We start from the raw sequence: 121,964 nt of genomic DNA on the forward strand, positions 1-121,964 counted from the left end.
GGATGGAAAGGAGAGCACCTGGTGGGAGCTGCAAGGTGATGAGTGAATGAGAAACCTGGGTGAGATCAAGAATCCAGCTCTGTCATTTCAGTCCCCACAAAGTATTTTCTCTCAAGCCCCACCTTCACTGTTTTTTAATTCCTCTCGTTTCCCTCTCTCCTCCTCTGCACCCTTCTCTCACTGCTTTCCTCCAGGGCCACCCAGTTCGTGGTAAAAGCCAGCAGAAACGAACTCATGCTCTGCTGGTGAAGGAGGAGCTGTGTGAGAAGTGTCAGGGCCCCAGAGATGGGCATTTTAGTCACACACAAGGCACCGATGGAAATCCTGCAAGGGACAGACAGAGCTGCGGAGCCAGGGGCAGGCACAGCCTCATCACTACTCAGCTGAGGCCAAGCATCAGCTAAACAAAGAGAAGCTGCAAATTAAAGGAAAATCTGCAAGGGCCAGGATTCATTTGATAAAATGGTCGCTGTGGAAATGGTGAAGAAACCTTATAACTTCCTGTGTCATGCCACGATTTCAGGGCTTTAGGCTCTCCCCCGTGGCCTGATCCCCTCCTCATGTTTGCCTTGTACAGACTCAGATAAACTTTAAAATGAAGGAAAACCAGCCTATTTTGCCAATTTTAAACTGCAGAAAAAATCCACTGAGGGTGTGTGTACATATGACTGATGGAAATCAAACCTCTGAAGTGCAGATTATTTTAATTATAGTCAGAAAAGCATGTAAGGTGCAAGTTTCAGTCAGATAGTTTCCATTCTGAGCTTTAATTTTGTAGTAATAAAAATACTTGAGCACCTCTGTCTAGCTGAAAGAATAACAAGTTGTCTGGCTTGTTATGTCAGCTGGGACACTAAGTAACAATATACACAAGGTGAAATTATAACATATCTGTACAAAATAAGGCATCACCAGCTCTCACCCATGCACTCTCTCCACGTGTCTTTCACTGTAAGGCAGCCACTGAAGAGAAGGTTTAGTGAACAGTGCTATTGATTGCTTTTTCCCCCACGACAGCCTGATTTTCTTTGAAAAAGAACCAAACTTCTAGAGGTTTCTATGAAGTGCTTGTGAACTTGCAAAACACACTTGACAAAAGCCTAGCAAGTGATCCTTCAAATTCCAACAGATGCAAGCAAACTACATCACAAATTAGCTTTACCCTTTCACACGTGTTATACTCGGCTATGGTGAGAGCTCAGGGTGCAATGAGCAGCTAGATCACGGACTTGTTTCCACAACACATTCATTCTATTATTGACCTAGATGAGTGAAATAATGCAAGGATTAAGGCTTTGAACATCTTCAGTGGAAAGTGCTATTTTAAAACTGGACACATTTTGGCAGTTTTAACTGCAGTCCAGATCCTCCAAATCTAACATGGTGTTTGACTCCCTCTCTTTCTACCCTGAGTGGTTTTTATACATATACCTTTAAGCTCCATATAATGCTAGTTATTTTGTACATATAAAAACTTGACATACACCAAACTCTTCATGTAGCTGTTTGCATAGCTGGTTTGTATTGCTTTCTGTTCTTCAGTCTATAGTTCAGAGAAACTGGTGTTTCATTTCACAGTTAAAAAAACTTACTTGAATTGTAGAGACATGAAAGGCAAGGGAAGGAGAGAAAACATTTCTCCCATTTTAAACTCATCTTCCACAAGCTAATTTGACAGTGTAATGTGAAAGTACAGAAATCTGAAACCTAGTTCTGAATGTCTTTTTACCTCTCTCTCAAGAGATATTACTCAGGTTTAGTGTGACATTTCAAAATGTCACCATGCCTATCTCAAAACCAGATATTTTAACACAGAATAGATACCTACCTGCTTTAATTCAGAACCCAATCTATATGTGATGATATTCTAAGAAGCTCTTCTAAGAAGTTCCTACTTATTAAGTAAATACTCATAATTCCATGACAAAGATAATTATTTAGCTGGAAATAAAGACAGACTCAATTTTTGTTTTATTTTTTAATAAAGTTTAAATAGTTAAAGTAAGAGGAAAGAGTACGTTTTAAAGCCAAGCTATTTCTTTGTTCCATGCTAGGCCTTAAAGTTGAATTTACTGGCAAATACGGGCCATAAGAAGAGCTGTATACTTAAAATGCTGGTGTAGAATATATTAAAATAGCCAGTGACTCACTCCAGATTACCTTAAAACAAAGGAAACACAATCTCTACAGTTTTTGAAATGTATTGCCTCTTATCCTGATTAATGGAAAAATTATCCCTACAAAAGATTTTTTTTTTTAATATGAAGACTCTACAAAATATTTGCTTTATCCATTGGCAGGACTTTGAAAATCTCCAAAATATTTAGATATGTGTGCCTAAGGAAGTTTATAAATGCCAATCCAACACTGTAACAAAAATTCCAAACAGAACTGGAAATTAGAATAACTTAACCAAATCATCCCACCATAAGAATATTATATTTCAATTCTGCATAAACACAGACCAGCATGGTTTGTTTTGTTTTAAAAATTCTTCATGTCCTGCAGAATACAGCATAGGTTTGTTTCATTAGTACCTTTAGCCTTCCATTTCCTTAATGCTATTTTCCTCATTAACATTTAAAACAGTATCTAATCTGTCTACAGATTTTTTCTGCCCTCAGGGCTCTTCTTAGCCTCAACACTATCCTCACCCATGGAGATCCTTCCCCTCTTGCTTCAGAAAGAGGTTTTTGTTCATTTGGCTGATTTTCATTTTCTTCTTTTTCAGATACAGGTAAGTATCCTGCCATAAAGGGAGCATGGGAACGAATGGGAACAGCACTGGGAATTACCGGGACATTTACAAGCCAAGACTGTGAGTAGGAGCTTCGACAGCCACTATTTTTGAAAGAAAAATATCATGCTTTCTTTATATTGGATAATATTTGACAGATTGGATAATATGTCTACTATAAACATAGTTTTGTGCCACAAACAGCCACAAACTGCAGACAAAGCAATAGAGCACAGAGTTTGATGAATTTGGTGCAGCAGAAAAAAAAATTGGTAGAGTTTGAGGAGCATCTGCAATGGTAACAAACATTTAGAAACCAAAATGATCCAATAACCTAAAAATACATCTGCTACACTAAGAAAAAAATCTGTGCAATGAGATTAGAAGCTTCCAAATTGTGGACTGATTGCACAGGGACCACAGATGTAAGAAAGTATTAGCTTGGAAAAGCCTCAGCTTTCCAAAATTCAAAATCATTAAAAAGCAATGTGTTCATCATTCTACGACTCAACTGTTTCCTAGTCTATGGGAATAAACAGCAGGATACAATCCTGTTTGCAACATCCATGTAGCTTTTTTTAAAAAAAAAACTTTAAAAAGTAAATTAAGAAAATATATTCTTAAAGGAAAAAAAAAACTAGACAAGCACAAAGAAATGCCATGACGAATCCTGAGACAAATTATCCTACATCGTTGCTAGTCTATGAAAACTGGTTTGAATAATAAACACACTGGAGTATTCAGTGACAGCATACAAATCAAGAGTATTTGTAATTATTAAATTGTGCATGTTTTTAACTGACAAAACATGCTCACGGGCTTACTTTAAAATCTCTCACTGCTTGTTATCAAAGTTAAAAGATCATTTGCATACCAATACACATACTGTAAACATGAACTTCTCATTAAGGAAAGATGGATTTACAGTAATTTGATCTTTTACAAAAAGCTATTGGTAACCAAATCTCTCAGTGTCTAACTTTCTAGAAAATTAAACCAATGTTTCCACCCTCAAAGCTGAAACATTACCTCTTTAGGAAACAGCCCTGTTTATTTGTTAATCAGAAATACAATCAAGTGGCATATTTCCATTTGCTCTTCGGCTGACAGTTTCAGCTTCATTATATTTTACAAGAAAACAGCAGACTTGCAGAAGTCCTGTAAATTCTTTCATATCGCAACTGATTTAATTACAGCAGTGAACAAACGCAGCAGTGATGCAAAATAAGATCAGCCCAATTGCCCTTATCTGATGATAGGATCTCTCTTCCTGTTTGGCTTACAGCAGTGAGGACTTCTTGTTTTGTTTCGGCTTTTTGTTGGTTTCTTTTTTTCTGGTCAGGCTGCCTCTGTCAAGACTGACAGAAGCAAGAAGTTGACATGCCCTTAGAATTCCAGCTTGAGAATGATCCTCATAGGAATACAGCTGAGTTTCAATCAGTAGGTCGGGGAATGATACTAATGTGGAGAAAATTATCTGGATAGCTCATATGTTCGCTTAGCCACTGAATGGGTGTTTCCAGCATTGGCTCAATTCCATGAATCATCACTTGAGTCTTCTGCTCTCCATCTAATTCAAAGAAAAAGAGAAACCACTAGTATACCATTCAAAGTTCACAGGAAGATTAAACATTTACTCATACTTAATTTACGGTAGATTTAATTGGTGTTACAGAGTTTAACATTTAACAGAACGAAAAGTAGGAAATACCAGTGTGGAGAAAGCTGAGATTTGTATCATCTAAAACAGAAACTTTGAGTTAAAATTAATTCCAAGACAAAACCAGAATTAAGTAAAACTTAATGAAAGTGCCACTTTTCTTTACTAGTTGCAAGAGGGGCTTTTTTTAATCCTACAGTGATCCCAGCTTGTTGTCAACCCAGTTAAAGCACATCCATCTCACCCAGCTGTAAGGCATATGAATTTTACACAGATCATGATTAAAATGTTGAGCTTCCTAAAACATACTGATAAGTTGTATTCTTAATACTGTGATCTCCTGAAAGAGCTGGACTATGTGTAATATAATACATGCATTATTCCTGAAGTAATCTTGTTTTGCTAAGAATAATTTGCATAAATCACTAGCAGTATTTCAGAATTACTCCGAAGGCAGAGTTGGCACCGGCTTTTTCTCACTTAGTTTCATCTCTTGGAAAAGCAAAGTTAGCAAATTATTCCCAGTATAACAAGAGTATTTTCTAAGAATATTTCAATTCTTTTTATTTATACTTGTCCCGGAGGATGCAAGTACTTTGATCCTTTGATTCAAATGATGGGAACCAGCTAAAGCAACTGACATAACAGTCATGACATGAACTAAAACAACAAAAAAATGAAAATTTATTTCAGAGACAAGGGATGAGAAGAGCATATGAAATATGCTTCAAATAATGGTTAGCAGGGGGAAAAGTAGGCAGTGACCTTTCACTCATTTTTTTCTATACTATGGCATTCTCACACGGACCTACCACAGTGAAATCCCCATTCAGTACTCAAAAGTATCACTGCATTCACTAATTGGCATTTTATGTCCCACTCCAGTGTCTTTGTAACAGAACAAACCACCATCCTGACCAAGAGCTGCATGGAAGAGAGCAGAATCTAGAAGTGTAGGTACTATTGGTTCTTGCATTCAGTGGCCTCACTTGTAGTGTAATTTCTAGTTTATAACACAGGTGAAATCACATTTGTTTGGTAGCCAAAATGATTTGACAGCTGCCTGAAGAAGTCTGTAGTATAACCAGCTATCTATGCCCGGACAGCTGGTAAAAAAGTCATCCTAAACATGTAGTAGACTTTATGCCAGAAACAATTCTTCCTGCAAGAGCAGACAGTTATGTTTGCTTAAAATAAAGCATTATACTTTCGTTACTTGTTACCTACATATGTTATATTTTGTACAAAGCCTTGATTCTCTAAATGGCATAATATACACATTATCACACTAAATTAAGCATAAACACTTGCTGGTTTCTGGTTTTATTGCAGACAACAAAGCACATTATTTAAAAACCAACTTCTGGTATTTCTAGCCAAAACACGTATTTATTGGGCTGAAACACTACCAGTCAGATTGTCAAAAGAATTAACTCCCAAAGAAAAGATCTCAGAAACCCAGTTGTGGTAGTGCATTCATTAATTTACAATACCAGTTTTCTTTCTTCTTGAAAGTTAGGGAACATCTAAATATTTTTAAGTAACCTCCAAATGTATGTATTTAACCCTTTAAAATGAAAACCTACCTATGGTATTCCTTAAGTGGGTGTGAGCTAATGACTTCTTTTAATGTTTCAAAATACTATTTAATTTCCAGAAACAACTAATTTACAAAAAACCAGATGACAGAATGCATGTGACTCTTTTTAGCCCAAACTTGCAAAATATAAGAAAAGCTTTAGAACCCCAGTATAATTTTCTTGCCGTTGGAGGGAAAGGCTTATAAATGATAAACATTTTTTTTGGCTCTTCCATTACTGTGCAACATATGTATGTGTGTGCATGTGCCTACTCTTGCTTGAAAATGAAGTGCAGGTAATCTTGATGTCTCACGTTCCTTGTTCCTTACCCAGCTTTGTCCCTTTCTCATACAAGTCTTTTATTCTGTTCCTTGGCAAACTGAGAAAGCCTCACAGGTCAATGAAGAATTTACCAGTTTAATTAAAATCTAAATCTCTGCATTAGCATTGTTTGTGCTTTAGTATTATCTCTGACAAAGCATCACTTCTCCTTAATTCCTTTTCCCCTTGAGGCTTGACTGAAGAGATCTTATCTCCCAATTCTGTATTTACTGCAGCCTTCTTTCACAAAATCCATTGTTTTTACTTCAACATTCTTCTCTCCTTTTGTTACTATGAACCACAAACTCTCACTTAAGGCACATTTACCCAAACTTTCCTCAACTTTCATGTTCTCCATCACACATCCGATTATAAATCAGAGTCTCTCTCGTATAGACTCTTCTCTACTTTTTATAGCAAAAAGTTGCCAACAGCAAATACACTAAAACAATTACTGAAAAATATTATCTTGTCAACAGCTGTCTAATTATTATCCATTTCCACTGTGATCTGAGTACTGAATGATTTGCTAGCTATCATGAAAACTTCATCCACCTGTTTTAGAGATACAATAAATTAATAGACTTGCAAACTATTTTCTTTCCATGATTTTAGATGCATCTTGACCCACCAACCGCTGTCCTCTTCTTCCCCAACCCACGTTCTATGATCACAAGAAGCCTTTTTAAACTGACAAAATGCAGCTATAAAGTGTACAAGTTGCTAAACACAACATATATTTAAATTAGTGGTATAAAATGTAAATGACCTAATTACAAAGTAATGCCTCTCTATATCATTGGATAATGCCTGTGAAAATTAGAGTAAATAACTGTTCATCTGCAGTGCACAGGGTCCAGACCTGATGATATTATTACTGTCAATACCCATTCTATAATGTTCAGTAATGTAGGGAAAAAATAAACAGGATTTCCTCAAAACCACTAATTCAAGTTTTCCAGTAACCTCCCCAGCTTTTTTTGTCCTCTTAAAATCCTATCAGAACTGAGTTACATGTTATTTATCACATGGCCTAAGATTATTTTTTTTCCTTTGCTTCAAATTACTCTTGGGAGTAAGATGAAGCAGAAACACAAGAAAAATAAAAGCTTAGCAATCTATGTTTTATAAGTTTTCATAGTGCTCCTTAAAATCAGAGTGCTTCTATTTTACTGAAGTGATGCTCAAGTAACAAACACTGTTTCAGCATTTGCAAAAAAAAAAAAACAACAAAAAAACCAAAACAAAACCGTACCAAAAAACCCTGAAAACTAATTAAGTCATCTATCAGAGTGGTAGTCCCAAGATTAAATTATTTTTTTACCACTTTCTTTGCGGGGCTGTATCAATAGAGAAGGTACTGTAGCCCCCTCAAGTTAGTAGAGGCAAGCTCTAAGCACAGATGGTAACACTTTTTGGTAAACCTGAACAATATTCCATCTCCAGAAGGCAGATAACTATGCTTACATGTTATGTACCAAGACATTTTTGAGACATTCACCTAACTTAACTTAGACCCTAACTCAAGGCTGCAACATTTAAAATGTTGACCAGACTCAGGCTAATTAATCATATCATGTAAAGTCAGAAGGGTTTTCCAGCTTTACAGAGAAAACGGAGAGAAACGAGAACCTCTGAAGTGAAGGGCTTAAGAAGAGATCTGCTTCTCTGTCACCTACAAGGTGGCTCCGTGCTCCTGATGAGGAAACCACTACAAGGAAATACTGGCAAAGGACTCTCTTTTGCAGATAGGCATCTGCTGGGAGGAAGCAAGAGAGAGTGGCCTGCTGCTTCTCAAGTGAGTCCTTGAGAGAGAGGCTCAAAGCTCTCCTCAACCTGAGGCAGCTTGAGCCCACTCTCTCTTCTTTAAGGGAATGCTCTAACTACAATATTCACTGTTGCTAATCCCCAGCTTCCTTTAAACCCCTCAATACCCAGGAATCAGCGAGACACAGCGGAAGAACTAACAAGAAAACCTGTAGCCTTCAGAGAAGATGGGAAGATGTGCCATGTCATGGTATCATAAGTAAGTTTTTCTCTTTCCTTCAGCTTTGTAAGTTGTTGCTTGCAAACTAATCTACTCAGTAATAGGAAAATCAGCTTATTCCGCATCAATTCAGATGGTTGCACATGAGCACTGATGTGTCTAAATAAATTTTTCTACCGAGTTACGTTATTATTTGAAAGAAAGAACTGAAGATGGACATAAAAGATTGGTTTAGTTTTGAGACAGATTCAAGTGCCTGAGAACAGAATAGTGAGAAGGCACTGCCTCTGTCACAGGTACTTACTTCAGCCAGTTTTTATCCAGATTAGCACCTCAATGCTCACCAGTGTGCAATGACATACTCCCTTTCACCTACACAAGACAGCTCCTCTAGCCAGACTACATCTGTGATGTACCACTTAAAATTCTTTAGTGGGATGAAATACCTCCCTTCTGATTTGTGGCCTCAAGCAATCACCTGTCAGGGCAATTTGGTAGGCTTAAATCCCTTAACAGATAGACAATACAAGATATTCAGGCTTTAGCAAAAGTGCCCCTGGAGTACTCAATTAGAATCCTCAGTATGCAAGTTCTCTGCATAGCAAGTCCTAGAAGCTGCCTGTCATCAGGGGCAGCACCGCTTATAAAATTGGCTTTACAACCCTGAAAAGGCAAATAGAACCTGGTACTTCAAACTAGGGCAAACAATGCATTTCTTGTGTGGTACAAGGCCACAGGACTATAGACAAGGACACTAAAATGTATAAGGAGTAAACACAACCAACTTTCATGCAGTAGCAGCATTTTAATAGTGCAACATAATAGTGCAACTGGATGCCAGCTTTTCCAGCTGTGAAGTGAGCCATAGACATTTGGTTGCTTATCTTCAGAATATATCATATGCTCTGAAGACGATGATACTAAAGGTATTCCTGACAATAGGCTATGCCATATTGTAGGAAAACTGATCTTGGGACAGCATTATAAGGAGCAGAATTTTCTTTTTGTGACTGTGGTGTGGCTGCTTTCCTCCCCTTTTCTTCTGCTCCTGATATTATATGGCAGGAGAACAGTGTGTGCTCAGCACCTGGTGCCACAGACATCTCTGAATCTGAAGACACACACCAACAACTTCACTGGAAAGATTTTATCTACCTCTGAAAGATCTCATAGGAAATTACTTACAGAAATATAGCTTTCGGTAATGTGTCTCGTGTGAGTAATGCAGTGTGCAACCACTAAGTTTGCTACTGAATGATATTGCTGACCCAGTTTTAAAAGCCTGAAGCCAAAGCTGGGCAAGGCCAAATCTCCAGTAAGCAAAAGTGAAAATTTCCTTCTTGGAAGCTAGGCCTCTGGTCTAGCACCAAGGATCTCACAGGCAACTGTGCATTTATTTACAAAAGATTATTCTATATTAGTAAGCAAATTCAAAGACTGTGCTCTAATTTGTAACCACATGTGGTAGGAAAGCACTGGACAGTTGGCTGAAGTTATTCTTCTCCTCTCTATGCACCTCAGGTTGGAAATTCTAGGACCTACAGAGACAAGCCAGCCCCTGCAAGCCTCATAGTCTAAAGAAATTCTCCACCAGTGACTTCAGCACTGGTAGCAGAAACGAAACACAAATATTTATGAACATACTTCTCTTTTTGCACTTTTAAATAGGTAGCATCTCTAAAACCCCTCAAACCTCAATAAAGTCAGCAATGGTTTAATTTGTTAGCCCTGAAGCTTGACAAAGAGCATCTACCTAGTTTAATAGTAACCTGTCCCAACAGTTCCAATGTCCAATAGGATACCATTTACAACAAAACAAGCTTCACAATTATTTTCATTGTATGTGCTACAAAAAAAAAACATGTGTTCATAAAATGCGAAAAAAAAAATAGGCTAGGGAGAATTTATAAACATTTTCACATCACTTCTGTAGTACTTACTATAGGCAGATACCACATATTTTTTGATTCATGGCAAAATATTTCTTTGCTCAATGAGCAACCATAGCTACAGAATGAATTAAATCCATGTATAAACTAAATATTCATGCTTTATTTTTCTCCAGTACCTTTAAAAATAGTATTAGAAACTAACACATATTATTACAGGCTTTTCCATCCATAAACTCCAATCTAACTGGAACATCTGCAACCAGTTGCTGGCATTTATGTGTAACAGTGAGCAAGGTACAGAAATAGTGCGAGGTGTTCTGATTCCACAGTGATGACAACCTCAATATAAAGAGATCCAATAGAAAAATTAATTTGTATACTGAAAAAATTGTACTTAATCAGCTGAGTGCTAACAAGAGCTCAATACCTATGTAATTTCATAGGAAGTGCATAAAAAGTCGATTTTGGTGGAATCTCATGACCAAATGATATTCTGCTCTTCAAATGAACCCAGCACAAGTACTTCAGACAGCAAATGTTCTCTTTACTAAAACCAAGTATTTCATACTTAAGAAACCATACCTTCAAGGTCTAAGTTTACTACATGTTCAAGTGCACAGGGTTTTTTTAGTTTGAATTTAGATTTTTTTAACTAGGAATAAAATCTTATGAGCTTCCAGAAGTTTCACACTAGCCTGTTTCAGCCAGCATATTCCAGGGTGTCCCTACTTTTCTGTGAATTCCATCTTGTGCAAACACAACCCTGCTTGCCACAGCAGTAGGCTCTACTCCTAGAAGTGACTCATTTTCCATAGCAATCTTAACATGCTTTTAACCTCACTTCAACCACACAAAGTACCAAAATCCTTATTTTCTTCCTCTCCCTGAAGTTGGAATGATGATTAGTTTCAGGAGACACACAGATAATACAATGGATCATGTCAGCAGATATGCTGTTCAGTATCCTCTGACCAAGAGCAAGAACACACAAAGAGTTCTGCAAAGCCAACTCTACAATAGCCTAGCCACAACAAAAGGTTCCTCTGACCTCAAAAAATTTTAGATGCTGATATGTGACATGAAAGCACAGGACTGACTTTTCCTTCCTGCCTACATATCTCACCAGCACTGGGGAAAGCCACTGAGGCTGACTTCAGGTGAAGAACTCACCCACAGAAATACAAGGTCAGTGCATTATTCAGTACAAACTTCTTTCTCAAAATGATACTGTGTCTGAAATAAGAATTGTTCCTAACACAAGACGTGGTTTGGAGAATGACAGTTCCTGGATAGACTCAAACTGCCTGACATGAATATAAATAAGCCATGACATAGATTTAGTTAACTGTCAGCAACAAGACAATATCACTCATTTTAACCATTTAGTAGTAACATGAGTTCAATTGCTCAAACTGAAGGTCATTGTTTTCCTAATTGTCTGTTTCCAGTTTGGGGTATGGTAAATAAAAGCTACAACTCTGTATTTTGTTTTAAAATCCCTTTTAAAATGAATATTATTTTTTAATACTTTACTGAACAACCTACAGATAACAGAACAAGAGTGTTCAACCTATCTTTTCTAAGTTGATTTTTTAAACTCTTCTCCAAAATAAAGAGTTAGAAACATCAGTCTCTCAATCCTGAAGTGTTTTGTCCCTCATATTGTCTCAATTTAACCCTTAGAGTGCCTTCATGTCATCTTACCAGTGCTCCTCATAAGAACTACTTGTCCAAAATGCTATGATAGAACGAGACCTGTATCAACTTCAGTGAACTCTATTCTTGCAGATACCTGACTACAAAAGCCCAGCTCCAGGCAAGATACAAATATGGACTGATATTAAATTCATATCCACTAATGTAGCTTTAATTACTGCTCTACTTCTTTACATGGCTTTGACACAGGCCAGTTGGCTGGTATCTTCGTGATCTTCTCGTGGTATAAACATCTCAACTTGAATTTAGACATCTGTGACTTAATGGAGAGGACAAAACTTTCTTTGTCACAATACTTAAATTTTTACCTTCCTTGGATTATCCCTGGCACCATCCAACCTTATCTATCCCCCAAACACAAGTGCAATATTACCATATGCAATATTACCATCATCTACATTAAATATGACTAAATACTGAGATGAAATCAAATATTTGGCATCAGTCCATTCATAATTTTCTTTTCCATGCAACCCTTGTCTCTTTTTATTTTCTGTCATCTTTTACCTCAAATCTATCCTCAGGTTAGATAGCCACATTTCTGAAACATAGCAAAAAAAACCAGATTAAAGTAATCACCACAAGTAAAAGTTTATGATGCTTTGAAGATGCAGATGAGAACTTGGCTTACACTTCTAATCTCATAGGAGCCAGGAAGCATGTAAATGAACTAAAAACCCTTTTTTCTAGTGTACTCAAAATGTTTTTAGAGAAAGTGAATTTGGCCTGAAACACCATTAAGCAGACTAAGCCTGAGCAGACTATTTTTAACAATTTCCCAAAACAGTTAACACTGACAGTAACACCATGAAAGACAAGGGAACTTTTCCTTTTGTAAAAGAGTTCATGCAACTCAATGGAAAAGCAGAGGGTGGAAATGGGTTAAGATTTACTTAACTAAACTTCGCTGTTGTTGCTTTTAAATTATTTTATTCTTGTATATTTCATAGAAGTTTTAAAAATGTGGTTCTTGGAATAAGTCCCAAACTAATTTATGAGAGAACGCTAAACTACTTTCCTTAAAAATCTGACATCTTATAGAAGACCTTACAAGGCCAAAGATGCTTCCCATCAAACATCTAGCTTCAGGCAGAATAAAAAAAAGGTAAGACTAAACTCCCAGGGAATATTCTTATAACCCTTCTTCCTTAGCATCAGTATGTTAGCCTCGTCTTTGAACTAGCAATAAACCTGTGGTAGTTTATAAAAGGCTGGGGTTAGCAAGCAGCTGAGGCTTAAAAACCAATTTTCTTCAATGCATTAAGTTTGGCCATTCACACGTGAACAAAGTGAGAAAGTTCAATGTAAATCGTGCTGCTGTTCCATGTAACAAGCAGGCACACATCACATTTCGATACATGAGGAACAGGCAGCGTGTGCATTAAAAGATAAACACTTGAATGTGTGACAAATTGAGGCCAACTTGTCCATGATATGTTTTCTATTGTTGAAGGAGAGCTAAATCACTTTTAAGAGTTGTGTACCTTTTTTGAACAGCAGGCATCTTGACTTACCAGAAGTTAACCCTTTTATGCACTATACCCTTAATTAGATTTGAGGCTGCCCTTCCCTCCAAACAGTGTAAAACTGACCTTCAGAGATCAGGGCTCTCTATACAGCTAGGGAGCTAAACATGATCAATAGGGTTCTTGGGGGGGGGGGGGGGAGGACCCAAACAAAACAAAACACACACACAAACAAACAAAAAAACCACCCCAAAAATCCCATTTGATAAAAGGTTTTGGTCTAAAGCAAATAAATTTGCTGTAAAAGACATTGTTACTAATAGTTTGTGAGAACTTTTATAATGTCATTGTTTTCAAAACACAATTATGTCAAACAATTAAATAAAAAATTCTCTATGCAATCATATTATAAATCCCCTAAGCATATGCACATTCATACACTTTTAAAGGTTTTTAATGGCATTCCTGAACTTTCAACCTCAAGTTTACTTCATTTTCAAGTTACTATAATTCACATCATGCCTGCAAATATTCTGTGATCCTAATGGCCGTCCATCTTTTACAAAGAATTTTTCAGCTAATCAAATGATGACCTATTCCTAGCAAAGCACAGAAGGATTACTGTTTCTGAAAAATCACTCTCAATACAGAAGAGACCAGCATGTTCACTTGTCTTCAAGCCATATTGCTAATTGCCAGTTTATCTGCCCAGTTTAATACACCAAATTCAACAGTGGACATTGGGACATAATCACTGGTTAAAACCATTTGGCTGAAGAGTGATAAGCGACACATACAGATTCAAGGCTTAATGGCTGTTATTTCATGTTTTGTGGCTTCCCCTACTTAACTAGAGAAAAATAAACTGGTTTTTCCTTTTAAAAAATGCTACTTCCAAGATTATTATTACGTAATTTAACAAAGTAAACAACTTCACAAGCAAACTACATGTGAAAATTGAGACGAGCTATTCAATTATATTCAAAGTATGGGCAGTTTTGTTCCGTGTCTGACAAATTCTTCAACCTCTGCTAAGCTGATCAGTAAAAACTCAGCTAATTGAATCCATTGATGTGAAAAACCACAGGCTCAAGTCTGTACTGCATACATCAGGCTGAAGGATTTCTGCTCCAGCCATGGCGGTAATAGTCAGTGGGGTCAGGTCAAAGAGGGTTAAAGTGAGTCAGGATATAGCCAAAGGAATACATCAAACACTGATTTTAAAAGGGCAATTAATCTTAGACAGAAATGCTTCCTGGGGAATGAGATCTCAATCTTAAGAGCACACTACATGATGTAGCAGTAAAAATGTACATATACAAGCTTAGAGAGCTTTCATCCTGTGATCACAAACAGAAGGGGAGTGCTGTTTATCAGAGAAATACAAACCCTTGCTAAAATACTTACATTAGCATCTTCCGGGCCCTTACTCATCGAAATATAAATTCTGTAATGAGCAGGCTGTAGAGTTTGCACCCATGAAATACCTTTTTTTAGTACATGTACTGTAGGTTCTTTTGAACAGCTAGCAGACTAAAGTATTTAGAGATCTCTACCACAATAAAATTAAAGAATCTAGCATTGAAAAATTCAGGAAAAAGTGGTGAAAGGAGTAATGGAATACCTGCAGGACTCTTTACACTTAACACCAAAAAAAATAACAACCCCTTCCCAAAACAGCTACTTGGTCAGAGTTAAAACTGGAAGAAGATTTTCATCAAAAGTTCTTTTTAGCTTTTCCATTCCAAAATATTAAGACAGTTAGCTGCAAAGCTGTTAGATTATAATAGAATCTTTATTTTTAATGAGAGTTTGACTCATAATTTAAATATTTTTAATTTAGAGTTCAGAAAGTATTTTTCTGCTTTATAGTAAAAAAATAGATCCATAAAGCTTACAACACAAACATACAGCATTTGCAAACAAAATTTGTTACATTAGTATCATTAATTAGTTAGCAAGATTACTAGGAATCACTAGCTGTGTGGACAAACACAGGTCTGAAATTAATTATCACAAATTTGCCCGCATTAGCTTGCAGCACTAAAGAGAACTGGCTTTGCAGCCATCTCTCCATCTGAGGATACTGATGCCCAACATCACAAATGTCAGGAGGGCATCTGTTTGTTCATACATGTGGCTTCTTGGCCTAAATGGCTGGTGACAGCTTGCACAAAGATACTGGACCTTGTGAAGTTTGCCAAAGTGCAGAGACCTGCTGCATTTTGCCATTGTAAATGTGGTGATGATGCCATCTGGAAAAAGGCTAAGGAGCACAAGTGCATTCAAATCATCACTGACTGTAGCACTTCCTATGCACAAGCCAAACCACTGCATAAGACTTTGGCTTCCACATAAGGAAAGGTTTTACCTCTATTTTTTAACAGATAGTCTCCAAGTGGCTACAGGTGCAAAGTAAAAAATAAAGTTATCCACTGATGTTGAAGTTACTAAAATCTCTGATTAAAATGGGGTATTCAGCCAGGGGACAACTACTGTTAGCAAGTGCTGCTGAATTCTTAAAGAAGAGAGTAGGACACAGTGGATTATTCTCCTTTAGAGTACTGATAAAACTGCTATTTTCCTCCTAATTATTTTTTGTAGGTCCTTTAGTTTTGCAGTTCTATTTTTTCCAGCCCTATAAATTTATCTCCTGGAAAAATCAGGTTATACCTAGATGCATCAAGACAAAATAGAACCAGACTGCAAAAGAGATGAAAGGAAGATGGGAATGATTTCACTCAGCCAACCCCCAAAGACACAGTACATACACCTAATTTAAAGGTATATATAAAATATATATAGGTATGTATAGATATATATATAGGTATATAAAATATATACAGATATATATAAATTATATATATATATATAATTTAAAAAATGGGCCAGAACCCACTTTTTGAACTTCAGGGCAAATGCCAGAGAACAGCTCATGCCTATTGAGCTAAATTATCTGCCCCTCTCTACTGCCTATTGAGAATAGATCCCAAACTGTTAATTCATGAACCCTGCTCAAATTTTCTGGGATAATATTAATATGCCTTGACCAAAATTATGCCCAAGAACTGCTAATAGTCATACAGAACAAACAACACATGTTCTAGCCCACTTCTGTTAACTAGTATAAATAAAAACACTGAAAGCACATAATTTAAATCTGTTTGTGGGCTGCAGTGTCCTGGTTGAGAACTTTACATTGTGGATCTTTACAGAGGGTTATTACTGTCTCCTGAAAGTTTTGGTAGACCCAAATCTCCAGTTACTCTTGAACTAATTACAGCACTAAAGGCATTGTCACATTTTCTGTGAAACTAACCATAAGAAATAGCCTGTAAATCTATGTACTTCGTGTACTTCAGCTGTTGCTGACATGCTTATTTCTGCAAGCAAGGATATATGAAAAATCAAAAGTTTGGTTTGGGTTTCTTTCTGTGAAGTTTTTGATGGCTCACTCATACTGAGTGATCTCTGTGGCCTCTGGAGTATGATAGACTGATTTAGATCATGACTCAAAAAAATCCAACTCTGCTACTGACCTCAGTGTGACCAGGTACAAGCCACATCACCCCTCTGTGCCTCTTAATTTCTCCTTCTTTTTTGTCTCTCTTCACTCATCTTTTATCTAAGTGATATATTCTGTGGGAACACACTGCAATGTGTACAGTGCATAAGGAACCTGCAGTCTCCTCCTAAAATACAAAAAATACTCATTTTAAAACTGAAAATTCAACACAACCAAAACACACTGTCAAGATGCTTTGATCCCAACAGCTCTTCTAAAACTCACATACATAGCAGATGACAAGAAATCAGGCAGGTAATTTTCCACAATCTCTTCTTAACTGCCTAGATTTCCAAATCTATATAGCACTCAGTCAGGAAATGGGTGGTAGGACACTGATGTTCCTGGGAAGAGCAGACTATTATTCTAGGATGAAAAACCTCACCTCTCTTCTGGAGAGCATTTTAGAAATGCTGGCTTGTGATTTTCAAAGCAAATAAGCTAAATTTTGAAGAAGCTCTTTTGCTCTTTGGAGGATTTTACTTTCTCCATTTCATACTACTACTGTTAATGACAGACTTAAAAAACTTGTTGTGTCTGAATAAAGTCATTGGCCTTTTGACTAATTTAAAGAGAATAGTCTGGAGTCTGATACTAATAAAACTTATTGGGTGGCCGGCAGAACAAATTTAGCTGAAGCTGAACAAATTTCCAAAGGCTTGTCCGAGAAACAGGATTATTTCCCTATTTGCTGTACCTCTTCCTACAGTCTACCATTCTGAATGTGCGTGCCTGTGTATGCCCAGAAACCACTTCTAAGTCACAAAGAAACAGCACATTACTCTTGTGATGCTAGCAAAGTTGCTGGACACAGGAGGAAAGAGTAGATTAGCACAGACTATGGCAGTTGGAAGGGACCTACAATGATCATCTCATCCGACTGCCTGAGAAATCTGGGGCTGGCCAAAAGTTAGAGCATGTTATTAAGGGCATTGTGCAAATGCTTCTTAAACACTGACAGGCTTTGAGCATCACCCAACCTCTCTAGAAAACTGTTCTGCTATTTGACTCATGGTAAAGAAATGCTTCACAAGGTCCAGACCAAACTTCCCCAGTGCAGCTTTGAGCTATTCCCACACATCCTATCACCGGATACTCGGGGAAGAACTTAGCGCCTCCCTCTCCGTTTCCCTTTCTCAGGAAGCTGCTCCTCACAGGACATGCTTCCAGCCCCATCACCAGCTTTGTTGCTCCTCTCTGGAGGCACTTGAGTACCTTAACAGCCTTACATTGTGGGACCCAGAACTGCACACAGCACTCCAGGTGAGGCTGCACCAATGCTGAATACAGTGGGATAACCACCTCTTCTTACTGACCATGTGCTGTGCTTGATGCACCCCAGGATGTAGTTGGCTGCCAGGACACACAGCTGCCTCATACTAAGACTGCCACTGGCCAGTACCCTCAGACCCTTTTCTGCAGGCCTGCTCTCCAGCCACTCCTCTCCCAGGTTATATCTGTGCTCTGCACCACTCTGTTGTAGGTGCAGAATCCTGGCATTTGGACTTACTGAATTTCATCCCATTTGCCAACAGGAAAGGAGGAAAGCACTCATAAGCTACCAGATGGATAACCCTTGTAGAGTCAATTGAGGTTGCATTAGAGAAACTCTTAAAACCAAGCTATGTTCAGTGTTTCCCAGGAAATTCTATGCAGAAAGACCACAAGCAGCCCCACATACCCACTATGTTTCCTTTTAGGAGCAAGTGAGCCAGAACATTCTGCACACAACGGAAGCCCTCTCTGATTGTGTAAAGAGTTTGTTTAAAATGAAGATGGCTAACAAGAAGCATGACTGCCACGTTATTCTCAGATTATCTGCACCTTTCCATGTGATCATGACAAATTAAATCTATATTAATTAATTGTGTAGTCATGACTGTTAATTCTAAAATCTCAAACCAACCTCTGGACTTCCACCCCTTTTTATCAAAAAGGACTACTAAAGGTATGCAACTTGAACACAGAAAAAAAAGTTTCCACTCCACCTTAAAAAGGCAACTGGGGCAGGTAGGTGTTTGTGGGTGAAAAAAAAAAAACAAAAATCACAAAGTCGGCAGTAAGATGAAAGTCAGGTGCAGAAGGATAATCCAAGCAGATGGCCTAGTTAGGAAAAGATAACAGGCACAAATAATGACTCACACCAGAAAGGAGAAGTACAGGATGACCTCCTCCAAGACAGAAAGCACCACTGAGTCACGGGCACAAGGAGGGTGGAATAGCTCAAGCAGTTGTCTGGAGGTCAGCTGTAGCCTGCAGGATGACTCCCACAGCACAGGAGACAGTGGACTAGAATTCGTATCGCTAGCGAGCTTTTAACCATCTTTTAGTACACCCACACCCTACAGGACCTCTAACCCTTCACAACCCTCTCATAGCCACGTGGGATGAAAGTGTGGCTAATAAAGTCTAAAACTGCCCAGGGCTTGTTGTATTTTTAAATTTAGGTGGCCTGGGAAAGTATTTCAACACTATACCTCCACAACACTGAAAAGCAGACCAGTCTGCAGAGAGCACATGCAATCAGACTTAGTAGTCAGAAACAGGGAGCAAAGACTTCCTCAGTTTGCTCACCACTGGAGCAGCAAGGAATGGGATAGTGCTGTGCTTCTCCAATTCCCACAGTAAGCCCCACGTCAAGCTAATTCTGACCTCAGGCAGAGCAAGCCCAGTCATATTTCATGTCTATCCAAAGACATTCACACTGCATAAATTTACCTCCTTCTGTTGCACAATTTCTCGTTTGTATCAAAATTAGGAGTCTACATGGCAAATCTAATCTAAATTCAATTTTCTGTTTAACTAATTTACTGGAAGTCAATGCTTAAAAAACTGAGAGAGAACAAAAACAATTAATATGTAGTCTCTCATACATTATACATTAAAAAAAGCTGAGCGTTAATTGAAAACAGTTGATCCCTAATTTTACAAAATCATTCAGTACAGCAAGTCTTAAGAGAAAAATCCTGAAAGTCTTTTTGATCCTTGTTTTATTTCTGAAAGAACTAATGACACTGCTTTAGAAAGAGGTCAGTTCACGCAGCTTTTCTGAATGAACAACAATGCTGTGAAAACTGGGAATGATTGATAGCCTACTGTTTGCGTCATTATGTCCAAATGTTTACCATTTGAGCCTTCAAGGAAGCATGAGACAAAAATCAAAACAAGTTTTATGAAGACTTCAACAACACTGGCAAATTAAAATTGTATCCAGAATTGTTTAGACATGATAGCAGTGCAAGAAAACTGCTTTCTTTTGCATTACACCATTTTTATCTTTGCATGATGCCCAATGTCTTAAATTTCTTGTGGGGAAGAGGAAAAGTCTTTCCCTCCCCAGAACTCTGTTTTCTATCATTTTAACCCTTTGCCTCTTCAAAGCATTCTGTTGAACTCAACACTGTTTCCTCTTGCTGCTTTGTAGTTATGTAAGATCATAGTGTTCCTCCCTTTCTCCTAATAAGATGAGTCACTATTTCTAAATGAACTGTTTACAGTATTAGGATGTTCATTTACAGGAACTTCATAAATGGGCACTAACCAAAATATTTTTTTTCCAATAGTTGTGAATTGTTCACTTTTTTTTTTCCAATTTGATAAACGCCGATATTCAGAAATGGTATTACTTCTGGAAACAAAGACCCTTTAATTTGCAACAGGAATGCTATCACCAAATACAGAAAATCATGGGGAAACACAGCGTGACTTCCTTGAAGCAACACATAGATAACAATTTTATTATCTGTCATAAACAACAGTGTTGCTGTAGGCAGGTGGTGTAATCCACCTAATCTGAGTAAAACTGAGAATTTTAGACAGTAGGGGAGAGTAGCCATGGTGTTACCTCTTTCAGGAATGGATAATTTTGTTAGTCATCAGTTTGAGAAAGAATAAGTAACATCTTCTATCTTATCAGGTGTGAGACCTTATGCCATAGTTGCAGGCAACAACATGATCTTAACATCCTCTCTTCCTTACCTGCATAGAAACTACAACAACACAGTATAAGAGACCACATCTTAGCCTGTTCCTGCATCATCCACTAAACCTTCCCACAAATAGCAATAACTCTGAAGTTATTGAAATGACTGCCTAATTTTCTGGAACTGCAGCTACTGCAGACAATTGCACTTCACCACACAAGAACTGTCCAATTAAAGAACCAACTTTTGCCTGTGCAAGTGGCATCCACAAGCATAGGAAAAAAGATCAGACGATGAGTTTACAGGCTGCGGCATGAATAATCAGAATAATCTGATCCTAACCCTGATTCTAAACACTCATGAATGGGTGTTCCATATTAAAATAAAAAAGCCATCTGTCATGAGCCTAGATTCAAAACTACATGATGTACAGTCTACGAGAAGCAAAGCTGAAGGATTTTGGACTGTTGGCTGCAAAAGATATATGTAAAATTTCAAGAGTGTAAAACAGTGTATGAGAAGGGCACCACTGGACAACTTTATCCTGACTTCCTTGAGTAACTAACCAGGACATTGGTCACCTTGGAGGACAAATGAAAAGCAAGAGAAACTGGGAAATGGAAGAATGCTGATCGAGACGCACAGCCCCTAGGTGTCCAAATATTTTAGATTTTTTTATCCAGTGACAGATATTTGCTGGTAAACTCTAGAAAATTGAAGACTAGATAACAGAACACCACAAGACAAAAAGATAGAAAGCAAAAAGAAAAAACTAACAGAGCAGAAGTGACTGTTGACTAATTACTACCCCAGAGAACTAGATCGGTTCCTGTTAGGAAATCAGCTAAGGTCTGAAACTCTGCAAAATTAGTTATATAAATTACAGTGAGCTTAGTCAAAAGAGAGTCAGCTTTAGAGGATGCAAGAACAGATACTAAAAGAGTAACAAAGGACAGCAAGAGCTATTACTGGAATAGATGATGAAGGAACATGAGCAGGAAAAATAAGAGACATTGACATGACAGAAAATAAGACAGGTCAACACAAGTTGAAAAAAGAACTGAAAAATAAGTACCCCTCTTTCTTGATGCTGCCATCAGGATCAAATATAATGAGACACTGCCCAAAAACCTAAGTGACCAGCTTGCCTCTGACTGGAGTATGAACAACTAGGGAGAAGCAAACATAAAACAAATACACACATACTCCTCCAAAAGAGGATAATCACAACTGAAAACTAAACACAATTTACTATATTCAAACAGAATATACATTTAATAGTTTAAATTTATATTTAATAGTTTATATTTATATAGTTTAATATATTCAAATAAAATTTGCCATGTTTTACTTTAAAAGACTGAAAACTGAAATGAAATTGCCCATCTTTGAGGAAGAATTTCCAAAAACTCAAGACAGTCAGGAATAGTAGTCCATGAACAGCAAGCTAAGTATACCTATATTACTACACAACTCCCAAATTTGATTTCAATTGTATGCAGTCTTTAGACAAACTGAATTAAACAATAATTATGGAAATACAGTAAATAAAAATATGCTAATACACAATATATGTCTATCCATAGTAAAATTTCAAACTGAGGTGACTTTAATTTATGAACTGCTGTGTAACTGAAAAAACAGTTCAGTAACTAAACACAAAAATATAACCTGCCTTAAAGAAAGACTACAGCAGGCTACAATACAGAAGAAGTGATAATTGCATTAGTTTGAAAATGCTGATTTTAATATTTAGTAAACATGACAAGGACTTCACTATTTCTCAAACTTTATGTCAACACAGGAAGACCAGAACAGAGAAAATAACTGAAACAAATGAAATGAATCAATGTTCAATGGAAGGTGGTGACCTGGTCTTACTGCTTCTGTTGCCACAGAACCACAACCACTGCCTATGAAGCAGCTAAATAGGAACCATGCAAAAAGAAAAAATATTCCACTAATGAGAAAACAGATGATTTAACACACTTGCTGTCAAAATACTTACTCAGACACAAAATTAGAGAAGGTTAGATTAGATCAGTTCTAACCTAGCCTTCTGGAAGAAAGTACTGCACAGTACTGCGGAGGAGTAATACAAAGTGAAAATAAGAGCATCTCCTTGAAGGTTCTCTGAACATTTCATTATTCTTAGAATTCTTAAATGTTTCCAGTACTTAAAGGGGGCCTACAAGAGAGCTGAAGAGAAAGTGATAGGAAAAAGGGAAATGGCTTTAAACTGAAAGAGTTTAAAGATTAAATTTGATATTAGGAATGAATTCCTTACTCAGCAGGTGGTGAGACAGTGGCACAGGTTGTGCAGAGAAGCTGTGGATGCCCCATCCTTGGAAGTGTTCAAAGCCAGGCTGGATGAGGCCTTGAGTAACCTGGGATAGTGGAAAGTGCCCCTGCCCATGGCAGTGCAGTTGGAAGTAGATGAGGTTTAAGATCCCTTCCAACCCAAATCATTCTATGTTTGCTACTAACAAAGACAGGCATTCTCATTGTTGCTTTAGAAAAACAGGGTATCCTTTATAGTCAAGATAATTAATGTAATTGCCAATAGTTTAAGTTTAAGCACTGACTTCTTAGTGCTTGTTCTAATTCTGCTGCTTTTCTTTACAATTTCTCACCATTACTACTAATGTCTGAAATGCCTGACACATATTTTGACAAACGAACTCCCAACTACTGTGCACACTGCTCCAACTCCACTGCAGTGACTGAGGACAAGAGAAGACAAAGCCAATGCTCCTTGCAATCTGAAGAGTTAGAGGATGGACTCTAAACAGAAGCCAATCTTTGCTTTTGGTATACCAATGCCCATAAACTCTTTTGTCAAACAGTTTTTCTCTGATCAACAGCTTAAGCAGATGAAATTATTTAGCAGAAAGGTAAATACTGTACAGAACTCATTAAGCAGAAAAAAATTACACACACATATATATATTTTTTAAAAATATGATTATTTGTATATATAAAATTGAATAAAGAACCAGTTTGAGGAGAGACAGAAAAGTATGGGTTGGGATAATAACAGTTCAAAGTTTTCATTTTTTACAGCACTTCAATGAACAATAAAAGCCTTGAATAAATAGTTTCATAAGCTAATTTAAATAAAATACAGTATTCTAAACAGTTACCCGCAGTCTATAACAGTCCAAATAATATTGACACAGCATTTTACAAAGACCATTTTCACGATCAATCTTTTAATGTCATTATTCAACCTGTTCTTTTGACAGTGTTCTCAACAGTTGGTAATCAATGCATATATTCAATCCACATATATATATATGAATACATTTTTTCATTGAAACATTTTTCTCAGCACAGTTAAAAGGAAGACTTAATTATATCCATGCTTCCTAAAGCAAAGGCATATAGACACTGTGGGTGGTTCTTGAAACCCTTCCCTCCCTCTTCTTGTGGTGGTCCCTAAGAATCTGGCAGCAGGAACAGCTCAATATACAGCTACAAATGCTGAGTCTGAAAACCAAATATTCCCTGTGTTCCCACGGCACAAAGCTCAGTTACGGATGTCACCACAGACAAGCAACCACCACAATTACCATGAAGCTTCCAGTTGAATGAAAAGTCATTGGAAAAGAGAAACCATAGAGGAAAGGGGAAAAAAAAAGTCAACAGATGGAGAAAAACAGAAAGAAAAATCTCATATTGATTGTGTTGCACTGAAGAAAAGATGCAGTTAATGCCACCAGTGAATCAATTCACTAAAGAGGGAAGTTAAATACAGCTTGGAAAATTATCTAAATGGCTTTGAAAAGAAGAGTAAAAAGATTTTAAAAACTTGCTTCTCCAGGATCTATTATACCTTTAAGCATACTTTTGATGAGATACTACTTTTATTTCCTTTGTTCAGAAAAATTAGTAAATCTAAACTTTGATAACTGAATAGTCTGAAAATCCAGACATGAAAAAGTTATTAACTATTTTCTAATAAACCTTTGATAATGTATTCTGGTTTGTTACAATATTATTTTAATGCCTCCACCAGAATAAAGTGTAGAATAAGACAAAATATACAAGTTTACAAGAAAAATATTAGAAGACACTGAGTAAGGTCCAAAGAGAACAATTTTTAATGTCTGACTACAATATATTTTTCCTTTAGAAACCATTTTAACAACTCTTTAACAAGAGTTTCCTGAATTATCATCATTTTAGAGATCACAAATTGAAGTCAAAGTGATATTATAGCCAGAAATATTAGTTTTTTGGAGGGTGGGACAAAAGAGTAGTCATGAGAGGCCTAAACTTTACTTCAGAAAGTGCCTAGGGTATGCACACTCAAAGGCCCAGAGCTCTCACTAATTTCAAGCACAAGCAAGCAAACTGTTCAGCAGAACACTCATGCTGATCACTGGATTTTTCTGATGCTCCTCTCTATATAATGTGTGGATTTTTTGAACACTCAGCTTGCCTGCGATTTCATATGAATGAATTCTCCAGGGAAAAAAGAATTAAATTCTGTTCCCAAAGGCAGTATTCAGCTGTCTAAATTATAATACTTCTTGAAGTACATTCATTCTTGATTTGACCTCCACGAATCAGGACTGTGATTTTTTACTCCACACACCTGACACTAAAACACACCCAGCCTAGGCACAAGGACAATAGTCTCACAGAAGACAGAGATGAGAGGCAGAGAGTGATTATAAGCTGAATGATAAGTATGTAAGAAAATTATGGCTGCACAGCCAGTCTGCAGCTCTGACACCTTCTAAACTTTAAATATTCAACTTCAAATGGAGACAACTGCTTCAGAAGTAAAACCTTTAGGTGAGGTATCCCAGGTTTCCAAAACATGCTTGCAATTAAACTCTCCTATACCTGTATCTCTTCTGTATTTTGAACTAATGGAACATCTGTTGACATAGGAAATTTGTTAAATTCTCAGTGATCCAGCATCAGAGAGAAAATTATTTTACTGAATGAGTTTCATGGAGACTTCAACAGCACAGATGTGCTGTGCTTCTGCAGTCTCAGGAGTTTAGTCTACTTGGTGGAAAAGGGTGATGCTCTTCCTCATTATAGCTGCTAATCTTTCTACAGACAAAGCTCAAAAATGGCACTAAACAGTCTGGTGAGTTAGTTGGTTTTTTAATAGCTCAAAGCCATATTAGAGCATGAACACTTAATATAGTGCACATTACATGTGAATAATGAATGAGTGGATTTAGTCAAGCAATAACCAAATTCGCTTATTAGCTAAATTGAATAATCAGTGAACAGAGTATGATGACCTCTAGCAGTCAAGCCTAAACCAGCACTGTCCTTCCCTGTCCATGATCCTTAGCAGTAAGAATCACTGCTGTCATGAGCATCCATCTTTTCAATTTCCTTTATGCCTGAACTTTTCTTGATCATCTCTCCGTTTTGTTTTAGTTCTGCTTCTTCCTTTTTTCCTTTGCATGTTGCCATGCGTAAATTTCTGCTTTGTATTCCTGTCTGCAGTACAGCAAACCCTGAACAGGCTTTCCTCAAGTCCTTTACCTGACAATCCCCAGCTCCACCTGACCACCTCTTCACCTGCAGCTTGTCATGCTGCCAGCACAACCTACCCTTCTTTTCAACTGCTGATTCAATTTGCTTCTCCCAATCCCTTCTCTGAATCACCTGGCCAGCAGGATATCTATTCACCATTCTTTCATAGATGCCTTGCACAAGCTCTATGCATGCTCCACAAGCAACATGCTCCTTTTTGTCCCTCATCCTTTTATCATCTCCTACTCCACTTACTCTGTCCAGGTGTTCGCATTTATTATGTCAGGTTTTGGCTTTTGCCCCAATCTCTTTCATTCTGCCACATTGTTTATAGTCACTCTCCCAATCACATTTAATGATTCCCAGATCTGTCATTTTCTTCCAAATTACTTGCTCAGTCAGACTCTCACCCCCCCCTTCACTGGCTCTGTGTATCAGTCTACCCCCACATCTCCTCAGAAGCCCACACTGTTTTCTGCATTCAGCTCAGACAGCTTCCCTAGCTCTCCAGCACACCAGAAGGGGTGAATGCCCAAAACACAAGAGGAACAACTGAACGGCACTACAACACAAAGCTGCGTTACAGGAGAAAATGTGCCGAGTTCTGGACAGCTCACAGCCATCCGAGGGACCAGATCTATTAAACTCTTAAGTTTGCAAGTTGTTCAGTAAAAATTGGGCCAAATTTAAGCAGATGTATACAGCAACAGACAAGCATATTCCAACACTCCAAAACCCACTGAATTTCACATCCCTCCTTGTGCGTGTAAGAACAGTACCTACTTTAGTTTCTCTTCTTCCAAGTTTTTTTTTGCCCAGGTTGAATAAACGTAAACTTTCTTAGCTTTTAATAAAAACGAAGCAAGCAATTAGCACAGCATATTTTCTGTTCTGCTGTCCAAGATTTGTGCTTTTGTCAACATCTGAAAAGAAGGCCTACTGATGGGAAGCATCATCACTGGTATTCAGATAGAATTGTATTACACTCACATTTTCAACAAGGGCAGTTAACAAGCACATTCACCATCTGCAGCTTTGACAAATCTACATAAAAATTGTCATCCCTTAAATCCTGGAATAACTTGTGCATAAATGCTTATGAGTTTCTTTCATTTCATTTGTGCTCAACTGCCTTTCAAGTTAAAATGCATCCATCCTTCTCAATGATTTTTTTAATTCCCTCTGTACCTTTTCACTAGGGTCTGTGTGATACTGACAGTTAAGTATTTAAAGATGGTTAAACTCGCTGGTGCTAACATTCATGAATCTATTGGTATCTCCCTTTATCTTTTGGACAGTTAGTGGAAAGCATTACTTAAAATAAAGCTCCAAAATTTAAAAGAGCTTTATGAAAAATAGACACATGATTAGCAATATTCTATATTTTTCTTACCTTCTGTTATTTTTGGAAATTGTTCTCATGTGTTAACAAGTATTAAACAAGGATAAAAAAAAAGTACTTTGATATTTCAGTGTATTTCAAAGATCCTGACACTGGGAGAAATCTGTGACAACTGTTTAATTTTGAATCAAGCAACTTCTCTGTACAATAAAATCTTGCAGAATTTTATATTGATTTCCAATTCAGTACTTTGCTGTCAAAAGATGCTGATAACTACACCAGTAAATTCTGTACCAAGATCTTCTCTAGAATATCACACATTTCTCTTAAGTTCCTCATTTACAGGTACTGGAAAGACAACAGCAAGAACAAATTAAAAACCTTTTGCATTAAGTAACTTTGATCTTAATTTGCGAGTACACAACTGTTACATTTATCCCTCCTACAACATGTAGCACAGTTCCAATACTTGTAAGCTTTGAGACTAAAATTACATCCAAAAAGCCTATTTCCTGAATAAGTGCAGATCAGCAAATGCCATTGTATGAAATAACATGCTACATTGATTGCTCATCCAATACTGATTCGTAATCATACATAAACTATTATATACTTGTAAAAATCTCTTACTGGTACATTTTAAAATATTGGACTTCAAGAACAGAAAAAAGCATTCTGAAAACATCTTCAATTTCTATCAGTTTTGGAGTTTTACGTATAAAAAGTTTTTGTAATACAAACTAAAAGGTAACTTAAAATCTGCTGACGCTTTCATAATTTTTTTTAAGTGCAGAAAATAATATGTGAATATTTTTACTATGACCATCATAACAGCAAAAGAGTACAGGAATTTCAGAATAAAATTTCTAGAGATTAATTTTTCAGAAGTGACTAAGGACTCAATCTTACCTTCTTGAAACCATGCAGGGCACAATAAAGAGCCAGGAATGAATGAAATCTGAAACTCTGGTACTGACATTTTAGTTCTCCCTCCAAAATATTCATATTAAAAAAAAAAAAACCAAAAAACACAAACCCCCCAAAAAAACCTATACCAAAAACGCCAATAAATCAACAGAAAAAGAATTATCTTATTGGACAAAAAGTTATTTCTGCAGTACCTTCAGTGGTGATAGCACTAGGACACACATCTTTTAGCAGGTCTCCCAAAGTATGCAACTGTCCTCCTGAAGCAATTGGTCGAAATAGCTTCTGTATAAAAGGTCTCTCTGTTGTTGCCTGTTTCAATAAAAAATAGCCAAACCAAACAATTAAAGGACCATGCAAATATGTAATATTAGCACTTCAGACAGGTGCACGATAGGGCAGAACTGAAGGTTGCACCAGAAGAAACATCTGGTATTTCCACATTCCCCCACCCCACACCTTGCATTTCATTCATATCATGAAATAAAGGGAAGTTTTTGTTTATTAACAATTACAAGTAAGCTGTCACTCCAGAAAAACTGTGAAGATTATTCACAGATAGTGTCATGGATACAAGAGTGTTAATTTTTTTTTTTAAAGCCCCACATCTTCTGTTATGGGACTACAACCCGCTTTAATAAAAACCATTTTAATATATCCTTAAATTAAAAAAAAAAAAACAAACCACCAAGCAGTGAGCACAAACTTAGGAGTTCAACATATCCTTATATATTTTGCCAAGCCAAAGCAATACTTTACCCTTACAGCTCAACAAGTGATTTTTTTCTTAGTAGATTTTATATCAAAAATTTCAAACTATTTCAGCTTCAAGAACCACTACCAACTTACAAAAAAAAAAGTGTTGTGTTTTGACAGACAACCTAGAATCTTCTACCTACTTAAGGAATCAGTCATATGTAAAGAACATACATGGCCCATTTCTGCTGCAGATATGAAAAGGAATCTAGAATTATTTCAACTATGCATCTTTCAGTTTAAAGCCATTCCCTTTATACTGTCATCACATGCCCATGTAAAAAGTCCCTCCTCAGCTCTCTTGTAGGCCACCTTCAGGTACTGGAGCATTCTCTTCTCCAGGCAGATCAAGCCGAACTCCTTATTCCCCACATGCATTAGCATAGTTTCCAGGACACTTTGCTCCATGATCTTTGTTGGGCACTAAAGTTAGACTGACTGGCCTGTAGTTCCCCAGGTCTTCCTTATTTTCCCTTTTTAAAAAATGGGGTTACATTTCAGTAGGAACTTCACTGGACTGCCACAACTTCTCAAATATGATGGATGGTGGCATAGCCACTTCATGTGTCATTTTCCTCAAGGTATGTGGGGTGTCTCTTTCCCAGTCCCATAGACTTGTGCACCTTCAGATTCCTTAGGTGTTCTTGGATCTGATCTTCTAGAGTGGGCAGTTCTTTATTCTTCCAGTCCTGCCTTTTCCCTTTTGGGACTTGGGTAGCCTGGCTGGAATATTTGCTGGTGAAGACTGAGGCAAAAAAGACACTGAATACCCCCCACGTTCTGGGTAAATAGGTCTCCCATTTCTTCTGGAGAGGGCTCACAATTTTTCTAGTCTTCATCCCTGACATTCCTATAGAAGCTCCTCTTGTTGCCCTTAATATCCCTGGCCAAACTGAATTCTATCAGAGCTTCAGCACTAATTTAAGAACTGTGGTTCTGTTAAGGCAGCTCTCTTCTTTGGGTACCTGTAAAAGCAGCTCCAGGGCAGCAAGGACCTGAGATCGCAAAGATGGGCAAAGTTGTTTTTCCTGGTAACCTGACATCTCCACCCAAACCCACCACCTGAGGCAGAGAAGTTAAAAATCTTATATTCAACCAACCCAAGCATTTTAATCTGCTCTAAATTGTTGCTGACAATTTTCTGCTAGCAGCTAACTCCCAAAAGCAGCTGATGCGCCCTGCATTGAGGATGAGTGGGCTCCAGCAAATGAGACTTTCATCACATATTATCCTAACTGGAGCAAGCAATAGAAGCCAATACCCTTCTCAAATTTAGTTTCCTACCTCTCAGAAGGTGTCTCCCATCCTACCATGTAATTAAAAAATAGAAACAACTCAATATCAAGAGGTATGTTATCTCCCAGTGGGGGTTTATGAGCACAAAACCAATCACTCAAACAAATTAAGACCAAGGCAACTGTCACTCACAGGCAGGCAGGGAGTCTTTGCCTAAGAGTGATACTCTAGCTCAAAGTAATTCCAGGGCAGTCCAGTGCAGAACTGCTGACACACAACTACTTGTTACTTCTTGCTAACAGTCTTCAAATGTGGAAAAATAGTCCTTTTGCCACTTTTGCTTATGAAGACAGATCAAAAGTCGTTTCCTAGCTGCTCTAGTCACGTCCCTATGTCCTCAGGGTACCAATATGGGGATATCATCAGTGCTAATGAAATCTCTGAACATTTGAAAAATGATAGGAGGCACACAGCCAGCAGGATGCATATACCTCAGACAGATCCACACTTGAAAAGGGAAGTCTGGCACATTATGCTGAACAAATATACATGCAAAACATTAAAAAAAAAAAAAAAAAAAAAAAGGGGAAAAAAACCCCAATCCCTCTAAAACGTTGTTTTAGTCAAAACAATTTTGTACCAGGTTTAGTTTTTAAAAATAATTCTATATTCACAGAAGTCCAGCCATATGCTTAACACCTGAAGTAGCAGAAGTGGAAATAAACAGAAGAAAGCAGTCAAAGTATGTTATCATCAACAGACTTTTAAGATAAGAATTTCCCAAGTGTGTACTACAGTTTGTCATTATTTCTTAATAAATTAAGAACAATTTTTTCCCTAGCTATAATAATTTAATGCCAAGAGGGAAAACCCAAAGTTGTATTTTCTCAAGTCTCCCACGTAGTTGCTGACTGCTGCAAACAATATCCTTAGCTGCTATCATGAAACATTATAGAACATGAATTCAGTTTTGCATTTTAAGTGTTAAGCAACACAGATGTGGTAAAGTAAATAAAAATCACTGGTCTTCATCAATGTTAAAATGATAAAAGTAACTGCATGTTGTTTATACAAAGACTGTGGTTCACAAATCTAATCCTACAGGCAGAGTATTACCCCAAGATGCTTATACATTTCTTCCCTCACAAGCAGCAGATGCTTTATGCATTAAAAGACTCAAAAGAGAAGTCCCATCCTACATTCCACAATATTTACAGGATAACTTTTCCAAGTGTCTTAGTCATACAGGAGCATAGTTTTAAAAAAACCTCGCCATCACCCTTTTTCATGAGTAGTAACACAAGACCGGCTTGACTACAACTTTCTGTTCCAGTCCTGCCATCCCTGCAAGTGCTGGCCAGGCTGGATGGAGCTTTGAGCAACATGGGTTAGTGCAAGATGGCCCTGCCCGTGGCAGGTGGGTCACACTCAATGACCTTTGAAAGGCCCCTTCCAACTCTATTCCAAACTATTCTATGATTCCATTTACTACAACAAGACATGAAGGAACAGCCACCATGAATAGCTGCTTATATAATGTTGTGTTTTGTAAAATATTTGCTTAATCAATCATGAGAAAATCTAATCTAACCCATAAAGCTATCACTGCATAACTGATAGTGATTTTAGATAATCGACCCCAAATCTAAAGCAAATATTCATAAATATCTATCATTTGGCCAGCTAAAATGATCATACCTTCAACAGAAATTTAGAATCTTAAAAATTATTTTATTTTACAGTGTAGCCTGCGTGTATCTGTGAGCTGTTCAAGATTCTGGATGCATCTGCAGCATACAGCAGGTGAAAGTCAATCAGTAATTGCCAACCTCTGCAGAGAAAATGCCTTCAAGTATATGAGCATATGAGGACAATCACTCAGCCTACATCTCACCACTGCAGAACAAATGAAGATTTTACTCTTTTTAAAAGAAAGTTTAAGCCCTGACAATGATAGGAGAGTGAGGGTGAAAACAAATCACACCACAGTGAGAAAGATTAAAGTTACCTATTCAGGAATACTGGCATTGAGAAGAGTTATAGGTGAGGGCAAGTTTTAAGAGGCCCTTTAAAGCAGTGCAAAGGCTCACAGGATCACAGATAATCTATACAGTCACATACTATGCTAACAAATGTAACTCTTTCTTCCCTATCATCCTGACAAAAAAAAAAAAAAAAAAGTTGTCAGCTTGCCTGGTCCTTTTCAGAATCAACACAACATCAAACACTGCATGAAATCCACAATTTAATTAGTCAGATACTTTATACAGGATGCATCTAAAAATGAAAAACATAACTCACAAACCACTGGGTTTTAATCTGGAAAAATCACAGTTACCACTATTTTCATCAAGAGGAAGGGATTTGGATTTTCTGCCTAAACACTCAGCTGCTCCTCAATATTCAAACAAATAAAAGTTACCATACGTACTGAACTCAAAGTAAAAAAAGAAATTCTTACAATCCCCACATGTGTGTAAGCTGGCAACCTAAAACAATAAAAGCTGAGACCTCCCTACATATTCCATTATATTTTCAGTAACTTGTCAAATTCATAGTCTGTGCTGCTTTGTAATGAACAGCTTTACATTAAAAAAAAGCTCTCTTAATTTCATAGAACCATTTGGTTTAAACTCACTTAAACTCAACCAAGAAGCTTTAGAAGTAACAAGAGTTTGCACAATGATGCAAGTTATTTTATATTAAAAAAAAAAGGAAAATAAAATTATGCAAATATTTGCTAAAAGGAATTTTTTCCATACATTTTAGATGTCTACTTTGTATAAATGCTTTCAACTAGAGAATCTCATGCACAATTTAAAAGAGACTAACTGAAATGCTGATGAGTTGTTGTAGTCACAGAACCATCACAACACCATGCCTGTCCAAAAACTAGATACTGCAAATTCCCATCTGAAATACTGTTCTTCCCCTGGTTTTGAAATGCTGGAATTTTGCTGGAATTTCAGAATGGATACCTTTGACTTCTTTTTGCTTAATATTAGACCAGACCCACTGAGTACTTAATTGTGGAGATGGTACAACAATGTTTCTGGGTGGAGTTGATTGGTTTTTATTGTTTTGTTTCTTTCCTTTTAGAAAAACTTTAAAAAACTTCCATCTCTTTCATAAAGATAATTTCCAGCTCAACAAGCTAAAGTATACACAAAAATGATTGTTTTATCTTTTTGAAATCTGTCATTTTTCAAACTCCATTAATATTTTTGAGCTTCTATTACAAGAGGCATAAAACATGACAATGTGATATGTCTTTATCCTGTAATCATTGCTCCTCTCCTCTCCAAATCTTCCAAGTAACAGAGGGCTTCTCCCAGAACACCCACTGCTTTATTCTATACCTTTGATAATTTTTCTATTTCACTTACTCTTTCAGATATTGGGACCGAACAACATTCAAAAAAAAGAAAAAACCCCAAAAACTATCTAGTATTTCTTTAGTCTCTGCAAAGTCCACCAAGCAGATGTTCTAGTTATGATTTTGTGTGCTTTGAATAACGCTGGCACTGCTTTTGTTAGCATTTAAAATTTTGAATTGCTTATCTGCAATATCACATCAGCGTTCAGAGAGAAAGGTACAACTCCTTATAAAGCAGAATTAGTTATTTTTTTTAAATAAAAGAAGCAAGTAAAGTTTTTATATGTCCAACACACAACTAAAACCCATAAGACAAAAAGAAGAATAGACATTCTCAACACACCTACCCAGAATTACCACAAAAACTGAGTCACTGACAGGATGTGCTGTGGGTTGCAGGACTAGCTATAAAGTCAACAAATGTGTTAAATCAAATTATCTGTTTTTCCCATACTACATTTTAAATCTCTCTAATAAATTAGACATTTTCAGTGGTTGTAAAAATTACAATATATATACCTGAGTTTAAGCTATGGAAAAAAATTAATCCTTTCATCTATTTTGGAGTTTGCATCAGAATTTCTAAGTTATATGTTGTAAAAAGGACTCTGGTTTCCTCATTGAATGGAAGGTCTTAATCATGATGGACAGGAATTTTACACTCCCTACTATTTTTAAGAGGCCTGAAACAACAATGACAAAAAAATGATTCGACTAACAGGCTACACTTCATACATTTAATTATAAGTGTAATTATTATATAATTATAAATTAACTCCAGTCACCTAAATTAGCAGTGCAGAAGTTTATCACTAGATTGAAGCTGAAGATGATTCCATGAATGCAGGCACATGTGCTTTAACACAGTCATGCTAAATGTGTACCTCTATAATGACACTTCTGTAAAACTCCTTAGATGTGGAGGTAATCATGGTATCAATCATACATGTCAAGGAATCACAACATCAAGTGAAGTGAAAATTCTGTTATTCTTGAAAGCACTCCTAACAGTATTACACAAACTGAGGAACATTTAGGTGGTGTTGAACATAAATGATCACTGGTTTAAAAGCAAGATGAATCACGTGATGTGTTTTCTTGGTGGAAGCTTTAACAGACCTTAACAATGACCCCCATAACATGTGGCAAGTATTATGTCAAGAATTGATGCAAGTAATAATGCTAAAATTATCTAGTATCTTAGCCAAAACTGTAGTCAAATTAAAGCCACAACTAGAATTATAAACACATCTGGAATAAGGTAAAAATTTTATGTAGTAGAGCTTATTACAGTTATGTCTAGACAATAATATTGAACCATTTTTGATCATGAATGGTTAAGGACAATTCTCCTAATCATTCATGGACAACAACTTGTGTCTTCCTTGATGCCTTTCATTAAACAGAGCATATTATGAAGCAACTGAAGTTCTGTTCTGAGTTTGTACACAACAATAGTTTAGCATTGTAAACCTACGAAGAAATATGGCAACTATTTCAGTTAATTCTCCTTACATTGTTGAGGGCAATTACTTGCTCATCCTTAAAAAGATTAAAGAACCATTTAAAAGATCACCCTTCTCCATATTATTTAAACTAGCAGAGAATGCTTCCTTACAGTCTTTTAGAAAAAACTTTACGTAATAGCAACAAAATGAGTAATTAGAACCATATAAAACATTGGAAAGTTAATGTCCTAGCACATGTTTTAGTTATCTGAAAAGATATGTGTAGTTAGAAAGCATCTGTTAACAAACTGATTAAAAATGTAATGGCCTGAGTGCATTGTGACACTTCAGAATTAAAGTCATTGCTTAAGTTTCTGTAACTGTTTGTGAAGATGCATCACTACACTGATTTTGCACTCAAAATACTTTCTGTTGTTCAGACAGATATTTATACACATTGATGAGATCTCCCCACCCCCAAATCTTTTCTTCTCTACACTAAACAGTCATAGCTCCCACAGCCTTTTTTCACCTCTGATGTTAGATTTACTAGTTCCTCAATCATGTCAGTGGTCCTTTATGGTATTCTCATCCAATAGCTCCATGTGTCTCTTGAACTGGAGAGTCCAAAATTAGATTTCAGGTGCCGTCTCACCAGTGTCGAGTGAACTGGAGGGATCATTTCCCTCAAGCTGCTGACAACTCTCACCCTGCAGCAGCCCAGGATATAATTTACTTTCCTTGTCATAGTTCCCACTGCTACATGGGACCTATGACAGGGAGTCATTTGTGGGTCATTTTTAACAAGAGTATGTATTGCCAAAAGTTCCAATTCCATACAAAAAGTTGCAGAAGTACCACTCAAAATGCCTAACAAGAATGGCTGAATCACATTCTGGCTGTTGCCTGGTCTTTCAAATTATCTATCGAATTTTCTTGTGCAGGGAAAATAGCACTGTATTCTCTGAACAACTGGATTTGCATTATTTTTAATGTCAGGTGAATTGGACAGATCCTAGAAGCAGAAGTCAACACTTGAGACACACAGAGCAGATAGCAGGCAACTGTCACACAGCCAAAACCAGCAGAGACTAAATACAAAAAACAGCTTCAAGAGGCAGTTTTGTTGAGCCCTGAGAAGACAAACACACCTACAGTAAAAGCATGGCCTCAAAGTAACACATTTCCTTCCCAAGAAAGAATTTGTATTTGTAACTGGTAAAATATCAAGATATCTGAAGAGTCAGGGGCAACAAATCAATAGCGCTGTTGCAGACCTAAGCCTCACTTAGAAATTGAGCAATTGAATACTGACTACCTACCAAGCAAACAACTTTAGAAATGGATTTACATCCACAAAAACAAACACTACATTGCTTGCTTAAGAGCAGTGAAAAATACAATACTTCAAAAATCTCTTTCAAGCTACTTCAAACCATTAAATCCAACAATTTGCCGTAGTTTTCTACACTAATGATTAACTAAAAGGAGCTCCTATAATCAAGGACAGCAAAATTTTAAAAAATTGTTTGTTAATTCATATTGTATTTCTAGAGTGTGGTATCATATCCCACTTCCTCATAGGTCTGTTCCATTCCACATTTACCTGAAGAGAATTTGCTTTTAGTTTTCTGGAAAATGCAAACAGAAGTCTTGGTACTTCCCAAAAAACAGAACACTTTCTATATTTTCTGATCCTCAATTCTGTGCAAAAGTTAACCTGCTTTATTCACCTATTTTATTTTTAAATAAGTAAAGGTGAAATGCTGATATTGATAAATCAAAACAGGTACTGTCCGTGGCTTTCATCTCTGCAGAGTTTTGCATCAGCATCATAGGCTAGCTAGGCTTAGTTCTATAGGCACTGCTTATGCTGCACAGCCACAGAAATAACCCTTGAAGATGACATTCCTCATTTCTCTGAAGAAAAAATAACATATCAGCTTTTTCCTTTTTTCTGAGGAAAGCAGCTCACCAACCAGATTTCCAGATTTTTTTTTTTCCTACTACATTGGAGCACAAAGGCCAGTCTCTAGGGAATACAGCTCCAGGCAAGCTTCAGGTAGGCAAAGTCCCTTTTGCCGCAATTACACAGTATATGATGAAAGTAGCAAATCAGTTTGTGTTGACTACAGCAAGTGAAATGGAAAAGTAAAGTGATCAGCTTTAATGATCAGAGGAAAGGCAGCAATACACTAAAGAACACTGCAATTAAATTATAAGATCTGTGAGTAACTGTACACAGACCCCACTGAACTGAATTAATGCTTCATTCATTGTCTTCATCACAGCCTCTCAATGTATTGATATTCTTAAGAATAAAGATTCAAGGATGAGGTAAAAAGTGCAATTTTAAAAAAACTGCATACATACGCTAACTTACCTTACAAATTTAGGATGATATATAAATCTAGAAGGTTACCACCTTAATGAAACAGTTTAGGGAGCCACAAGGATTCAAACCTCATGGTTTAAATTCAAACTTGTAGCATGAACACTTACCCAAACTTATTTACTCTCAACTCCATTATCATAAGACAATTCAAAGAAAAAACAATTGAAGAGTTTTATACAATACCAATTGGTTAAAAAGTTACTACCAATTTGCAATTGGAGGGCGCATAAGAGGTAAGATTAAGGTATTTTCAAATTGCCAATGGACTTTTTCCCCCCACACACAAAGTGTTCATTATTCCATTGTAATTCAAGATGTACTTTGATTTCATTTAGTAACTACTAGGATTCTACTGGTTTTTCATGTACTTAGATTCTTCTGGGATTTACAAGTAACTTAAGTATTGCAAGATGAAAAAAGGATTAAAAAAAATACTACCCATTTTACCCCCAATATGCAGAATCCAGTATATCCCTAATTATTTTTTAAACGAGGTATGACATAACTCAGAACTCAACAAACTGTTTCTCATACAAGCAAAACTACTTTATTCATTGTATGCAATCTACATCTACACTCAACCCAGAAGAATTACTGCAGCTCCTAGTGACAGGCCTGAACTAGCTTAAAACCATCCAGCCTGGTAACAGGTCAACCACAGCTGAGAATCAACCCGAATCGAGGTTTTATAGCTCCATCTCCTCTGCACCTCCTTCCCTGAGCACTGTGCAACTTTTACAACAGCTTTGAACTAGGCAGATTGACAGTTTTACAGACAACCTGGGCATATTTAAGGAAACTTTAGTCACGTTTTGACAACAAATAGGGTTTATCATCTCAGAATTTTTCTTTGAAACTGATTGACAGCTCCCATGCTGTACCAAGATTCCTAAAGGCACAAGGCTGAACTTGCACATGGGTTCCTGAAGTCTCTCAAGAAAGCTGCATGAGCTCTCCTTAACATAGAATACACTTTAAAAGTCATCTTTAGCAGCACTGGTTTGAACCAGCTCATTTCAGTGTGCACTGTGATGCATTAGAAAAGCTTATGCAATTACGGAACCTCTGGTGGAACTGTGGTGACAGCGACCTTCAACTCAAGGTGAGAACTAGTCAAATTGCTATTACTTAGCACAGAACAAAACATCCCAGTTCAGAAAATGAGTATTTAAGGATCACACTGCCCCTGTGCAATACTCAATAGAAGTGCTTCTTTCTCTTCCCCTCGCCTCCCCCAATCATGAGGCACAAGGAAAAATATTTACCTAACAAAGTTTTTAAACTTATTCAGAAAGCTTTGATTTTGAAGTAATTTAAAACTGGTGAAAGTGTGCTACTGTTTCTTTAGTGCTGAACCATCAGTTATTAGAATAACTCAGAGTCCATTTGTTTCTCTTCAGCACAGAAATTCAGCTGAGCCCAGCTGTTACACAAATCACCCTTTCACATGGTCTTCCTATTCACTCAAACTTCTTCCTTGTAAAAGGAAGTTTTTAAGAAACAAATTGTCTATTTTCAGCAGGTCCTTTATGAAAGCGTCATTTTCAATAAATAAGAAAAAACTAAGACATTGCACACAGGTCTGTTCAAGAGCATTCTACACTAGCCAACAAAATGCTGAAACTTGCTGTGTTGTGTTGCCCTCTTCAGGTCGACAGCATATTATCTAGTTTCTTTCCTTGACAAGGTATTGTATTGCAACTTCTTTCATAACATTTTTTAGACCTGAAGTTTCAAGTAGCAGCTAACTTCACCAGTATTCCATCAATGCTTGAAGCATTTTTGGTTTAATAGCCTATAAAAATTAACTTTACTTTTGCCCTTTATGTCTCCCTAACTTCAATATTAATCTTGAGGATTATCAAGCTATCAGGCAGCGTTTGAAAAGATGACTAAAAACCAACTTCAGTACTGATAAGAAAGTCTCATGACAAGAGGCTTAAAAAGCTGAATTGATCCAGCTTAGCAAAGAAAGCTCCTGATACCAATCCATAAGTGAATATGGGAGATCAGAAAGTCACACAACTTTAAAGTGGGGTAAGGCAAAACAAAATCTAGAAGCTGAAGTCAGAGAAATTCAGACTTAAAATGCAATGGAGACTTTTCAACAACAACAACAAAAAATTTAATAATCTACTAGCATAAAAAGGTTGATTTATTATTACTTGAAAACTCTACAGGTAGACCCAGTATCTTTCGAAATACCCTCTTTTGATCTTTCTTTTTTAATAGTTGTCACAATATGGACCAAATTGTGCTGTTGATTTGCATATTTGCAATGGGTTTTGCAATTGCTTATCTGAGCTCTGCCAATTAATGTGGAAATATGGATGAAACAGTCTTCAAATTCTTGGAAACGGCCATGCTTGAGCTTCTGATTCACTTCTTGAGACAGATATCATTAATGTTTTAAAATATTTTATTTCCCACTCCTAATTTCAGAGGACAGGTCATGGTAAACATTTATGTCAACTTAGACATCTCAATACTGCAGCTTTGAAATAAAGAGCAAAGTGTTGAATTTAACTTATATATTATTAAGTATGGAGAATTTCACTCATGTTACAAAGGAAGAGAAACATCCTCACAATTTGTGACTGTACAGCTTAATCTCAACATCTCAAGGGAGTTATGACAGGAAAACCTGTTCAAAATTAAGGCCTACTCTGTAATTATAAGCAATAAAATTATTAAGCTAATCAAAACCCTTGGAAAGTGGAAGCAAAGGAAATGCTCATTCAGTACCAAATAAAGGAAAATAGAATTGCAGATCATCCCTTCTTGGAACAGCAAACACAGAACAGCCAGCCTGCTTCAAGCAATGGAGACTCTAAAAAAAACTCAGGAGAACTTGGCATGAAGAGTTTTCATCCACTTTCCTTCCAATGCTTTTGTAATTTTAATCTCAAAAATGAAATACACTATACAGCTGTAAATCCCATACACTCAGAGGGCAGACTCCAGAGAAAAAAGCATGATGAGGTGGGTGAGCATGACACAGGAAAAGAGCAAGAAACAAAAATGGGGAATGAGTACAAATTAAGTGCACAATAGCTGAGACTCAGAATGCTCCCACAGCAGGCAGCAGCTCATCAGAGCAGTCTCTATCAGCATGTAGAGACTCCTCTCCTGTCTAATATGTCCTGTCACAGTGCCTGGAGCCAAAGACTGATGAAAACTTCCTGCCATCTATCAGCCAGTTTGTTCAACTAGACTGAACATCAGCTGGTCTTATAAACACAGGGGGAAATTCCACAAGCCAAACTAGCTCTAGTACTAGACATGAAAAGCTTGACACTTTGAATTCAAAACATACTCAAAACTCTTGAATTCAGAAATATACTCAAAACATTACTATTATTTTCTTTCTTGCCATTAAAGAACAAGGGCAAAAAGCACTCAATTCTACAGTACTATCAGATAAAAAGGCAAAAAAGCTTTTGTGCACCTGTCAGTTGAAGACAAAGCAGCTTACACCTCTGAAGAGATGAAGTGGGGAACTTCTTTTTTGACACATCAAATTAAAAATATCACAAAAATATAATACTATTTTTAAACTGTCTCTGGTAGAAAAAGTTTCCACCTATGTCAAAGGTTTATCTGGTTCAAGTTCCATATGTCACAGCTAACAGAATATGACAGACAGCTGGCAATAAAATCGCCAAGATACCTTCGCTAACTTTTAAAATTGCAAATGAGTTGATCCTTAGTGATTCTCAACCTTTTTTTACATTATCTACTGTAGATTTCAGGATTCTGGTCCAATCTTAGCTGCTGTACCTAAAAGTAGAGGTGCTGGACAAGGGTTTTTAAAATTACCTGTGGTTAGTTTAGTTCTGACTTACCCAAGTATGATGTTCATATTTTGCCATTTCTTTCTCCCACACACTCCATCAGATTTGGTCACCACACGAGGTATGATTCATATTATTCTTTAGAAATGTATTTTAGTAGACAAACTTTACAACTGAAAGAGTTTTTGAGTTTTTAAAATAATTAATTCTTCACTGAAAAAGATCTATCGAATCACTTTATTGAATGCATTTTTTCTGCAGCAACTTTGCCAATTCATATTGAATTGCAGCTAAGACTGTTTTTTCTTACTTGGTATCATAATCTAGTACAATTTTTTGAAAGAAAACAAATTCATCCACCTCCTACTGCCAAAAAGAATAAAGTTCCCTTCACAGAATTTCCTTCTAAAAATTTGGCATGGACAATACAAGGAGGAACTCTTCCCATTGAAGGCAATGCCTCATCACTTCCTGCCATCCACTTGTGTATCCTTAAGTACCTACAAGAACATTGTGTGAAGACACACAGGGAATAAATATCCACTGAAACAAACTCAGGTGAAATCAGGTGTTTATGTAAAGATATACAAGCAACCAATTAGAATGCCAAGAGGTCTCCTACTAGCGCTAATGGAAATTAAATGCATTCAGGGTAGGGGCTAAATACATCTGAAGAACACTTTAGAATCAGTTCTTTTTCCATATGCAAGTTTGTCACTAACTCCTTGTTTGGAATTAAATTATAATCTCACCCTTTCAAAGGCTTTCTGAAAATTCCTTTCAACACACAGAGCAGTAATCAGTACACACACTAACAAACCAAACAAAAAAGCTAGAGACATCTGCACCCACATTTTAAAAAAGCCTGGAAATATTTAGAAATGCTAAGAGCAGCATTACTGAAAATAATATATACCAACCTTCTCAAAGGTTGTCTCATCTTTATTTGTGTTTGGTCTTCAATTCTTAGTTAGATATTTTGGGTTTAAACTATTACAAGTAAGGGTTTCCAATTGAAAAGGTAATGGGAATCAAGATAAGTACTACTGGTTCAAGTGATAGATGTTATTGATTTAATTCTTTTTAAAAAGCTTTATTAGTTTGACATCATGTGGTATCATAGAACTCTTCCCTCATGCCCTAAAGATCTGTGACCTATTCAGAGAGCAAAACCTCTTTTTTGCAAACCCATTTATGTGATTTCTATGAAAAGACTTTTTAAAAACCTCACACCTATCAGAGAACAAGCAAATAACTTAGTCACCAACCAAATAAATGCTGTAAGTACCACTTTTCCTGACACATACTTTTTGATTCTTATACAAACCTTGCCATCTGCTGTGATCTCTGTCAAAATAACTGACTTCCGTTCTCAATCTAAGGTTTCATTATGACAGTAAATGTCTTACATCTAACATTAAAAGCTACTCCAGTCCCACTGCAAGACTGCATAGGCTTCTATGGTCATTATAGCCTGTTACAGAGTAGTATCAGAATATTCAGTACTATGAATAAAGGATTTTCTTTTCATAGCTATTGGTGCAAAACTTAAATATAAATAGATTAAAACATTCCAACAGAGCACAAGTGAGCTACATGAATTTTTGTATAAGCTTTTAACCATACGTAATTCCAAATTTCATTGTGACCTAAATGCTATAAAAACAAAGGAGATGTCCTTAGATAAGAAAAAAATGTAAAGGTTCCAAGGAATAGGTCTCCAAACGAAATGCTGAGAAAAATAAAGTGCTGGTGTATTAAAACAGGAGAAAAAACCCCACATTCAAAGCTAGTTTTGGGATGTAAGTATACAACCAGAAGACAAAAGTAAGAACTAGATGCAAGACCTATGCCATTACTTCCACCTTAAAATGCCTACAAGAAAAAAAGCCCATACATTGGTTGAGGGAAAAGCGTTGCTCCTAGAGTATTTGGCTAGAACTTTCACAGAGCATCTTGCATCTAAAGCACTCTTCATAGTTAGTAGCTATTTTAAAAAATATAACTAGGTTGTTGGACTGTTTTTTTAAAAAAGAACAGACAAATATCATCTACACCAGCTGTAGCAGATTCTCAAGTATTACACACATGCAACATAATAAATGTTAATTACCTATTAGAATAAATACAGTCTATTTTGTCTGCTAATCCATGTAACTCAAGGGTCCAGCAAAAATGAGCATGCAAAGTTTTGCTAAAATGCTAGAAAAGGAAACATAATTCTGAAAACAGATTACAATATATGGCACCTCAGTAGAAGAGTTTGATTTTATTTTATTGTCTCCTACCTGATAAATTCTAAATGGGATGTATCGAAATCCATTATCTTCTGGAGGATACTCCATGAGTTTTCGATTTATTGCCCAAAACTGCTCAAATTTATCTGTGAAGGTAAAATTAGACTTTGTCAGTATCAGTAACATTTTTTTTCGGCCTAAAGAGGTAAATGAGACACAACTGGAACATCATGCAAGCTTTTCTTACAGAAGTTTAACATGTATGAATTAGTTTTTCCCACATTTCTCTTCCCTATTTAGCCTGAAGCCAAAGGTAGGCCATCTGCATTCTCCTATGAAAACAGCAATGTGGTGATTTATTGAACTGAAAGAGAAAGCAACTTTAACTCATATCTTATCTCCCACTGTTGAGGAAATACTGGGCTATAAATTATGGATTTCATTATCTCAATTAACAGTGTCTGTTTCTCCACTCCCTGCTGTTACTGGTCCATACTGTCTCACAGTCTGCTAAAAACATCTAATTGTTCTTAGCTATAACTGAACAATGGGTGTAAAGCATAAGAAACTAAAGCAAGAGAAATACTTCTTGAGCTGTTTACATTTGGATATGTAGATCTTAAAATAATCTGCAACAATGCATGATATGATCAGAAAATATACTGCCAGATTCATGACACAACCTGAAAATAAAAGTTTATGCTTGTAACACATTTTTGTTATTATCCAAGTAAGTAGGGTAAATAGCCTGCACATCATTTCATGCTGTTCATACACTACAAGAACTGAATAGTTTATTACTTTTAAAATGTGCTAAATACAGCCTAGGTTTAAGAGTAATAGAGGCTTTTATACATGCAAATCAATTATTCAAATAAAGCAAATAACTAGCATCAGAAGTGATAGAAAGAAATACAAAGAGCTAAGATGAATAAAGCTGGTGCTAGCCTTACTGAAGAAGGCAGCTTTAAAAGGGGAAGAGCAAGGGATCAAATTCCTTACAGGTCCTAACTCTTCCAAGACACCAAATACAGAGGATGTTTGCACAGAAGGAACACAGTCTCCAGTTTTCTCTCCTTGGTACAATGTTCAGCCAAGTCTCAAGAAGCTGGGCTCTTACAGAATATACCCATTACAAAATTCAGCCCCAGTGAAACAAGGTAAAATTCAGAAATTTATTCACAGGAAAAAGGTTCTTCCTGCTTCCAAAAGTGCTGATTGCACTTAAAGCAATTGCAGAAAATGAGTTTGAGACTTGCTTCACTCCAGCATACAGCACAAATGCCTGTCAGTGCACTAAAAGGCACAGGTTAGTATATACTGCAGGGTTTATAAAACATTGCCTTTCCTGACTGAATGCAACACAAGGCAGGAATTTCCAAGAAACTGGGAACAAACTCCTGCCAGGTATGCTGTAGCAGCACTTCCTGATACTTATCTGAGAAAGTACCTCCACACCCTTGTTTCCTGATTAGCAGCAAGTGCCTCTTGACAGGCACTTACCTGAGCCACAGTCAGCACCACCAGGCAGGCACCTGCCCAGCACGAGGAGCTGCCTGGATGCAGGCTGTCAGCCCATCATTCACTGGGCTGGGAGTGACAGTGACAGCCCTGAGCAGACTGTAATCAAACAATCCCACATTTGGGAACCCCAGTCTACAGAGCCAGAGGTTTAGTCTGAAAATGTCCAACACAAAGATGACTGCCTCCTCCTCAGGAACTCTTTCAGAGGGAAGGTGAAGATTTAGCATGCTTCCTTTTTGCTTGCAGGCAGCACTCAAAATGACTTATAGCTTTCACTACAGATGTGTGAACAGGCATTCCACAGCAGGCACTGATAGATTTATACTTCAATTACCACTTCTAACTCACTTGAGAAAACTGTTATGGTGATACACAAAACAAAACAATTCAGACCTACTTAAGCTAGTGAGCTTCAGCAGACTTAAATAGGAATCTCTTATTTGGAGACATCCTACTTGAACAGAAATAAAACAAACATTAACTTGATTTACTTGTTTAATGCTCATATTACTGTAATTAGGAACGTTGGATGAACAGTTTACTGTTCTCAAAATTCACCAGAAATGAGCATCACATCTTGTGGATCAGGAGAAAAAGAAATTAGGAACAACTAAAAGACTTATGTCAGAAAATTAGGCATATTAACCCTTGTGGCATGCAAATAAAGCAAACAAGGAAGGCTCTGGATGACAAAAAGAAGTTAAACAGTAGTAATGTGCAGTTAACTCAGTTCTGTTCTTAATTCCAGCTTCCTCACCTCACACAAAACATGCCAGAAACTAGGTAATCTTATTTAAGGCAGTTAAAATAAAAAAATTATACCCCTCAGATTATTCTCTGAACACTCAGGCAGTGCTTAAAACAATCTATTGCTCAAAGTTCTAATAGTTTCTGTGGTTTCCAAATATAATATCGATAAATCTGCAACAGTTGAATTATGAACTTGTTGCATTTTGTAATCAAACATGTTCTGTCAATCCACCTGATATCCCAGGAATTTTAGCTAGAGATAATGGAGTCAGATATCTTAAGATCTCCACTGAGTACAGCACTGTCTGAAGATCTCTAAACAAATTCCTCCTCACAAGCTTATATTGCTGTCCTTCAAACATCTTTCCAGGGATACAGTATTTTTGCCACACGAAACAGAGTTGGGTGTAAGAAAACTAAGACAAATTTTTAAAGCACAGAGAAGAAAAAAAAAGTTATCCAGTTGGCGTATTGATATATATGACCTGGCAAGAGCCTTTATTAGCAGAGCATTGGCTGAGTGCCAGAATCCGAAAGCTCCAGAAGCACGACATCCAAAAGTGACTGCTTTTCACTGAATCCTTAAAACTAAAAGCTTAAATAAACAAACAAAACCAGTGAAGAATATCCACCCCAATCTCCTTAAAAACCTAAGTGAAAGGATTCTTCCTTCTCCCATTTTTATGTATCAGTACCCCCTATTTTTGCAAAGTCTCAAGGAAGCTATTAGTGCTACACTGAGCTGGAAGAGCTAATTAGTTTATTGGCTAGACAGGACAAAGAAAGAAGGTACTGGCCGGAAATTTAACAATCAAAACAAAACTGAGTTTTCATCAAGCCAGTAAACATGGAAGAGTTCTCTACCTATCAGCAAAAGCACTTTACACACTTGTCTCCCTCCCTCATAAAAAGCTTATGCAGTCTGCATGACATCTAAACCACCATAACAGTCAAATCTGATTCCTTTTGTTTTTCACAGCTTGCTTGAAGTGTTAGAGAGTTTCTGTATTAGCAAAAAAAGTACTTGCAAAAGGCAGATGTCCCTATCTGAATAACAATATTTAAAGTAATGACAATAAGATTTGAATACAAGTGAGATTAGTGACAGTACAAAAGTTTGATATGACTCCACTAATCATAATTCTTAAACAAGAGATGATGATTCTACATAAATTTGCATGAAATGAAATATAAAAGCTTCTCTACGGATTTTATATCAAAGATCAAAAAGTTAATGACCAAATAATTGAGAAATGTATCAGCCAGGTTGCTAATATTTATAACTATTTATTGCTTAGAAATGCAGTCACTGAATGCCCAAAAGACAGATATCAGCCTTCAGTACTACAGAGATGCACAGAATCTATGAGTTGGCAAAACTACAAAGAATTAATGTCACCCATGACAATAATCTCAGAACACAAATTCATTAAGCAATAAAGCAAACTCAAACATAAATCTACAAATACAGTATGCCACATTATGCATGTAGGGTTCAGAAACCGATCAGTAAAATTATTCATGTCTTTAAAGTACCCATTAAAACTGCTGAAAAAATTACTGACACAGGGAAACACTGGGAATTGTTGCTTCCTCCATTAAGCCAGACTGGAGACCTGTGGAAACCCAGGGCACCGGGTCTGCTCTGGGGTGCCCTGACCCCCAGGAGGGCACTGACTTTGACCCTCATTCATGGAGAAAGTTTCCTAGACTTAAAGATAAACTAGAATCCACAAAAGTGTGAAATAGATTATAGAGAGTAGTGTAGGTGTATCACTTGATGAGAAATTTCGGTTTTGGGATTTTTAGTATGTTGTGGATGGAAGCAAGATGGAGGGCACAGGATGTAGTCCTGGGTTTCTTCTTCCTGCTTCTTCTTCCTTCTTCTTCATGGGTTTGGGTGGCATTTTACAATTGGGCAGAAAAGTCCGCACTGCGGGCGCTTTGGGATCAGTCATTGGGTTAAAAGGGAAAATAATCTAGGTGTCAGCTCTTAATTGGACAGTTTAGTCTTAAAAGACCTTGTAGCAAGAGATTGTTGGCCATTTTGTGCTTTGCTAATGAAAAGCTGCCGAACTCACAGTGATGAGACTGTTTTACTGATAAGAAATAATAAACACCTGAGTCCGAACATGAACTTCTGTCTCAAGTGCCTTCAATCCAGATGCAGAGAAACCGATAGATATCCTTTAGCAGTTGTTGAAATTAATCCAAATTTATACCTTGTTATGTAAAAGTTCTTGGTAATGCCATCATACTTTGTTGTTAATAGAGAGCAATGGCTGAACCTCGTACTGTTGAGCAGCGTTAACTAAGGATTAGTCCCAGCTAAGGGCTAAAAGGCTGGGCTCTCTTTTGCCCCTGAGTCTCTCAGCCTGAAATGGTCCTCAGGCAACCAGAAAAATTAGTTTCACTCATACTAGCCTCTTACAGTCATTTTCTGAAACTCAAGTGCTGTCACGCTTCAAACAACTTGAAATTTCACGTGGATCTTACGTTAGACATGTCCCCTTCACCCACATGAGGCTACAACAGGATGGATCACTGAGAGGGTAAAGGGCACTGCTCAAGTGCTCGCCATCAACACGTGCATTTCACTACAGCATAGCTTTAAATCTGCACACACAAACAATCTGGGCAATTACCACAGAATGGAAAAATACACCTACAAATACCTTGCAATGAAAAGCCCTGGTAAAAGCATACAGACAGTTAAAATTAAGTTCCCACTGCAGCGTAGTAGGCAAAAGAACTAAAAAACTCCACCCTAATCTTTAACCTTATCAACAACAAAAATACCATAATAGTAAGGAACTATTTTGTTTCTGAAATTGATAGCGATGCAACTATCAGAGACTATCAGATTCTAGAACTGGACATATTTCAAGAAGGCTGTTGAGAGGGCTTAGAAAACAGAACTAATACAAAAATGAGCTGAAAGACTTGAAATTCAGAAAGGAACTACTAATTCATGGCTCTTGTATTTCAGCATCTTTTTAGAAACTCAAAGTGAACAAACTGGTGTAGCCCTCGGGGCAGCACATATGCACAATTTTGTCTGGACTATTTGTAGTTTCTTCTTAGAGACATTTATTGGAATAAATGGTAATTGAAATTAAATCGTATCTGTAGCTCTATGTAAGCAATACCAACTCGCAGCCTGCATGCAACTATGTTCAATACTAAAGTTTAAAAAACACAAAACTTGTCCATAGTCAGTGGTTCACCACTGTCTAACATGCATATGAACCATGGAATACTTGGGGAGAGCACTAAGAGACTACAGACTGATGTACAAGAATGACAGAAATACTTTAGTTCAGAAGTGCCTTTGGAGGTCAAGCTTTGGAATAACAGCTCCTCACCCTGTCCCAAAAGAGCTGCCTACACAAAAAATGAGTTTGCTCAAGACCTTGCCCAGTGAAGTTTGACAGTCCCTGTGGGTTTCCACTCAACCACTTTCACTCCCCAGCACACCCCACCCTCCCTTCCCCATGTACCATCAGACTTCCTGCTGCTGTAACTAGTAACTGTTTCTTGTTTGGTAATTGCCCAACTCTACTGACAGTGGAGACAAGAGTGAGAGAAGTCTGACTCCATCTGCTCTAGGGGCCTTCCTTTCAGGTACAGCTGGTATTAAATCTACCTTCAGCTTCTTCCTCATCTTCAGGCTAAACAAAGCAGTTGCTCCACTCTATAATACAGCATATGCTCCAGCCCCTAAGAATTTTACCAGCACTCTGCTGGATTTTGGCAACACCACACAACTGGCTTTCAAATCAGTTTCTTGTTCACCATTACCCACTTCCAGAAAGCTGCTTCCCAGTCAGCTCTTAGACTACTGTGGGCTTTTTCCAGTCTCTTGTGTGTCAGCTCCAGGAGGCTCCAGCCCATCATGACCCCTCTGAACAGCAGATCTGCCTTCCAACCCATCAACTTTTCCCTTCACTCACAGACAAGCTCACTGTCACATATATATAATCAAACTAGGGTAGGGTACAGAGAGTTGCAGCTGAAAGTCGAGCATACGAAGTGTATTCCTTTAGTGTTAAAGCAAGCATATTTTCTACTGACTCATGTTTTAACAAGCATTGCTTTTAACTGCTGTAGCCAAAAAGAAGTCTTCTCAAAATTTAGTATAAATACTACTTCCACATTGTTCCCAGGAAGACTAAGACTCTGCATGCATACATAATTCTGCTCACTGGTATTTCTAAACAATTTTATAAAAACTTAAGTTCTTGTGTGGTATGCTTCAAGCATGAAGGAGTTTTTGTTGATGAAATAAATATTTTTAACACTTTAAAACTAATTTCTGTGCTATTCAGAACAGCTGATTACTATAATTTCCCAGCTATATAAAGACTTGTCTCTAAATTACTTAGTTCACCTAAATTTATAATTCATATTCTTGTTTTATAAAAACACCAATAATTACAACTATCAAGGACTTCAGGAAGACTTTGGTACCTATCTGACTCTCAATGACTACTACAGTTAGTGACAGCTTTTTTGAGAGCATAGCTTGAAATACTGGTATGACATTATTAAGATATTTATTTTTCTCTTACATTTTACACATTGCCACAGTTAAAATATTCTTACTATTAAATACCTTGTCTACCTGGGCATTTGAAAGACCATGGTATATAATACAAATCCACCACTGAAAAGGGAACACAAATTTACTGAACTTTTCAGACTATATATGAGTCACTATCAGATATAGAGAGACAGGACCTTAGAACAGTTTTGACTTAATGTAGCAGAAGCCACAGAAATATGTGAAAATATTCTTCATGTCACAAATAGCAAAGTAACAACATTCAACATAAGAGGACATTTTGAAGACTGTACAAGAAAACAGCATGTCATTCTTCAGTTTATCTATCAGATCAAAAAGGCATTTTCTCCGTTTTCTTATAGTATACACATGGGAGCCATACCTTACCAACATTCTTTTCACTTACTAAACGTACTCACAAACCAGAAGTTTCACTTTAAGTACTTTACAGTTTCCTTACCATCACCTCCCTTCATTTCTAGGTCGCCAGTTTACCTGGAAAAGGTTTAGGCAAAGAAAGTCATCAAGATGGACTACTTCCTTTCTTTTATTCAAATAACAAAATGCATAGATCCTACAAAATTTAAGCTTTCTCTGTAGCAAAACCCAGGTAATCTCAGAAGCCCTGTTATTTAAACTAAAAGGAAAGCTCTGATGACAGGTTGTAGTGGTTTGGTTCACCAATTTAAGATTTCCCCAATGCTGAGGTTTTCCCAAACAATGTGCTGATGAGTGTGGTTCAGTGCTGGCCAATCACCCATGCACTCACTTCTGCTGTGAGATAGGATCAGGAGAAAGGCAAAGACATTTTTGAAACACATACCCCACACGTTGTATAGGAATCAGAAGCAGGGCTTGTTACAGACTTTCCTGAGAAAGTCAAAGGGAAAAGAACTCCTGACAATTTTATCTGTCCACCAGCTCTCTGCTCCATTAGCCTTGGAATTTTGATTTCTTCATTTCTAATTATGCTCTCTCTATATATGAAAACAGACCAGCATAACACCATGTAACTTTCTAACCCACTCCGCTTTCCCTGTACTATGTTTTTCCTAAAAAAAAAAGCTTTTCTTAAAAGTTAAGTAACCTTTATATTAATGCATATTAATAAATGCAGGCATTTATTAGGAGAAAGTAACTTAGAAGCATTTCAAATTGCAAAACAAGAAACTCTCAACAACTAAAGGAAGTTAAATTTAAAAGTGAAGTTCTATTTTTTAGGGACAGTTTATTCTAAATTTTAGTTAGACCATACAGATTTTTCAGGAAATGACTTATTTTGAGAGGGAGGGGAGGAAGAAAAGCAGAAGGCAGCAAAAAAAGACTTTGAAGTTTGCTGCTTCAGAGTGTAATGGTTTTCACTGGACACATGGCCATCTAACACAAGAGGGTGAAAACACTTGAAACACTATCTCTACCTCATCTCTAGGCAACCTTCTCTGGTGGCAGAGACTTCAGTAGGATTGTGGATGCTGTGTTACCTTTTGCTTTCCTTCCTTCTCTGCCTTCATATAGTTCTTGCCCTCCTTTGAGACCCACTGGTTCTCACTGGCCTCAAATAGACACGCCTGCTTGAGAGCAGAGAAGAGAAAGCCAAGGGGGAAATGCAGGCTGCCAACAATTCCCCACCTTTGTGCCACAGCAAAGGGCAGCTATTCAAGTAGACACCAGGCCAGCACAGAGGACAAACAAAGCCAGAAGCAGTTTCAGGAGGATGGCAGTTTAGACTCACAATACTTCACCCATATGAGTGGAGCATTGGCTTAGTCATTTGTGCAGAAAGTGTAACAATCCCATAAACACTGCAGAACCAACAGTGAGGTCTAGGTCACAATCCATTACCAGAAAAACCACCACAACTAACTAAACCCCAAACAAAACCTGCTGCTATGGAAAAAAAACCAAAAACATCCCCAGGAAGGCCTGTCCTGATGCAGCTGATTAATTCTGCAGGTCCAGGCAGCTTGAAGCCAGACCCTGCTCAACACCACAGCAGCAGGGGGCTGACTTTGTGCAGGGCTATCTGAACCAGTCTAAATTGCATTCCCTCAGTTCCATGGTATCAGCAACACTGATGTTTGGTGTGTGCCATGCTAGCTTAGTTCCAGAATAAGCAGGTACTGAAGCTAGTTATAAAGCAACTTGATGCACTTTGGGACATTTTTAACTAAGGAAGCCCAGGAAGGTAATGATTGAGTTTTTAAAATCACTTTTAACCAATGCACTAATTTTCAAAGTTAAAATGAATTATTTAATCTTTTTTCACAGTTAGCCAAACCTCCACAGATTGAACATGGAAAGAACTCCCCATTTTGGTAGCAATACAGGGAAGCAGTAAACAAGGTAGCTTTATGATTTAAAAACTAGTAGCCTTTTTATTCATTCTCCTGATAAACTCCAGAAGATTTTCTAAGCAAATTTCAAATGATGAGTTGAGATCACAAAGATTTGTTCAGCTACTAAAGCATGCTCACCGTGGGGTAAAGGACAGCATTGCTTCCACCAGTCCTCTATGAGGAGGAGAAACATGCTCATCAAACCTGAGTGGGTCAAGTGTATGCAGCACAAGAAAAGCTGTAGGACACTCCCTTTTTTGCAGTTTGAACATTTCTAAACAGAAATGTGGTAACTGAGAACAAACACAACTTCTGGCTCTCAAAAACCCAAGAACAGTTTAGATAAGTTTTGGAACAAAATGCAAGGCAACACAGGCCTGATTCTGTCAGTAAGGCAAGAAAGAGATCAGATGCATTAAAAGATAAAATATTGAACATTCTGAATGCTTGCAGGATTCTCCTCTACTAAGAACAATTCAATATGGCCAGTTAACTTCTGGTAAGCCTTACAGCATGAATGAGCATTACATTCTTTTTCCATAATATTTTCAGTAAAATAATGACTTCATTATATTTTATAATATATAAAAGAAACCTTAAAATAGTTATGAGTTCTTACTGTTTATTTCTCCCACTCATGTATCAGAAATACCAAGCCTATTCTTCATTGGTTATAAATGATGCCTGTGAAAATTTCAGGGTACAGTCACTTCTGTTAGTCCACAAATGATAAAAAGCAGATGTGCTGAATCTAAATCCCCTCATTTATCAGAGCCATTATATACTGAAGTTATAGATATTAATTCTTTGAACCATGCAAAAAATACAACTCTTCCCCCTGGAAACAGTTGGAATTTCATTGGTTTGATCCTGACTCATCCGTAGGCCCATAGAGTCTTAGAGTTTCAAAGCTGAAAGCCTTTATTTTCCCACACAAAAGGCAAGAAGAAAAAAATCTACCCATTTGAAAATCCCTTTCATGCATGATAAAAATGGCCATAACTCTATCAAAGCAAAAACAGTAGTAACATTTTCCATGAATTCTGACCAAAGAATATGAACAATTTATACAAACGAACAAAGGTCAGTATAGCTGCATAGTCTGCTTTTATCACTTCCCTACCACAGACAGATATCCATGGCTGGCCAAAGAGGTACCTGTCCCAAAGAAGAGTCCCACCTCAGAAAATATCTGGTTTATGAATCAAAAATTGTCTGTGAAGAGCAAGAAAAACCACAGCACAAAACAGAAGAATATGTTTTCTTTCCTGATTTGGTATCAGACTAACATAAAACCAGAAATGGTGGGAGGAGGGATGTAAAGGTTGATATGAATAACCACCAGCTGTTACCAGCATAAGATTTTCCCACAAATTCACTATTACAGGTCTTCTGTGCTGCAGCTTACAGCAACTGGTAAGTTTCATGTGTTACCTGTTCAAGTAGCTGCTTCTCAGCAGAAAAATTTATACCAAATTACTTGATAGTCTCCAAACAAAACTGGATAGGTTTTTGTCAAAAATGTAAATTCAGGACATGTCTTCTAAGTAATGAAATCACTCATTAAACAAATAACACTTCTTGTAATTAAGAACTGAAGAAAATTGTTTGAAGCTGCACAGTAAAAACAATCTGCAGATGTACCTTTACTTACAAAGCTCTTATCACAAATGCTACTTTCTTTTCTTTTTTGTGGTCATTTATTCTGTTTCACAAAGTGGTTTAAAATTCTTACATCTCAAACGAAAGCCTATAAAAACATATTGAAAGATACAACATGTTTAAAAAGAGTTTTCTTGGTTTCACAAGCTTTTCTTGTTTCTCTTTTATGAAGAGTTGAGAAATTAAAATTAGCATTTGAAAGATTGCTTAAACTTCTCATTCAGGTGTCAGATTCCACAGGTGCAATTTCTCATTAAGTACAGTGAAACCTTGAAATCAACTTTGCTAGGCAACCTCTAGTCTTAACATTATAGAGCAAAACAGAAAAATTCTCCTTTGCCTACAACTGAAGATATTCTTAGACAAATCATCAACTAAAAGATAAAGCCTAAGATGAGCATGAAAAAAACCATCCTGTTTATCTGTCCTCTTACCTTAAATATCAAGTGTATCAAGATTCTGTAACTTCTGGTTAAAGGAACGTTAACTTGTACTGTTGCATTTTGGAAGTATGCATGGTCTTCCTCAAGATCTTACTACTCAAATGGCAAATTAAGATAATGCCTTAATTTCTAACTCTATTCCAATTAAATAAAAAATAGAAATCAGAGTTTCCAATAACCATTCATCTTCAAAAGTACCACTAGAGTACCTTTAATATGAAAGGCAGTACCACTAAACAACAGTGAAAAAAAAAGCCACACACCCACTAAACACACACATTAAACCAAAACTAACTTGGAACCTTCTGGTCTAAACCAAAAGCATGGTTCAAGTCTTCTTGCATTCTAAGGTTCTTCTTTTTCATTTAATTTTTCTTATACATATATAGGAAGACAATTCTAACTGTTCAGAATTTTGTCTCTCAACACAGAATAAACATCTTCATGCTTTTAGTGAAATGCTTCCATAAAATAAATTTACTAGGGATAATATAAATGACAGCTTCAGGAGATGAGAAAAATGCAATGAAAGCACCATGAGCACCCATTCCAGAGAGCAATTTCTGAAATACTTACAAAAGCTTTTTAACTAACAAGCTCTACAAACCTTAATACAGAAGACACTAAACAAAAGTTTTATTTTGCACTGTAATATTGATTCATACCATTTGTGCAAATAAGAATACTAATTAAAGATCTTGCTCTGAATTATTTTGCTGACTTTTCCAAGTCAATACTTATTTTTGCAGAAGTCCTTGTGAACGCCATACAGCAATTTAAAAAAATGGCAAAGAGAAAAGTAAAATTATTAAATCTACTGGACAACTTTTTTAAAAGTTTACTTGTATTGTTGCCAGTGACAATCCATAAGTGTTAACTAGAGGAGACAATCTCTTATGCATGGTATTCAGATAGCTAATACTGAATACTTACACCCCAGGTGTCTCCCAAATAAAGACCATCATTTGCACAAAAGTACACCAGACAATATTTATCTATTTTGATTCGCTGCTAGTTTTGGTTTGTTAAAACAGACTCATGACCCTGTCTAATTCCTCGAATAACTCCAGGGACATCTGAATTATCACCAATATGATTATTTTGATTTAAAAAAACTATAAACCACCAAAACCATCAATGCTTTCCATGACACTAGACAAAAATTCTGCAGAACAATGACATCTTATGTCTCATGCAATAACTGAAATTTGAAGAAATTATTTATTAGGTTGTTCAACCTGAATATAATTAATACTTGAAGTGTTGTATTTACCATTCTGTAATCCCATCCACAATTGCTTATGATCCTTTTTTTGCATTTCATTGATGACTTGACTTTTGTGCTTTAAAGCATCTGCTTCTTTTATACAAGCCATAAAATGAGCTTCAATCACATCCTTAGAATGGCAGTGTAGAAGATCCTTTTCTGGAAAATTCTACAAAGATAAATGATAGATCAAGAAAAATAAATGCATCATATACCGTGTATGATGAAGACTAAATGATAATTTTAAATAGGCATACATTTATGCAAAAGAAGCACACTGGAATCTTCTACTTACAGAAGAATGTAACAACCATTCTCTCATTCTGCTGACAAGAAACAGGTAGCAGTGAAAATGTTTCAGGAAAAATAAAAGCTCAACAGCTTTCTGTAAAACCAGAATTTTAACATGTTTTCAAGCAGATATTCAATCTCAGACATTAAACAGAAGAAAATGATGAGAAGTGACAAGCACCTAATACAAAATGGCTCTCTATGATATTTTATCAATCATTTTTATGCAGTTCCTTGAAAAACAAACAGTATCACCCACATATAAGACCTGTAGCATATCAGCCACTTACAAACATTTTTTCCTTAGAGACACTGGAAATCTTTGTAAGCTCCAGCTTCAGCTAATCCACATGACTACTGCTAGCTTGTGTGACTTGATTTTATACCCCTTTCGCTTGGTTACACTGGCACACAGCATTCAGCATTGCAGATGCACGACTACCACTCCTCAGGTAACTCTTAACCCTACAGTAAATGACAACTACCTCTCCTAATGAGCTTATTAAGGAGTTATGGCAGTATATCTTATTCAGATACAAAAAAGATTTCTTTGGACATTAACTGGTGAGAAGTCCAGCATTGTAGAGGTTGTGGGTTTTCTTCCTTCAGTTTTTCTTTTATCCACACTTACTATCACTTACCATTTTATAATAACACAAGCATTCACTTCCACAAATCCACTACCTTTAGTTTTCAGAAGTTTTAAACCCCACCTTTATTCCCTTCTTATTAACTTTATTTTCACAGTTGCTTATGACCATACTGAATGGAGCAAACCTCAGAGCCAAACCAGAGTGGCAGCATCATCAGTACTCCCCTTCCTAACAAGGGCTTGCCACATGTTTATACTTGAATTCTCATGCTATTCCACCAGAGGCCCTTTCCTCTTAACCCATTACAAACTGGCACTTTAAAAAGCTTTTGTGAGGGACTGTCAAAACCATTTTGGAAATACAAGTACATATAAAGGGATATCTTTCAAAGGTTTTTACAACACAGTCAACATGTCAAAGTGCCAGAAAAACCCCTACCTTCACTCCCCCACATAACCTCAAGAAAAATAGTGAAGACTGCTTCAAAGTACAGAAACCCAAAATATCAAAAAGGGAGCTGGGGATTGCCTTACATGAAGGAATTCTGAGGTAAAACAGTTATAGCTCCCTCCTCATTAGGTTATTGAGAAGAGTTGGAAATTAAATAATGGAATTTCACATAGCATTTCCTCCTTATGACACTGTGGATCCAAAGGATGAGTATTATCTAAAAACAGGGGCATAAAGAAAAGATTGCCAGTACCTTTTCCACTAAAGTTTACATGGTTTGAGTTGAACTTGCAAAAGGAAGTGCTGTTGTTAGGACTGGTGTATGTTAAGCTGACTAGAAAGCCAAGGACAGAGGTAAATCTAGTTTCTTACATGACAATGGCCAAGTATAAAGACATTAAAGAAGACAGAAAATAAGGAAAGTTCTGAGGCAGACCTTGCTCCTGTTCTACCCTACAAAGCTGAGTGTCTCAGCATAATTGGGCCCAAGATTACTAGGAAAACATTACTGGGACTGTTACTTGCCAGTTGACATCTGCATAGGCCTGTAAAATACTTTCAGAAGTTCAATTTACTTGCTCAAATAAAAATGTAAAGTCTCGTAACCAGAAGAAACAAATAGACAGAAATTGCATACTTAAAGATTAAAAAAGTTCTTTACACACAAGAATTCAAAGAGAGACACTGGCATCCCTCAAAACAAAGGAAAAAACAGTGGTACATACCTAATGCCAAATAATATAAGAACCTAGAAACAGACTTTCCTAGTTAAAAAGTGATGTTTTAGCTAAGTTTATGAAAACAGCAGTTTTGTTACAACAATTGTTTCGCTACACATGTGTAAATATTGAACTGCATGGTCTTTTTTTCGACATTCTTCTCTTTCTACAGGTAGACATCTTCCTGCTCACATTTTTCCAATGAATTTCAAATTGCAGCTAATGTCACTCCCTGAGGATGAGATCCAGAAATCATACACAGTGCAGTCTACAGAACAGCAAGGATCTATTTAAAATTGGTCAAAGCTAGTTAAGCTAGGGCAAGGAATCTAGACACAGTAGTAGAACTAGGTGTGGCAAGATTAATTTTCCCAGCTTCTAAGGAAACACTGTGAAAGACTGGAAAACACTCCTGGACCTCAGTGCTGTATATGCTTTTCTTTAGTAGGAAAACAGACACATTTCTATGAAGCAGGTGAGTAGAAGCTGAAAAATCTAAACATGAAAGTGACAACTTAGAAAAAACACTGCACGCCTGCAAGAAGTATATGAAACAGTTTCACCTCCATGAGACTGTCAACAGAAAACATGGCATCCCGGCTGATTTATCATCAGGGTACAAAACAATAAGTTTTATATTTAAATGTAGGTCATGTGTGCTTGTATTTAAAAAAAAAATCTACTTGTCTTCTTTCTACCTGAAGAAATACTGATCAATCATAAATAACTTTATTCAGTTCCCTGAAGAAAGGGACAATTGTAAACTGGTTGCCACTTCTGGCTATACAACTAGGAGATTTGCAAAAAGTATTAACAGATTACATAAGTAACTTGAATTCAAGTACTCTCATGGGTGGTGTCTTATTCCCTCCATGTCCTGCATCTCTGAAAGAACAGTTACTAAGGGTTGGCTCTGATTTTCTTAGAAACCTCAAGAAGTTCTGGTTTTTGTTTTCACAAACCAGTAGACCCTTGCAGTATGAACCGGTCACAAAGAAATAGGTACTGTCTGTACAGACAAGAGCACTAAATGACCTCTCAGAAAAAAACTGTACCAAAAACATCACTGGCAATTTCAACAGTCTGGTTTCATAACTCCATTCCACCCATATTTATCTCTCAGTTCTAGTTCACAAAACATCTGTTTATCCTGCGACAGTCTACTTGCATTAGACTACATTTATAGAAAATAGGGCATTAAAAACCATAAGGAATGTATCCAGTTGCAGGGGGTGCATCTATGTATTTGTGTTTAGTTACCATCAGCAGTCTTTTCTTTAAGTAGACTGATTCCAAAAAAAACCCATTTATACTTCTGGCTTCCACAATATCTCCTAGCAGTTCCACAATTTATCCATATGCTACATGGAAAAGTACGTCCTTTCCATTCCACCCAACTCAATCTTCACCTAAAAAACCACAAAGATGATGACTGTCACACAAGGACAGATGCTGCCTCTCCTCCTGTACATCAGGTCATGGGTGGAGAGGCAGGCACCAGCAGACAATGGCTTCAGCAGAACCGCAGCATTTCCCCTGGCACACACAATTTCCTCTCCTCCAACAGTGCTGCCATCTTATCTACTGCCCAAAATCTGGAGAGGTGATTACCACACTGAGAACTGAATAGTGTTAAACAGGCCGCAGAGAAAGGTGAGATGATTTTAACAGGAAGGGGTAGGATTTCCCTCCTTCCTGTAAAGCCACACCTGGATAACAAAAGCAACTTCCCAGGCTACAGCCTCTCATGATTTTCAGACCCCAGTACGCTGTTCAGCCTCATCCTTCTGCAACTATTTAATGCAACTGTTTTTCAACTTTACAAGATACAATGCGTGCAATTTTATTGCATACCAAAAGTACAAATTAACAAACTGACTCTTCAATGCAAAAACTAACCGTGTTTATGATTTGGTCTGCATACATAACACAGGAGGACAATTACAAACATCTCTTAACTTGAAAACTTCTGCTCAACAGAAATAAGCGCTTTCCATGTTTTTAACTTCAAACGAGGAAACCTGATGGGGGAGTCTGACTTTTAAAAATAAGTTGAAAAACACTTTTTACAGATGTTTGAGATATCTGCTGTTGACTGCATGCAATGGTAGAAGAAAGGAGACAGTCACAACAACAAAAATTAAACCCCATAAAATCTAACACTGTTTAATTAAGCCAAATAAAAATTACGACTCTTTGAAGAATAACTACACAGAAATTAAAAGAATACTCTAGTCAAAAATCCCACACCTAAACTATTCAGCTGTAAGGAACTGTAACACATGAAAACCTCTTCAATATTTTGACATACTTTGATATCTTTCAGTTATGTTTTGACTTAAGGATTCAGAGGGGTTTTATTTAAATAAACTTTCAGATTACATCAAAATAGGAAGAGAGATTATGCAGGTGCTAACTCCACAGTATTATATTACTAAATTACAACAACCTTTAAAATAACTGCTACCTTAGCAGTTTATTCCTTCTGATGATCTTTAATGTACTCCTTTCAGAAAAACTACAAGTTGTTGATCTTTTGGCAAGCCACAACATGGACATTAAAGCCAAATTTATGCTGCTGATTAAAAAGCACTGTGTTGCTGCAACTTCTCAAGATGCCTCTACTTTGTGATGGCAACATCCCCACATTGCCACTGTTAATATCCCAGAGCTCTCAGAACATAACAATTAAACCATGGTTTATGAAACTAGACGCCCTACATTTTCATCAGGACATTCTGGAAGTTTCCTCATCCCAGGTCTCTGACATTTATCAGACAAGTGCAGCAATTACAGTGGTTTCAAAAACATCCCCAACTTCAGATCTATTAAGTCAGTCATTTTAGAAGTTTCAACATGTAGAAATATATCATAAGAATGTATGCTTTCAGTGTACACTTCCAAAAAGAATCAGATTATTGTTGGAAAAAGCTTTTCTAACATACCTTTGAGAATTATTTCAATGAAAACATTCAACACAAGTGCTTCCCCAATACATTTTTCATTTCACTCAAATCCTTCACGCACTAAAAAGTCAAGCCTATTTATGTAGTGCTGTCCTTCAGATCAGTTTTCCTATTGCACTGTTTATTTTACAATGGAGAAATTAACATTTCAAAGTTAAATATCATGATTTGTAGTTGTGCTTTTGACTTCAAAACATACTTGGAATTATTGTCTCAATGCATTTCACAGTATGCAAGAATCCTGCACCAAAGCTAACCTTGTTCAAGTTCCATTCTGAGCAAAGATCAGTAGTGCTATTAAGCCATTCCTAATGGGTTTACAATGTATGATCAAAATAATGTCTTTCCTGTGACTAAGCTGTCACAAGACCAAACTCATTTCACTCAGTTTTCTAAAAGGGACCAACATTAAGTACAACAATATTCCCTGACTTCAAAGATTTCTACAGCATCTCATAATCATGCTCATATATGCCTCAAAGGACGAGCACTTCGCAATCTACCCAATCATCAGTGAACTCAAACCAATTAAATTTAAAACATTATAGAAAGTTCTTCCATCATAAGCCTCATAACTTGAAAAACAATTTTGGATTTTGAGATTATAATAGAAAAATTTTCTACAAGAAGTCCAGTAAAAGCACACAGAGTCTCATGGAAAATAGCTGCAGATTTACAGAAACCCTTAAATGCTCCCTGAACAATGGAAATTCTCCTTTTCAAATCACACCATTCACATGTTTTATAAAATAGTTATGAAACCATTTCCCAGCTTCCAAATGAAATCATGAAATCTCATGCTCACTCATTCTTAAGAAAAGGATCTATATCAATTTACCTTGAAATGCACTGTGATGCTCCAAGGAAGGGCTGTATTTGATGCATGGAGATCAAAGAGTAAACCAATTGGGTAATGCCTAAAAAATGACAAGATATTAATTTAATATAGAAGCCATGCATTCAATTCTGTGTATCACAGTTAACATTTACACACACACAAAATAGCTGGTTGACTCCCACTTTATAACTTAGAAAAGTTATACAGGCAAGTTTAGATGACTCTCAGGCAGAATTAAGTCTGGAACGCACATGTTCAATATCTAAACCAGTGGTTTCCAAGCTGTGCCCACAAAACACTGCTACTTTTGCAACAACCTTAAGTGGCCTACAGCTGCTTTGTGGAACCTTCCAAAACAGCACTTTTAGTTAAAAAGCATCAGACCGGGAAAAGCACACATGCTTTCAGAGGCTTGAGGGTCCTGGGTTCATACCACACTGACCATTAACATCCTTTCCTTCTTCCATATGTCTGATATAGCAATGCAGAGAATAAGTAGAAGAGTCAAAAAATCACATATCTGTAAAAGGGCTGAAAGATGATAGATCAAGATCAACTCTGTATCTTTACTATCAAATGAAGAAGAAGGAAAGGGGGGGAAAAAATTAGAGTTTTGTATTTCAGTGGCATTCTAGATTAAAGGAGTTACACAAAAAAGCTTGCTTCTGACAAATATTCACTTCTGTCTCATAGCTTTCTCTCTTTTAAATTCATTAGAATATACAGCCCCCAGCAGTATATGGAACATATATCACACACACAAAACCTCCACAGGCACTGTAAAAAAGCTCTATTTTCAGTTTTCTCACACACAGATATTGGCAAGATTTTTGATACTTTTTTTTTTGTTTTTACATTCAACATACCCATTCTTTTATCTTTCAAAGATCATAACCCAAAAAGCCTTACTAGCTTTTCATCCTACAAAGAGAGAAACACATGCTGAACTATAAAGTCAGTAGTTTCACTGAACTAAATGGAACTGGTCACAGGTTGCAGACCCAAGCACGTACACAAGTTTTGAAAGTCCCGAGAGTACTAACCAAGAGCGTTGCTTTAACAGCACCTGTGCCAAGCCACTTTCCAGATCGGTGAAACTCTCACACAACAGTCCTTTAGCACCCTCTACGGGTGAGCCACCCCAAAGCTAAGACAAATTCATCACAACAGCAAAATAAAACACAAAATACTACTACAATTCCTGAGCTTGCCTGAGAATAAAAAGGATGCATATCCAGATTTATCCTGATTCAGTGTTAATGCTCAAGTTTTTACCATGAAGATTTTTATCTACTAACTGCTAATCATGTCCTAAACACTTAAAAAGGATTCAGCAAGAGTTCCATGAAAGAGTAGTTTTCCAGGTGAGTTAAGTAACTAAGATCAGATTTGATAATTAGATGAACATGAATTTTCAACATGAACAATGACTTCCAGTTACTTTCAATTTATACAAGAGAACAGACAACTAAAACAAAGAAAATCACAACAAAAAACCCATACAACAACTCCTGCATCACATCTGTATTTTCTAATCAGTTAAGATTACAATGTAATCAAATTTCTTCAGTAAAATCTCTGTGCTTTGCAGAGTAAGCAGATGCCTGATTAAATGATGCTTTGACCTTTTGTCTTCTGCTAATTTATGAATAGGAAGGGTCTAGCATGTCTTCTGCTAATCTATGAACAGGAAGGGTCCAGCACCTATGCAGTTGGTACTTGAGAGCCACCTTTACAATTACCAGGGCTAGACACACACACAAAAGGGACAAAAATGCTACTGAAAGCCATGTGCAAGTGCTCAGACAGGATGGAAACAAGCTGCAGGTGTCATCCCCTAGCATCTGCTGAAGAAAGTACACCAGCACAGAGTGGCATCACTCAGGGAGGGCTCCTGAGAAAGGCTGCAGCTCTCCCGGTTTCAACTGCCAGGAGAGCCCGGGGCCTCTCCTGAGGGTTGGAGAAAGCAGGGATGTCCTCACCTAGAGGAGGCGCACATCAGTGAGGCGCTATGCCACCAAGCTAAGAAGCTGCAAGAAATCAGGGAGCTGCACAGCATCAGGGAAGACATAGAGATTAATCGCATCTTCACCAAGATCTCACAGAGATAAGAATCTGGAGAGAAAGTGTCAGCAGTCATTGAAGTGGTCAGTGGGGACTCACAGGGAGTCTGGGAGTACCAGACTTGTGTGAACTCTGGTGTTGAGGAATCCATTCAGTGCCAGTAGCTCAGAGTGCAGCTGCAGAGGGAGCTGCAGGTTGAGCTCCACGTGATGGGAGCCCCAAGCAAGAGGCCAAACCTGGTGCTGACCCTTTGCACAGGAAAGAGCACGGGGACCTGTGGCCCTGCCAGGTGACTCACGGACACGTCAGGAGCCAAAGACACAGAGGAAAAACCCCACACTATCACATACAGACTGTGAGGGTATAAAAGCCCAGGGGTTCCTTGGTTTGGGGTCCCTGCTCAGGGACACCAGCCCAAGCTGTTACTCTGTTGTTACACCATGACCAAGCTCTTTTAAGGATCCAGATGCCTGAGGCTGTGCTATGGGAAACCGAGGTTCGAGCAGGTCAGGAAACCTTGTCTGGCTGCGGGCTGTGGGGTGTGCAAACAAGGCACCCATCACTCCTGGAGCCACCTGCTGCAAAGGGGCCTGTCCCAGCTCAGGTGGTCCAAGTGTGTGACTGCCAGAGCAGCTCCCAGATGGACAGACAGAAAAGTTTCCTTAACTTCTGGCCAAGAGAGGGCAGGCCTTCTCCAACCACTGGCAGCGCTTCAGTGTCAGACAAGAGGCTGGAAGTTCTGAGGAAGCATCAGAGCTGTCTGAACAGCATATCCATCCACAGTCAGAGGAAGCAGTCATAGCACTATAAGACTCCATCCTACAGGAGAGAGAGCCCCATCTGCCAACTTCACTTGTTAACCTGCAGAGAGGTTTGCTGCTTGGTAAAAAGTTGCAGATTGGCAAAGATGTCCTCTGCTTGGATTATTAGTCCTTGCTGTTTACCCACAAGGGCACAAATTTTAAGTGCTGCAACAGAACCCCTGAGAGTATCAAAAGTGATGCTACAAGTTCTAGAGGCAAGGAGGCATCTCCACAATTTTGCCATTAAAGGAGACAGGTTCAGAGAGATGTCTGTGGGTCAGGAGCTGGTTATGCAGCTGGTGCAACAACAAGGACTTACATGGCTTTTACAGATATAGGATACTCTTAGGGGATAATAGACTGCTGGGGAGAGATGGAATCCACCTAAGTCAGACAAAAGTATCTTTGCCTTAAGGTTGCCCAGCTTGGTGAGAGCTTTAGACCATAAACAACAGAAGTGTAAATAACAACCCACAGATAAATAGAAATTAATGGACATGGGTGGATAGCAAGTGGTGAAAGGTGATAGCTGCAAGGGAGATGTCAAAGTGACAAAAGAAGGGAGGACAGAGCCCACCACAAGTATCTACAGAAGTGCATGTAGCTTGGGAAACAAGCAGGAAAAACTAGAGTTGCACATGCTATGACATTACTGGGAGAGTGTTGGGCTACCTGAGGTACAGTGAGACAACTTGCACAACTGGAATACTGTTGTGGAAGGATGGACATAAGCTGCTTAGTAAAGGCAGGCAGGGCAGATGAGGACAGAGGGTTGTCTTCCATGTCAGTGAGCAGCTTAGATGTATGAAACTTAATAGGACTGACAACAGGTTGGTTGAGTTCTTGTGGTTCAGGAACAGAGGAGGGAGTAGTAAGGGCAACAGATCATGCAATCCAGGTGAGAAAATTGATAAAGTATTCTTTAAACAACTTAGTAAGTGTCTACATCACAGATCCTGGCTCCTGTTAATCTCTCACACCTTCTGGAAAAGCAACACAGTGGGACAAGTAGTCAAGATTTCTTGATACAGACACTGGAAGAACCAGAGATAACCTAAAGCTGAACGTGTTACTTATCTGTTAAGACAAAAGAGTTGTGATAACCAGTGTCAGCTTTAGCTGCAGTGACCATGAAATGGCAGTTAAAAGTCCTGGAGAAAGGACAGTAAGCCAAATGCAGACTTATTACTTAATGTTTCATTTCCTCCTGGTGCCCCTACACAGTTCAGATTCATCCATATCAGATGCATTACTGGACAACACTCTCAGTCCTTCACCGGCAGCCAGAGCACTGAACCTATGCTGCACTTAGAGAAATGCAGGTGCAGAAGGAACATTCCTCCTGTTGCAAGAAGTCATAAACTTCCAGCTCTTCTAGGAGACTGTTTTCGAATCCAGTAATCACAATCTTTGACTGCATCTCCTTCACTGCGGTAGTAGGTTTAATCTCCTGTAGCTGCAGGAAGGTCTAAGGTTTCATCCATTTCTTTCTGTAGTCTCTAACGCTGCACAGTCTGATAATCTCCCCTGAAACTCCTTACCTTGGTGACAGAGACCCTCCCCCAGCGCACACCTCCTGCAGGCAAAGAATCCATCTTCCCCTGTCCCAACACGCTTAGCGGGACAAAGAACCCAGGCCCATGTAACTCCAGGCCTGGAGGGCTTCATTTGCCTCTAAGAACTTGAGCCAAGCACTGCAGAACCTGAAGTAGAAACTATGTTTCAAACTTCCTCCAAAATCTCCCTGGAAAATGGAAGAGCTGTATCTGAACAGATATAGACTTCATCTCAACTAGGTATGAAACTGCAGACTGTAAGCAATAAGACCTCACAGTGCACAGTAAATAATTAGAATAAACAATATTATTAACAAGTTCTATTTGATTCTGAATGCACAAGTCATAGCTTAAAAGACTAAACATTAATGCCTGCTACTCTTTCTCTACCAACTACTAGTTCAATCTAATTCTCAGTTCTGGTGTTTGGTAATCCCATAAAGAGCTGAAGCTTCTTCTGGAGAAGACCCATTCTCCTAAAATACTGGTTTACAAATAGCACTTTCCTTAGAAAAGCAGTTCCACTGAAATCAGTGAGCTGTTCCTGGCAGAATAGGCTTAGTTTTTCTGAAAGATGAGAGCCTTAATTAGCTCTCATCATTACACTATTTATTTTCATTTCTACATTCAATGAATTTAATAACTCTTCACTAAATTTTACAATTACCAGCTACATATTCAGTCTATATCTATATTGTACACTTTTTGGGTTTTTTTTTAATTCTACTTTAAACATCATGGTATTTGAAAACTTACAGAAAATATGGATCTATTTGTGGTTGAAGTACAAAGCCTCTCTTTCCTTTCTTGTTACAACTTGTGTGAAAACTAGTTTTCTTCCAATATTTACCTGGGATTATGAACACACTGGGGTAAATGTGGTACCTTGCTGTTTATTTAGGTACTATCCATGACTCAACATTACTGTGTCACATAAGACACCATTTCTTGCTAAATCCCACATAATTTATTTAGATGTCTAAAGATGGTTTTGCCAGTCGGTTAAAATAAAAGCTTAAAGAGATTGTTTTTATGGGTTTCTCTTCACATATTTTCAAGGTTTACACTAGGTTGGTCTCAAAGAAACAAAAGACCCTAAGAGATCTACTGCTTCACCAAAACTACAGACACTCCCATGATGTGATGCTTGCTAATCACAAGACAATCCAGGTTCGGTAAGATTAAAAAAAAAAATCACTAGTTTGATTTCCTATGATGAAACAAGAAACAAAGAGAGATAAAAATCTCTTTCTCATTCAAAATACTAAATACCTTCTAGATGGCTGATGCTGTTTATACAAAACTAGGAAACACTGCAGCTCTCAAAATATTTTCTTTAAAACTCTTTAACAGCAAAAGAAGTAGAAAACCTGACGAAAAGTATTTATGAAAATTAATTAAATGAAACAATATCAATCCAAGTCCCTAACATCTCAACAAAAAAACCCAACAAACTAAAAACCCAAAAGAAGATAGTTTTAATAGACTATAGGACAAAATAAAAACAGAATCAACAGCAATTCGTTCAGTAAACTTGAACTAACTGAATTCAACAAACACTTGCAGATCAATTAGATTTTTACAGTGCAAGCACATATCACACCAGTGAACAGTGAAGGCTACTCATGATTTATTACCATGATGCATACAAGCTGTTTGCATTCAGACTCCAGAATTATGACTTCCTATCTGTGTTACTAGACATCTTTAGGAAGGTGGAATATGTTAAAGGAAGATTTATTTGGCAATTCTACTGCAAGCAACGGTAAAGCCAAACCCACAAGTATTCTGAATTATAGTAACAAAAAGAACAAAACCAGTAAGTGAAGTACAACTCTGTTTTATGCATACAATAAAAATTCAAACAGAATAATAAAAAATATGTTCAACATTAAACCTTTTGCTTTTCCCCGAAAACATGCATTTCTTACCCTCCTCCTCTACTGCTATCTTTGAAGCCCAAGGGAGTGATTACTTTAGGAAAACTACTGAGACTGTGCTAAACCTGGGAACTCTCTACGTGATAAACTGCATAAAGTACAAAGTTCGATAAACTCACCATTTCAGTGGTGTACCTTCGTATTCAAACCATATTTCACTAACTTCCTCCTGTCTCATAACTTTCTGAAAGTGCTTCTTCACTTTGTCTGTTACCAGTGTCAAGTAGCTTATCCTTGGCAAAAGCAACTGAAAAAAAAATTATAGAAGTTTTAAGTGTAAATAAAATACTCTAAACTAGTAAAAATCTGTAACAAGTATGCATTTTCATAAACAAAATTCAGTTAGCATTCTTTTCTTCCCCTTTTTAAGGTGAGACAGTTTACTTTTTAATGGTCAATTGAAGGCTATAAAATGATGTACACAGAAGATGCAGAATAGTAGTATCCAATATATTAACACCAGAAAAAGTAAAAAATTAAGTTATTGATTCTTTCAGTGGGGGGAGGGGGGGAAACAGTGGACTTCAATTTCTGATTTTCTGTATTTAAATAATGAAGTTTTAAACCTTTTTTATATGAACACTTAAGAAGAGATTATAACTTCTAATTGAAAAGAATGAGAATGTGTATCAGCTATTATTTCAAAATGAAAATTCCTACACAAGGAAAAAAAAACAAACCCAATGAAAACTAGATGCTTAAGGGTTTGGTTTCCAAGTGTTTTGAACTTCCAATAGCTGCCAATTTCCATTTTCTTTGCACTGGGTTTGCCACTTCAACCTATTAGTCAAGACTACTATTCTTCCACTATTTAACCTTCACCCGGGAACTAAAATCAGAAAGAAAACTGTAAATATTTTATTAGCTGAAACAAGCTTTGTCATATACTATCTTCTTTTCTCAAGTGTATACTATCCAAATCAGAATGTTGTGCTATTTTTATTTGCAACATCTTCCCTATAATTTCTTTTTTTAAATCCTTATGCCCAGGAGTGGTTAAGCACTCAGTACCAACCAGTGAATTGACTGATGACTGTGTGGCACATTCAGTAGAGATAAATCAATCTGTAAGCATTAACAAACAATGCTTTTCAGTATCTCAATGAGTAAAGATTAACCTCTCTGTAAAACATCAATTCACTTTAGAGCCGACATTTTAAATTAATAGTATCCATCCAGTAAAGTTCTGCTTCATAATTATTAATAAAATAGATGGGTCTAAGGTATATATAGATTGTATGTTGCATGTTTAGAGAAACATTTCTTTTCCAGTGTTCCTCACAACCAGTGCTGTTTCCTAAAGTATTTTCTTTATAGTATATGAATAATGCCAGGCCTAAGTGAACACCTGTGGTACAGACATCCTAAATCATGTAAGGATATATTTTGCCTGACAGAAAACTTGAACTCTGCTGCAACATTCTTCCAGAATTTCTTCAATAACTAGACCACACTTTGATATATAAATCAGATAATATTTTGGCCATGACAATACAATTTGTAAATACCCAATTCCTAAAGAAGCATGGAGAGTACATCAAGTATCTGGAAGAACAGATTTATCTTTTTGATAATGCTGCATTAGGTTACATCTGTCACACAGGTAAATTTTACAATTTTATAAAATTACATAAGGCCAAGTCTCACCCCTGTCACAGTCATCATGTCAGTTAACATTCCATTTTTCATGTACCATATGGTTTTCTTTTTCCAACTGCTGCTTTTATTACCATCATCACATTGTTTCTACCGTGTTTCATAGGAGCAATGTAATCAAAACATGGCCTTCATTTTCAAAAGGCAAACAAACTCAATTAATTCAATGAAGTTATGTACACATTCAAGTAAGAATTGTTTGGTACTTTAATGACATAAGCTTATCCTTTATTTACCTAATTCCACATATCTTCACTGATTGTTCTTGATACAATACAGTCCAGGCGATACTAATCAAATCCACGTATTTTTGGTAATAATTTCATGTTATTTCTGCATGATATGTAGAGCTAAATTAATGCTGGTGTACTCTGATAAGACTTATTAGGACTCTTACAAAAGCCAATTTTCAGCATGTTATATACAGCACAGCCATGCTGGAATTGATAAATACATTAAAGCATTATTTATTGCAACAGTGTTTCCCATAACCCTTTAGATTGCATAATTTCCTCTGTAAAATACTCTGCTTCAGTTTATATTGTGAAAGAACAACCCAGTTTCTACTTCAACAAAATTAGAGAACACAGACAATAACCAAACAGCATTCAACTGAATTTAACAGAACGTGGCCAGCACTCCGAAAAGGCTTCAACAAAAACTGTACAACTGTACAAAACCCAACAGTTAATCAGATTAACAGGAATTACCTGTTTTTCAGAGATGCTGAGCCTTTGTAGAACCTACTGAACTCTTTGGCCTCCCCAGTTCTTTTATCTTGATACAGTTATCCCCTTCCATAGGAAAAATGAAAGGATCCAATTCTACCACTTTTCTAGCTTTAATTTATCTAGCTTTTATTAATCTTAGAGATTTACAAGTATACTAAATCTGTTAAATGAGATCTTGAAGAGCAGTTAAACACATTTTCACCTTGTTACCCCTTTCAATATCCCTTCCCCACCCACTGAAAGATAACAAGATCATGGATTCTCTTCATTAAATTAAGAAAACTAAACCTCCAAATACATCACTAAACAGAATAAATCCTCACAGCCATCCCTACACATTATCCCCAAAAACTACACCAATCGCAACACTTTCCTTTTGAATATTATGTATTGCTACAGTATTTAATCACAATAACCAGGAATGTTTTCTTATTAACCAGGGGGTTAAATGAGTAACAAAGAACTCCTAATGCCTAAGTAAATGCTTGCAATACAACTTTGTGTAAAGAGTGCCTCTCCAGGTATATCTACAGGTTTTGTTGCACAGCATGCAGTATTTTTACATGCAAAGCACTAAAATAGAAAACTTACAGATTGAACAAGAACTGGACTGGTCTGATCACTACAATGTCAAGGGAGATGAAATAAAACATCCTATCTTGGAATGGCTTCACGTTGCTCTCTCCTACAGATATCTTAACAAAATAATACTTTTGACACCAAGCAAGCTAAAGAGTGGTCCTGTTAAAGACCAGTCCCTTGGGCAGAGCATCATTCTAACACTGTATCCTGCTGTAATTTTGTTCTTTATACATCTGACAAGTCTCAGCCAATGAGTCTCTGCTTCCTGTATACTTCTTTCATCCTTTTCTTTCTAACTCTTGCTCGCAGCAAGAGGCAAACAGTATATAATTTAAAAATAAAATGCGTAACAATTTTAGGACGAGAGAAAAATCAGATAAATCAGCAACAAAAGTAATTCAAGCAAACTGTTCCTAAATGTGCTGCCACTCAAAACACAACCATCTGCCTGAAACACCCAAAGAAAATTGATGCATCCATTTCTAGCATAACTGCAGAAATCTACGCTACATGACTGTATTAAGACACAGGACAATGTTTTACTGGAGCTACCCAGTCTTTATGTCACCACTCTTTCCAAAAGACAGACAAGTTAATTTTAAATTACTTGTCCTACCCCTGTGCAGTGCCAGAAGGTGATACACACATGCTTCAACTCCTGCGCTGCACTAACCCATCTGACAGACAGGGCTCTCCTGTCACACCACTCAAAAGCCAAAATCCATCCCACAGATTGTGAGTTGTTTTTCTAACTCCTCACCCCCCCAAGTCTATGTCATCCTTCATCTTTATAAAGCAAGCTCCTCAGAACAGAACCCTTTATCCTCTCTCAGCTTAATGATGCCAGTATTTCCTTCCCATGCAGTCTCTCCTTTTATGAAAGGCAGTCTGGAACTTTCACCTTGTTACTCCTCTGAATATCCCTTCCCCACCCACTGAAAGATAACAAGAGGTTGTATCTATACTAACAAGTAAGAGGAGCCATATAAAGCTAAAGAGCTGATGTCAAGGGCTGGAAATGTTAACTACATGTACTTTTCTACTTTACCCATAATTTTACTTTGATTTAGCTCAAGTTTGCTCCCATACACCAAATGTCCATTAGCAACTGAAGCCCATCTGCTCCTTCAACTTCACATGAAAATGATTTGACCCATGGTCTGACAGCCCTGTGATGCCAACCTGGGCACAGGAAAGGGGAAGGATGAAGACTTATTTCAAACACACTCCAGATATGAACAAAAACATTAATGCAAACACACTCTGAAACTACCAGAACTATATCATGACTTAAAACCTGGACTGCTATTCTGCCTGATACTATTATAAATCCTTGGTCCCTCATAAGACACAAAGCTGTATTATCAATTCCAACATGAACTGAAAAAATAAGAAGCTAAAATTTTAGAACTGTCATCTGTGAGTAACCACATTTTGCAGAAAGAAAAAATTAAGCATTGAGAATTTTTGTGCACACTTTACATGGAGTAAATAGAAGAAATCCTATGACCTTAAAACCATTTCCTTGACATAGAAAGCTGACCACACCACAAGGATAACATGGTTTTCATGCTTTCCAAGCCAATGTTAAACAGATCAAGGCTCTAAGCCTCTAAACTTAAATCCATAACTTTCAAGTAGCTCTTACACAAAGTGTGCAAACATATTTTAACTCATATGTATAAATTAAAGTCTCAGACTTTTAGGTTAGATGCATTTGGCAATAGGCCAATAAATATGAAGCACAGTGCTTATCTTTTAGCAGTGATGAAACTAAAATATACAAAGATGAGCACTATTATTGCTGAACAAAAAGCACCAATAGTTTATTAGGTTTCAACACAACACATGCCAATGATAAACTGATGACCCAAAGATGCTACTGAACACAGAAAAAATAGATCTATCCAGTGTGGAATGGGATATGATAAGGCTTAAGAATTTCAGAATCCCATAAAAATTAAAAGTTCAAGATTTCCCTCCCATTCCCGTTACATTTCAAATTTGCATTTCACTGAATCAGGTAACATTCTTTCTCAATTACATGTTTATTAGGTGCTGAAAGAACGAAACTGATGAGAACACTATAAATAAATAAATTGCTATAGAAGGCACTTCATATTATAACTCAAATACATCCATCATCCCTTTTTTATCATCAGCTAGCAATCCTGTTCAGTCAGTGTTCTCTCTAGCTACTGTAGTTGCTTTTCTTATTTCTGAGCTAGATGTCTCATGGCTGCTGGACTTTAAAGAAAAAAATGAGCAGAAATCATCCACAGAGCCAGTGTTTGTTAGCACTTTGTGTTACACAGGTGACCAACCTTAAATATTAAGATTTCATAGTCTGACTAAATTATTTCTGCGTTATAGAAGTTCTCTCCCTTCAACTGTTCATTATCCAAGAACATATAAACTCACATCCAACCTCCTCCTTTACCTAGTCACTCACTCACTTCCTAAGAATTTTTTCAAAGATCTTAATGACCTGTGATAAGTTTTTCTCGCTAGTGACACAACTTGCTGTCGAGAAAGATGAAGTCACACAGCATGGTTATATGTTTACTTTCAGAAGCTACCAGGATTAAGAAGGAAAGAAGTGAGTTTTTTTCACAATATGCAGTAGTACAGATGAAGAGAATGAAGGAAACAAACAAACCATGGCCTTGGACTATTTGTGACTACCTTTGTCATACTCACATAGTAGGGGTCAGCTTCTCTTTCAGTTATCTCATCCTGATACAGAGTGAAACAGGTCGGTATTCGCCCAAACCACACATCTCGAAGTACATCTTTGTCATCTGTCATTCTTCCAATGGACAGCGAAGCACATGTAGATCAGTTTGTTTCTTCAGCTACAAATGTAACCCATTCCCCCCACCCCCCGAGAAAACAAGTCAAGACGACTGCAAATAAAATACATCTTGTTAAAGGCTCTCCCCTAACTACGTTCCTGCAGGCTGACCAACGCTGCCACCGGGGCATTAAATGCATCACTTGGTACAAAGAAGGGGATGAACTAAGTTCCCAGCTACAAACACATGGTGGATAAGGAGTGAAACATAAATGAGCATTTCCTAAGGCTGCATCACGCCCCAGCCGCAGAGCCAAAAGGACCCTTCCCGTTACGGCCCGGCAGCTCCCGCTACCCCGAGAGGCCCCGGTGCGGGGCAGAGCCCGTGTCCGCACACGGAACACCGAAACGAGCCCCGGGGGGGGCGGGGACCGGCCCGGGGGTCACCGAGGCCGCAGGACGGGCCCCAGCATCGCCAAGGGCCACGCTGAGACCCGGCGCCGTCCGGAGCCCGGACAGGCCCCGCGGTTTCTGTCTGTCAGTCTATCTATCTATCTGTCTGTCTGTCTGTCGACCTCCCTCCCTCCCTCCCTCCCTCCCTCCCTGCCGGCAGCCGGCCGAGGTGAATCAGCGGCGCTCCCGCCCCACGGGGCCGGACCGGGAAGCGCCGCGGCGGCAGCGCCAGGAGCGCTGTCCCGGGCAGCGGCCGGGCCTGGGGCGGCCCCGGGCGGGCAGCCCCGCCGAGGGCGCCGTGCGGGCCGTGCCGGGCCGGGCCGGGCCGTTACCTCTGTCGCGACCGGCGACACCGCCCGCCCGCGCGCGGGGCAGGAACTCAGCGGCGGCCGCGCCCCCGCCGCCGCCACGCCCCCGCGCACGCGCCGCCCGCCGCGGGGCTTCCGCCCGGCCCGCGCGCCCGCCCCCGCCGGCGCCGGAAGCAGGAAGCGGCGGGGCGGGGCCGGCCGGGCCGGGGAAAGGGTCGGGAGTCGGTCCGGGGGTCGGTCCTAGAGCTGATTCCGACCCGTTCCGGGAGTGCTGTTGGTATTCCAGCGGCAGAGCTGGAGGCGGAGAGCCGCAGGGCCGCAGCTGTACTGGACCCGGCCGTGGGCCCCCTTCTGAGGCATCGGCGGGGCCGCTCAGCCGATGGACCGCGCGTTAGAGGATTTTGAGCACTTAATCTCTCTATTTTCTCTTACCCGATCGTTCTTTTTCTACTTCCCCAAGGAAGTAATCATAGCACCAAGGCTCACAGAGTTCAAGGAGCGCTTGGACAATGCTTTCAGGCACATGGTGTGACTTTATGGGGTGTCTGTGCAGGGCAGGAGTTGGGACTTGATGGGTCCCTTCAAAACCAGAATATCTGTGACTTTTTCTGTGGTGGAATCTTACCCACCGTGATAGATGGAGCAAGTCCAGAGGAGGCCACAACGTTGCTAAGAGGACTGGAGCCCCTCCCCTACAAGGACAAGCTGAGAAAGGTGGGGCTGTTCAGCCTGGAGAAGAGAAGGCTGTGTGGAGTCCTCATGGCAACCTTGCAGTATCTGAAGGGGCCTGCTGGGAAGCCAGAAAGGCACTCTGTGTCAGGAGCCGTGGTGACAGGACAAGGAGGAATGGGTACAAACTGGAAGATGGGATGGCGCTGCTGAGTCAGGGATGGAAGGAATGATTCTAGTCATCAGAAGGTGAAATAGAATCTGTTTATTAGGAAGAAGTTGTGACTTTTATAGTCTGATTTGCTAAACTGATACTTGATTGGTCTCAAAGTGAAAATTTCTCATACTATTAGTGAACTATGAATAGCACACTTTGGAGAACTATATCTATATAGTTCCATATCTATAAACAGTGGTTACAAGAAGAGTGATCATAATTGTTTGAATTCTTTTTTCTAAGTTTCCTACAGCTTTTACACAGCTTCCCAGGATTTTCTTGGGAGAACTATGCTTCTCTCTGTTTAGAAGATATGTGATTCCACAATGAGAAATTTAAGGTATTTGGAAGAAATCCCTTACTGTGAGAGTAGTGAGGCACTAGAGTAGGTTGCTCAGGGAGGTTGTTGGTGTCCCAGCCTGGCAGTGTTCAATGCCAGGTTCTATAAGGCTTTGATCAACCTCGTCCAGTGGGAGGTGTCATTGCCCGTAGCAGGGCAGATTTGGAGTAGATAATATTTAAAATCCCTTCCAACCATTCATATTCTACACTTCTCTGAATATACACCATGGTCACAGGAGGATAAGGAGTGCCTGTTGCCACCAGTGGCACCTCTTGCTTACCAAAGCATCATTCTGGATTGGTTTTTATCAGCTTGGTAGGTGCAAGTCCTCAGTGAATTCCACCTCTGCGCTTCAAAGAACATCTCCCACAATTCTGTCGCTCTGCAAATCCCCATCTCAACGTCCTACAACTGTAGGAATACAGGGGAAGATCAACACTCGTGGCGGGGGAGCATGACAACTCCCAAGGAAGCTGTGTATCCCACTGTGCTACACATTAGCACTTGTCTAAGGTGGGTTGTTCCGTGGCAAAGTGCACAACTGCAGCGAACGTCTCAGAGCGGGTGTTTGGGCTCGTTGGGATGAGAGCTGCTACGGGCTGGTTTTAGCGGATGCACGGGCGGCAGTTTCAGTAGTGCCACGTTCTGGCCGTGCTGCTTTGTGGCCACCAGATGTCATGCAGTGGCCACGGCTGCTCAAGGAGTCTTCGGGAATTCGGGAACTAGCTGCAGTCATTACAGACTTTTGGTGGGGTTTACCCAAAGACTGGCATTTTAATAAGTGTGTGTGTTGCTGAGCCAACACTACGATTTGCAGAACTCTAGTATTTTTCCAGTCATCTGAAGGATTAGAAAAGTCTGAGTGGCTCATTTTAATTTTTTCCCAGTTTAAATAAGATCATCATGATGACCTCTTTTTGGTAAAACACAATATTCCAAACATGAGGCCTAATTAAAAAATGATCTATTTTGCTACTGCTCTATAAGCAAAAAGTTAATATGGCACTTTTGTGATTTGGGTCATACACAAGGAAGCTTTCCTTGCCTTCTCTCTCAATTTTTCTGTGACACATGGATTTAAAAAGGAGGTAAACTGCTGTAAACCTGGAGAAAATTTATTATTTGGTATGGTCTACCCCAAGGACAGGGAAAGAAGGCATAGAGCACATGTGATATTGCAAGGGCTTTATGCTCTGAAGGGGCCACTTCCCTTACACTCCTGCATATGGGCAACTACACTCACCTTGCATGTGTTGGGCATGATGATGGGAGGGGAGAGGTTCCTCCAGAAGTATCCTCTGTGCACTCAAAACAGTTTTAACTAGTGTGGATGGGGTGGACATTGCTGTCTTGCAAACCTGGAATGGCAGGAGACATGCACAGAACTGATCCCACAATTACAGAGACATCCAACCCACAAGCACTGCACAGTAAAGGCTTCTCTGTATGTGTTTCTGCAAGGAACCCCCTTAATGCTGTTGGAGGTCTGCTGAAACCAGTCTCAGGAGGATGCTGTAAGATGCCAGCACCACTGGAAAAACAAACAAACAGAAAACCCTGACCAAACAGACAAAAAATGAACAAGATTTTTACAAAGATTTTTCCTCATTGCACGATTTGCAAGCTTTCAGAAAGCCTTGCACATATGGATATCCCTACAGGAAATCAAGGAGACCCACAGGGTTAGTCTTTGCCTGTTCCTCCTATGAACTCCTCAGAGCTCTCCTATAGAAAAGAGTGGTTTTGGTAGGATCTGTAGGCTGAAGGGTTGGATTGATCATTGTAGCAGCCCCACAAAAGGTAATGCCAGGTCATCTCTTTTCTCACAGTCAGGAAGGAGTCTGCAAGCTATTATCAGTGCTACTGTTAGGATGTGACTCCTTCTTGATGCTGCCTGTGCTCACCTCCTGAATCCATCTTAACCCCCACTACTGCAGTTCTTGAAGCACAACATTGGACTGCTAGACTGTGCAGTCAGCATTCTGTTGATTACTTATGGTGACTACCAAGCAGACTAAACATTTACTTTTGCATGTTTCTCTTGTGTATGATATAAGGAACATGGGCACCTGACTCAGGCATATGGATTCCACTTCATAGGCTGAAAACTGAACTCCATTGAGCACCCAAGTCTTTTGCTGGATCTAGATACAAGAAGCCAGGTGGAGAATAGAACTCAGTCAAGTTATAAAGTGAGATAACTTGCTACTTAAATTATCTTCCTATTTAAACATTGTGCTGCTGTAGTTACCAGCCACAGATAGAGCAAGGTACATTGGCCATGTCAGATTTTAAAGACAATAACAATAATTCTGTAGGTGAATGAGGCTCTGCTACTGAGACAAAGTTACACATGAGTTATAATGTGACTACTGAACAAATAAACTAAACCTGAAGTGAATGCTAGCTTTGCTGTTATTATGACTATAAATGAAGAAAACAAATCTAACATTAAAAATAACTGCTAGGATGTAATGTCAAAATAAGTACAATAAAAAGAGAATTACCTCCTTGACATACTGTTTTCCACATTGCTATCTAATGCTTTAAGTTGCACAGTCACTCAGCACAGTGGACTGGTCTAAATTGGAAGGGGAAGAGCTCAACAAACATATTTCCAATTCCAAAGATCCTCAAGCAGTATTCCCTCATTTTAAACATCATCATCAGACAACACACAGTGAGTCATTGGCTAATGGCAGCTGAATCAAAATACCTGTTATTGAGTGCACATGGAATGTGAAGATGCTTGTAACAAACAAGATTATAATTAAAGATGCATTAATTCTAATAAAAATAAGATAAATGGAACAGATGGTTTACATATTTGTGGGCAGTTATGTTTTTGTGTAATGGTAGTGCAGATGAAGATTTGTAAGCAGAATCAGTGTATAATTTACATTGGAAGAGACCTCTGGAATTCTTCCCTGACATCCATGCCAACACCCCTTCTCAAAGCGGGAGTAACTACAGAGTTAGAAGATATTGGTAAAGGCAAATCATGCCAGCATTTGATTGCTGTAAAGTGACCTGAAATAAAACATCAAATACTATTTCCCTCTGCATTTTGCTGGAATTTACTGATATTAATTGCTTTGATGACATATAATGAATTTAATGGTGCTTTTATAGACTTGATATTTTATGTCACCTAACATACCACAAAGTAAGGGTAGTTTGTAAGTATATAATGTATATACTTATGCAAGTTATACATACAGGGATGTATAACAAATACCCTTGGCAGGTGGAGAAAATATTCCATTTATTCAGTCCTGCCTCCACTTCTGTAAAACCCAGACTCCATTAAATCATTGACAAAACTCACAGATGTGTTGTTTTATTAGCAAATGATCAGCAATCACTATTGCTGTTTTCCCTTCAGTTCCCTAGCCATTTTCAGTAGAAAGCAAAACATACTTTAATTTTCTAGCTATTTTTTGAGTGTGTAAACAAAACCAGATTGTGAGAATCATTAATATACGCCTTTTAATATGCAACAGTGACTTAGAGTCAAATGAAACTCATAAAGCTGCTATTTATATCTAGCTAAATAGTTCATTGTTGCCTACTCCCAGGGAAGAGTTAATTTGATTAATTACACAAGAAGCTGATTCATTCATCTGACAACTTCCTGGAAATATTACAAGATGGCACTTAATGTTTTCCAGATACAATTTTAATTTATAAGTTTGTGAAAGCAAAAAAAAAAAATCACTCTTATCTGGATGTAATTCTCCTTTCATCCTCTCCACACTTACTAATATTTGTCTTCTATAACAACAAATGTATTTGTAAATATTCTAGACTGGTTTTAAACTCTTTCTTGTCTAAATAACTGAGGGATGCTGTCAACTGTCCTAGCTTTCCTTCACAGTTCTTAACTCTTTTTTTACTTTGCTGATTTCATAGAATCACAGAATTATTTGCACTGGAAAGGGACCTTGAAGATAATCTGGTTCCAACCCCCATTTCCTATTTTAGTTCAAAATTAAAATTCCTTATTCATATTTCAGACAATCAAAATAATCTTTTACTGCTAAACCAAGTGACTGGACATTAGGAAATCCTAGTTCTAGATCTGTCACTTATTACTTGAAAAAATTTCTTGGTTTTGCTACTTCATTGTAGATTCTTGAAGACATCTTGTTCTTAGTGAGGAGGAAGGGAAAGACCACCTTTTAAAATTTCACAGTATGTACATGTGGAGATTTCTTATGAACATAGATCAGATCATAAGCTTTCTTTTTTAATATATTGAAAATGCCAACAGCCCATTGTTTGCTTAGCCCATTGTTCACATTTTTACCCCTCTGCATGTTAGCTAAGTAATACCTATCTTGTAAAGTATTCTCTCTTATCATAGAGGGAATTCAAAAGGTGGTAGGAGATGATTCCTGACGCATCTGTTTTTTCTGTTGGGAATACTGACAAAAAGGTTAATGGCTTTGTCAGTACTATCTCGGTATGGGACGGGTTTGGCTCCATCTATGTTTGAGACATAAATTTAGTCATTTATGACCAAGGATCAGTACTAACTTAGTGCTGAATCACAGCACAGCCAGAAAGTAACACAAAAGTAGAAGGAAGATAATACAATAATCCTGTGCTATTTGGAAAATGGAACAGCCTTAAGGTTGTTTACTTTCAGGCAAGAAGAGGTTTCACCAATAACCTACCTTGTTAATACCATTGAAATGTCAAGTGCTGAGACATGGGCAGTCCAGCCCTCAGTACAACAAGACACTAAGCACCCATGTGTCACCCAGCACTTGGGAACTCCCAGAATTGAAACCAGAATTAACTGCTGCTTGTTGACAAGTAGTCTTTTATATCTTGGTAAGAACACTTCTTGCTGTACAGCTCTATATTAAAATCATTTCAATAAGGACTTCATTCCTTTTCTGTGTTACACTGCGTAGTTCCAAGCATCTGAGTTAGACTTGTTACAACCTGATCTTTTGGCCATATTAAGAAACCTGATTTACTCTTGCAATAAAGTACCAAATATCATACAGGTTCATGGATAAACACAGTGCCCAGTGTGACACAGAGACAACAGCCAATATTCCCTACCCATCCAAGTGATCAAAACTTCAGAAAAGTAATTTTCTATTCTCAGTAAACATATGTGTCTTATTACATCTGACGTAGGCCAGTTTTTTTCCTTAGATTTCTGAAAACAAATAATACTGATTTGTAATAAAACACTGGATTTCTCTATTTCAGACAAAGGGTTTTTTTAAAATATGACTTTAAAATATGGATGATCTTCCGTAGTACCCAGGGAAAGAATTTTTCTCAGTGATTCCAAATTCATTTCGATAATTTTGTAGTACTAAAGTGTCAATAACTCCAGTTCCAAAGTTCTGATATATCTTTGTTTATCTGCTGATAAAGTCTCTTATGGAGATTTAAATTTATAAAGACTTTTCTGTATATTTAAAATCAATATTGGATGAAAGTTTTTCTGGTTTTCCTCTTGGTTGTATTTGAACAACATTTGTTATATGAGTTAGCAATTAAATTACTGATTTCTCAGGGAAAAAGTAAGAATAAAATGCATGTAAAATAAGAGAATGGGTGTTCAAGTTGATGGTGAAAAAAAGTAAAAATCCTAAAGTGTATCTTATTCCATGAGAAGTATAATTACCATTGGCCTCACCAATGCTGAGGGAGCTGAGTTGGAAATCACTTCCCTTGAGCTGCTGGCTACGTGTCTAACATAGCCCAGTGTATGCTTGATTTCCTTGCCTCTCTTGAACTCCATGATTCTTGCATCCTCTTGTTTGCTGAGATTGCTGTGAATAACAGCTCAGCCCTTCAGCATATCAATCACTCCACCCTGCCTAGTTTGTATCACCCAAAACCCAAACAAGTGCGTGTTCCAGCTCCTTGTCCAGTTCAATGATAAATGTGTTTCGTGGCTTCCTACCAAAACCACTCTGTCACTCCCCTCCTCAGCTGGACAGAGAGAGAATGTAAAGAAAAGATCATGGGTCAACATAAGGACAGGGAGAGATGGCTCACTAGTTACCATGAACTGCTCCTGCCTGGGTTCATTCCATGGGGTGCAGCCCTTCAGGAATAGGTTGCTCCACCATGGGTCTGCTACAGGGTAACAAGTCCTGCCAGCATTCCTGCTCCAGCATGGACTCCTCTCCACAGGACCACAGGTCCTGTCAGAAACCTACTCCAGTGTGGATTCCTCTCCATGGGACCATAGGTCCTGTCAGAAAGCTGCTCCAGCATGGACTCCTCTCCATGGGACCACATGCCTTGTCAGGAGCCTGCTCCAATGTAGGCTTAACCTACAAGGCCACAATCTCCTTCGGGCATCCTCCTGGCATAGGCTCCTGCACAGGCTGCAGGTGGGGATATCTGCTCCACCATGGACCTCCATGGGCTGCAGGGTGACATCCTGTCTCACCATGGGCTGCACCAGGGGCTGTGGGGGAATCTCTGCTCTGACACCTGGAGAACCTTCTCCCCCTTCTTCTCAACTGATCTTGGTATCTGCAGGGCTGTTGCTCTCACATATTCTCTCTTCTGCTATTTCTGCAGTGGTTTTTCCCCCTTCTTAAATCTGTTATTACCACTGCTGATAGGCTTGATCTTGGCCAGCAAGGTGTCCATCTTGGAGCTGGCAAGTGTTGGCTCCATAGGACATGGGGGAAGTTTACAGCACCTTCCCATAGAAGGACACTGTAGCCCCTCTGCTACCAAAACCTTGCCACAAAACCCAATACACATTGAATTATTAATCACTACTCTCTGATCCTGGCAGTCCAGCCAGTTTTTCACTACCCTTGCAGTCTACTCATCCAGTCCACATCGCTTCAGTTTAGCTACCGGTACACTACAAAAGACAGTGTTGAAAGTCTTGCTTCAGATAAGCTACATCTGTTACTCTCTTTTCATCCACAGAGCCAGCAATTTCATCATAGAAGGCAATCAGGTTGGTCAAGGATGATTTAACTTTGATAAATCTCTGCTGGCTGATTCCAGTCATCATTCTGTCCTTCATGTGTCTAAAATATGGAGGACTTGTTCCTTCATTTTTCCAGGAGCTGACCATGCTGTAGACCTTCCTTCTTAATTTAAAAAAAAAATGTTGATGTAATACTTGTCTTTTACCAGGAACTAGGGAGTTCCCCCAGTTGCCAGAGTCTTTCAAAGATGACAAAGAGGATCCTTACAAACATATCAGGTATCTCAACTTCTATGGATGCATCTTGCTTATGTCCAGAAATACTTAAATTATTCCTATTTTAATATTCTTGTAGGACGGCTAGTGCCTCAATCCCCACAATTTGCTACTAGGCTCAGAGACCTGACCTTGGCAGTAAAAAACAAGGCAAACGAGTACTCCAGTACTTTTCTATTAAGTACTCCAGTCTTTTCTATGCAATTTGTCATTACATCCTTTGCATCTTGCTTGCACTATATAGCAGCAAGTTTACATTTTTCTTCACCTTTCTTTCAGGGCTGCTTATCCGTAGAAGCTCCCCTTGTTGTCCTCTGTGTTCCTTGGTGGTTTTGACCCCAGCTGTGTGGGTCTTGAATGCCTGAGTGCTGCTGCTAGATTTCCTGGTAACCCCCTTTCTATGTCTAAGCTCAACTAGAACTTTCCTCTTCAGGCAATCTGGCTTCCTGCTGTATCTGCCCATCTTCTTGTGCAATCACAATGGGCCATTCTAGTGCTTCAAGGAGATTTGATTTGAAGACCAACTTTTTTTTCTTTCTTGTTTCCCCAGTGATTCCTGCTGACCCATTTTCTGACCAAGCTGAAGTCCACTCCCCTGAACTTCAGGTTTTTGCCATGTACCTTCCTTCCTTCCCTTAGCATCTTAAATTGAACCTGTTTTCCCACTTCTCTTTAGGCTTTGATCTGCATACTTTGATGAACCTGTTTAGAAACCTTTCTCAACAGCAAGACTATTGGGATAGGTGCTCTTGCTTTTCTTCCTTATTCTGTTGCCATCGCTTCCCACCAGTCCTCACTCCCAGAAAATAATCCACGGACATAGAAGCCAACGGTTCTCCCTGTGACACCAGATACACTGGCTTTGATCTGCATAATACATCCTCTCCTATTAAGCCCATGTCCTTAATGGTAGGGGGAAAGAGGAACACCACCTTGTCTCTTTCCCACAGCTCAGAGCATAGCAGTTAGCTTTGATCTGCTCAAGTTCTCTTCTGGCAGCAACACTTGTGTCCAGGTGGGTAAGAATTACTCAGTAACAGTGAAGAGGCAGTAATAGCAATAATCCAAAGGCACTCTTGGTCCTTCTGTGGTGACCCACACCAGGGCCCAGGACAAGCAATCAGCTTCCTGACAGCAGGTCTGACCTGCAGATGGGCACTCTGGTCCCTAGAGAAGGAAGTAGCTTAAATAAGAATAACCTTATTAGAGAAGTTTAAGGAAGTCCATTCCTTGTTTCATCTCATATTGACTACTCTTACTCTTTTTGTTTGTCTTTTTTTTCCTGAACCCATAACAGTGTAGTTTCCTTGATAACTTATTGGGAAGGGCATGTTTATAAAGACTTTGCTTAGCTTACGCATTCTCCCTCGTCTATCTTTTTGTGGAACAGCTGATAGATAACTCCCTAATTATTGTTTATTAATAGTAGAAATTCACTGACCCACATTCTCACAGTCACTCTCTGTGTTTGTTTTAAATATTACATCCTTATTCTCTGTGATCGCAACTGATTATCCTGGGAAAAGCAAATGCTGACGAACAGCTCTACTACTTCGTGCTTCTCCTCCCCAGGACTCACAATAACTGGTTTGTTTCATCAGGCTGTTTCAACACCTCCTCTTTGGATAACTTTTCACAGGTCAGTGCAAGGTTTATATTCATCTGGAAAGAGGGCAGAGCTAATGGCTGCACAGAGGCTGATGGTGTTCACAGGATCTGTATTATAGACCCTGTGTAATATACAGGAGGAAGAAGTGGCTGGTAAACACAACTATGAACAGACAGTTTCAATTTCCTAGTAGTGCTCCTGTATTATCTGCAGATACATAAGAACAGTTATGCTTTTAATTACATCTGGTCAGCTTAATATTTAATTGCAGATTCTTTAGCACCCAACTAGGTTAGAGAAGACTGGATAGCTGTTGGATTTGTCACAGGATGCTCATATCCCATAGCAATTTAATCAGCTGTGCTTGCATTTCATTCTTTAGCACATTGGCTCTAGACTGTAAATTGCTGAAGATAGAGAGGGACCTACCTTCCTTCATCCTTGTCCATTTCCCAGCTCATCTGTTAGTCAGTATGAGCAATAATACATAAATGGTAATTATGTATCTAATTTTCAGGTCTATTGATTTAGTAATATACCTAGAACCTTTATGATATAATTAATTTTAAATTTCCTGGTAGTCTCTGCCTTCCTTCTTAAAAATAAAAAGAGAAAGATCCTATCCTAACTTAAGCCATGCTGGCTGATGGATCTCCATGAGAATATTATGAAAATATAATAGAATGGCATTGCTGATTTAGTCAAACAAATTAAAAATTATTCTTTAAGGTGTCAAATTAATTTCAGCCTAGATAATAATAAAAAATTTAGAACAGAGAAGAACATGACCTATAGCTTTGCTTTTGGCCAAGCATAAAAGTGTAGCAGTACTATGCACACTGATCAGTGCAAAACTGGAAAGCAAGAGAAACAGAACCATAAAATATTAGCCTGGTAATAAATATATTTCAGCCAAGCTATATCTGCTCAGGAAAACATAAGTACATCTTGATATTAAGCAGTAAATTAACAATTTGTCAGTATTATATTCCTAATGCCTCATTGTTATGTTAATTTGTGGTGTTCTTCTAATTGAATTAATTTATGGTCTTGCTAGTATACTTTTAAATTGTGACTACAGGAGAACTGAATGCTAGAATTCATATTTTTTTTTCTTTTAATCAAACTCCAGAGGAGGCTGGAGGCCCTGATGCACAGAGTGGCATCGATGATGCTGCCAATCAGTGGCATTCTGCTCCCATGAGGAGCAGCATGTCCCACCTCCTACCTCCTTTCCCACTAAAATGGGAAAGAAAAAAAAGTAGCCACAATGTGGAATGTTCTCTCCTCTGAGTAGCATCCACATAATTTGTTTCAGACTAGTTGTATAGACTGTTTTCTCACAGCTATTTTATCTTCCCCTCTTAGAGCTTTGAGGAGGGAAAAAAATACTTACTGAACAAGTTCAGATGCCAAATAAATGCCACATTGAACCAACCCTGACACAGCACACATAAAACATTTTACAGATATTAGTGCTCAGTTGGAGACCAGGCTCAAAATCTTCATTTTAACTCTTTATGCAAACTGGTAAGTCCAAAGACTGAAAGCTTTCAAGAAACTCTGACTTAAAAAATGCACAGAGGAAACATGCATCTTTTACAAGTGGGCAAAAGAACAAAATATTTGAATACTCAGAGCAAGAATTAAGTGTTTTGTAGGTGAGTTGCAGGTGTTATTTTGGCTTTTTACTGACACTGCACTTCAGTGAAAGATGGTTATCATTAAAGAAAAGTAACATTGGATTGTTATTAACAGAATAAGAAAAGCACCTGGCAGGTAACAGAGAAGAAAACCTCTGAAAGAAATGGTTTTTTCTGGGAGACATTTTTTTCCCTGTCAACTGATTGGAGAAGGAATGAAAACTACTGACATGGATGTATTAGCAAGAAAAAGAGGAATATTCCACACTGGGAACTCCTGAACATTTCATAACTGAAATCTGTTTGGCTATCTGCCTGGACTTATGGGCTGAACCTAGCTGGCATTGAAACCAAACAGGGCACTCTCACTGTTAGCATCACAATGGGAGTATTATGTGGAGGTAGTAACTGATGCAGAAGTAGTTTACTTGTATGTTAAAAAACCTACAATGGCTCTGGTTGGCACTGTAAAATTTCATGTTATAGTCAGAGACCACACGCTACACCTTGGCATTGCTGTGGGACACTTCCAATGAGTGACCACTGAAGTTACACAACCCCATGGATTGTATACATGACTTATTTTGTTTGCTTCCCTTGAGCTGTAGGATTCTAACGCAAAAGACTCTTTAAAGGCCCAAAGATGGGTTGTAGGACTCTTGTCTGAGTAGCTGACAGGAGGTGTATGAGTAGCAGGGAGGTCTATATGACACTTTTCATCTATGCAAATATACAAGCAACTCAGATAAAGGCTCAAATAATTTTTTTGCATTCTACAGCAAAAATAATAATAAGAAGAAACCATGTTAATATTGAATTGATTACCTGAACATGCTAATTTCCCATTAAAAATTCTACCCACACCTATCTGCTGTGGAATGCTTCACAGAAGAGAGGTGTGGGTAGAATGTTTTACAGAATAAAAATCTTAGAGTATCAAAGGGTTTGGCAGAACTATTAATAAATAAGTGGGTTATAAAGTAAGAGTCATATTCATTTTTGACTTATGTGATCAATAACTAGCACCTAGGAGATGGACATTGCATGCTTTCAAGAGAGGTATTAGCTCACAGATGAACCTAAATACCAAAGATCCCAAATTGAACCATGGTGGGAACCAGACAACTTAAAATAAGACCAAAAGCATCCAACACGGAAATATAAATTGCTGCCTGAAGCAATCACACAGTGTGTACAAGATCCAATTCAGAGCATGAGGTTATGTAAATTCACCCCTACTCCAAAATACTCTCAGAGCCTGAGGTGCTTCCATCTACTTGAGCTCCAGTGCCTGTGTGCTCCCCTGTGTGTCTCCCCAGGCAACCCAGCCATGTGGCTGCCAGACAGACCAGGGTAAGTCATGGCAACTGGCACGCCAATAATGATCGCCCTTGGAGCCTGGGTAATGTTTTGCCTCACCTACCAGGTACATAAGGCAATCCCAGAAAAGCTTGACTTCCAAATTTACTGCTTGGTTAAAGCCCACATCACTGCCCCTTGCTTCCAGATTTCTTAGTTCTACTCTCAGTCAAGCTATTGCCATTTTTCCAAAGCCCTGCAACATGGAATTGCTCACCTTTAAGGGGTTTGCCCTGCTATTTCTTTTAAGGGTCTCTTTGCTTCCCCGGCTTCCTACATATTACTCTTGCTACAATTCTAGCTGCCATGTTCCTGAACTAATTTAGTTCCTAGCCTTGGCTCTTCCTGGTCCTAATGTTCAGTTGCATTTTCCAGGCCGTCCTTAACCCCCAGGGGTGATCACCCACTTCCCACCATGTGTGTATCCCACCTGATAATTTACTGAGGACATTAATTTATGCCTTTTTTTTCAGGGCATGGAATGGGACTCACTTCTCTTTTCAGGTGTGGCCAGGGAACCTCTAGTCTCTTGTTGGGCCATAAAACAAACATTAGTGGTGATATGACTGTGAGATATAATGTATTCTTGTAGGTAGGATTTTCCCAAATTAAGGCTACCATTTCCATCAATATTTCTACGTCATACCTGGAACTCCTGGAAAAAAATGGAAGCCAATAAGGCATTTTGCAGGGAGCCTACTGTTAGTGCATGAGTTAATTAAGAACCAAATATGCAACCACAGGGAGTCCCAGCAGAGATTCAGGCCAAGCTATACCTAGTTTTTAGCTCCTTGTCAGACTTAGGCAAGAAGCAGGCACCCTACACTCAGTCCTGGGAAGACTGAGGCAACTCTGAGCATGTGGGGAAGTGAATCCCTAAGAACCTGGGGCACTTTCAAGACAAACAGGGAGGCAACCCTGGAATTTAAGTGCCCACAGGGTTAGGTGTCAAATGAATGTGGGATTTCAGGACCATAGTTTGAGACTTACGTGTTTTATATGGGACACAGGGAGGATTTTGTCCCCTGTGTACTTTATTGCTCTTTTACCACCAACTCCAAAGTGTGGAAATTCAAAACAGTCTTTATATATTCTGACAGTGGATTATCTGAATCTCAAAGGTTTGCACGCATGCACCATTTCTGAAGGAGGTTTCACACCTCTGTTTTATTGGAAAAGAAGAAAAGATATTTGATGACAAAGTTGATGATAATCCATTCATATTTTTCTGTAATTTGTGTACAGGCTTTAAATTGGATGGTTTTTGTTTCAGAGGTATTGTGCCATATATTGGAATAGTTTTATATTTTATATTTTATATTAGAACAGAGCTTGTTTCTGTTTTGAAACAATAAAAAGGGAGAATAAATTATTTGATTTAATAGTATTATCTCAACCTGTGTGTTACCTGATTTCTATAACAACTTCAAAAATTTTGGGCCTGTGTTTATCAGATTATCTTTGTAACTCAAATATTAGCATGTTTCAGGTTTAGGGGTTTTTTTGGTTGTTTTTTAAATCTCACGTACAGTTTGCAGTCAAGCAAGACTATTGAGTGTGGTGAAGTCTAATCTAGATACTCAATCATCTTCTTTTTCACCACGCTGGAATGATACCAAACTGGAGAAGGATAATTTGTTGCATAATACTTTTCTAAGGTATGAAGTACTATGAACTGTTGCAAAATTGTGTTGGTTCAGATAAAGCTAGACTGACTTGTTCTGTTGCATGTGTCTGGATTAAACTGACATAAACTGGCTGCTGACATAAACATGACCATCATTTAAAGTTTCCTGAATAACTGGCTAATTCTTATGAATGTCTATCTTAACTAATGGCCTTAAAAATGCCTTTCCTGACTTGAGGTCCAAACCTTCTACATAAGACAGGTACAACAAAAAGTACAGGGCCTTGACAGATCTGTTTGGATTGAAATCACTCATTGTTCTGACACTGCCATATTTAACAACCAGACTTTATTTCACTTGAAGTTTGAAAAACAACCAAAGCAACCAAACCCCTTCACTCAAGTTTGTGTATCAGGAGTTTTTAGGATATATTAGCACTGAAGCACAAATGCTGAATACTTCAATTTCTTATATGTGTCTCTCCAGAGAGGTATGGAACTCTGCACATTTTCTAGGTACTCTATGGTGCTAATGCTAACCCAGACCCTGCCAAAATAATCTAAGAGGATTTGAAAAAAAAGTGCCCCTTGCATTTCTCCCTTTTTCTCTTATGTCATTTAAACTGTATGTTTTCAGGCCAAACACTTTTTTTGTTTGTTTGTTTGTTTTTTTGAGCAGAATGAAGTAGCACAGCTCTGCTGAACATACCCTCATTTGCCTGGTCTGCTACCAACTCAAGGTCTCTAATGGGTAGAGCGGCAGGGAGAAGGCACACCGCGACTGCAGTAGCCAAGACTCCTTTCTCTCCAGTGCTGTTTAGGGGAAGTGGTTCACCAACACCAATTAATTTGCCTTTGCTCTGGCACAGCAGAATCCCAATTATAACTGACACCTAAATGGAAATGTAGCACACAGACATAGTAATGTATTTATCTGGCTTCCTCAGATTTATCTGGATTCCTCAGTGGTGAATGTCAGAAAATGCCATGGTTATTTCAGTTGAGGTTCTCTAGTCAAGGAAATAGAAAGGAGTAATTTTAGGCTAAAGTAAGACAAGAGGTATAGCTATTTGAATCTTTATAGTCTCTACCCAGTGTCCAAAAATCCTATCCAGCTATACAGCAGGACTTTGTGCTTTGTTCCTAGCCATCCATAAAGGACAGCATCTACCTGCCATCAGGTCTCCTGTCTGTCCTCAGAAATACTTAAAACCCAAATGGATATGGTCCTGAATAGCCTGCTCTTGCTGACTCTACTTGAGCAGGGGGCTGCACTAGACAACCTTCAGAGGTCCCTTCCCATTTTAAATGTTTTGTGATTCTACAATTTTCATGCTTATATAGCTTGCTTTACTGATACTGACTTTTATTCTCAATCCCTTATACAGTTCCGGAGAGTACAACTATCTTTCTTTCCAGTTCTGCCCAATTTTGGCATGACACATACTTAATTTTGGGAAAAATAACTTTATTTTTAGGTTATTCTGTTTAGTTAATCACTAACCAAATAAATTACAAATCAAGATAATTGAATCTTCTTCCTAAACAGGTGTACATTCTGCTTGGAGTAAAATAGTAGCATTGGTAAAAGTTAGCTGCTCAGCCAACTTCTGTATATTTTCTGTTCCCCTGCTTTGCTCACCGCCTTTTCCTTCTGCCATAGAAAACCCAGCATTAATTTATATCCATCAATTTATGTAGTGTTTGTCAGCTTGGCAGATTATGACCATTGCATAGTGCAAAATTTGAAGTTTTTCCAGAATACAGACTTCCAACATTTTTATTATGTCATCTTAGTATTTTTAGCAGAGAATTGTAACATCAATGTCGCATCAGCAACAAGCAAAAATCGGAACCAAAACCACAAGAGTCCTAAAAGCTCCTGACATCAGACAAATGCGTGCTTGTTAGACGCAACTTGGGACAGACGGTATCCGTCAGCGCACAACAGCGTTTCCTAAGAAAAGCTGGACCTCAGGGCCATTTAAGAGAAGATTCCTAAAAGTAGCGAGGAACACATGGGATCGCTAGGTCCTGGCAGGAGCTGGTCACATAGTACCAGACACGATCCTCCCCGCTGCAAGGTGTCAGCGCCTGAGCCTTCCCGGGGCAGCGGCTGTGCCTCCCTAGGGAATCCCTTCCTCGTCCTCCTCAGCGGGATCACGAGCCAGCAGGGCGGTCAGCGCCAATTTATTCCCAGGGAGAGGGATCAGCAGCTAATTAATTAATGTGGCGGGCACCGAGACAAAAAGCAGCACAGCAAGGTTTGGGGTGTGTTGGCTCCTGAGCCCCTCGGCTGTAAGGCGGACTTTCTTTTTTTCATGTTTTTCTCCTTAAATGAGGAGGGGCTGGGGAGCGGCCGCGGGAGGATGCGGAGCCCCCGGCGCGGCGCGGGCTGGCGCGCAGCCTTTCTCCGCGCCTTGCACAAGTGTCCGGGGCGCGGGGCACACCTCAGGGTTAGCAGAAAACAACAACAAGATAATGGCCCCTAATGCGCACCTGGGCACGGATCACACGTGGGCCGCTCCCTTCCTGTGCGAGCGGCGGGGAGCCCGCCTGCCGCGGCGCGGCGCGGCTCGCTCCGCGGGGAGGGACCGACGCGTCCGGCGGTGGGCAGGGAGGGAGGCAGGCAGGGAATCACCTTATTAAACGCATACACCGGGGCGGGCGGCTGCCACCGCCGCCCCGTCCATGCCCGCGGAGAGCCCGAGAGCGCCTTGCTCCCCCCGCTGCCGGCGGGAGATCCCCGCACAGAGCCCCGCAGAGCCCGGCATGGCGCGGCGCGGCCGCTTCCAGCGCCTCTTCGGCCGCAGCGAGTCGGAGGACTCGGAGCCCGAGGGGGCGGCCGCCGCCCCCCGCCGCCGCCCCTCCGCCGCCGCCGCGCCCAAGCGGCGCCCCGCGTTCCCGCACTGGCGCCCGAAGAAGAAGGAGCAGCATCCCCGGGAGGGCGGCGGTGCCGCGCCCGCCTGGACCCCGCCGTCCGCCTCGCACCACGAGTCCCCGGCCCCCCGGTAAGCGCGACACCCGAGCGGGCGGTGGGGGGACCGGGGGCCGGGCACGGCTGGAGGCCAGGGCTTTTTCTGTCGAGGAGGGAAGAGCGTGTCCCGCAGCCGCCTTCCCGTCCCGCGTTCGTCCCAGCCTGCTGGCGGAGCGGCGCCCGAGCCGTGTTGACAAACAGCAGCGCCCGTGTGAATAAGTAACAGTCAGCCTGTGCCCGGAGCAGGGGGAGGCTTCCTGGGCCAAACCAGCCTCCCGAGGGCGGCTGGAGTGTGTGAATGGCTTGTACTCTTCTGCAGCAGTGGGCTTGTTCTGTGCTCGCTTTTTCTGAACGTAAGAGAGGAGGAAGATGAAAGAGAAGGGCTTGACAACACTCTGCTGCAGCGCTCCCCATAGCTGTTGCTCCCCAGTGTGGTGCAAGTCTCCCATGAGTAATGACTATCTAGTGCATGCTGGCTTCTTGGGGACACAGGTATTCCCCGGGGGATGTTTAGAGCCTGTGGCCACAGCACAAGGAACCTCCGTGAGACTGTGGGGTTGTCGAGCAGTAAAACCTCTGACGTGAAGGTAATTCACAATAGCATATGGTGAACTTGAGGCTACGTCAGGAAAGGGTTTGGTTAATACTGCTCAGATCTGAACATCACAAGCTAGGCAGTGAGAAGCTGCCAGTGCTGCCTACATTAAAAAAAAAAGTTGTGAGCTATTGATCTCTCAGGTGTTTGCTTCAAATAGAAAAATCTGTAAGTTTCAGAAGGTGGTTCTGTATGAAAGTGTTAGTACTTGCAGAAAAGTAGACATCAGGTAGAACTTAGAACTTGACTAAAGTGTAGTCTAATTATGTTTGTATTTTGTATTGAAATGTATTATTGAAGACTTTAAACACCAAACTCTTCTATAAAAGGAAAAAAAGCGCTTATGTTTACATATTTTTAGGAAAGAGAAAATGAAGTCTTCTTTTCAGAACTTTTTAACTGGGAAATGATGTATTTCAGAATGCTGTTGAATGGCCAAGCTCAAGGTAATGCTGCAGGTGACCTCAATGAGGAGCAGATCCCTCTTTTGCCTTCCAGAGGCCAGATAAAACAGAAGGGGATGGCCTCACAGTATAGCTCAGGGTGGAAGGGAGCCCCAACAAGGCTGACTCTGAGTTCAGATCCCAGTTGCTCAGGACTGTGTCAACTTGAGTTTTAAAATCTTCCAAGAAGAGAGAGTGCACAACAACTTTGGCCAAGGTGTGTTACTCCTGCCTGGTGTGAAATAGCTGCTCCTGGTAGAAGGCTGGAACATATTTCCATTCATAGCTTGTGCTGCACCTGCCAGCACTACTGAAGAGCCCTGTGGCTCTTGGTGACCCTCTCATGCATACTGACAGGCAGGTGATGGGTTCTCTCTGTGCTCATCCCTTCCCTAGGCTGAACCTGCTAACCCAGACACTCCTCAGGGGAAGATCTTCAGCCCCTCAGTGTCTTGGGGCCCTGTGCTCTTTTTATCAGTGTATTTTGTATTGAGGGGGCCAAAAATGAATAGAATATTTAGATGTGGGCAAATGAATGGTGGCGTAGGAGACGTGGCATAAGTCTTTAATCTAGGTGTGGGTTCCATTTTCTTCCAGATACCAGGACGTTTTTACTGCATAAATTTGTTTTCAAGTTCTGTGCCTAAATTACAAGAGAAGTCTAATAATTGCAAGTCTCCTGAAAGGACAGGGTTGTAACTGCTATTACAAAACACTGGGGGGTTTTGGTCAGGGAACCAATCCTTCTGCTATTGATGACAGGCTGGGTTTGTGCTTCAGCACATGAAAATGCACGTGGATGTCACCATCTTCAACTGCAGTTGGTCATCTTCAGAGGGCACAAGCTTCCCTTCTTTGTGTGCCTTTCTACCACCCTTGCCTAAAAAAAAAATAAAATGGAACAAGCAAAGCTTTTAGTATAGAGCCAAAACCACTAAATGCATTTTTAAAAATATGTTGAAGATTATGGTAGCACTTCTCAAAAGACGTGGTTTAAAGTAATTAATTTTTATTGCGTGCATGGTAGGCTGTAATGCTTGGTCTCAAGAGCGCTGTATAGGACAGAGCGTCCTGTTAACAGGGATGGCTTTTGAAGATATGAGATGCTTAATTAGTGGCCGTGGTTTTAGCTATGGTTTGGCACATGGCAAGCACCACAGCTGTCAGTTTGAAGACACCTATTTATATGGTACTCCAATTTAAACATTCTCATCATCAGCTGCTTTGCTCATCTTATGTTATTTTTTCAGGTAGCCAGTACTTTTCCTTGCTGTTAGTTATTTATCTGGAAGAGCAGTACCCAGCATGGCATAAAAAAATCTTGTGATAAAAACCAAAGAAGCATCCCAGCACCTTAAACTTGAAGTTACAAAGATGGACTCTCCTGTCTCTATGAAATTTGTGTTGTACTGCCTGCATTCATGGATGTCAGGGCAGCCAGATGAACTCCTCTGATTAATTTTTCCACCAAAAGCTTGTAGAATCTCTTTCCCTCAGATAACAGCTACAAGTTTGAGCCTCTTAACAGAAGTAGGTGCAGTGAAAAGAAAAAGAATTACAGTTGTCACCATGCTGTAGGTAACATATTATGAAACCAATTTTTACTTGGTCTCTTGGAGGTCATGTCCTTATACAGCTGTCGTGATTTGGACACTGAATGATCTCCACCCAATGGCAACTTTAAAAATGAAGAGGATGGCTTGGAATTTAGCTTTGTAGCAGGAAGTTGACTACAGGAGGACAAAAAAACTGTTTATCTTTGGGTGTGTTTGTTTAGCAGTGTTTCTCACATGTATGCTACCCTGTGAATCTTGAGCTTTTTGTATTTGATGGTCAAGACCAGACAAGTTACTTGGTCCAGTTATGAGTTGGCTACCATAAAAATGACAGTAGTTAGATTCTTGCCCAAGATGTGTCAGTGTAATCACTGTGAAAAAGGAGAATATTTTTGCTGCTTTTTACTTCCTCAGTTTGAAGAAACACAAATATTTGATATTGAGCATGTTAGAAACACTACCACCAACATCACCCCTTGTTTTTATTACTTTCTTCTCCCCTGATTAAATGAACTCAGCTTGCCTTCATCAACATGCTAAATATGTGAAGGCAAAGAAACCTGTGGGACTGTTATTCTACAGTGATTTGGCAAGGAAATAAAAGATATTAAGGGATAAGTAGCAGTGTAAAAAACAATGAGAGGGGAAACAGCATTAGGCTGCATCCAAGGAAAGTTCCTACAGTCGAATTATACCTTATCTTGGGGAGGAACATGCACCTCCATGAGATACGTGGAATGTGAAGAAACATTGTTTTTAGTGGAGAAAATGTCAGTGAGACCAAGATCTTGTATCTCTTCCCTACTTCCATGTTCTTACTCTAAGTTACTCTTCTGTGACTTGTGTGTTAGAAGAGGTGAAGGAGCTGTGCTTCATAGCCCACGTGTAACATCACGTTTTGGAAAAAGATGAAGAACAAATGCTTCATCCTGTGAAAAACAAAGTGTGTAATAACACAGAGTGTTAGTAGCTCAACTGATTGACAGGAATAAAATATAGAAAACAGTTATACAGTTTTCTCTTTTGTTAAGTACAAACCCTCAATTCAATGTACTTTTTATGGGTAACTTCACATTTGTGCATTGTCTGGTTGAAAATAAGAAAAAGGAAACATTTGCCTGTGCTCTTTTGCAAGGCTGACTATGGATTTCTGCAAGTGTTCCTAGTTGCACTTAGTGGGAGGTGGAAATGGACAAGGGTAATTCGGTTTGATGTATAATTCTTAGTAATCTGTAATATAAGCATTACACATTAGGAGTAGACTTAGTATTTTAATTTTTTTTATAGGGGAGTGAAGATCTTTTAAGATATCACAATCAAAGAATTAAAAGCAGAACTTTTTTCTGAGTTGTTTTCTGTACTGTGACCTAATGAGGAAATTGATCCTTAGGAAAAAAAATACATGTTTCTAGAAACATACTAAGATAAGAGGGATGACATACTAAAACACTCATTTGCTTTTTTTGTATTTTCAAGAAGTAAAAAATACTGTGAAAGTGTAATGACATCTGTGCCATGAAAGTAGTAGTTTGTCTTTCCTGCATGAGTTTAACATCAACTGCTGCTTCTGTGTTGCTGATTTCGTGGGTTTGGTGGCTGTGTAAACACCAGGGTGAAGAACTCTCTTTTTCATTTTGTCCTTTTCAAAATCAAATGACAGCCTGAAAAATATGAACCACTAAGACTGCTGATGCCTTCCTGGTCAGCTTGCTTGGATGTCAGGGTGGGAAAGGCAGATCCTGGTGGAGAAGAGTGGCACCTCATTCGTGACTGATGTTGTGCACAATAATTGCTGACTTTCTTTGCTCATGCTTTTTCAGTTAATCTAGAAAAAAAAAAGTCTTAAAAATGAAGAAGCAAGTTAGTGGTCTCATGCCATTCACAGTCAAAGATTTTTTCATTTTTTTTTCTTTTTTTCCCTTTTTTTTGAGTGTCTCTGGCTTTGTTGGATGTTTACTTGAAGAGATGGTATACCTTCTGTATCCAGGTGAATCTGATCCACAGTAGTGCTGAGTTCCATTCAAGTAATAGGAGTTCTGTACTGAAAATTTAAATGCCTGTTAAAACAAGGAGTGTTGTGAAAAAGCAGGTTTTATCATACTCAAACTAGGTGCCAGGCTTGGGACCTCTGGTTTTTGTGTGTCAGATCCACACTTGGAAATAGTGACAAATAAAAATAGAAAGTTTTTTTGAGAATTTACTATTATCAAATACTGCTACAGAAACCACCCAGGAAGGTGCACAAACAAAAAGTTCTTATTGAATGCAGGTACATACAGTTGGCACTTAGTAATGCATGGAGTGCTGAAAACAATGTTAAATACTGAATGCATACTAGTTCAGTGAGTACCACTTGTGTCAATGAGAAAAGTCTCGTTGAGACTTTCAGTCTCTACTCTTTCTCAGCACACCCATCTCTTTTCCTTTTCTCCTTGTCTTGGTCCTTGCTCCTACAACTCTGTCCCATCTTTTCCTCCCTCTCCATCCTCTCAAGATTTACATCATGCAGTTTGTGCTGCACACTCTAGTGGATTTCTGCTTGCATGGAACAAAGAGAGGGGTGGTACTTTATTGAACCTATGGTGATCTCAGGGAAGAGGCAGGACAACATTTGTGGGTAGAAATTAGTGTGTTATAGAAAGGGTCAATATAATTAGTTTAATTTACTTCATATACAAGATGATGTCCCTATCCTCTAATTTCAGATATCTGCATCTGAAATAGTTCTTCACTTTATAATCGAGGAGGGCAAATAGTCATGTCTGGTGTGCAGTGCATCTCACCTTGAGGTCAGTGTCTAAACCAGGCTAAATGAATTGCATCTTAGAAGTACAAGTTTTTTTTCATTGTCTTTAAAAGCTGCCTGAAGGTGACACCTTCAACATCTAAATTTGGGCACCTAAATTCCATCAGTGTTACCCAATGTGGGGGAGTCCATAGGCTGACACTTCCACGTAGGAGATCCTACAGTGCAAAGTCAAACAGTTATGAGCTTCAAAAACTGTGTGCTGGTTTTTCATATGCAGCTTTAAGGCACCTTCTCTGTTCACAAGCAGTCTGGTTTGAGAGACTCATTTTTGCATAATTTCTGTTATTCAGGATATTATGTTATTCATTTCATTGTGGTTTAGACTTTCCAAGTTTCTTTAGGGAACAGGGATTGATCCCTACTTCTGCATTTTCTTGGGATGGCTGGGAAAGGCATGGGAAACAAACCTTTCCCAGACAGCTTGAGAAAGAACAGGGAAAGCAGAAGGAAAGGGAGAGGATGCTACTACACCTATGGTCTGACTTGCTGAAGTTTAGCCAAAATAGTAATGCTCAGGAAAGTTAAATTCTGCTGGAAATATAATCCTGTGATAGGAAAGATAAAGAACTGTTAATACTAGGCAATTCTTCCTTTAGCAGTTTGCATTTAAAAATAGAATAAAAACATGAGGACCTGCATAGGAACAGAGGTTCCTATGCAAAGAGGAAAAGCCCCCCTTCTTCAGCTTTCAGAAGAGACAGAAGTCATCAAAGTGGTTTGCATGTGTGTAATGTATCTGATAGTGGTGTGTCTTTGTATATATGATTCTTGTATTTGTCACACCAGCAAACTTTCTGCTGTACATCTTATCTTCACACGTGTTTGTTCATGCAGCCCCATACTGAGAGCTCCCACAATCAGTCATCAAATATTTCATCATTCGGTGCTCCCTTGAGACAAGAAGGGAAAGATAGGCAAAGACTGATCAATATAAGAGATTGGCTTCCTTGAGTGCTCTCTGGAAAAAATACCCCCATAATATTTATTTATTTAAAGAAAATAAGATACCATCTTCTGTATTATTCTGGAACTGTACTTGGAAATTCTGAAATAAAAACTTTTAAAAATGTTAGTTGGATAAAATTTCTTCATGGTACCTGATTCCTTTATTCATTTAGAATTCACAGTTATAAAGTCAACCACACTAAAATTTAAAAATGTCCTGAGCTCTGAAAATTTGTAAAACAGGCATATTTGATGAATTCCCCAAATCCTGAGTTTCAGGTAGAGCCCAATGCCAGAAGCAAAACTTTATTTGTTGCCCCAAAATAGTTTCTTTTATTCTGTGTGCGAGGGGCCAATCCACACACGTAGTCCAGGTGTTTGATTTATTTACAGTTCTGTGAAAGGGGTGCTGGGTGTCAAACCCACAAAGCCAACACTACCAAAACATTTCACTATCCATTTTAGCAAACAGAAGTCTTAATTCCTTGGCTACAAGCTTCATAGTTCTCGTATTAATTAGTGTCCTATCTTCTATTGGTTCATGATTCTCTCTCTTCTCTTGCTAATCAGTCCCAGGGTGTTCCTCTTCTCTTGGGCCGATGGGTTTTTGGGTCAATGATCTGTGAGTGGTGTTGGGATCTCCCCCTGCAGAATTCCCTTTTACCCACTCACAGCTGGTTCAGCACAGTTGCTGGGTAAGGTTTATTAGTTTCTTCCTTACCTTGGGGGTTCTGCCCAATGCCCATAAATTCTGCATTCTTTGTGTCTGCTCTCAGTGGTACATCCTTCTCCCCAGCTTTGTTAACCTCCCTCTGGGTGTGAGACCACTGAAACCTGCCAGGCCCTAAAGCTTAGCAAGGCAATTCTACCAACCAGGAATTTGTCTTTCTAACACCTGCACATCACTTAGAGCTTGTGGGCTGCTGTTTCAGACTAAATCTCCTTTCTTATTGATTAGACTTGAAAGTGTGCAAAGATCAGATATCAAAAAGCCTTTCTTAAGAAAGTTTTTATGTATTTAACATTTTCCAGCATTTTGACAAAAGAAAATATAAAATTTTTAGCAAGGATAACTTATTACAATGCTCCTTGTACAGTTTAATCACTCCATAAGTACTCTAAGAAATATAGGCAGACAGAGGGGCCTCTGTGCATCCTTTGACCAGCTTTTTTATAATTGGTCTTTCTTCTTTGTAAGCTACTTCTTTATTTCTCCAGAGTATTTTGAAATTTGCTGGTGCCACATCTGTGGTGCTGCTGTTGAGGCAGGGCTGTAGGTCAGGAATACTGTCCGATGCCATTCAAATCCAGAAGGATCAGCACCCAACTTCACAGACCAGGAACAGCCAGGCAGAAAAAGTTTAAGTTGCATGGCCTGGTGGAAACTGTCATTTTCCATTTGTCCCTTCTTTATGGCCAGGAGCAGGTGCTGCAGTATAGTCTCTCAGGGCTCATGGAGGGTCGTGTAGATGGCTTGTAATTAATGCTAGGAAAGTGGGAGAGAACCTCTTAAAATCAGTGGACTGGTGAGAAGAGACTGCTTTTTAGGAAATGAGGAGGTTTTCTGGGTTTTTTTTCCTGGCAGAAAGCTAGCAGAATTTCTCATGCTGCAGCTGGTACCCCTTGTCTCTCAGTCCTTCCCTGTGCACCTCCAAGGACAGATTGGCTCCTGTTAAGCAGCCAGTTTTTACTCTTCCAGGTGTTTCTTGTACCTCATATCCCAACATCTAAGCTTCTTGGTGGGCCTTCCCTGTACTCACATAACTTTGTACATGTCTCATGTACAGGAGATGTACAGGTAGCCCCCACTGCCAAGGGCATGCTACTGATAATGCTTGATGGTAGAATGATAAAGGACTAAGTCTTGCAGAGACTTGGCACTGAGAAGTGCAGGGTAATTCCAAGTGTCACTGTGAACCTGTGGATTTCTGGGGAAGGGCCTATAGTTTCTTATTCTTTGACTTTCAGAAGGTTTTACTGATCTGTTTGATTTGATTTCCATAATTTTAATTCCTTGAGAACCACCAGTGGGATTTCACAGTGGGCATTCCACAACATCCAGGGAGCTGCTGTGTGATTAGCAGTTCTGACATATTTCCCTACCCTTGGCTGGGAATCCTGTGCCACTTATGAATTATTTCATGAGAAACCAGTAATTATTGCAACAAGATATATATTTAGGATTTTTGGTACAGTATAAACACATTTGACATAAAATAAAACCATATGTTTATTAATAAGATTCTATTATATTATACAAATTTGATGGTATATTAAGCCATCTCCATCTTCAAGGACAGTGTTTTGATTATCCACCCATGGTTATACTGTTTTACAGATAAAGTACAAATAATTCATTCTCCATGGTATAGGGAGGAGACCTGTAGATACATGCTGGAGCTTCCCTGTTGTCCCCTGTAGAAGCATCTTTGTGACCTCCCTTAGCTATGTGCAGGAGCTGAAGGAGTAGGGCAGAAAATAGGGATGGATGTGATATTGATTTGTGCACTTGGTGAAGAGGAAAAATTGTCGAGTCTGACAGGCTGCAATTAGGTCACCCTGAAGCCTTCTTTTTTCCAGGCTAAATCCCAGTTCTCTCAGCCTTTCCTCAGAGGAGAGGTTCTCCACCCCCCTCCTCAACTTGGTGTCCCTTCTCTGGACTTGCTCCAACAGGTCCTTGTCATTCCTGTGCTGGGGACCCCAGAGTTGGATGCAGCACTGCAGGTGGGGTCCCACCTCCCTGGACTAGAAGTTGTCTAGGAGCAAGGTTCTGTTTGGAAGTGCCATAGCTGGGTTTGTCTACCATTAACAAAAACAGCTTCGTGCAGTCACGTTCTGTAGAGAGGCAGATGGATTGGTTGGGCTGATGAGAATAAGCTCACACAGTCAGCCTGGAAGGATGGATGTGCAGGCACAGCACCCAGCTAACACAGTGACATGGTTTCTAAACTACAGCTGCTTTCTACCTGCCTGATTTGGACTTGGGCACATTAAACACAGACATCTGCCTCCCCCCACCTTGTAGATGTGTTCTGAGTTAACTTTGTGAGATTCTTCTGATTTGTGGCTGGATTCCTTAACTTATTCAGTGGGAGGTACCTTTGTCTGTTTTCAGTTTAGGCAGTAAGAAATCGTTTTCTCACACCTTTTGTCTGTGTTGTTAGTTTACTCACTAATCTCTCCCAGGCTGTGGTGGCTTGGGTTGTGTGTTTATCAAATGTCTAGAATAATGGAGTCTGATTTTGACTATGCAAATAGTAAATAACAGCACAAAAGACCAAAAAAAAGTTGGCATCTTTCAAAAGCTCTGAATGAGTACATATCATTTGCAATTTCAGAGCAGAACTTATCAGGCTTTTTAGTCCTTGTGCAATTTAATGGGTGTGTATGAGATGAAGAATTAAAAAAGAGGCTGAGAGGCCTATGAACATTCCACAGGGGAGTATTTTAAATACAATGTAAGTGACAGTCCTGCAGGTAATGAGTGTACTCACGTGAAATGGACTCCCTGGTTCCTGATGAGCAGCTCAATGCCCATTCCTGGCACGTTTCCTGTCAGAAACTCAGTGTAGCCAGGGCTCTTCTGTATTTGGGTTGAAACCTCCTGATGTTTTCAGGAAAATGCTTGTATTTAAAGTTCCAACAAACCTGAATTATGGAGACTTCTGTGCTCTGATGGAAGAGTAGAAATCCAAAGGCAGCCAGAGCTGTACTATTACTCATGAGTCTGTCTCATTGTTGGCACTATCTTAGGCCATGTATCTGTGGCTTGGAGCGACTGGTAATTGACCTAACCAGTTCTTCAAAAAGATCTAGATGATATCTTCTTCTCTTGGGATGAGCAGAAGACTTTACTATAGAGCCTTTGAGTTAAGGTGAAGCTAGTTGTTTTAACACAGGACTTTCAGTGTTCCGTATGAAATAAATCTATGGGTAAGTTAGATTCTGTGGGAGAGACCTCCTGCTTTCACTATAATTCAGTATGAAAGGACAAAACTTAGTAGAGTTACAACAGTACTGTCTCCTGGTTCATTATAGTGAATAAATCAAACAAAAAATTAACATTAAAAATTGAGGCCTAAATGCAGCTTTTTCTGTTAAGACAACAAGCTTCTCATCTTGACTTTAAAGAACTATTTGTTAGTGCAAACATACTATCTTTGCATCAAAGCATCGTTTAGAAGATGTTTTAATTTTTATAAACTGAAGTTCAAAACAAAAAGGAGTTTTATCCCAAAAAACTTCTACAATTGTGCCAGGGTGCTAGGAATATCTTACAAAGAAATAAAAAATTAGAATATCAGCATATACCTCATAATGTAAGTTTTTGTCAGAAGTAAATCTAGTCAGATGATAAACTAGTCTCCATTTTTCCCCCTGTAAGTACTAACCACAGTGTGAAAGTGAGACTTTCATACAAAAACACGATCAAAAAGTGACCTCAAGTATAAACACTGTGAGTGTTGTACTATAGTCCTGAGTATTTTTATGAATCCTCTGCATCCCAAATGAACTAGATTTATTGGGCTTTTATCTCTTTTCTCCCCACTGCGGACTGCAGTGTTCAGAAGCTGTGTGTGAGCCTGGCAGGAGCTGCTGGCGCTGGAAGAATGTCCCACTAGCTGCCAAACCAGTGGGGCAGCATTGGAGGCAGTAATAATAGTTCAGGGCTCACCCGGAGGTATTCGAGGGAGGATTGCATCTCACAGGGTGCTTGCTTTGGCTGCCGGGGAGGAACTGAACAGGAAGTGTCCAACAAAAACTTGGCAACTTTTAAATTCTCAGTTTCTGTGTCTGCATGTACTCTAGCAAGTTCAAATATTGAGCAGAGTATTTTTGACGACATTGTAGTGTTGCCTGATGTAATCAAGATTTTTGTGAAGAGTATTTATGTTTAAATATGCTGTCAGGTTTCTTCTAAAAGTACAAAATATGGTTAGGCCATGGGAGATGTTAGGTATTTGAATCACTTCTCATTCTTGGATGCATGTTGACTTTATCTGATTTGTCTTCAAAGATTTATTTGTCAGTTGTTTTCCTTGGAATTGTTTTAATTATTTTTTTTAAATGATTTTGCTAAATATAATCAGGGTGATTTCTTAATATCACTGCCATTGTGATTAACTTGCTGTATGCTGCAGATTAGTTTTGCTTGGTTTAAAAAAAAACAAAACAAAAAGGCCTGTGTACCTGTTTGGACATGTCTAATCTCTTCTGAGTTAGATCTGAGTTACTTGACAACCTTTGACTTATTTCCTTGTGTAATTCTTCTGAACAGTGCTTTCCCCCTCCCTGCTTGTTTTCTGCAGTAGTGCTTCTCCTGCATCCAATTTAAAGCAAGTCCTTTATGCTCTAGAGAGTCCACATGTTGATAATTGGTTAAGGTTTGTCAAGGTCCAGAAATCTTCTGTTCCCACTGTTGTTCATTATGTTCCACGCAGTTTTTTCTCACCCAGGGATGGCCTGGACAGGCTGTTCCAGCTGCAGCAGAACTCTCCCGTCCTCACTGTGTGGCAGCTGCCAAAGCAGTGTGCTATTCTGTATTCATTTCTTCCCACTGTGAGGTGTACTGCTTCTGACTTTGTTTCACACGAGGTGGGAGTTAACAGAAGTTTTCCATCAATTTCCTGGTTGAGACTTTGCAGCCAAGACAGAAGGATGTCTCCCTCATTAGTAATACTACTTATTTTTTCCAACATGCAATTCCCTCAGTTCTTTTTCTAGACATAATATTCCCCAGGCTATCCACCATCTGATTTGTTTCTCTCATAATTCTGAAATACATTTTTATTCACTTCCAGAGGACTCACTGTTATAGAGGCTGCATTGCAGCATAGGTGTGTGAAGTGGATTTGATATTAATTAGTTTTATATGCAACACATAATAATTGTTTTCATTCTAACATGTGCATTTTGATTTACTGAGTTCTCTTACTAGCAGGATGTCCTTTACATGTGCAGATGATTATAAATAAGTTTTGCTGCTGATGACAAATTAAGTGTTCATGTCATCTAATGAATAAGTGTGAGCAGCCAGGTGTTGGTGGCAGCAGGCCATGATGTGTGTGAGATACACATGCTTCCTTTTTTTTACTTTCAAAAGAAATCAGAGTGCTTCTCCAAGGGTAGATTTTGTTAGTTGGTGCTTTTCTTTTCTTTTTTTTTTTTCTCTCAGTGTGTGTAATATTCCATCTAGTGTTTGAGTCATTTTTACTTGTGAAAAGACGTCTGAACCCCTCTTTCAAGTAACCTCTTACTCAGTTTGTGGGAAGAAGACATGCAGTTGCCTTTACCTCTCTAGTCACATTAGTAGGTCAGGGGAAACAGCTGTGAAATAAAGGCTATTGAGGGCTAAGGTCATGAAAATAAATTCTGTCTAACTGGATACTGAAATGTGGACAGACTTACTTGATTTAGCATTTTTTATGTCTTCCCTGGGTTGCTCTCACTTGCCTCTCTTTTTCTTGTAATTTTAGCCTGTGGATACAAAAACTTGGAGAATCTTTTGAGTGTGCCATTTTCTGAACTTCAGGGTCAGGTTTTACAGGAGATGTTAGAACTTGGTCAAAAATAGAGAAATTACTCCTACAACAGCTCATCAGAACAAGGGTTTGGCAGAACCTTTCTCTGCATATGTATTTTAGATAGTCTGGTTTGCTTTTGAGCAGTGGTTCTCATGTCAGGTTCAGAGATGCATGTGTGTGTGGTTAATGTTCTGAAACATAAGAACTTTCTAATCCAGCAATATCCACAAGGATCCACAGATTTGCCACTGTCACTTGTGCTTCCTGTCAGAGGAACAAAGGGCCAGGCTTCTTCCCATGTTTCAAACGCTCCTCAGCCTGAGTGCAAGTTTCTTGTTCTTGTGGAGTTTTTAAATTCAATTTCTAATACTTTTAATGAGCTGGGGTTCATTGGTTTAGGTCCTTTGTCACTGAGTTCACAAAGCTGAAGAAGGACACATGAACAAACAAGGCAGCGATTGGAGGCATCTGGAGTAGTGAGCACCTCCCAGAACTGCAAACATGAATATTTTCCACTGGTGCTCATGCAGCTTTGGATGTTGGTGACCTGCTTCTGAAGTGCCTGGGTGAGGAGCAGGTGCTGTGGTGCTGCCAGTGCCTTCTGCATCTCTCCCAGGGTCAAGTCACAATCAAGGGACAATAAGGAAACAATTTGGGCACTACCCTCCCTGTGGTATCTTATTATGTCATCCTTTTCATCGCTGTGGTGTCCAGTACCACTGCTGGCACAAGCCAGGATGCCAGGTTATATTTGGCAGAGAGGTCAGGCAGCACTGACTAATGCTCCAGCCCTTGAAATGGTGTTGCTGATGCCATTCAGTTCCTGTCATGGCCCTGCTGCCTTTGGCCCCAAAGTTACCTCCGTGCAGAGGAAGGGCGTTGCCTTTCTTTATGACTCCTCACCAAAAGCAGGAATTTAGGAGGATGTGATGGGTGTAAATATTCACAGTCTTTGGCAATATGAGTAAGACCTGGAAAGAAAAGATGATGGTCTGAGATGGTCTAGAGATGCAAGGCATTTATGAGGGGACAGCATGGCCCAATTAGAGACTCTTCAAGCCCACATCTACCCAGGAGGAGTCCCCATGGCAAGAAAACGTTTGGAAGACAGTAATTGAGTTCACAGGTGTTGGAGATCCTGTTTCCAGCTCATCCTCCAAGATGAAATGATTGTAGATGAGCACTCCACAGAAGATTTCAGAGAGTTAAGGTCTAAGATGTGATGAACTGGCACCATGCCACCACATCAAACAGCCTGTCAGTAATGTTGGTAGTCAGCAGACAGCCTTGGGAACAGGCTCTGTGCCTATAAACAAGTGTCCTCTAGGTGATGGATTTGCTGAACTGACCTAGGCTGCTGGGGAATGATCACCTCCAGCGTGGTCATAAATTGTGTTTATCTTATTTAGGAAGTCCAAAGGACAGTTTTACAGTTCCACATTCATGAAATACTGCCTGTTTTCTGAGGGCATCCAAATTTGATGGTATTTTCAGCAAAGCACTCCTTGATGCCTTCCTTTCCCTTCTCACTTCCGAGTTAACTGATTATTCCTTTGTTGTTAATCATGTGTGTGCCTGTGAACAACCACAATAGAAGAATGGATTTTTTTTTTTAATGTGTCACTTAGCTTTCCTGAAGATATGTAGCACATAAGCACCTTCTGCAACCACTTGCTCTACACATATGGCAGACTGGGATCACATGCTCATGAGAAAACTGAAGTTTTGGGTGTGTTTTCTCCTTTATGACATCAATGCGAAGAGTATCAAGCTACATATAAAGAATATCAAATGCATAGGTACTGCTAAAAAACTCGTCAAGTGCTTCTGCTGGAGTGTATTTATGGCCAGTACTGATTTAACTCTGGTATCTTCTTTTTTTTTTTTTTTTTTACATTTTTGCTTAATTGAAAGAAATAGTCCAACGTGATGGCATAGTAAAGTAAAACCAGAGCAGTGTACATTTTTGCATGATAAATGAAAAATGGTATGAATTTCATAAATATGGAACATATGTAATCTCCTGAGGACATCTTATCGTGGAGGAATCCCAATCCCAGCCCTGTGAGAAGGATTTTACTTGGTGATGGGTTGACTTTGGCCAGCAATGAAGCACTTACCCACTTTGCTCATTCCTCCCCGTCAGTGGGATGGGGAAGAGAATTGGAAGAGCAAAAGCAAGAAGAAACTCATGGGTCAAGATAAGGATATTTTAATAAGCAAAGGAGAAGGAAACCAGTCCCCATTGATGCACTCAGTCATTCCACCAGCAGACCAGTGCACAGCCAGTGTCTGAGCAGCAGCTATTTTGGGAAAACATCACAGAGTTTGTATTGCTAAGCATGGCGTTACATGCTGTGGAATATCCGTCCCTTTGATCAGTTTGGGTCAGCTGTTCCCTCCCAGCCCACTTGCTGGGGAGAATGTATGAGAAATTGATAAACCCTTGGTGCTGTAGAAGCTCTGTCCAGCAGTAGCTGAGACTTTGATGTGGTGGGATTTTTTTGTTTGTTTGTTTGTTTTGATCTAAAATAGAGCACCATATGAGGTGCTATGAAGAAGATTAACTCCACTCCAGCCAGACCCGGTGCACATCCTTAGGTGCTTTTTCATAGTTAATGATTTGTTATTCACTGAAATATTTATTGTATCACTTTGTGTTTGGAAAAATTGGTGGAAGAACCTTGATAGTTAAACACGTGGTAAATTTTATGCATGTAGATAATCTGGATGACAGAGGAAAAAAGAACCAGCTGTGACTTGGAAGATCAGAAAAGTCGCTATGAAATAATCCAGGTTGCCAAAAAAAAAAAAAAAATTTCTTATATAAAGCCAATGAACAGTATGTTCAGTAAAGATGTTTTATATGTCTTTAAAACCAACACAAGATCTTTAATGTAGGAATTGCAAAATTAATTAAGGAAGTTTAAAGCTGAATTTTCTTAAAGGAATTAAAAAATGACATTGTATTTTGAAAGCTCTTGAAATTAACTGCCTGGGGTGCACATGAGGTCAGAGCTGCAGCTTAGTTTTGGAAAAGTCCTTGATAATTTTTACAAATTAAAAAATTTGTGCTTAGCAAGCTTAGAGCAAGGAAAAATAAATCCTAGACTTCAGAGCTTAATAAAATTGCTTAGGAAAGACAGGAAAGGGCTGGTTTTGCCCAGTATGTTTTATCACATAATTAGAGAAAAATTTGCCCTACTTTGTTTATAAAATAAACTAAATAGTGTCTTTTTAATGCTTTAATGAAATACAGATTTGCACATCTAACATTATTTCACTGTCTAACTTTTTATTGTGTAAGTTTTCTTTCTTACTTTTAGGCTTTATTTTTGAATATTTGTTGTTGAACTTCCGTGTTTATATTTCTTAATCCATGCAAGTGTGAATCTGGACACAAATCCATGTCCAAGCAAATAGCTGATCATATCTTCCTGCAGTGTGACATTCCCTGCTGCCCTGCATTGCTTAGGTAGTAGAGAAATGTTATCACTGATACATCTGCTGCCCTGGAGGTTACTAGAAATGTCACTATTGTCCCCTGATCTTGATTTGAGAGACCATAGAGGTACAGATGCCGTGTCCGTCTTGGATGACTCCCAGGAGCTCGCTGATGTCCTCTCTCAGTGGCTTTGGTGTCACACCAGCTGTTTTGTGGTGTTGGTGCCTCCTGCCACAAGCTTTCCCTGGCAGGTGCTGGGTCTTGGTGGTGATAAATCTGATGAAGCAGCTGCTGGGCTGAAACTGTTAGGATAATTGCAGATGTTTCAGTGTAATTGTGTCGCCTCCCTTCCTTCTTACTGGACACACCAAATTTTTGGTACTTGCCACAGTGCGATTCTCAGCATAATTGCAGTGCAAATAGTACCTCTTTTTTTACCTCTTACTCTTTTTTTACCTCTTACTCTTTTTTTACCTCTTACTCTTTTTTTGGCTTTAATGCAGTTTACCTGTTGGTTGCATTGTATTACTTAATATTCGAGTTTGAATTTTTACATGGCACCTACATAGAACAAGTACGACAGAAAACAACAAATTGCAAAAGCCTGAATCACTGCAGACGGTTTTTTAATGTTTATACAAATTAAGTTTCCTGAAGCTTCTTTCAATTTCCTCCAAGAAGAAGAAAAAAAATTATTAAAAAATGGCTTGAGGAATCCTTCTTCTGTTAATTGTTGAAGAAGTCCTCACATTCCTTCATCTCTCGTACTTTCAAAAGTGTTTTACTTCTTCCACTCTGATTTCTTTGTGTCTCATATGCTGGAACAGTCTCATTATTTATATCTGCTCAATAATCTGTCCTAAAAGTGTTTATTTTGGTAAGTTTTGCACCCTTTTATGCTGCTCTACTGTCCTTTAATCTAGCCCAAATTACAATTTAATAATGAAGGTGAGGGTTGAGGATGACAGACAGTTCTAGTTCAAAAAGTTAGCTGTAAAATAAAACCCTTCAGTCCTCTTGCATCTTCTGGTGTTGCAGTGAAAAAAATTCTAAATTTTTCTGGGTTCAATCTGCCCAGACTTTCAAGGGCAACTCTGCTTTCATGTCCCTGTGAACAGAGTGCAGTGCAGAACTGCTGCTGCATGCAGCCTACAAAGCCAAGGGGAACTGAGGCTTTTCTTTAATGAAAACTATGTGCCTTTTTACTAGGGATGAGAGGAGCCTTTTAACAGAAGTAGTTTAGTAACTGCCTGATGAAGTTTCTATAGCAAAACTGACTTTTTAGCCAACTCTTTGAGTATTTGCCTACTATAGCACTGAAAAAGAATTACTAAGGGCATAGAACCAAGCAAAATAAAATGAGAGTATAACATAAGCAGTTTGGTTTGCCCCTTCTTGTATTTATCTTCTAGAGGGTTTCCATCTTTTCTTCACTACAACTGTTTTTATTAATTTGTTTTGTGCCAATTAACAGAGGGAGGCATTTGGCTATACCAGCTATACCTTAGCTGGAAATTTCATTTTAACCTATTTTGTGAGTTCTGATCAATACTGGGAGGATAAAAATGGATTTGGGGTAATATTTACATTATACAGACTTACGTGGTAAGAAAATAAACTTTCAATGAACGAGCTGGTTTCGCACCCATAGGGAGATGGGTGTGTAAAATAAAGGTTGTTAATTCTAGATTTTTGTGCTGAAATTTGTAAAGCTTGAGTCATGTTTATTGCTTCCATTTTCACTATTCTTCGGACACATCCCTAAGGAAGAGGAGTATTGGGAATAGTTGTGAAAGTTATTTTGAGCAACAGAACTTACTGCATTGCCTGAGGAGGATATGGGGTCTTGCTTCCAGGTACAGCCATTGCTGTTCTGAAGTTCCTAAAAATGTTATTGCATGTTTTAATTTGTGAGAGCTGAGTTATTAAAATTATGTTGAACTAGCTCTCATTAGGGAAACCAAGACTTCAGTGTCCTCTTGTTTCTGTAGCTCCTGGTTTTTTTTTCCTGTTAATTAATGGAAACATTAATAGAAAATGGTGAGTTTCATTTACTTTTTTTATGTTAAAGACTTGCAATTAACAGACATACAGACCAGGCTACAGTGCTGCCTTCTGATGGAAACAGATCAGCTGATGTCTTTCAGTAAGTCCATTTCTTTACAATGCTTCTGCAAAACTGTGCCATTTTATTTTTACGTCTATAATTTACTATTTTATAACATTTAAACTAATGAAATTCTCTATCTCAAAACTAAATGTCGAATATTTAGGAATTATTTGTCATCCTTAGTTACCTCTTCCTGATCCTTGACTTCTTTGAAGTTGGTATTGTCACATTTGGAGGCAGAACCATGTACAGTTCTGCATTATGGGTAATGGATATCCCTTGGCAGAGATTTCAGGGTCTGTATCATTGCCAGAAGAAATTTTGCAGCCCGAAAGCTCTGCTGCCAGGTTTGACTGCATCTTCAAGTGTGCATTTACTGCACACAGCAGTGTAGAGAAGGCTTTTAGAATGCTTGAAGGTCTGGGTTTGCAGACTGGGTCCAGAGATTTTGAACTTGTCCCTTGTTTCACTGTGCATGTAATACAATGAAAACACGACAGCTTGCTTTCTTTTCCCTTGCATAACTGATTCTAGTAAGAGAGTCTTGATTACCTCAGTTGTTTACTCATGCTCCCTTTTGGAGATTACTTAGGGTTTTGGAAAGGAATCTGTGGCTCCTTTAGCTGTGAGAATATTGTTAAGAAAGGAGGGGTTTACATTATACTTTGAAAAATCACCAAGACAAAATACTTTGCTGTCTCAAACTGAGTATCAAAAATGTTTTTTCCCCCAGATCCTGAGGCTTTATCTGTGTGAGATTCTGATTTCTTGTCCCTTGTGAATGAGTTGCCCCATCTGGGTCACAATGATGAGATAAATGCCTTGTTAAACTGGTTCTAAACCTCAGAGGGTTGAAAGTAGGCAAATGCAGAAATTAAAATAGAAGGTTTTAGCAGGTAACTACAGAGTTGCAGGCAGATGACTCTGTAGTCAGCTATTGTAAATAGGACATCCTAAATGACTTAAGTCAGTCTTTGAACTGGCTCCAGAACGACTTGCATTTCATGTGTAAAGTCCAAGGCTCATAATACATTTGTACCACATGATGCTTTAGGATAAAGTTTACTGTGTGAACTGTTTTAAAATTAAAATGTGATTGAAATGGTAGTAGAATTATTTTTTCTGATTTGAGATGTTAACTTAATTACTCTTTGTACTCAACTGTCAATTAGACGTCTTGCATAAGACCCAGAGCCAAAGTGAGCTACTCAACCTACTAAGACACTGGGATGGTACAAACACCCTTGGCTCCAAAAGCACACCAGAAAACTTTGTGTGTGGAGCATTTGGGTTTTTGTTTGTTTTTAAATGGTCACGTGGACATTTTAAAACTTGAAGCTTGCAGCGGCTTGCACACGGAGAGCCCGTAAAGCGTCAGAATCCCTTGGATGGTATTCACACACACTGGAACAATGTGGTTTGTCACTGAGTGCTGCACTGAAGCAATTCATTTCTCGATGACAAAGAGCTGAAGCATGACATTTACTACAAGGAAAATTCCTTCCTTCAGTGAGCACCACAGAGGCTGCTCCTGCTCTGTACAGACCAGGTCAGGTACAAATAAGGATATGTGATGCTGTAGCTGCAGGCTATTAAGAGCGAGTTCACTCTCTTAAGTTTTTATTCTTAAATCAGCTTCAAACACTACCATAGTAATCTTAGAGTTTTATAGATGGCATCTTTAATCAAAGATAAGGGAGATGATATAAAAATTTGCTTGTCATATGGAGAGGGAGCTTTCATTAATTATAGCCTTGACCCAAACAGAAGAGTAGGTGTGGCTGAAAGTTAATGCTTGTGGTGGACAAATCAAACTTGTTTTCACACAGAAGTGCATGTGCATTGAGATTATCCACCTTTGCTCTGGCTGTTTGTTAAATCGAAGAGACAAGATAAACTTATTTCTTTTATAGAGGTGTGGCCACAGATCAGTGCTGGAGATAGAAATAGTTTGTTGTAACCAGCTTCCTCAAAGTTAAAACCTTATTTAGTTTTTTCTGAGGATTTTTGTTTACATGTAATGATTCTATTATAGGAGCACATTGTTTTTACTCATTGCAAAGTCTGTGCCTGCTTTGCTGTGCTCAGAAGTGCTTGGCAGGCTCCAGCTCAGACATTTAATATAATTAACATGAAGGTGTTTCCTGCTCAGGAGGTATTTAAGCATTCTAGGATGATCAAGCATTGAGGCTGGAAGATGAGCTGTTCAAAACCAATAGTTGAAGGCCTTGTAGATTAGTAATCCAGAAGAGAGCTGTTAATGAACAGAGTGGAAGCAACATTAAGTAAGTGTACTGAATTGTAACAAAATGTTCATCATTTTAAATAACAAAGCCTTACACAAAATTAACTGGGCTGTCAGTGTCCCAGTTAAAAAAATATTCTCCCTGGTTTGTCTGCACCTCCTTTCCCAGGAGCCTCCCATTTTCATTTTTCATTTCCCCCTCTCTTCTCTTCTTTGCATCCTTTTTTCCTCTCTCACTTTTGGTAGCTGTGGAAAGAGAAGGGGGTGAAACAGGAGTGGTAAATGGATTTGACAAGAGGCAAAAATACTGTCAGGAGACAACTCAGTCCTCAAAAGGTGAAGCAAAACAAACTCTGAAGGTGAAGCCCATGGTCTTCTGGCTCTGTAAAGATGCAGAGATGCAGGTAGGCTGCCTTCAGTGAGCTTGTATCCAGAAGGAATCCTGAATTCTGCTGCTATTTACTCGGTAAGCTAGTCCTTCTGAAGAAGCCAATATGACTTCAAAGAAGCACTTCGTAGTGTAAATCCATGTTATGATGCCTGTTTGAGCTGGCAGAAAGCCTGAACTCTGTGGAGGTATGTAGAAAACCCATCCACATCCATGTGTTTATTTTGATGTGTAACTTTTGACAATTTAAATAACTGTATTAATGGTATTTAAAGGAATGTGAGAATGAAGAGCTCCGATGATAATCGGCAGGGCTGTGGAATGTACTGTGAAATGGTTTCTTACATTGGTGCTGTGCTAGGGTTTGTGACAAAAATCACTTTCTATGATGCATCTGTGACTGCAATTTATATAAGTTTTGAGTTGCCTTTTCATCTTCTCTGTCGTTATCTTGTTGAAAGGTCTAATGCTTTTCAAGGCTTCCTTGAACAACTACTTCTTTTGGACACACGACTAGAAAAGTCATATGAAATATGAGAATAGATTTTTACAAGTTGTATCTAAAAAGATATCTGTGTTAAAGCATTTTTAAATTGTTTCATAAATGTAACTGTACATACACATAAAAGATGAAGGTTGTTTGCTCCAAGACATGGGAGTCATGGACCTGGCCCATTAAACACTCTCATAAATTGTGATTCAGTATTGTCGTCTCTTAAGAAATGATGCTTTGCTCAGATACTCCATATTGAAATATACATGGAATTTAAATGAAAGCAATTAATCTAGGATTTATATTGAAATCTCTGCAGATGTGTGCTTTCGGGCAAATGAGGAAATCCATTTTATTTTTTTTGCAATAAAATTATAATTACTTAAAGCCAGAAATAGTAAAGTCCATTATTAAGTCTGGAACCAACAAAATGTCTCACATTACACAAGCTGACTTATCTATTCTATGTTTTCCTGCTAGTTCTTACTGTATTTGTCATTTCAATTCAATTTTCCATTCCTACATCAAAAAGAAGTTGTTTAATAATTTTAGTAAATTGTTCTGCCTTTCTTCTTAAAGCTCAGTAAAATTTTAATGGCCAGTTTTCAAAGCTGAATTTACAAAGCTAAGTCTACATTCTTAATTGGTGCCTTTCTAGTGCCACTTTAAAAAAGAAAAATGATTGCTTTTTTCTGCAGCATGTTTGTAACCGTAGGTTGCCTAGGTATTTAGACTGTTGATATTCAGAAGTGACATAATAAACCTACATTAATGCAATTTGCAATCACAAATCTCCAGTGAATGTAAGCTGCCATGTTATTTTGCGAGCAAACGGTGGCTCGGTGCCTTGTTGCCAAAAGTCTGAGTTTCAATTGGGCTCAGCATAATTGATGCAAATGCTGAATGGCTGGTACCACACTAGATGCTTGTCTTTGTTCTAGACAGTGGGCTAATTTAGTTCATGAAATCAACTAATTTTAGGTGAGTTCCTTTGCTGAAATTGCAGGGTGTGGTTTATGAAGATTTTGATGCATAGATAAATGGATGAGTTTATGCAGCTCCAGCGAAACCTCACAAGTCCTGGTTGCATCTCGTTCATTCGGCCCTTTCTTCATTCTCAGGCTGTGCTGCCAGGGCTCAGGGACCTGCACAGGGTCTCCACGCTGGCAGGAGAGGCTGGAGCAGGGGAGAGCAGTAGGCTGCTGAAAGGCCATGGAATCTTCTGGGATCTCGTGCTGAAGGGCCCTTCCTGTGAGCTGCAGTGCCCAGCCGCAGCCCGGAGCTGTGGTCGTTCATGTCCCTGTGACAAGTGTGTGCCCAGCACAGGACCTGGCTCTCAGGGGTGTGTAACAGTGCATCCCTCCCTCCCTGCTGCCTCTGTACCCGTCTTGCACAGACTTCCTGCCTTTGGACAGTGGGAACTTGAGAGGCTTATTTTGGTGTATGCAAACCTGTTTTATCCCTTCTTGTGGGCAGAAACATTCTTCCCAAGAATTAAAGACTTTTCTACTTGTTGCTGGAATTGAACTGTATTTAGACTTGTCCAGATGAATTGGACTTATTCTAAGTTCCACTTTGTTTCCACTAAAGTGGAACTTTAGTCCAAGGCAGATGAGTACATGCTCACAACAAACTTTAAAGGGCACAAACCTTGCTGACTTTTTTTCTACTATCACTTTGAACCACACTGCTTAAACTCACATAAAAGAGCAGGTGGGGAAATGCTGCAAGTGTGAGTCTGGATGTTCAAAAGCATTTTCATGTCGCTGGATTTGTAAACACACTTCTGTATCTCCCACTGTAGCTACAGAAAGTAGGAAAATGATGCAGTAACGTGATGTCTCTGTTCCTCAAGTCATGGTGAGTCAATATGAACAAAGGAAGACAAGCATCATGTGTTTAAAGAAATGAGTGATGCTGGCTTTTTGTCTCCTCAGTCAAACTGCTTCATCTGGTTCTTTGAGCTTCTTACTATATAAAATGAGATATTTACCTGTGTTAGGTAACTCAATGTGATGATTATTGTTTATACAATGCTTTAAACCTAGGCCAGAGTATAAATATCAAGATGAGCTTTTCACTCGTTGAGATAGTCCAGTGCAGCATAGTTACAATTGACCTAGGGGCAAGGATATTATTAGTTCATTGCCCACCAAAACTGGAATTTAACTTTTCTTGGGCTTGCTGGATGCTACTGTAATATTGGACATGATTTGTTTTATATTACTAAAAATAACAAATTTCATTATATATTTTCTCTGGCACAACTGTCAAAACAATTTCATAGGCTATCAAAAGTTGCCCATACTTACACATATTCAAGGACTCAGGTTTCCCCTGACAGGTTTCTCTGTACAGATTCATTTTTTCCCAAAATTGAGGAGTTGAAAAATTACAGCAGAAAATTCCAGGAATGTTTTACAAAGCCAGTTTTTAATAACCAGCTTCACCTGTCTCCCAGACATGGTTGTGTACATGAAGCCGATGTAATGTCAACACTTGGCTGTGGGAGGAATGGAGTGGTTATTGAAGGCATCATGGGTTGGTTGGGGCACACCTGGCATCTATGTAGAGTTGCCACCCAGTGGCTGGATGATAATAATGAGCTTTTCTGATTAATTAAAAAAAAAAGCCAAAAAAGGAAAAAAACTACTTAAAAGAGTACATCTTATATTAATATTGTACTTAGTTCTGGGAATTTTTTAAACATTGCTATCAGCACAGGGAGTTCTGTTTCACAAAAAGTAGTAACTGACAAAATTTCTTAATGGTCTTCAAATTACAGAATAAAAAAAGAGCTTCAGTAATTTGAATAGTCTCCAAGTGATGGAATGACAAAATGTATTCCTCCTTTGAAATGAGGTTTTAGTAAGTGGATCAGTACCTGTTCCAGTTATTTTGTACCAAACCAAACTTTTGTTTGTTGTTAAATTGTGATTTTTCCTATGCAAATGAGGGCTAGGAATACAGCTAGAGGGGAGGGATTGTTTGTGGTAGGTATTAGCTGAAGTTTATGATGTATCTTCTCATAGGAGCATCAATACAGAATGATAATAACCTGGTTTTTAGATATAAAAAATGAGTTGCTGTGAAGATACTTGAAATACAAAGATACTTAAGACAGCAGGATACAAAATTAATTCTATTACATTAATTCCATAGTTGAGAATATCAGGAGGCAAAATAGTGAAAGGGTGAATGAGCATCTGGCACAAGCCTGGTATAGATAAAACTCTATGCTCCTATTAATGAATATTTTAACTGGTTATATAATGGCAGGGTTTCTGGGCAGCGAACTCCATCATTCATTAAATTTCCAGATTATCTAGTAGATAACCTTATAATTCAACTTTGTAGTTGGATTTTATAATCCATCTTTCTGAAGTGTCTTTACTGGGTTTTTTTCCTAGTTAATAGAGGTGCTAAAAAAGTTCAAACATAATTAATAATTGCAGTAATTTCTATGACAGAGGGGCTTTTTGATTTTGTAAAATGGAAGATGATCAGTTGGAATAAGAAACCAGAAGCTGCTTGGATTGACTGTATTAAAGATTTGGCAGAGCAGCACTGTGTCTGTGTTAGCACTCCGAAAAACATGTTTTGAAGGCCTAATGACTGTAGAATTTCCAGCTGCATGCTGTTTGAAGTGCAGGAAAGCCAGAAGCTTGGAGCCATTTCATCTCATGATGAAGTTGCTCAGAGCTTCAACAAACTGCCAAATGCAAACAAATACATTTAATAACCTGAAATTAATATATTGTACTGGGAAGGCGGTAGAAAGAAAAAACAAATACATGTAGGAATGGAAGTGGACAACAAGTACGACAAGTTTGTGGTATGAGAGTGGCTCAGAAAAGCTCTGTGCAGTCTTTGTGTGAGCAAATGTATCGTGGAACAAAGCAACGAGGCAGCAGACCTGCTCTTCGTGGTTTTTTGTGCGAGTCGAGCAGGGACATTGCGTGCAGCTCTGGACACATCTTTGCTGGAGAGGTCTTGTCAGAAGGAAACAGAGAGGAGAACATGGGAATTCCTTTAGAGAACGGGAAGATGATGCTAAATAATGGTTGTGAGTGAGAGATACACCTGAAGCTTGCAAGTATTTAAATGGTGTGAATTTGCCAAACAAAGAAAGGAATGATTTAGGCTGAATTAGTGAGGCAGAGTGGAGTAACTATAACAAAGGGTACTTTTAGGTGAGGCATTAACCCTGTTATTAAGACATATGAGAAAACACCTTGAAGTAAGCCAGTAGGAATACTTCTGTGCTGACAAGATGTGACCTAAGGTACTTTAAACAGCCTTTTCTATCTCTAGGATCTAGAACAGTGGAGGCAGAAAGGTAAAACTCAATTCACCTGTGAATCTGAAGCCTGGCCATTAGATGGCAGGGTGATGGCACAAGAAGGTGTGTGCCTCCCCACCACTTCTCAGTGCCGTGCCCAAGGAGGAGCTCTGAGCCATTCATCAGTCCCAAGGCCTGGGAGAAGTTTGAAATGCTCAGTTTCCGTATAAAAATCTCACACACACATATACTGTCACTCCCACAACAGAAGGACATGCAGTACATGTCCCCCAAGCATATATCCGTTCAAAGACGTGTCTGCCCCAGATTTCCACCCCTTGAAACTCTGTCTGAGTAGGTAGGTGTGTGCAAGAGGTGTCCCAGTGTAGCAACCACTTTGTATAACAGAGCTGAAGTTGGCTCTTCTGTTCTATAACCGGGACACAGAAACGGGATTGCTGAGGCAGTGGGAAGAGGTGATATAGATGTGGTAAGTAGCTTGCTGCAGACTGCTCAGGGAGTCCACATACTGGTTCTGTGGAAAAGATGACAGAAAGAATAACAAGCAGTAGCTTTGTTTGGAAAACTTCAGCCCAGAGCAGGCTGTTTGAAATGCTCAAAATATATTAAGGCTGCAACGACAGCAACTCAAATAATGCACAATTAAAAAACCCTTGTTTAAAACAGTCTACACGGCTAAAGGATCTGCCCCAAGGAGCGATCCTTGTAGATGCATCCGCACCTCCTTCGCCTCTGGAGTGAACTGTTCGTGTTTGTGCCGCCTAACATTTGACCTGGGTCCGATGCCCCCATGGCTTTAAGATTGTAATTATATTTTTGTGGCTTCAGTTCAAAGTGTTTGAAGTAATGTGAAGGTTGCTTTGCTGCCTGCAAGACTGGTGTTTTCATAGCATTATGCCAAAAGTATGCTGCATGGTGTGGGGCACACAGAGGCTGTCTGAGGACAAGAGGCTGGTTGGGATGGTGGAGGGCAGGAGAAGCCACTATTGGTCTAGTCCTATCCTTGCTGTGACATCCTCAGGGCAGTCTGTCCACAGAGCTGGGAAAGCCTTGGCTTTTCCTCTGAGAGAAGCAGTCGGTCTCCTTCAGAAGAGAGTCCAGCACACGGTGCTGCATGTGTGGTACGGCTGACAAGGGCACCAGAAGCAGGGAATGAACCAGGGAGGTAAATTATTTGTCAGCATAGGTGCATCTGTCGTAGTCACTGAGGTGGTGGATGAACCAGGGAAATGCCCCTTACTGCTCTTCATATTGTTCTGTGTTTTGCAGTAAATCTTTAGTCAGTCATTTTGCTGATCAAATTGATATTTGCTGCTCCCAGGGAAAAATTCTAGTCCTGATATGGTGTGGGAGGGGGAAGACTGGCTAGAGGATCTGAATAAACAAACAAAATATCTTTCCATTGTAATCAAGTTGCTCTTGCTCATGCATGCTCTCTCTTAAAAAATGATCTCATACTGTGTTGATTGAAAAGTGGGAATTAATAGGCAAGAACAATCTACTGGATACAGGCTGCAGAAAAACAGCAGATGGGAGATGGATTGCAGGACCAAATATAATGGATTATGAGGGAAGCCATGTCTGTAAAATTTATAAGGATGCTAGTTTAGTAAGCACTGTTAGGTTAAAGGGTATGGCAACCCACTCTCTTCGTTTTGTTAATGAGTTGTTTGTTCATTGCTCCTGCATTGTCTTTACGTATTTTTGTCTACAAGCTAGTTCCCTTCAAATTGTTTATAACTGTTATATTTCAGGTCAATATAATAAGATACTTAATAAGATAACATTGTGTTGCTTCTAAGGATTAAGGCATGGACAGGTAAGAGTGATGGGGCCAAACTGTGTGGTCTGAAGCATAAAGAGGACACTGCCAGGTCAGTTTCCATCTAGTGGTTTCCTTTTCCAGTCAGTAGTTCTGCTGTAAATCAGGTAAAGAGAAGATGTACATACCTACAGAACTTCTCCTTTTCATGCCTCATGCTCCCTCCAAAAGCTTGATAATTTCCAAGGCCTCTTTCTTGCTCTTCCTTTGTTTCACTTTAAAATTAGTTTTGTTACTGTAGCTTATAGCTGTGTGAAAGTATGTGTGCTGGTTTTGGTTGGCATAGAGTTAATTTTCTTCATGATAGCAGGGATGGGGGTATGGTTTGGATTTGTGCTGGAAACAGCAGAGGTAACGTGGGGCTGTTGTAGTTACTGCTGAGCAAAATGTCTGGGAGGGTTTCATAACATGCTCGGTGTGTTGCAAGCATCTTCTCCCCCCAAAGCCTCGGGGCTCTGAGCAAGTGGGTATGGTTACACAAACATGCCTGGGTGAGAAAAGCAAGGGTGTGGGTTGACAGTGCCTCAGTTTCTCTGTGGGGCCTGTCCCCCCCCATCTGCCCTTGCCCCACAGTGAGTTTCTCTGCCCTGCATTGGGGTGGGCTGCTCTGCATCTGGGCTGGAAGGAGAGAATTTGGCTGGGCAGCTGGGGCAGAAGAGGTGCAGCCCTGTGCCCTCACACCCTGTCTTGCCCTCAGGAGCTTGTGTGCGTGCCCATGCCTTCGGGTGGGAAGCGTTCTGCAGCGTTTCCCTGGAAAACTGCCCAGTGCCATAAAGTAAAACTTGGAGGCTCTGGTGAGCTTAGCTCGTCAGCAGATTGTTGGGAGGATAGACTTCAAACTGTGAAGAAATTCAAAGAGCACCTTTTCTCACCTGTTTGGAAATCTGGAGCTGGCTGTTTTCCAGTGCAACATCTTTGGGTTGAAACCTCCCAGGCTGCTTCTGTCAGCTCTGGTTTTTGGTGTGAAATTGTATCCTTTAAAAAAAAAGGTGCCTGAAACAATCAGTGCTGCTTCACTGTATTCTGAAAGCAGCAGCTTTCTGGCTACCACCCTGCAGACATGCCAGCACCCTGAGGTCTAGTGGTGTCTCAGGGCCATCAGGAGTTGGGCACATAGGGCAAGGTGTGAGGATGTCCCCAAGGAGGCCCAGACTTCATTGGTGGAAGGGAGCCAGCAGGTACATCCCAGGTGGAAGTTGCTGGCTTGCCTGGGGACCAGCACAGCCCCCTTCTGCAGCAGGACAGAGGATATCCTGGTGAAATATCCTGTCTTCCTACCTAAGAAGTGTTTGCTTCCAGAGCTTCCTCTGGCATCCTTTTGGCATTTGGGACTAGTGATGTGTTATTTTCTGACACAGGTTCATTGTATATCAGTTGAGGTGCAGATGCTTGTCACCAGCCCAGCAGCACCATGGCAAATGGTGGCTTCTTGCAGAGTGTCAGTGTCACCTCAACAATTGACAGCTCTTCCATCCACTT

At 38.9% G+C, this 121,964-nt stretch overlaps 1 protein-coding gene across 2 annotated transcripts; it reads right to left on the reverse strand.

The window, feature by feature from the left end:
• Positions 1 to 1,996: 1,996 nt before the first annotated feature.
• On the reverse strand, positions 1,997 to 75,247 carry ATG5 (autophagy related 5). Of its 2 annotated transcripts, none has more exons than XM_084202276.1 (8): positions 75,181 to 75,247; positions 74,302 to 74,456; positions 68,752 to 68,879; positions 62,270 to 62,348; positions 56,419 to 56,581; positions 43,918 to 44,012; positions 28,819 to 28,936; positions 1,997 to 4,307 (listed from the first exon to the last, which is right to left on the reverse strand). In XM_084202276.1, exons 2-8 carry the CDS (start codon positions 74,407 to 74,409, stop codon positions 4,171 to 4,173), a joined length of 828 nt encoding a protein of 275 aa, XP_084058402.1. In that variant the 5' UTR covers positions 74,410 to 74,456; positions 75,181 to 75,247; the 3' UTR covers positions 1,997 to 4,170. The 2 variants fall into 2 exon arrangements, with proteins under 2 accessions (XP_084058402.1, XP_084058403.1); XM_084202277.1 differs by lacking the exon at positions 75,181 to 75,247 and adding an exon at positions 75,054 to 75,166.
• Positions 75,248 to 121,964: the final 46,717 nt, after the last annotated feature.

The sequence above is a fragment of the Fringilla coelebs genome, assembly GCF_963513975.1.
Source record: "Fringilla coelebs genome assembly, chromosome: 3".
NCBI lineage: Eukaryota > Metazoa > Chordata > Aves > Passeriformes > Fringillidae > Fringilla > Fringilla coelebs.

Coding starts and splice junctions, on each gene's coding strand:
- ATG5 (XM_084202276.1), bottom strand. CDS start 74,409: ATGACAGATGACAAAGATGTACTTCGAGATGTGTGGTTTGGGCGAATA. Junction 44,013..56,418: donor GTGGATGGGATTACAGAATG/GTAAATACAACA, acceptor TTACCTTCACAG/ATAAATTTGAGCAGTTTTGG. Junction 4,308..28,818: donor TAGTGCTATCACCACTGAAG/GTACTGCAGAAA, acceptor TCTTTGAATTAG/ATGGAGAGCAGAAGACTCAA.